Source organism: Oreochromis niloticus, unplaced genomic scaffold (genome assembly GCF_001858045.2).
Source record: "Oreochromis niloticus isolate F11D_XX unplaced genomic scaffold, O_niloticus_UMD_NMBU tig00007576_pilon, whole genome shotgun sequence".
Lineage (NCBI taxonomy): Eukaryota > Metazoa > Chordata > Actinopteri > Cichliformes > Cichlidae > Oreochromis > Oreochromis niloticus.
In genome coordinates, this window is record NW_020328654.1 from 955 (window position 1) to 145133 (window position 144179).

The 144179-nt window shown below is 43.8% G+C and overlaps 6 protein-coding genes and 3 long non-coding RNA genes across 10 annotated transcripts; 5 read left to right on the forward strand and 4 right to left on the reverse strand.

Annotated features, from left to right (window-relative positions):
- The first annotated feature begins 10500 nt into the window (after positions 1–10500).
- Positions 10501–11001, forward strand: LOC112845489 (uncharacterized). The gene is made up of 2 exons (XR_003218323.1): positions 10501–10738; positions 10953–11001. It is a non-coding gene; the product is annotated as an uncharacterized LOC112845489 (long non-coding RNA).
- Positions 11002–16907: 5906 nt separating this feature from the next.
- On the forward strand, positions 16908–18467 carry LOC112845491 (uncharacterized). Its single transcript, XR_003218324.1, has 2 exons — positions 16908–18204; positions 18419–18467. It is a non-coding gene; the product is annotated as an uncharacterized LOC112845491 (long non-coding RNA).
- Positions 18468–18960: 493 nt separating this feature from the next.
- Positions 18961–19886, reverse strand: LOC112845488 (uncharacterized). Its single transcript, XR_003218322.1, has 2 exons — positions 19180–19886; positions 18961–19094 (listed from the first exon to the last, which is right to left on the reverse strand). It is a non-coding gene; the product is annotated as an uncharacterized LOC112845488 (long non-coding RNA).
- Positions 19887–26688: 6802 nt separating this feature from the next.
- On the forward strand, positions 26689–31749 carry LOC100699259 (cytochrome P450 2D15-like). The gene is made up of 10 exons (XM_019355868.1): positions 26689–26692; positions 26817–26969; positions 27065–27225; positions 27356–27424; positions 27530–27634; positions 27823–27961; positions 30817–30902; positions 31024–31125; positions 31206–31347; positions 31442–31749. Exons 1-10 carry the CDS (start codon positions 26689–26691, stop codon positions 31627–31629), a joined length of 1149 nt encoding a protein of 382 aa, XP_019211413.1. The 3' UTR covers positions 31630–31749.
- A 1493-nt stretch (positions 31750–33242) lies between these two features.
- On the forward strand, positions 33243–44995 carry LOC100699535 (cytochrome P450 2J6-like). 2 transcript variants are annotated; one of them, XM_003460039.5, is made up of 11 exons: positions 33243–33495; positions 35915–36077; positions 36491–36643; positions 36738–36898; positions 37245–37313; positions 37389–37493; positions 37703–37841; positions 38400–38485; positions 39833–39934; positions 40016–40157; positions 40252–44995. In XM_003460039.5, exons 1-11 carry the CDS (start codon positions 33334–33336, stop codon positions 40437–40439), a joined length of 1470 nt encoding a protein of 489 aa, XP_003460087.3. In that variant the 5' UTR covers positions 33243–33333; the 3' UTR covers positions 40440–44995. The 2 variants fall into 2 exon arrangements, with proteins under 2 accessions (XP_003460087.3, XP_025760704.1); XM_025904919.1 differs by lacking the exons at positions 33243–33495; positions 35915–36077 and adding an exon at positions 36318–36389.
- A 10352-nt stretch (positions 44996–55347) lies between these two features.
- Positions 55348–66364, reverse strand: LOC106097420 (uncharacterized). The gene is made up of 4 exons (XM_025904918.1): positions 66127–66364; positions 61605–61924; positions 61270–61443; positions 55348–56058 (listed from the first exon to the last, which is right to left on the reverse strand). The coding sequence occupies exons 1-4, from the start codon at positions 66300–66302 to the stop codon at positions 55787–55789; spliced, it is 942 nt and encodes a 313-aa protein (XP_025760703.1). The 5' UTR covers positions 66303–66364; the 3' UTR covers positions 55348–55786.
- Positions 66365–117764: 51400 nt separating this feature from the next.
- Positions 117765–120329, reverse strand: LOC109200341 (piggyBac transposable element-derived protein 4-like). Its single transcript, XM_019355869.2, has 2 exons — positions 119900–120329; positions 117765–119389 (listed from the first exon to the last, which is right to left on the reverse strand). Exons 1-2 carry the CDS (start codon positions 120327–120329, stop codon positions 118197–118199), a joined length of 1623 nt encoding a protein of 540 aa, XP_019211414.1. The 3' UTR covers positions 117765–118196.
- A 295-nt stretch (positions 120330–120624) lies between these two features.
- LOC112845490 (nuclear localization sequence-binding protein-like) lies at positions 120625–121472 on the reverse strand. Its single transcript, XM_025904917.1, has 2 exons — positions 121060–121472; positions 120625–120996 (listed from the first exon to the last, which is right to left on the reverse strand). The coding sequence occupies exons 1-2, from the start codon at positions 121273–121275 to the stop codon at positions 120625–120627; spliced, it is 588 nt and encodes a 195-aa protein (XP_025760702.1). The 5' UTR covers positions 121276–121472.
- A 3269-nt stretch (positions 121473–124741) lies between these two features.
- Positions 124742–125867, forward strand: LOC109200342 (HLA class I histocompatibility antigen, B-53 alpha chain). The gene has a single exon (XM_019355870.2). The coding sequence runs from the start codon at positions 124800–124802 to the stop codon at positions 125865–125867; it is 1068 nt and encodes a 355-aa protein (XP_019211415.1). The 5' UTR covers positions 124742–124799.
- The last annotated feature ends 18312 nt before the right edge of the window (positions 125868–144179 follow it).

A 144179-nucleotide genomic window follows, 5' to 3' on the forward strand; every position in this document is an offset into this window, starting at 1 on the left:
ATGTAACAGTGACAGTTACATCATCACACAATCAGCTGTGATTGTTTCACTGTCATCAAACTAGTCAACAGGAAGTAGAATCAATAGAAACCAATCATTTACTGACAGCATGTCTGATTGAAATCAGTGCAGATTATGTATGAAGTATAACTGCACACAGTAACTGGTTACAATAAGGACTTAACAGCGCCCTCTGCTGGAGTGTTTCAGTACTGCGTTAACTAGAATACACCACCTCCTCCTCCTCCTCACACCACTGCTACAGCTCTACTCTTCTATGACTACAGTCATCCACAGCACTGATGTGAGGTCACATGGTTCATATGTAAGGAGCACAGAGACGTCCTAGCAGCTGACCTCAGGTCAGTTTAATGACTGTGAGCAGCAGCTGTGTTCTTGTCACTGTGACAGGGAGACACTCTCAGACACAGCGCTCATGTCAGCTTGTTCTCATGCAGGAGGATCAGAGCTCCATGTTTGTCTTCATGTTTGAATCATGATGTGTTTGTGCCATCAGAGTCTGTCATGAGTACTCAGGGTTTCACAGCAGCTCTTCTGAATGCTGACGAGGACTCCAACCTCATGTTTCACCTCTCTGAGCTTCTGATGTCTGTGAACACTCGTGTTTCTTCTCTGGGCTCATCTGAACAAAAACACCTTTCTGTGTTTGGCTCCAGCCTCATTCTGACTGACAGGAAGTGTGTTATCCATGAGCTGCACTTCTTTGTTTCCTGCTGTGTTTCCTGTCTGTGGACAAACACGAGTGTTTCAGCTGAGGACTTGGTTCCTTCCACCTGTCCATACAGGACATCACGCTGTCTTTTCTCTTAAATGCAGCTCAGGTCCTTCCTCGTGCTGCTCTGTATTTGTGCAGTTTGTAGTGTGTCCTGGGAAACGTAGCACACATGGTGTTCTTCTGGTGTTTCCTCTTTCACTGAGTGTGAAACACTGACGCTGTGCTGTTGTTCACAGAGGGGAGCTGATTCTAGCTGCAGCTGGACTCTGTCATCTAACTGAATGTGTTGGTGCTGATCACGGGGCTCTGAGGGGGAGCAGCAGGAGGACTCTGGATACTGACGTCAGTGTATCTGTGGAAGCTCACACAGCGTGTCTCTGTCATTCAATATTGTGCTATATATTGTATCTATGCAAAGATGAACAGACTGTGTATCACTGGTCTCTGTGCTGCTGACTGCTTTGCTGCAGCTCTGATGTCATCATCACTCCTCCTCCACCTCAGCAGTCCCAGCATGCTGCTGTGGTGCACACAGGACCCACCCTCACTCTACACCTGAGCCATAGACCACACCCTCCACCTCAATATACACCACAGTTTTCTCTGCTATGGAAATGAGATCAGGAGGAAATCATCATTATTATTATTTAATAAATGCTCACATTAATGTGGGCTTATTTGTTTCATATTAGAACATTAGTCGAGTGTTTTTAGTATAAATGGTGAAAGTCCTCTTTTTGCTCCTCCCCTCACCTGTGGATGGACGGTGCTGTTACCGTGGTGACAGCTGTGAGCTTGGATGTGTTTCAGTCCTGCCTGGTTATCACTGCAGGAATCTTTACTTTCACATTTATTACAGGTATAACTCTGATTTTCTGTGTATTATGAACTAAATGTATCCTGATACACACAGAGATGGATGAGCAGAGGTCACATGATGACAGAAAAAACATGGAGTCTTTGATTTATTTAGATATTTATTGATGAATGCAAACAAACCCTGACACTGAACCATCGTCCAGCTTTCACAGAACAAACCTGATCACATGACCTGCTGACCCAAACAGTGAAAAGCTCCATGGCAACAACAACAAACAGCCTCACATATGTTAACAGAGGCTGTTAGAAGCACAGAGTCTTTACAGTCTTTCTCCTGTTTGTACACAGATCTCTGCACATCTTCATCACAGTTACTCACAGACGTGCAGAGTGTGTGGATATCAAAGCTAAGTTTCCACCATGTTTGTAGTCTGTACTGGGACTCATGGAGCATCTCTCTATGAGCACTCAGTGCTTTAAACAGTGAGTCCCAGTTTAACCAGCAGCCTTCACACCACACATCACACAGACATGGAAACTTCAAACCCTCAGACTGAAGACACCATCAGAATAAATACATTGTGATGAAGATGAATAACTGGAACAGTTTGCTGTGGTTTCTTCTGTTACTGTCAGAAATAGAGTCTGGCAGCACTTGCTCTCCTTCCACATGTTTAAGGAGGAAGTGAAGAAGAGTGAGTGAGTCGTCTTCCTCTGTGGCCCAACATCAGGCAGCAGCCACGTATTTTAAAAACCAGCACACTGCTTCAGAAACACTGAGTCCAGGTGACCAGAGTCATGTGATCAGTGAGGTCTTCACTCAGGACGTCACTGCTTCAGACCTGATTCAGAGGTTTATAAGGACGTGGATCATTGGTGGTGATGTTGTGTGAGAGCTGGTGAACCATGGGGAAAATAAATAAAAACCAGGCCATCAGCAATTCTACCCCCAACTCTAAACCTACATAATACACTATACACATAGTTATATAGGTTATAGTATGTTATATATAAACGTAGCTGAAGCAGTTCATTTTAATTTGTAGCTTCACGCTGCACTTCACATGTTTGTCCACCAGATGGCACCACAGAGGCCTGTGTTGGAAAGCTTTGAGTAATGAAGCATTTTCAATCCAAGCTTCAGAAAGCTTCATGTGGTCATCAAGGAACCAACCAGGAAATATCTGCTGTGTGTAAAAACAGCAACACAAGAATCCAGAATGAAGACAAGAAACTCAAAGCTCACACACAAACAGGTGGTGCTAATTTTCTGTAAAACACCACAGAAGTGAATCATCAAAGTTTCCATGTGAGCTAATGATGCTGCTGCAGAGTTTCTGTTAACCTCCTGTGACCCCGCCTCCTCATACAGAGACATCTGATTGGTTTATTCATTCTGCTCAGCACAGACCTGCTGCACCCTGGATCCCAAAAAGAGCTCCAGTTGGATCCAGTTTGATCCAGTTTGTGCAGTAAATCTAATGACAGAGCTCCAGGTGCACCTGCAGAGTCTTCTTGTTGTTTCAACCATGAACTCTGTTAAATGCAGTAATCAAACCATCATAGATCATAGATGCTGTTTGACAGATGAAGCTGTCCCTCTAAGTGTAATCTAACACAGCTTACTAAACTCACTGCAGTCTGTCCTACCTGGACATCAGGACAGACATCAGGCAGTCAGGCATCAGATAGATGATGACATATTTGTTACTGTGTCTAACTGTGAGGAACTGAAGCAAAGGCTGAGGACAGACCCTGGATTAATCTGAGGACTTTGGTGGTCCTGCTGATGTGTTCAGTCTGTGATTGGACAGAGAGCAGGGGTCCAGGACCTGATGGGATTCAAACCATCAACTGTGTTTATATCTGTCACCACAGCTTCACATTTCTTTTTTCTTAAATGAGCTTCATGGTGTTGTTCTTGGCTGGTTTTGTGTTTGCTCTACACATCCTTCCACAGACGACACCATCATAGACACCAAAGGTGGTTCAATAAGTCAAGACTGCTCTGACTGAATCAAACACTTCCTGTGTCTCTTTGGTGTCAGGCAGAACATCAGTCTAACACCTCATTATTTCACTCTGACCTCTATGTTGGTAGAACGTGTTAGCAGAAACATATTGAGCTGTGTGGATGGACTCAAACGTACTGATATGTATTAGAAACAGTTCTCTGTGTTCGTCTGTAGAGCTGAAGAAAGAAGACACAAAGAACACCAACTGGGTGAAGTCCAGGTGTTTGACTTGTTCAGTGTAGAGCACTGTGACCTGGATGAACCTATGCACCACTATGATGTTCTAGATCATAGACTATGGTTTCATCATGTTAGAGACTGTCTCCCAGTTTAACCTACCAGTGATGGACACAGTGGAAGTGATGTTGGTCCTGCTGATGTTACAGATTGAGGTCAGGCTGATCTTTATTATCACTGATGGACAGATTCATTTGGTTTTTGTGTCGTTCAGACTTCAGTATCACTGCTGCAGGTTGGATGAATTCTTATACTACGAAACAGGTTTGTGTTTCTTTTATTTGACATGATTCACCAGGAAGTTCTGATCACTTTGTCTTTCCTGTCTCCTTTTAGTCTGAAAGAACTTGGTTTGAAGGTGCTTTTATTTTGGAGTCCCCTCTGACTATAATCATATATTTAATGTTAGGTATTGTTTGAGTCGAAGCCTTTAAGTGGTTTATCTACACGGATCTATATTCATCAGGAGAGGAAACATCCTGTTTTTATGACATTATTGTTCTTACTGATCAAACCAACAGAGTAAAGATGTTTAAAGGTTTTAGTGTGAAGACTGTGATCCAGGTCTGAAGAAGATCCACGTCACCATCCTGTCCTGTCGATCACTCAGGACTAAAAGTCTTTTTATTTTCAGACATCACTTCCTGTGCTGTAAGTCCCGCCTCCCTCAGTTTGAGCAGCTCTGAGGTTAATAACACACATATAAGAGTCAGAGTTCAGCATCAGCCCACAGTCACGTTACAGGTGACTCCAGGCTGCTAGCATAGCTGAGACACTGACAGAGGAGCTGTGAGTGTGAATGTGATGAAGCATTGTCTGGACGACCAAGATGTCTGGTCGTCCTCTGGCATTTTCCACCCTCCTCCTTTAGCTGGATCCTCGTCAGGCGATTTCAGTGGTCCTTCTAGACCACGGAGAAGGAGAGGGAGAAGAGGAGGTATTCAGGTGAAGCTCAGGATGTACTGGCGGCGTGGTTTGGCTGGTAAGCGACGTCGAGCGTGCGTTGTCTCCTGTGTCCAGAAAAGCTCCATGGAGGGGGACTTGTTTTCCACGGCCTTGTTTGGATACGCTGGGCCCGGCTCTTTGAGACCGTGCCACCTTAGGAGGGTTTATCCAGACTCTTCTTCGGGCTGGCTTTTTCTTCCCTCGGTGAGTGGATTCTACGAACGTGACGGCTCGAACCCTGTGTATTTACGTCCCTTAACTCGAATAATGAGGCTTCTAGCTCACTGATTATGGTGCTTTTTAACGCTCGATCTCTCTCTAATAAATCATTCTTGTTGAATGATTTTATACTATCTAAAAAACTCGATTTTTTATTCCTGACTGAGACCTGGCAGCGGGATGTAGACTACTCGTCACTTATTGAACTCTGCCCGGATGGCTATACTTTTATTACCCAGCCTCGGTTGTCTGGTCGGGGTGGTGGGCTTGCCGTGGCTTTCCAGGACCGTTTCTCCTGCCTCTCCGTGAAAACTGGACTTTTTCGCTCGTTTGAGCTGCAGCTGCTTAAAATTGGTAACAAGGATCCTTTTTTCTGTGCTGTGATGTATCGTCCACCTGGATATAACAGGTTATTTTTATCGGAGCTCAGCAACTTCTTATCCGCTACTATGAAGCTGTCTAGGGTGCTTATAGTTGGGGACTTTAACATTCACGTTGATGATGACTCCGACCCATTCGCCAGAGACTTTATGAACATTATGGATTCTTTTCATTTTGCTCAGCATGTGTCTGGTCCTACACACAGCAAAGGTCTGGACCTTGTTTTTTCTTTCGGTTTGAATATTGATTTTATTTGCTCTGAGGACATTTTTATTTCTGATCACTATGTTATTGTTTTTAACTTGTCTTTTAATGAGCCTTTCAATCAATCAATCAATCTTTATTTATAAAGCGCTTTTCATACAAAAAAAAAACTGTAGCACAAAGTGCTTTACATGGTTAAAAGCAGCCCACCCACCCCACCCCACCCTCCCACTCACTCCCCACACTCTCATTAACATAAACGGTCATGGATACACACTCCCCCCCCCCCCCCCCCCCCCCCACACACACACACACACACACACACACACACACACACCCCTTTATCCCCCTGTCAGACGGATGGTTAGCTCTCGCATCTTAAACTCCTCCACAGCAGAGAAATTTGTGGATGCTTTTAACTTACAGCTATCTCCTCAAAATGGTGTTGATTTCTCAACCAGTCTTTTTAATAATTATTGCCTTTCTATTTTAGATGAAATTTGTCCGGTTAAGACGAGGAGTGTTTCTGCCTCCAAATCTCCTCCTTGGCTAAATGACAGTATTCGTTGTCTTAAACGTGATTGTCGTAAAGCGGAGCGCAGGTGGAGGAAAACTCATCTAAATGTTCACCTCCTCTATCTTAAGGACCTTTTAGCTTCTTTTAATAATGCGATCAGAGATGCGAGGGCTGCCCATTTCTCACACTTGGTTACAAAGAGCAAAGGCAATCCTAAGGTGCTATTCAACACCATTAGTGACATTGTTACTCCTGCTCTACCTGCGGCCCCTATTTCATCTAATGAGGACTGTGAAAATTTTCTCTCTTTTCTGCTTGCAAAAATTCATAACGTGAGAATGAGATTTACATACTCAACACCTGTTATCTCGATCTCTACCCCATCCCGGCCCATTGTCTTGGATACTTTCTCTCCGGTTTCACTACCTGAGCTAGTGAAATTAGTGAATTCAGTGAAAGCATCCTCCTGCTCACTTGACATTATACCTGCATCATTATTCAAAAATGTCTTCCAGTCTATTGGCCCATGTGTGCTCACTTTAATCAACTCTTCACTGACGTCTGGTATAGTTCCGGTTTATTTTAAAAACGCTGCTATTCTCCCACTTTTAAAAAAACCTCAGCTAGACCCCTCTCTTTGGAGCAGCTACAGACCCATCTCTAAATTACCGTTAATCGCTAAGCTTCTAGAAAAGGTTGTGGCTAAGCAGCTTATGGCAACTCTAGATAAACATGGCATTTACGATAAGTTTCAGTCCGGTTTTCGTCAATTTCACTCCACGGAGACAGCCCTTCTTAGGGTCTCAAGTGATATCTTGATGGATAATGATGCAGGAAAATGCTCTGTTCTACTCATGTTGGACCTCACATCAGCTTTCGACACAGTTGACCATCACATCATCATTGAAAGGCTGAAAAAATGGGTTGGTGTATCTGGAACTGCATTAGAGTGGTTCTCCTCTTATCTCATCTCATCATCCATCCTTTTCTGTGGCAGTCTCCAATTTTAGGTCATCCTCTACCTCCCTTACTTATGGTGTCCCTCAAGGGTCAGTTTTGGGGCCTTTATTGTTTTTAATATATCTTCTCCCCCTCCAGCATATAATGGGCTCTTTTGAGGACATTTCACTGTCATTATCACTGTTATGCTGATGATATTCAGTTGTACATTTGTTTTAAGCCCCAGGATTTATCTAAGCTTCAGCGTCTGAATGATTGCTTAGATTTGATCAAACATTGGATGGCTGCAAATTTCCTCCAACTCACGAGGGGAAAACCGAAATCCTCGTATGCGCCCCTGATAGATTTCTATCGCAGATACTGAAAGCCCTTGGTCCTCTCTCACTCTATGTTAAATCCTGTATCAGGAATTTAGGTGTCACCTTTGACTCGAGTCTCACATTAGATGGGCATGTCAATTCTCTGGTTCGGTCTTGTTTTTAACATTTAAGAAATGTGGCTAGGCTAAGGCCGATTTTATCTCGCTCTGAACTGGAGATTGCTATACATGCATTTATCTCGTCACGCTTGGATTATTGTAATTCGCTGTTTATGTGTCTAAGCAAAGGTTCTCTGGATCGTCTGCAGGTTGTGCAAAACGCTGCAGCGAGGCTTTTGACAAAATCCTCCAAGTACTCACATGTGACACCGTTGTTATCTCAGTTACACTGGCTTCCTGTTAAATTTAGAGTAGATTTTAAGATCCTGGTCTTGACCTACAGAGCTGTGCACGGACTGGCACCTGCCTACATCTTTGATCTGCTACAGCCCTATCTCCCTAGCAGGTCTTTGAGGTCATCTGAGCAGGGCTTACTTGCTATAAAAAATACTAAGAGGAGGACTAAGGGTGACAGAGCTTTTGCCAATGTGGCCCCGAGACTGTGGAACTCTCTCCCCCAAGCATTAAGAACTGTGGACTCAGTAGCTGTTTTTAAAAAACAACTCAAAACTCACCTTTTTAAAACTGCTTTTGGTTATTTTTTTGCCTGTTTTATTTTCTCTTTTTAAATCTTTTTATGACTTGTAATCTTATGTGCAGCACTTTGTGATTCTGTCTTGAAAGGTGCTATATAAATAAAAATTTATTTATTTATTTGTTTGTTTGTTTATGTTTCTATGGTAACTAAATCATTAGGATTGAATCTGTTCTTGTTGAGGTGACCTGTTAGTGTTTGGACTCGAGTGAGTCAGTGAAACTGACATTGATCCTAGACAGTCGGCTACATCACTGGCAGTCTCTGGCTTTTCCTCACAAGAGGCTCGGCTGCCAATCAAACAACTAACTAACCAACTCCAGTCAACAAATCATCAGCTAACTTAACAACACAGGTATTTACCTCCTTTGGGTCGGACTTTTTTTCTTTTTTACAAGCGGTTGGTCTGGACCAACAATTAAATAGTGTCGTCTGTCCGCCTCTTTTCATGTCTGATGTCTCCACAGTTCAGTTAGCAAGCATTTAGTTAGCACCAGCAACTGCGCTAACAAACATACAGCATGCTGGTATTAGTACTGGATCAATAATACTGGATGAATGTGTGTGTGTGTGTGTGTATATACATGTAGATGTTTTTAGTGCCTTTTAATAATAATGTACATACATTTTAAATGTAATTCCACTTGTTTGTTTTTGGAACAGTCACCACTAGATGTCAGTAGACTACAGACTGCAGTCAGCTGAGTTCTGTTCTCTTGCCCCTCCAAAGTGCATAATCTCAGCTATGGTGGCTGCAGGAGGACAAAAAGCTCTGACTGGTTGATCCATATGGAGTGTAGGCTGTCAGTCTGGTCTATTACCTGGGGTCCGTTCTTCGTACCTCGCTAAGTAAGTTAGCTGGATTTGATTGTTGACGATTTCGCGTGATCTTGGATCGTTCGGTTCTCCGAAGCTCATCTGGGACTTGCTGTCATAGCAACAGATCCGTAAGCGTAAACCTGCTCGGGAGCAGGCTTACTTTATGTAAACAGGATTAGATCGCGGCCACTCAGGTATGTCCGCTTCATTTATACGAAAGCAACAGCGATAGTTCTCCACTGTTTTTCCATAAATAAATATTATCAATGTAACTAAAGATAATGCAGTATTTGATTCTTTTATTGATTTCATACAGATACATACAGGTCATTTCCTAAAAAAAGGGAAATGTACTATTAATCATTCTATTCCATGTATTTGATTATTTCAGATGTAATTCATATTTTAGAGTAGTAATAGTAAATTACAAGATGAGAGACCACGGCTATAAAAGCGAAGGTGGATTTGGGAAGTCTGTCGCAGCCATGTCCTGTCCGTTTGTACGCGAGCAACCCATTGCGGAAGGTGCAAGATTGATAAGGAGAGTTTTCAGAATTCAGCGGATATTGCGGGATAGATGGGATAGACAGGATCCTTCCTTATATATATATATATATATATCTCAACTTACTGTGCATGCTTCAGTCACCCCTTGCATGGGAACAGGTAGAAGTGATGGAGTGTTATGTAAAACTACACACAAAAAAACCCACAATGTCAATAAATGTCACAGTACAAAAAGCATTGTAATTAAGGCAACAACCAAATATTTTACATTGTGCAAATAGAATTATGAGCTCATTCACCAGTTATGAAGGTGCTGCTGCTACTGCACCCCAGCTGCTGGTCTAAGGAAGAGCTGCCCCCAGGGATGCCCTCAACAATGGGTCTGGTGGCATTCAACCCTAGGGCCAGCTCCTCTGCCGGGGTGTGACGAGGGGGTGCAGGACCACCACCTGTCTTTATTTGCTCTGCCCTTTTCTTGGTTGCTGTTATAAACAAACAAACAGATTATTTCAGGGTCTCTTTTCAAGAGACTAAAAGCAATATAAGTGATAAATATTACCATTCTGTAGAATATTCTTATATTTCACTTTTACTTGTTCCCATGTTCTAGTGGGTCCTGTTGTGGCTCTAATGTGAAAGAGGATATAATGTAATATAATATAATATGATATAATGTAATATAATATAATAAATTACTTACGAGTTTAATTTGTCAGCAACTTTCTGCCAGCCCTCTCTCCTTGCTTTTGCAGCCTTTGCAGTGTTCCCTTGCGTTTTAATTAAACTCTGAAACTCCTGAAATCCCTCAATCAAGAGTTCTTGCTCTGCTGCCGTAAAATACTGAGCGCGCTCCTCCGACATCTTCGCCGACCAATCAAAGGGTTGCCGATCAATGTTTCTACTATCGATGCGTAGCCCCTTTTAAGCCACCCAGTGATCTCACATTACTTCATCCAGCTGTACTAATTGTCAACAACAGGTGTGTTCGGAGAACCGGATTAGCGATGTGGCTGCCGTCAGCAGCAGTTATGCAGTTTAAGACAATTTCATGGTTTAAGTTACAATAAATAAGTTAAAAATACCTTATTTTAATATATCAGATTTAATGTATACATTGTTGGTTTGAAAATAAACATTTAAAGAGGTTTACAGAATGTTTCCAGGGTGGAACCAATGTTCAGTCTGTTGTTTGGGGTTGACAATATTTTCAGTTACACGCCACACTCGATAGAGGGCAGCATGCTTTCCTCTCTCACTTGGTGGTAGAGCTATGCAGACACATGCAACGAAGTTTTCCAGCTGTGAGAAGGAGTGACACTGCAAGATGTGTTTTCATTAACCCCTGCAAGTTAATGCGGCCAATGAGGTACGGAATTTGTATTTTATATGTCGTGATAGGAAAAATAAGATGTTTGTTTGTAACTGAACTGTCGAGTTTATGGTAGTCATGTCTAATATGTTAACATTTTGTAAAGGTAAAATTGTGAGTGTTTTTATGTTGTTTAATAATGTGCTTTTTTGTTTATTCTCTATGAGAACAATTTACTGTGGGAATTGATTATTTTATGTTGTTTGTACAGTTCTCACGGCATCGTTGGTGGCACCTGTGTGCAATAAATGCCAGTAAAAATCAAGAACGCCTTGTGTCCGTTTTTCAACTTGGAGGGAGTTAGAGTGAGAACTCAGTCTGCTCGACGTGAGGCGAGGAGACGAGGAGCTGTGCCTGTCATCCACTGAGCAAGAAGAAATTCATCGTACTCTAGCATCAGACAGATAAGACTGTGCATACGCCAGTAACCTAAGCAGCAAGCAGTTGAAGTTTTACATGGATGATCCTTTAAGTGATACATTTAAAACAAGTTAAATGTTAGGAAGCGGATCAACTTTGTTAACTGCTTTAAAGGAACACTGTAAGAACTGAAACTTTAAGTAATCTGGTGCTCTGTATATTTCATTTCTAAGTTCATGGTTCTGTCCAATTAAGATTTTTTATAGGTGAAGTCATTTTACCTATTTGTGCTATTTGGATGCTAGAAGTGTTGTAGAATTAAGTGCTGCGTCGTATGTGTTGTTGGTTTTCGGAAAAGGTTCACCATATTTATACGACTCAAGATGGTATTCATTTAGATATTTTATTAAGGTTTAAGGTGTTGTAAAATCTTGAAGGTATTATCCATTGTTAATGTTTGGACAAGTTCATCTAAAGGCAAGGTTAAGCTTGTAGCTATTAATATTTCAGGCAATTGAGCTGGTCTATTGTTAAACCGCATGTCTGTTAAAGGTATAGCTATAATTTATTTTGTGCCAGGTAATAAGTAAACATCGCAAAATGGATCAAATGACTGAATATGAAACTAAGAATGGCGACTTACTTGAGGATAGTAGTGCCACAAATGTACAGCAGTCACGTGAAGAGGAGCCACGAAGAAGTCAGAGACCTCGAAAGCTTACTGAAAAGGCTCAGCAACTGCATGATGATAAGTCAAAAAAACTTCAGCATCGTTTCACTATAACTTATGATAAATGGAAAGCAACCGCCAAGCAAGCTAAGAAAATGATAAAGGGAGCCCCCTCTGTTGAGGTTGTGAAGGATTTGATGTGTAAGTCAAGTTGTGCATCAGCAGATGTGAAACACGCATATGAAGATTTGCGCAAATGTGCTTCTCCAGACAGTGAGATCCGTCATAGAGTAGACACCTGTGACGCAGTATCTAAAATAATCTTGGACAATGCAACCACTTATCTTCAGAATAAAGATAACGAAGATGTTCAGACAGAGGATTTAGTCTGGCCTAAGTCTAGTTCAGTGTTTTCATCTTCAGCTTCTCAAGGCAAAGGTAAGGGCTCTCAAAGAAGTTTAAGCTCTGCAAGCAGTTCCAGCATAAAGTCACAAAAGTCAAGCCTTTTCTCCATTAAGAGACAAGAGGCCGTAGCAGAGCTGGCTGCCACACAAGCTGCACTAAAGGTCCTGCAGGAGATAGAATATGAACAGCAAGAACTTGAAAGCCTTGAAGAAGAAGATAGAAAGAGGACTGCATTACAAGAGGAAGAAAATGTGGCAAGAAAGAAAGCACTGGAAGAGAAGCGCAGACAAATAGAGCGCTTACAGACTGTTAAGAAGCTAAGTGCGGCAAAAGCATGGCTCCAAGTTTATGAACAAGATGCAAGCTCAGATGAGGAAATAACAGAGTTACTTCATAACCACGCAGCTCAGCAACATAGATCTCCAGGAGCTATAAGGAGTCCACGTGAGCATCCTGTGATACACCAAGCAGATAGTGTCACAGTCCTCGCTGAAGCAATAGCAGAGTCTATTAATGTAAGCCGTCTCCCAGCACCTGAACCGTCTGTCTTCATGGGAGACCCACTAAGATACAATGATTGGAAGATGTCATTTCAAACCCTAATAGGCAGGAAAAACATTCCAGTAAATGAAAGGGTCTATTACCTTCGTAAATATGTTGGTGGACCTGCAAAAAGGGCCATTGAAAGTTATTTCCTATTAGGAACGGATGCAGCTTACAACTCAGCATGGGATATCCTGGAAGAAAGATTTGGAAGCTCATTTGTGATAGCTAAAGCTTTCAAGGATAAGCTTGCAGCATGGCCCAAAATTGGACCCAAAGACAGTGTTGAACTGAGGGATTTTTCAGACTTCCTTAGAGGCTGCCAGGCTGCAATGTCCCAGATTAAGGGTCTGGAAGTATTGAACGACTGTGATGAAAATCAAAAACTTCTAACAAAACGGCCAGATTGGTTGGTGGCCAGTTGGAATAGGAAGGTGATTGAGACAGAAGAAACTTGTAATGTGTTTCCTACTTTTAGTCAGTTTGTGGAATTCATCACAAAGGAAGCAAAAATAGCTTGCAATCCAGTAACTTCTCTTCATGCCCTAAAGTCCAATGATGTTGAAAAAATAAAGACAACAAAGGCACGAAACATTGGTGCAAAGGTGCTTGTGAGCAACTCGGAAGAGAATGCAGAACGCAAGAGATGCACCTTTTGTGAAAAATGCAATCATGGTATTCAGACATGCTGGAAATTCAAGGAAAGACCAGTTGAAGAACGTGTTAAATTTGTTCAGACAAAGAAGTTGTGCTTTGGATGTTTACAACCAGGACATCATTCAAGGACCTGCAAAAGGAGGAGTGTTTGTGAAACATGTAAGGAAAAACACCCAACATGTTTACATGAAGATCACGAAAGAGCAACCAGAAGAGAGAAAAGCAGTGATGAGCATGGGGAGAGTGTAAAAAACTCAAAATATGCTAAGTCAACGAAAGGAACAGAGAGCAAACACACTCCTGAACTATCAAGTGAAGCTACATCAAACAGAGTAGTGCAAGGCATGGACAGCATGTACTCCTCTACAGTTGTCCCAGTTTGGTTATCTACATCAAGTAACCCAGAGAATGAAATTCTTGTATATGCACTACTTGACAACCAAAGCGACACCACATTCATTATGCAAGATAAGGCAGAAGCTCTGGAAATGAAAGGGGAGGCTGTGCAGTTAAAACTCTCCACACTTTCATCCAGAAATACAATCATCCCAAGTCAGAGGTTAGTTGGACTGCAGGTGAGAGGTTTCTATTCATCAAAGAAGATTTCTCTCCCTGTAACCTATTCAAGAGAGTTCATCCCTGCCAATCTAAGTCACATTCCTACACCAAAAACGGCAAGAGCTTGGCCACACCTAGAGCATCTTGCTGAGGAGATTGCTCCATCGATTGAGTGTGATGTAGGGCTTCTCATAGGATACAACTGTCCACAGGTTTTGCTACCCCGAGAGGTTGTCCCAGGTAAAGACAATGAGCCATTTGCTCAAAGGACAGATCTTGGATGGAGCATAGTCGGTTGTGTTAGCCCATGTGTCGACTATGGTGATGCTATAGGAAGCAGTCACAAGATTGTCATGAAGTCAGTGAAACCTCATCTCCAGACATCTAAGAAGCTCACAAATGAAGTGAAATACATATGTCGAACCCAAGTTAAGGAGTTCATTTCACCACCAGATGTGCTGAGGATGCTTGAGTCTGACTTCAGTGAGAGAAGAGTGGAGGATGCTAATTTATCCCAGGAAGATTTGCGTTTCCTAACCATAATGGAAGAAGGAATCAGAATTAAAGCAGATGGTCACTGTGAAATGCCGCTTCCCTTCAAGAAAGATCGACCAAATCCCCCAGACAATAAGGCATGTGCAGTTCACAGGCTCCGATGCTTGAAAGGAAGATTTGAAAAAGACAAACAATACCAAAAGGACTACACAACCTTTATGAGTGAAATCATAACAAATGGAGATGCAGAAAAGGTCCCAATAGGAGAAATTAACAACAGTCCTGTGTGGTAGATTCCTCATCACGGGGTGTATCACCCACACAAGCCAGGAAAAATACGGGTTGTGTTCGACTGCTCAGCAAGATTTGAAGGCGTGTCATTAAATGATTACCTTCTCACTGGACCAGAATTAACGAACAGCCTGATAGGTGTTCTCTGCCGCTTTCGCAAGGGACAAGTTGCTATAATGTGTGATATTGAGCGTATGTTCCATCAGTTTCACGTCAAAGCAGAGGACCAGGACTACTTGAGATTTCTCTGGTGGGACGATGGGAACTTCCAGGCTCAACCATCTGTCTATCGCATGCGAGTGCACCTATTTGGAGCTGCCTCCTCCCCTGGTTGTGCAAACTTTGGGTTGGAACATGTTGCCGCCCAAGGACATGGTCACTACAGTGAAACAACCATTCAGTTCATTGAACGAAACTTTTACGTGGACGATGGGCTCACAAGTGTCGCAACCAAGGATGAAGCCATCAAGTTAGTAAAGGAAGCAAGGCAACTCTGCAGTGCTGGCAAACTGCGAATTCACAAATTCATTTCCAACAATCATGAGGTACTTACATCCATTCCAGAGAGTGAACGTGCAGATTCAGTACGAAATCGTGACTTGGTTCTTGGTGAGTCCCAAATTGAGAGAGCTCTGGGAATCAAATGGTGCATTGTTTCAGACCAGTTCCGTTTCAGAGTGATTGTGGATGAGCGCCCACTTTCTAGAAGAGGAGTCTTATCAACTGTGGCATCCATCTATGACCCTCTTGGCTTTGTGGCACCATTTGTTCTGGTTGGAAAGCAAATACTCCAACAGATGTGTCAAGACAAGGTTGGATGGGATGAGCCACTGTCAGAAGAGCTCAAACCACGGTGGGAGTCTTGGCTGTTAGATTTAAAGAACCTGGCTGACATCAAAATTCAGCGCTGTTATCTCCCAGAAGGTTTTGAGAAAGTTGAAAGATATGAGCTGCATCATTTCTCAGATGCGAGTGTTAAAGGGTATGGTGAATGTTCTTACTTGAGAGCAATCAGTGTTTCAAACCAAGTCCACTGCTCTTTAGTTATTGGCAAAGCCAGGGTGACTCCTACAAAGGTCACCACAGTACCCAGGCTTGAGCTATCAGCAGCAGTTATTGCTGTGCGAACGAGTGACCTGCTTAAAAGGGAGTTGGAAGTTCAAGCCAAAGAATTCTTCTGGACAGATTCGAAGGTTGTTCTTGGATACATCAACAACGATGCTAGAAGGTTTCACATATTTGTGGCAAATCGTATTCAGCGTATCCAAGAAGGTTCCAATCCAGACCAATGGAGATATGTGACTTCTGAGAACAATCCTGCTGACCATGCATCACGGGGTCTGACAGCAAAGGGACTAATTACTTCCAACTGGTTCACTGGTCCAGATTTTCTCTGGCAGGATAAACTTCCTGCTGATGACATTAAGGTGGGAGAGTTGGGAGCTGAAGATCTAGAACTTCGTAAGACTTTTGTCCATAAGACACTGACCACAAAAGATTCGTTGCTCAATCATTTCTCAAGGTTCTCAAACTGGATAAGGCTAGTTAAAGCCATTGCACGACTCATGCGATGTGTCAAAGAGCTCAAGGGTCTGATGTGCAGAACAAACGAAGTCACCAGTCTTGAGGAGAGGAAAGAGGCAGAGTTTTTCATCATAGCTACTGTCCAAAACGAACTGTTTTCCGAAGAAATCAAAGATCTGAAATTGAAGGAGACAATAACAAGAGATCGTGCAAATAGGCTGCACAAACTGAATCCCTTCTTGGATGAAAAGGGTGTGCTAAGAGTGGGAGGTCGGCTGGAGCATGCAGATTTACACCCACACATCAAACATCCAGTGATCCTGCCGAGCAAAACCCACATATCAAGGTTACTGATTGAACACTTCCATCAAAAGGTTCATCACCAGGGACGTGGGATGACTATGAATGAGCTGCGATCAAATGGCATTTGGCTATTAGGATGTAGTCACGCAGTGTCTTCCTACATCTACAAGTGTGTCAAATGTAGGAAATTTAGAAGGAATGCTGAAGTACAAAGAATGGCAGATTTACCGCGTGAAAGAGTTGAAACATCGCCTCCCTTTTCCTATTGTGGAATGGACTGCTTTGGCCTGTTTTACGTTAAGGAGGGAAGAAAGGAACTTAAACGCTACGGTCTGCTATTCACATGTCTGTGCTCTCGTGCTGTGCATATAGAGCTGCTCGACGACATGACCAGTGATCTTTATTAATGCTCTTCGAACCTTTATCGCCATACGTGGAAGTGTTCGACAGCTTCGGTCAGATCAGGGCACCAACTTTGTTGGAGCAAGACGAGAGTTCTTGGAGTCTGTAAAGAAAATGGACCAAGAAAGCCTAAGACAACTAGGCTGTGAGTTTGTCATGAACCCAGCATCTGCCAGCCATATGGGTGGGGCCTGGGAAAGGCAGATCAGGACAATTAGAAGTGTGTTGACATCCATTCTGGATCATTCATCCAAAAGACTTGACACTTCATCCTTGCGTACCTACCTTTATGAAGTCATGGCGATCATAAATAGTAGGCCCTTAACAACTCACCTGCTGAATGATCCCACTGGTCCACAGCCTCTTACACCGAATCACATCCTGACCATGAAGTCTTCAGTGGTTTTACCACCACCTGGTGAGTTTGTGAAGGAAGACCTTTATCTTTGCAAGAGATGGCGCAAGGTGCAATACCTGGCCAATGAATTTTGGACCAGATGGAAAAGGGAATACTTGCTGAATCTTCAGCAGAGAGGAAAATGGTACAAAACACAGAGAAATGCCAAGATCAATGACATTGTGATGCTGATGGATAATAGTCTACCCAGACATGAGTGGAAGTTGGCCAAGGTAACCAAGGTGTACCCTAGTGAGGATGGAATCATTAGGAAACTCGAGCTGCTAATCAGTGATGCGACACTGGATGACCAAGGAAAAAGAGTTAATAAGCCAGTGTATCTTGAGAGACCCATCCACAAAACAGTTACCCTACTTGAAGCTGAATAGTTCAGAACTCCTGTCTCTGTAACTTATGTTTGACCCAAGAGACTATCTACACTTATTTTTTCCTTTGCAATGAGGTTCAGTTGAAAATCACCAGTGATTTGGTGGGAGTGTGGCTGCCGTCAGCAGCAGTTATGCAGTTTAAGATAATTTCATGGTTTAAGTTACAATAAATAAGTTAAAAATACCTTATTTTAATATATCAGATTTAATGTATACATTGTTGGTTTGAAAATAAACATTTAAAGAGGTTTACAGAATGTTTCCAGGGTGGAACCAATGTTCAGTCTGTTGTTTGGGGTTGACAATATTTTCAGTTACACGCCACACTCGATAGAGGGCAGCATGCTTTCCTCTCTCACTTGGTGGTAGAGCTATGCAGACACATGCAACGAAGTTTTCCAGCTGTGAGAAGGAGTGACACTGCAAGATGTGTTTTCATTAACCCCTGCAAGTTAATGCGGCCAATGAGGTATGGAATTTGTATTTTATATGTCGTGATAGGAAAAATAAGATGTTTGTTTGTAACTGAACTGTCGAGTTTATGGTAGTCACGTCTAATATGTTAACATTTTGTAAAGGTAAAATTGTGAGTGTTTTTATGTTGTTTAATAATGTGCTTTATTGTTTATTCTCTATGAGAACAATTTACTGTGGAAACTGATTATTTTATGTTGTTTGTACAGTTCTCACGGCATCGTTGGTGGCACCTGTGTGCAATAAATGCCAGTAAAAATCAAGAACGCCTTGTGTCCGTTTTTCAACTTGGAGGGAGTTAGAAGCGAGCTCAAAGTTGGCGCGATGATTTGATCTTGGATGTAGTAAGCGAGGTACGAAGAACGGACCCCTGAGCTCTACGCCTATTTAATCTGGAGGAGGCTGAACAAGGTCATGAAAAGAATCTGAATAGAGCTTTGTGAGTGACTGAAAGCTATTTTGGACAGTTGTAAAACTGAACTAGTAAAATGCACGACTTTGGAAAAGCTTACTTATAACACTGAATAGAGTTCAGATGAAACAATATTTGAATTTCAATTCCACATGTCCTACGATCTTGGTTATATTTAAGATCTTTGGATATGGTGTTCAATAAAGAGCAAAGAGGCTGTAACGAACACCATATTTTAACCACACTTTTGGCAAACACATGTATTTACCTATTTATTTATATGCCTGTCTTCTTTTTGTTAAGGGTGGTGTGTTAGTGAACCCAGACGCAGACCTCTCGTTAAAGTTGAACAGTGTCTTTATTTACAGTGAAGCCAATCCACAGTTATCCACAGTGCAAAGTCACTTCAGTGCTCACCTCGTGTGTCCACACAACTCTCGTGAATAGTGACGTCTCTCTGTCTCGTTCATTTCCTGGACAAAAAAAGGCAAACAGACACAATTAGCCTTCCTCCGCTATCAAACGCTTGTCTTACACTCGCTGAGCTCGAGTCACTACCAGGCTTGGTGGAATACTCCAGCGCTGTCTGTCACTCAGCCACACCATTAAATAGCTCTGCCAACGATGGTGGATGATTGGCAGCAGCTGGCGAGGAATCAGTCGCAGGTGGGACAGCTCAGAGTGGCAGTGTTGTGCCCTTAAACAGGGGAAATAGTGAGGAGAGGTGAAAGAATGGCACAGACACGCAGCTCTCACTCTCACTCGTCTGTATTGAGTAAAGGAGCAATACAACCAAAACAATATTCTTATGGATGCACTCAATCTCAGGACAACTGTATCCAAACTAAGTCACTATTGTTCGCTGCATTAGCTGATGAGAATACTTTAGATAACATGAACTGTAGCATTAGACAAAAACATCTTTTTAACTCGCACATGTTAGCTGACACAGTCACTAACTTTCCACAGCAATGAAATAATACTTTAAGTACTACATGTCTTTCAGTAGTTAACTTATACAGATAGTAACAGAAAAATCTTCACACAATATGGCGGAGTAATAGTGAAAACTAGCATAGACAGCAACAGCGTTTAACTGGAACTTCTCAGCAAAATAGTCTGCAATTCACATCTTTCGCTACAATGAACAATGATAACGTAATAAACAACAGTAACACACATTTATACAGATATGTGCATGGCAGTTACCTTAAACAGGGGAAATAGTGAGGAGAGGTGAAAGAATGGCACAGACACGCAGCTCTCACTCATCTGTATTGAGTGAAGGAGGCGCGCGAAACCACCTACTGGAGCCCTGAGGCATTACCAATGGATCGACGCACAATCAACCCAGACAGAACTTTCAATACTTATCTTCCTCTATATTCCCACTGCATATTCTATTCTAAAACAATCAAAGCAACAAATAAAACATTAATAAAGGCATGACATGAAATGTAAGGAACAGAGATGTACAACTCCAAAACTAATCAAATTTATGATCCACCACAGCAGCACTTCCGGGTCGGAGATCTCCCGTTGCTACGCAACCGCGTAACAATTGCAGCGGAGCCGGAGAGAAAAACAGAGCGAGAGAGAGAGAGAGAACAAACACACACATACACACAGGTCGCCGGTCGGGGCACCGTCGGACCTGACACTTCTCTTGTTTCCCTTTTATCCATCACTTTATTTTTCTAATGTAAGTGGAGTCATACAAACTTGTGGCAGATATGAGAAGACTCCTTGGGCATCATTTACTACTATGTGCAAAGACATGTTTTAATGTGTGCAACAACAAACAACAAACAAATAAATAATAAATAAATTGTATTTATGTAGCACCTTTCTAGACAGAATCACAAAGTGCTGCACATAAGATAACAAATAAAAAAAGGGTGAAACAGACAATATAAAACAGGCAGAAATTTAACCAAAAACAGTTTAAAAAGGTGAGTTTTGAGTTGTTTTTTAAAAACAACGACTGAGTCCACAGTTCTTAATGTGTGAGGGAGAGAGTCCACAGTGTCGGGGCCACAGTGGAAAAAGCTCTGTCACCCTTAGTTCTTAGTCTGTTTTATAGCAAGTAAGCCCTGATCACATGACCTCAGGGACCTGCTGGGGACATCGAGCTGTAGCAAATAAATGCAACATGAAAATTATTGTGAGATTTATAAAATGTGTACCAACCTGTTTTGTTCTTTGCTTGATGCATGTTAATGAATCCAAATGAGTGAAAATCAGTGTTCACCATCTGTAACCTGCACACTGTCACACACTCTTATTTCTCCAGATAAAGAATCTTGCTTACCTCATGGTAAGATGGGTAAATGGTGAGGATACTGTAAGAGAGCGTGGTTAAGAGAGGGAGAAGCAATAACTAAATAATAAGCTGGGCTTGGCTTCAAATAACATCGGTCTAACTATTGTTTTCCCTGAGACACGCTGGCTCATGTAAACTAGCAAATAAATAAAAAAGAAAAAAATCATTTCAATTCAATGTTATTTATATAGCACCAAATCAACATAGCAGTCACCTCAAGGTGCTTTATATTGTAAGGTAAAGACTGTACAACAATACCGAGGAAACAGAGGAAACTCCAACTATCATATGACCCCCTATGAGCACTTTGGCAAGAGTGGGAAGGAAAAACCCCCTTTAACAGGAAGAAACCTCCAGCGTAACCAGGCTTATGGAGGGAAAACCATCTAACAGTCAAATGTTTGATCATTTCTGAGACAGTCCTACACTTGTATGGACACATTCAGCTATGAAAGTATGAATGTTTTGTGTGTGAAATTCACTGTTCAAGAATGAGGCACTTAGACTGTAAACAGCATTTTAATGTCACAGTTATTTGAGCTGAGGGTAACTCTATCAGATGGAAGCAAATACTATTTTCATAATGGGTCCATCTGATGATTATTTATTCATGTTTTAGCAGTCCAACACTAGAAATTATTCAAACTATTACAAATACACAAAGAAAATGGTGATCACAGTTGTGGAGAATCGTGAAATACTCGTGTGAATTGTGTTGTTCTGGATGTTCTTCAGTTTATTTCATATAAAGGATGAATAATGAAGAAAAACATTCTAGAGTTTTGCATTGTTATTGTTAAAAACTGCTCCAGATGTTGCTAAGTCACATTTCCATAACAGATGGTGTCAGATCTTTATGCAGCGTCGGTGAGACGATCAACAACAGATCAGTCAGACAAAACACTCAAGCGGACACTCCTCTGTAGAAGGAAACATGGAAAGTGTGAGGTAACATCAATTTGTATTTCAGGCTGTTTTTATGTAGAACTTCACCACCAATGTAAAAGTTCCGGTTTTAGGAAGATGAAGAATATTTTCAGGAAGGATGCCGGTCTGCAAGCAGAGCTGGTTGAACTTCTCCTCAGCGCTGAGGTCCAGACTACGTCCTGTGAAACCACGTGATGTAAATCTGCTGCAGTGGCTGTAACTTGCAGTTTCTTCAAAGAGTGCAGAAATGCACATTCACTCCACACCCAAAGGTTTTTCAGTGTGATCCTGTCTCGACTTGTGCTATTCCAGCTCCAAACACTGTGTGTGTGTTTCACTCCACCCATCAGTATAGGAATTTGATAGATAAAATACCACACAAACTCAAACATGTTATATAAAACAGTGCAGAGAAATTGGGGGGAGTGAGAAAAACAATCTTGTCGGTATTTGGCTCAGCATTCAAGATTTTTATTTACCATTTGTGTACAGGACCAGCAGTCCATGCACGCTGGAATTCTTGTGCAGAGCTCTCCAGGTCAAGTTACATTTTTAAAAGGTAAAGAAAATCAAAACAGTTAAAAATAAAATAGAAATAAAGTATGGAAGACCACAAGAGCCACGCACACTGAAATAAAGAATTCTCTGCATAAATAATGAATTCAAGAATAAATAAATTCATTTTCGAATTCCACATTAAAACAATGAGTTTCAAAAATGTTTTTTTAAAAACACAATTTAAAATGGCGTTTCCACTCCTCATTTTAAAATCCATTTTCCTTTTCTGTTCACTAACGCGTGATATGCTCATTAATTAACATTTGGATTAGCATCTGGATTAGCAACTTCATTTTAAAAATCATGCTGCAATGCAAATTAGCCACACTGTGGGATGTAAGGAGCTCTCTGATTGGTCAGAGAGCTGGGCACTTTATGTTACGTGCACACTTTAGGTGCCACAGGGGAGAAGAATAACAGTGCTTGTGCCTGGGCATTTTGCTGGGGCTGTCTTTGACCTGAAAATGTCCAGCATATCACGCATATTGAGGAACATTGCCAGTGAGATGGAGCAGAGGGCAGAGACTATTTCGTCGATGTCGAAGAACTCTCATCTTCTGCGCTTGGCTTGGCAAGACGCTCTGTTGACTGTAAAATGTGTTCCATTTAGTCATGTAGATTTAGGCTAATGTCCATTGCTAAAATGTTCAGTACTTAACTAAAGTTTATAATCTTTGCCACATGCTGGCAATCTATGGCAGGAGCTCTAGCTAGCTATTAATGCAGCAAATATACCATGTCAGAACTACCATTGCACAACTTAAAAATAAACTGTAGACAGGCAGATGTCCATGCTGTTTCTGTATATATTATAGCTGTTGTCAGTTTCTTACAACATGACAAACAAAGCTCCGTTAGGGTCTATTCCCTCCTGTCAGCAGTCTTTCCAAGCTATCATCTGGTCTCTGATTGTCAGCTGCCCTTTCGCAGTGGTTACTGAATCACTCCAGAGTACTCAGTTAAAAGGGCTGATAATGGATTGCTTTAGATGGAGAGACTCTTGAGGGATGGCTGTTATGAGGAAAGGCAGCCCAGAAACTTTGCCAGCAGCACACATCGTTGTATGTGTCAACTTTCTGTCACGGCTGGGGCAGCAGTCGTGTAGTGGATGAATGAGGACCCAAAATGCAAGCAAGCAACTGGTGATGAGAGTGACGGAAACCTAAACTGGGAAAAAATAAAGAGCAAATTTGAAATTATCAGGAAACGGGGTGAAAGGCAGAGAGACGCAGACTAACGAATAGGACACCAAGAAACACAGACGAGCCGACAACAAACACAGACCGACACCCACTAAATATGCACACACAAGGTAATCGGGTAATCACACACAGGAGGGAAGAACACCTGATCCTAATACACATGATGACTGGAGGACACAAGCTGAACACAATGACAACAGACAGTGACCTTCAGAATAAAACAGGAAATCTAGAACACAAACCGGACACAAGGGGGGGATACAGAATACCAAAATCAGAGGAAAATAATCATAATAAACATAAAATGCTGGGTCAACGAATTTAGAATTAGAATTAGAATTCAATTTTATTGTCATTGCACATGTCACAGGTACAGGGCAACGAAATGCAGTTTGCATCCATCCAGAAGTGCTTTAGCCATGATATAGATATATTACAATATATATTAGCAATAATAGAGATGTGTAAGTATATTACAGAAATGGGTCTATTATGGTATGTTATAATGTACACGGTGTGAAGTATGTTATGAATATTCTATAACTATAAGTATGTACAGGCTGTAGTGAGTACAAGCTATGTACAGGCTATGAACAGGATATAAATATGAAATAAAAACTATACAGAAATCTGAGATATACAGCTATACAGAAATGTGAACTATGCAAGTTATAAACAGTTGTAGGATTAAAAATTATTGTATGTACAGAATGATTATTTACACAGAACTATACAGTAGTGCAGTTAGGATAAGTGAGATATGTGGATAATTTCTGCAGAGGCTATATAAAGTGCTAGTGGTTGTGAGTGGTGGTTCAGTCCATGTTATTATTGTGTGTTTGAGGGTACGGTTGTCCATTGTGACACTTTCAGTCTTTTACCCAGGCTTAGCTGCCATTTTCCTTCCTTGGTAAGGTTTAGGGATTAGACATCGATCTAGATTATCATTTTAAATTGGGACACATCATCAGGTGTTTCGGCCATTGTCACCATCATCCAAGGAGGCCCTGCCAGGGTTTATCAGGCCCTGGAGTGTGTCACTGGTTTATGTTAAATTGTTATTTCTCTTCTTCTTTCTTCTGTTTAGTTTCCTACAGTTTTTCTATTCACTGCAACTGAGAAATAATCAGAGGTGACTGACTATACTGCAGATATATATGTGATTATAATATATATTATATATATAATAATGATATATATATATACACACACACACACACACATATATATATATACATATATATATATATATATATATATATATATATATATATATATATATATCCTTAACTGATTCAAAAGACCAACTTTGCTGACAATGTCCAGTTGTGTAGTTTGGCACTGTTAACACGACGATCCCAAACTAGATTCTGCATGTGTACCATCAGCATGACTCTGTAAAGTGTAATGGTACTAAAAAGGTCTGACTGCAGTACATAGAAGAAGTGGAAAAGAGGGCTTTGCTATCCTACCCTGGAACACCACCAAGCCATTGGTTCAGATATGTGGATGACACCTGGGTGAAAATCAAATCTCAGGACGTACCACAATTCACGGATCACATTAACTCGGTGGACCAACACATCAAATTCACCAGGGAGGATATGAAAAGTGGCAGGTTAGCCTTCTTAGACTGTGAGATTTCCATCAGTAATGGGGGACATCTAAAAGCTGACGTGTAGCATAAACCTACACATACGGATCAGTATCTAAGGTTTGACTCTCATCATCCACTGGAGCACAAACTGGGTGTCATCAGGACGCTACAACACAGAGCAAACACCATCCCCACTGACACAGCGGCCAGGGAGGCAGAAGAACAGCACATCAAGAAGGCCCTGAGTAAATGTGGTTATCCCAGCTGGACTTTTGTCAAAGCGGGAAAGGCACCTAAAGAAAGCTCCAGCCGATCCAGGAGAGAAGGACAACCGCTGCCCAAGCGAAAACCTGTAGTGTTCCCATATGTGTCAGGAGTATCGGAACAGTTGAGACGCATTTTTTCTAAACACCGGGTCTCTGTGGCTTTTAAACCCCAAAACACGCTGCGTCAAAAACTGGTCCACCCCAAGGATCGGGTCCCCCGACACAAACAGAGTAACATAGTGTACGCGGTTAAGTGCCAGGAGGATTGCCAGGATTTATACATCGGGGAAACCAAACAACCTCTGGTGAAGCGGATGGCACAACACAGAAGAGCTACCTCGTCAGGCCAGGACTCTGCAGTCTATTTACACCTACAGGCCAGTGGACACTCTTTCAACGATGAAGATGTACACATCCTGGACAGGGAAGAACGCTGGTTTGAGTGCGGAGTCAAGGAGGCCATTTACGTGAAAAGGGAAAGACCATCTCTGAATGGAGGAGGGGGCCTAAAGGTACATCTGTCACCATGTTACAATGCTGTGATTGCAGCCATTCCCCAACTCTCTGTGAATGGGACTCATGGCCATTGATCAGTGTTCTTTGATCAGTGTTCTTTGATCAGTGGGTTTTGGTCGGTGATTGTTGATCAATGGTCATGGGAATTTGCATAATTATGATTAAGGAACTGACCTCACAGCCCATTGTTCCTTCAGTGGGCTGGTTTCAGTCATTATGCAAATGTACTGTTTATAAGATTGGGGAAACCTGCAGTCAGCTGAGACTGAAGAAGTCACCTGGATGAGTGACGAAACGTTTCTCCCACAAAACGCTACGGCCATATGAACAGATTCAACTTTTGGAGACCTGCAGTTTATACCTGTCACCCAGCGATTTTCAGTGAATTTTCTCTACATTAACACAATTTAGAGTTCTAGGGCGATCGTGGCTCAAGAGTTGGGAGGTCGCCTTGTAATCGGAAGGCTGCCGGTTTGAGCCCCGGCTTGGACAGTCTCGGTCGTTGTGTCCTTGGGCAAGACACTTCACCCGTTGCCTACTGGTGGTGGTCAGAGGGTTCGGCAGCCTCACCTCTGTCAGTGTGCCCCAGGGCAGCTGTGGCTACAATGTAGCGTGTGTATCACCAGCGTGTGAATGGGTGGATGACTGGATGTGTAAAGCACTTTGGGGTCCTTAAGGATGAGTAAAGAGCTATACAAATACAGGCCATTTACCATTTTAGAACAGAACAGTGATGATCATCAAATGTTCAAATCGATGATTCCTAAGTTTGTTGTTCCCCTTTTGTGTTGGTGAACTTGTTGTAGGGGTTATTCTGGCAGATTACGGCTCTGGTTGGAGGGAACATCGTCGCTTTGCTTTGATGACTTTGAGGAACTTTGGTTTGGGGAAGAACTCAATGGAGGACAGGATTCATGAAGAGATTACATTCACCGTCAGTACCCTGGAAAAGAGCATTGGTATATCAATTACATAGAATTGTCCATTGTGCTGTTGTTTCTGTTGTTCTTGTGTATTCCTTTGGTTTTTATAACTTACATTACGCCTCCCACAGGTAAAACCATGAGTCCTCAAGTTATGTTTCACAATGCAGCGTCCAACATCATCTGCCAGGTCCTGTTCGCTAGACGCTACGAGTATGACAACGCACTAATCAAAATGATTGTTCAGTGCTTCACTGAGAACTCCAAGATAGCCAATGGCCCGTGGGCTATGGTGAGTAAAACAGCATTCAGGTCTGATAAAATAAAAGAAATTACTTAATTATTGGAAATGCAGCGTCCTGTAACCATCTTCTGTTACAACTGAAGGATAAAGGAAAATAAACGATTGTCCTTCTTTGCAGCTGTACGACTCTTTTCCTTTAATTCGTTACTTACCACTGCCCTTCATGAAAGCCTTCAAGAATGCAGAGGTAACATTTAAAATCCCTTTAATTACATTGAAATACTCTGTGTATTACATCAATAATAAGAAAAGGTCAGTGCTAATACATTCATAGTTACTTGTGTTTTTTTAGACAGTTGAAAATCTTGTAAATGAGTTTATAAGAGAGCACAAGAAGACCCGAGGTCCCGGAGACCCACGGGACTTTGTTGACTGCTATCTGGATGAACTGGAGAAGGTGTGTGTGAAATGAGGAGTTTACTATCCCAGATATTCTAATATAGCAATTGATTACATTTAAAATAATTAGAAGAAATAGATTTTACATTAAGGAGACTACACATATGGCTGTGACCTTTTCACCCTGTAACAACAAAGTTGAATTTCCTTATTTACATACATCTTGAAATCATTCCTCTGATTCAGAGAGGCGATGATAGGTCTTCATTTTCAGAAGACTGGATCTGTCTGTACGCTTTAGACCTTCACTTTGCTGGCGCTGACACAACATCCAACACCCTACTTACTGGATTTCTTTACCTTATGAACTATCCGCACGTACAAGGTAAACCTGCACATTTTCTTTTTTTCTTTCAGTTCAACTTATATTTGTCCATTTAAAATTGGTTGCAATTACCTTTGTGTGCCACATGCCACTTATACAGTGGCTTGCAAAAGTATTCGGCCCCCTTTCCCACATTTTGTCACATTACAGCCACAAACATGAATCAATGTTATTGAAATTCCAGGTGAAAGACCAATACAAAGTGGTGTACACGTGAGAAGTGGAACGAAAATCATACATGATTCCAAACATTTTTTACAAATAAATAACTGCAAAGTGGGGTGTGTGTAATTATTCAGCCCCCTGAGTCAATACTTTGTAGAAACACCTTTTGCTGCAGTTACAGCTGCCAGTCTTTTAGGGTATGTCTCTACCAGATTTGCACATCTACGGACTGAAAGTCTTGCCCATTGTTCTTTGCAAAACAGCTCCAGCTCAGTCAGATTAGATGGACAGCGTTTGTGAACAGCAGTTTTCAGATCTTGCCACAGATTCTCGATTGGATTTAGATCTGGACTTTGACTGGGCCATTCTAACACATGGATATGATGCTGCCACCACCATATTTGACAGTGGGGATGGTGTGTTCAGAGTGATGTGCAGCGTTAGTTTTCCGCCACACATAGCGTTTTGCATTTTGGCCAAAAAGTTCCATTTTGGTCTCATCTGACCAGAGCACCTTCTTCCACATGTTTGCTGTGTCCCCCACATGGCTAGTGGCAAACTGCAAACGTGACTTCTTATGGTTTTCTGTTAACAATGGCTTTCTTCTTGCCACTCTTCCATAACACTAGAATTACTGAGCCTTTTTTCCCTGGTGCAAGTCCCTACTACTAGATTTACTGGCCTGCGCAGATTTGCGTAAATTCCCCCCGACCTTAACACCTCTTGGCACCCCGCTGAGATTTTCACAGGTCGTCAGCTCCATTGTTCTCCTGCTTTTGTTGTGCAAACACACCCTCCCCCAACCCCTAACCATGAGAGATTCAAGTTTTTCCTTCCCTGCAAGGCTGCTTTCCTTCCTTACCTGCCTGCATGCCTGTCCATAAACATATATACACAGAGTTGTACATATATTTATATATTTATATAGCCACACCTTATATAATATGCATAAAGTCTAGTTATACACACAGACACATCTATATCATATATACACACACACAGATATATATATATATATATACATACATATATATATATGTGTGTGTGTGTGTATATATATGATATAGATGTGTCTGTGTGTATAACTATGTATGTATATATATATATATATATATATATATATATAATATGTATATATGTGTATATATATAAAATGTTTGTATAGTGCACTTTCTATACCTTGCTCTGTCCACTTTTTTGCAATGACAATGCAGATTTTCCACTTGTGGGACAAATAAATGCAGATTTGCTGTGTGTGTGTGTGTGTGTGTGTGTGTGTGTGTGTGTGTGTGTGTGTGTGTGTGTGTGTGTGTATGTGTGTGTGTGTGTGTTTGTGCAACATTGGCATTTGTTTACTTAGATCCAAGGCAGGCCAAACCTCTGTGTTACAACCTACATACAAAAGACAGACATTCACAATATATGGGTACACAAGTCTGTTTTATTTCAAAGTGTTTCAAACTTTGAAACGAACCTTGGTAGGGAACAGCTGTTCCCTACCAACAGCTGTTCCCTACCAAGCATTTCTTGCAGCTGGCAACAACGGTCGTGCATTCAGTATAGTTGTGACTTCCGCAAAAAATGTGGTCAAAATCTCATGAGTAAGTTGAAGCATTTCTATCAGGCATTTCTGAAAGTTGTAACACAGAGGTTTGGCCTGCCTTGGATCTGAGCAACTCTGAGTGAGCAAATGCAAATGTGCCAGACCTCAAGGACAATGGGTGGTTTGCACAACAAAAGCTGTAGGAGAAACAAGCTGACGACCTGTGAAAATCTCAGCAGGGGTGCTTAACACCTCGGGACTTGCACCAGAAAATAAAAAAGCCAGTAATTCTAGGGGGTATTGGGTTTAGGGAAGTTACGCAAATTTGCGCAGGATAGTAAACCTAGTGAAAAAGGCCAACTTTGTGCAGTGCACGACTAATAGTTGTCCTATGGACGGATTCCCCCACCTGAGCTGTAGATCTCTGCAGCTCGTCCAGAGTCACCATGGGCCTCTTGGCTGCATTTCTGATCAGCGCTCTCCTTGTTCGGCCTGTGAGTTTTGGTGGACGGCCTTGTCTTGGTAGGTTTACAGTTGTGCCATACTCCTTCCATTTCTGAATGATGGCTTGAACAGTGCTCCGTGGGATGTTCAAGGCTTGGGAAATCTTTTTGTAGCCTAAGCCTGCTTTAAATTTCTCAATAACTTTATCCCTGACCTGTCTGGTGTGTTCTTTGGACTTCATGGTGTTGTTGCTCCCAATATTCTCTTAGACAACCTCTGAGGCCGTCACAGAGCAGCTGTATTTGTACTGACATTAGATTACACACAGGTGCGCTCAGACCAAAGGGGCTGAATAATTACACACAAACCACTTTGCAGTTATTTATTTGTAAAACTTGTTTGGACTCATGTATGATTTTCGTTCCACTTCTCACGTGTACACCACTTTGTATTGGTCTTTCACGTGGAATTCCAATAACATTGATTCATGTTTGTGGCTGTAATGTGACAAAATGTGGGAAAGTTTGAGGGAGCCGAATACTTTTGCAAGCCACTGTATGCTGTAGACTATGACAATTAATGGAAAGCAAATATTTTCAGCCAATTGCTAATTCACTGAATATATTTGGTATAATGTTGTTCTGTATCATTGCTTGTGGTGGCTGCAGTGTGTAGATGGTAATGTGTTGTCCTGCTCTGGCAGAACGGTGTCAGTGGGAGATAGACCGAGTGTTGGAAGGGAAAGACCGGGTCAGTTTTGAGGACAGACACCATATGCCCTATGTGCAGGTGCCATACAGGAAAGTTTTATTTACTATTGAACTTATTTTTAAGGTGCCCACCTGGTTCTGGGTGCACACATACATTCTGCTCCAAGCCAAAGCTTGAGAAATGTCTTGTCTTCATCCAGGCTGTGATTCACGAGATACAGAGAGTTGCCAACACTGTTCCTCTCAGTGTCTTCCACTGCACCACTAAAGACACAGAGCTGATGGGCTATTCCATTCCCAAGGTAAGGGCCAGCTGGTTAAATGGGTAGAGCAATAAAGCGACGAGCATCCTTAATGGTTTTGAGGTTGATTTTGTCCTCAGGGAACAATGATCATCGAGAATCTGACCTCAGTGCTCAGCGAGGAGGGACAGTGGAAATTCCGTCATGAATTCAACCCTGAAAACTTCCTTGATGACAAAGGAGAGTTTGTTAAACCAGAGGCCTTCATGCCTTTCTCTGCAGGTAGATGAGCATAAACACACTGAGTAACAGCACAGACATGGCCAGTTCAACTAATGTGTTTTTGATAATTTTGCGGTCTTTTTCGATGCCTCAGGTCCTCGGGTGTGTCTCGGGGAGGGTCTGGCTCGTATGGAGCTCTTCCTCATGATGGTGACTCTGCTGAGGAAGTTCAAGTTCATCTGGCCCGAGGACGCAGGAGAACCAGACTTCACTCCAGTCTATGGGGTCACTCTGACTCCCAAACCTTACCGCATGAAGAACCAACTCAGAACGCCACAGTGAGGCGGTGTGCAGATGGACATTAACTAGCAGTTAGTCCTAGTTGGAGGTTATCTGGGAAACTTTTATCCATTTCTTATTTCTACTGCATTGGTGAAATATGAAATAAACGTATGAAACTCACATTTGTTTTGTATATTTCACACGTTCCGCAGTTTGAATCAGGTTTTATTTTCAAGCTGTTCTTTATTTGTTAGCTCATGACTCCATAAATTAAAGATTGTTTCTGGCCCAACAAAACTTCAAACAAACATTTCACCTCAATCATTTTCTTAATGAAAAGCCAAATCAAATGTAACTAAGTTGTTTTTAAGCTTGGTCTATTTACAACAATATAACTGAGCTCTTGTCAGTTATAAGTCCTAGACCTTCTCACTGTGCCATAAAAGCTGATGATCATTAAAGGCCTCCAAACATTTCGCAAAGAATCTCTTAAAACTCAATATCAGACGCAAGATTATAAAATGATTATTTCAGACGTGAAACCTTGAACTCTCATTGAATCTACTGAAACCCTTATTTAAGAAATGCACATCCTCAACTTGATCCAGCTGCATCTCTTGGATTCTTAGACTTGCAACCTTTTACAGCCACGCTTTAGCGATAAAGTCCTCCCTGCAGTGCAGCACTTGCAAACATTAACAAGTTTCCTTTAGTCTTGATGTGATGGACTTCAGTAACTCTGCTACCCTTAATGTTTCCATAATGCTAGCAGCATTAGCAAGAGCAGCTAGGTGAGGATTTTGTTGCAAAGCAACTGTAATGTTTACCATTGCTCTGACTCATCTACCTTACAAAATCCTTGCAATAAAATGAGTTGGTTGCTCAGCAGCAGCTGGCCCTGTGCTACTTAGCTGATTACATAACGTGCTGTCTGTATAGAGTTCAGCACCTGTACAGCTCAATGAACCAACAGGCCTTTTACTCACACAAATGCAGTGTTTTCTTTTGTTCATTCAACATTTGTTCTTTATTACTTTGAAAACAGCAGACTGATATTTTAAAGCCATTAGAGTGATGATTGTACATGGATGCATTTTCATTTTATGATTGTTGTTCCATATCACAGCTTTGCAATCATTGTTGCCAGTGCTACATAAGAACCACACGTATGTTACAAATGTATAAAACACAGAATCAGGTCTTTTTATCTAAATCTTGTTTGCGCTTTGTCTCTTTGTATCTGAATATCAAAGTTTATTTAGTTTCTGATCTTATGTGAGGCTTTCTGCTGTTTGAGCATGTTCAGCTCGGTTTTTACCTGGAAATTCTGACTCCTTCACTCTTTTCTTTCAGATCAAGTCACAGCAAATTCTTGTAGATTAGTCAGTTTACCCAGTGTACTTCCACTTTCTTCTTCACATAGAAATGAGGACATTCGTATTGAAATTTGTTTTATAAACAATGGAAGAAAATGAAACACAGAAAATTGCCTGGCACTATGTGATATTTAAGGAAATCTGATACCGCTGTACAGTAGCCTGTCACTATTACGCTAAATGTGGTGGAGCAATGTGCTCTGTCTTTATCACGCTGTGTTTCACCTTTCACACAAATCTCAAGGTGTGTAGCTAGAAGAGGGCTGAGCTACATATTTAAATGTGGGTCTGCCAGCTACTCCTCTCATTTCAAGTCAATGCTGTGGAAGAGAGCCAAAGATCAGTAATAACTAATACTTTTTCACAGTGCAGTCCAAATCATCTCACCATGTTAGTTTCAATTGCACTGCTATGCCTCTGCCTTTTATTTCTTATTCTTCAACTCAAATCCAAGAGGCCGAAGAACTTCCCACCGGGACCCCCAGTCCTTCCCCTGGTGGGGAACACTTTGCAGTTGAGTTTGGAGAACCCCTTACAGGACTTTGAGAGGGTAAGAAAAAATGTTCAATAAAATAAAAATTTCTATAATATTTTTTATCCTATTGATGGATTGTTAGTTCTAAATGGGTCTAAATGTTCAGATACTAAAACATTAGTGTGCTTTTCCTGACTGTGCTGTCGAAGACAAAACCAATGCTTGTGGCTGTAAAAGGAAACACTTTTAAAATTCAAAGTTCTTACTAGAGATGGACCGATCGGTCCGATACTGACCTAAATTACTGGATCAGATATCGGTGAGAAATAAAAAATGTAATCCGATCCATTAAATATAAAAAAAAAAAAAACCACCTCAGAAAACTTGCGACATGGCGTAACTCGGCTCATAACAGTAGCGTCACCTGATAGAGCGGCTGCGTGTATTTGTAGCCTCGCTACCAAACCAGCTTTTCATCTCCGAGGAAGTTATCCCAGAGAAAAGTAAAGCAAGTGTGTAAGTTCATCTCTGAATGTTTGTAAAGCATTCCCATGTTGAGCTTAACGACCGATATATGGAGCGACTGCCCCTACCTCCCTCCCTTCCTGCTGCTACTTCAATCGTGAAACTGCTTAATGATCAGCTGTTCGGCTTTTCTGTCGCGAGTCCGTCTCTCTTCTTTGTTTTTGGCCCACTTTGCACCAGAAAGAGGAAACCAGCGGCTGAGCAACAGCAGCACGTTTAAGCTTGATAAGCTGTTGTTAGAATTTATTTAATATTACTTTCTAGACCAGGATCCTTTTCTATACAGCTGACGGCTGGTAACTGTGCAGGGGCGGATCTAGCAAAGTTTAGCCAGGGGGGCCGATAGGGCATTAACAGGGAAAAGGGGGCACAAAGACATACTTTTCTTTCTTATTATCATTTAAAATGTCTAGCTTTTAATAAATAATTATCTGAATCTTACACCCAAAGTTTTAATCTGATGTAAAATATATAGAAGTCCATTACTGTATATAGTAATTGTTAAGTCTAATATACCCTAGTAAGCTATAGTACTTTTTCCTTTGGGAAAGTACCATCTGTGCAGCCTGCAGTTGTGTTGAAGAAAGATGTTGAATCTATTTAATTATTCTTGAAAAATAATTTATTTCTGTGCATATTTTTCACCCTGCATCAAATTAAAGTTGATTACATCGATTAAGCATCATGAGGTGGAGGGTGGGGGGTGGTTCCCTTTTTTTTTTTTTTTTTGCTGGGAGTTTGCAACCCTGTTAGTTAGGTTGCTTAATATTTCAGCTAAGTACTCTTTAAAATACCAGAATAGGGAGGATAGACTAGGTTTACGTTTATTAGATTGATCAGTGTTGCTGAACTATGAAATATTTTGGGTGCAGTGTATTTTTTTACACACAGGTATAACAGAATAGCTTTAGTGTTGTTGTTTATTTAAACTTGAGTATGAACTTATACAAAATGCAGCAAGATATTAAAAAAAACTGTTTTATTGATTAAAAAACACACTATATCGGATTCATATCGGTATCGGCAGATATCCAAATTTATGATATCGGTATCGGTATCGGACATAAAAAAGTGGTATCGTGCCATCTCTAGTTCTTACACTATAGTGAGCTCCTTATGTGATTACAAGATAGTTTAGCATAGTTTAAACCCCCTGCAACCATCACTGTATATAGATCAATCTTCAGCTTATCGTTTAAGAAATGTTATGTGACAGTGCTACATGAGAAAAGAACCACATGCATCTCTACAAATGAGACACACTCTGCTCCGTTTTTAAAACTGACCAACATCAAATGTGAGTGAAACACTGAAATCCTTTGGTCTCATCACTGCTAACGTTTGCTTATACTGCATTCGTTTTTTGTTTCCCTGCAGGTCATCAAACTACAGAGACAAATGTGTCTTTAACAAATGCATATGGTATGCTCTGCAAGCGTAAAGTAATATTTACTAATATGTGCAGTGTGTAATGCGTGCTTCTATCCACACACAAATACAAAGCAATTTTACACCAGGTCAAACTATTTTACAAATGTGTTTGCCCAGACCTGAATAAATACAGATGTATATTAACTGATTTATAACTTCATTTATTAATTCCAGCTTCAGGAATTGGACAACGCTCTCCTTCAGAAAGCTGTTTGTGCATACACATATTTCTAAAACTACACGTTGCTTCACTCCCACTTGCTTAGAAAACATGAAATGCACGTGCACGAATCATCTGATCAGTCACGTGGTCAGGTGGAGTCTTGAGACAAATTTCACGCTGCCAACTTTGCACAGATCCACAAATGCAAGCTGCGTTCATGTCCCACTGTAAACACGTGGGCTTCCTCTGTATGCCTCCATGAAATGTTCAGGATTAGTGCATTTGATGCTTATTTCTCTCCACAGAAAACAACACATAACTGAAATTACTGGACAAAAATTTCAAAATCTGATATGTCATTTTGTTCCCTCCCAGCTGAGGAAGTCTTATGGAGATGTCTACAGTATTTTCATCGGCCGTAAACCAGCTGTAGTCATCAATGGGCTGAAGGCCGTAAAGGAGGCGATGGTGACTAAGGCTGTTGATTTTGCTGGACGACCCCAAGACTTGTTTGTTAATGATTTCACCAAGAGTAAAGGTAGAAGAGACGTTATCTATCACATGATACGTTGTGTTCACACACATTTTACCATCAGTTCCTAAAACAAAAAATTAAATAAAACAAAACAAACAAAAAATCCAGTAATACATGAGCATATACTAGATTCTGTGGCTTAAAGTTTTAGTGTATTATTATTTACTGCATGCATGAGGGAAAACACCCAGTTTGAGATAAGCATGCTGGGACAACATGGGTTAGGAAATTCACCTTTTGCTGGTATCTCTTTGTAGAATACTCCTCTTCATCACAACGGTGCAGCACACATGCTGGACCATGTGAACAATCCATGTAAACAGAGTTCTATTAATGAATGTGGAACATAATAAAAGATGACACAGTCCAGAAAGTAAATGATCTCATTTCCCTTTGTGCTGATAAATCTGTTTTAGGAGTAATTTTGGTCGATTATGGCTCTAATTGGAGGGAACATCGTCGCTTTTCTTTGATGACTTTGAGGAACTTTGGTCTGGGGAAGAACTCGATGGAGGACAGGATTCATGAAGAGATAAAATACATCGTTAGAACCTTGGAAGACAGTGTTGGTAGGTCCGTCTGTGACCACAACGACATTGCATTCGCTGTTGTTTCCTTTGCATTCTTGTAAAATTTTGTTCTGTTGAATAATCTCTTCTACAGGTAAAACCATGAGTCCTCAAGTTATGTTTCACAATGCGGCTTCCAACATCATCTGCCAGGTCCTGTTTTCTACACGCTACGAGTATGATGATGCGCTAATCAAACAGATTGTTCAGTGCTTCACTGAGAATATCAAGATGGCCAATGGACCGTGGGCTATGGTGAGGAAAAGCATGTTTCCCATGTAATAGTACTTACTTAGGAATCCTGTCATGGCTGAAGTTTTATGGCGACAATTCCACTGATAACAAAACTAAGCTCTGTGTGTACACATTTATACATTTATGTCTGTGAAGGTTCTCAGTCATCCAGGTCATCGTAGTCAAAGGAGTTTGCAAAGAAAAAGCGTCTGGACTTCTTTAAGTTGCTTGATACATTTACTATAGTCACCGTGTACCTTTGGTATGTTTGCACGCTAACCTTAGAAGTAGCACTGAACAAAAGAAAAAAACGTGATTTCCCCCCCACACACACAATCCCATTTAACTCTCGTATCTTTCGTTTCAGCTCTATGACACTTTCCCCATAATTCGTAACCTGCCACTGCCCTTCCAAAAGGCCTTTGAGAATATAGAGGTAATTCAATTTTCACTTTACCAGCAGGAAGAAGTAAATTTGTTCAAACTGTCAGTGACTACTTTTTCTTTTTAGACTTTAAAGAAAATTGCAATTGGTTTGATCAATGAGCACAAGAAGACCAGAGTACCTGGAGAGCCACGAGATTTTATTGACTGCTATCTGGATGAACTGGAGAAGGTGAGTGAGTGTGAAAAGAATCACATCTCCTCTATTTTCAGTATACAAAATATAAAAATGATTTGAGTTTATTCAACCTGCACTTTTGCAAAAGGAGATATTTGAATAGTTTTAGTTCACAAGATGGTTAAAAATGTTTAAAATTATTTTGTTTTAAATGTAAAGACCTGAAGGCATTTCTATCATATTCATTATTTCCCTCTTTTTAGCGAAGCAATGATAGGTCTTCATTCTCAGAGGAGAAGCTCATTATGAATGCTTTAGATCTTCACCTTGCTGGGACTGACACCACCTCCAACACCCTCCTTACTGCTTTCCTTTACCTTATGAACTACCCACACATACAAGGTAAACCTGCACCAGTGTGTGAATGGGTGGATGACTGAATGTGTAAAGCACTTTGGGGTCCTAAGGGACTAGTAAAGCGCTATACAAATACAGGCCATTGACCATTTTACCATGTAAATAAGACATATTATGGTTATTTGTCATTGGTGTCTGTGGTCCTGCTCGAGGTTTTCCAGGTGTTCACTTGTACTTTAACCTTCACATTATACAATCTAGCCTGAGCCACACCCGAGCAGCAAAAGGGGCCATGCCCGTCCCACATGTTCACGACTTTTAGCTGTGTGGCTTTTGTTACACAGTTACACGAACAACCATTATTACTATGACCCAGCATTCTATATTCTATATGCTCGTTATATTAACTTAACATAGGAGAGACAAACTTAACTGAATTCATCTCATATTAAAGGTTGAAGACAAATTGAATGAATGCAGAAGGTTCCATCTCTTCAGGCCTAATGCTGTAGTGTTACATTACTTGTGTGTAGTCTGCCTTCGTCTCACCTACAGATATCTGAAATGTGGAATTTAATGTGTGGTGTTATCCCTCCTGCACAGAAAGATGTCAGCAGGAGATAGACGACGTGTTGGGAGGGAAGTATCGGGCCAGTTTTGAGGACAGACACAAGATGCCTTACACACAGGTACTGTGTATCAGACAGATTTCTACTTATAATTGCCTTTTTATATGGCAGGCATTGTTAAACAGAATAGCAAGTCCTACAGGTAATCATAAAAAGAGAACACACAAATGCACAATAAGACAATGGCTCCAGGACAAGCAGTAGGTGGAAAACAGAATAAATATCAGCCTGAATCTCCTCATTTCTCAAAACAGTTTATGTTGGTTTATATTGGCAACAGACCCAAAAACTCAGACCAGTTTTGGTCATCATTAATAACATTAGGTGATGCATTTAAACAGCTTCTTTTCAGGAAATCCACCCAACCGTGGAGCCTCCATTGTTGTAGAAAGAACTGGTTTGACTGGAACTGGTCTACTCATAATAAAAAGAGCGTTTCATGTCGAAATCATATTGCAGAATCATCATGACCTTTTTCCACACTGTGAACTATGATGTTTGAACGTTTTCATTAGACATGAAACACAAACGTGTTTTACCTTAATGCATAAAATCCAGTAAGGCTGCTGTGTGATGACGTTGACAAAGGAGTTTTATGTTTCCACATCAGGTAACTGTTTATTTAAAGCAGAACATTAGACTGATGGTCCACAGCAGTGTCAGCTAGCAGGGAGAGTAACCTCTCTGTCGTCGTGCGCTGTCACAAACATTGAGTGTCAGGTTCATGCTCCAGAATATTTAGAAAGTCTAACATGGTAAATGGGCTAGTTCTTATATAGCGTGGAGCACCACATGCCACATCCACCCTTTCACACTTTTTCCTATTGTTTTACGTGCTTTCTCATTAACATTCACACAAACTGCTCTACCTGCTGAGCCACAGGAAACCCACTGATTTTATAAGAAACATACGCGCTCAGCCAACAGGGTCATGTTCGCCTACTTTGAAAGAATTATATTGTAATTTAAAAGCTTGTTTTGCATAATGTCCTGGTTACAGACTGCAGTTAGGAAGTACCAGGAAAGGTAGGAAGGATGTTAGGAACACCCTTTCCCTAACAAACCCCTGGCTTACAAACACAATAAAATGCAGCTCTGGCTGCATGGAGGGCTTGCACATCTGAACATGTGGGTTACACCTAACAATCATGTGATGGCAGGAGTGTTTCATCACATGACTGTGAAGATTAGATAGGATTGGATTTCCTGGCACTGCCAAAGGCATGTGATAGTCCACGTGACCCTGTTACATCAGCTGAAATGATCTCATCAATACTGCATCCTGTCTGTGGCTTATAGGGAGGTCCCCACGTCTGCAGCCTCAAATTTCTGTTGTGTTTTTATGTCAAAGTACTTAAAAATTGCTCAGAGTCAGATAAGCACAGAAAATGTCTTGTCTTCATCCAGGCTGTGATTCACGAGATACAGAGAGTTGCCAACACTGTTCCTCTCAGTGTCTTCCACTGCACCACTAAAGACACAGAGCTGATGGGCTATTCCATTCCCAAGGTAAGGGCCAGCTGGTTAAATAGGTAGAGGCAATAAAGTGACGAGCATCCTTAATGGTTTTGAGGTTGATTTCGTCCTCAGGGAACAATGATCATCGAGAATCTGACCTCAGTGCTCAGCGAGGAGGGACAGTGGAAATTCCCTCATGAATTCAACCCTGAAAACTTCCTTGATGACAAAGGAGAGTTTGTTAAACCAGAGGCCTTCATGCCTTTCTCTGCAGGTAGATGAGCATAAACACACTGAGTAACAGCACAGACATGGGCAGTTCAACTAATGTGTTTTTGATAATTTTGCGGTCTTTTTCGATGCCTCAGGTCCTCGGGTGTGTCTCGGGGAGGGTCTGGCTCGTATGGAGCTCTTCCTCATGATGGTGACTCTGCTGAGGAAGTTCAAGTTCATCTGGCCCGAGGACGCAGGAGAACCAGACTTCACTCCAGTCTTTGGAGCCACTTTGACTCCCAGCCCTTATCGCATGAAGGTCCAACTCAGGACCGCGCACTGAAGTGGCGTGCACAGGTGGAAGATGCAGAAAGAAAAAGTGCCACTTTGTTTTGAAAACCTATTTAATTAGGAATGCTGTACTTTTGCAGTAGTTTCAATAGCTTTAACTGGTTCTACTGGGAAAATTCCCCTGAGATGTTTTTAACATAATGATTCTCAAACTGTGGGACATGGAGCCTCTGCAGGTGGGGCGTGGATGACGAGGGGAATGATGAGAAAAAAGATAAGTTGATTAGTATCTGTTGAGTGGTATTTATTGAAACTCAGCTGATTAGATGAAAATGGTGGTGGAGTGAGACGTGCTTTGGGCTTCTGTCTAGTGTATTAAAACACTAGACAGTCTCTAATAAATATGCCAAACTCATACTTGTCTTAATCCTTTTTAAATCACTTTTGCAAACATTTTGCTTTGGAGCTCCTTGATATTAGATATTATTCATAACTCTTGACTTACTCTGAGTCAGTATAAATGGAAGCATCACTGAGGCTACGAACAACTCCGAATGCTACAGTCACTTACATTATTCCTCTTTCCATTAAAAAGGTGCAACTCTAAAAACACTTTAAAAAACAATGAATGATAACCAACAGCAGGTGATGGAGGTATGCTTTGGAGACCTGTCATCAAAGCATGCAAATTAAATGTGTACCAGCTGCTGCAGCATGGGTGCTATTGTTGTTGTTGTTGTTGTTAAGTGTGTGCAACAGTGTTGTCACAGCAAAACGTTGTCCTTTAGACGTCTCATGTAGCAGAAAAAATGAGTGAAACTTTTCTCCTTTGGCCTTACTGTCTTTGAACAGGTTTTGTCAACACAACCACTCAAGATGTGTTGAAAACTTTACACACGAGGGGAACACACCAGTCTTCTGTCTTTTGTTTACTAGCACAAGTTAAAAAGAAATAATCATGTCACTGTGCGACTGACCGTCAGAGCCAGACTTTGGCCGTTTAGCACAACTGTTACTGTTCAAAAAACAGTTTGAAGTAATAACGTAAAATACATTTATTACAGTCATTCCTTGAACTGCACTGTGGCCGCTAAAGTGATTCTTCTTCAGTTTTCAAGATGGCGCCAGTGTTCACGGCGGGCCGTCTCTTCGACTTCTGTTTGCTGTTCGTTATTTGTTCTTTTTTGTGTTGTCCTGGTGTCTACACGCTTTTCACATATGATCGTCAAACTCTTCTGAATCTTAGGCCTTTGCATCACCAAACACCTGATCTGAAGTGGAATTCAGAAAATTTACCCTCGCTACCTACGCCGCTTACCTTTTTCTCCTCCACACAAGAAGCGATCTAGGAGACGGGGTAAACGAGGTGTTCTCCGTGTTCGCATCAAGGCTTTTCGAAATCCTCATAATGTGGCTACTTGCAGTGCTTTCATGGACACCCTACCACCTTCCCGTGCTCACTGGGATCACTCAAGCCACAGATTGTTCTGTCATCGCTGGATTCGCCCTGTTGGACCTCATGCTCCCGTGGACCTGCCAGCTGAGCCTCCACCCTTTCGGAGTTGGGTACGGTCTTCCAGAGCCGGTGTGAACCACAGCAACCTTCGCCACCTGAGATATGTTCCAGCCAGCAAAAATGTGACCCCCCCCCCTCCAGATGGCCCTGCTAAACACAAGATCACTGGCAAATAAAACTTTTGTCCTAAACTACTTTTTTCTCTCATCGGCGTTGGATTACTTTTTCCTGACGGAAACCTGGCTTCATCCCGGTGAGTTCTTCTGCTTCTCGTAGCTTCTCCCTTCTGACTGTGCTTTTATTAGCTTCACCCGAATTTGTGGCAGAGGTGGACGGCTAGCCTCGGTTTTTGGAAAAAGATTTCGATGCTGGCAACTGCCTCCTGTCTTGTACCCCAGCTTTGAGGTGAAGATATTGGAGCTAAACTCTGTCCCCTCAATTCTTTGTGCTGTGGTGTACCGTCCTCTGAAATTCAATAAGGATTTTAACGTTGAATTTACTGACTTACGAGGAAGGTGATCGTATTCTAATTGTTGGCGATTTCAACATCCATGTTTGCTGTGAGACTGGACCACTAGTCAAATACTTCCTTACCCTTATCAACACTTTTAATCTCACTCAATGGGTTAGAAAACCAACCCACATAAAAGGACATATGCTTGATCTGGTATTGTCGAATGGCTTAGTTATTTCCATTACAGATATCAAGGACTCTGGAATTTCAGATAATTTTCCGGTCATGTTCGATGTTTCAGTGTGTAATGTGGAGCTGAGACCACTGCTCATTTCCCCGCTGCTTTTATCAACTCGGTCCTTTGTTATGCTAACAGTAATAATGATCTTTCGGTTGATGAGCTCACTAATCTGCTTATCTCAGCTTGCTCCTCTATTCTCGATACCGTGGCTCCTCTAAGGACTAAGCGCACTAAACTGTTACATCAACCCTAGTTGAACGAAACTACATGCGCTCTCAGACGCGAATGCCGTCACACTGAGAGAAAATGGAAAAAGCACAAACTTCAGGTCTCTTTTGACATCCTACAAAATTGTTTATCAAAATATCAAAAGACTGTTAAATCTGCCAAGTCTGCCTTCCTGTCAGGTATAATTGCAAAAAACAGTCACAAGCCTCGAGTCCTTTTTCAAATCTTTAACTCTATGATTAACCCTGATGTCATTACTCGTAGAGATGCTTAACCTGCACTCTGTGATAACTTCCTCCAGTATTTCACTGATAAAATCTCAGCCCTAAGGCCTCCATTTTTGCCTACATTGGCTGACCAAGTTCCTGCTTCTCAAGTTCAGATTGTTTTTCAGCAGTTTGAGTGTCTTTCTCCACCTTAAAGGAGATAATTGGTCACCTTAGAATTTCTCACTCCCCACATGATATTCTTCCCTCCTGCATCTTCAAGGAAGCTTTGAACACCATTGGGCCTGAACGCATCACTGTCATCAGGTTGTGTGCCGATTGCCTTGAAACATGCTGTTGTTATTATTACTTGACCCTAGTGCTCTCTCCAGTTACAGGCCAATTTCCAAACTCCCTTTTATGTCTAAAATTTTGGAAAAAGTAGTTATTAAGCAACTTCAGTCCTTCTTAGACGCTAACAATATTGGTAAGTGGTAAGTAATAAGTTCCAGTCTGGTTTTAAGGCTCGCCACAGTACAGAAACGGCTTTAGTAAGTTTTTAATGATTTACTTTTAACTGGCGACTCAGGCTGCTCTGTGGTGTTGGTTTTACTGTATTTGACCTCTGCATTCAATACGGTTGATCACATTTTATTATGGAGGCTGGAGCATGTTGTTGGTCTCAAAGATTTAAATCATGTCTTTCAGAGAGGACTTGCTATGGGCCAGTACTCTTCTTCTTCTGCCCCTTTGGCTATCACAAAACATTCTCACTTTGAATGAAAATAAAACTGAAGTAATTGTCTTTGACAGTCATACCCCTCTGGGTCAGTTCATAGACACCCTTGGTCTTCTTGCCAGCTTCTCTCTCACACGTTGAGAAACCTTGGAGTGTTTTTGGATAGCTGTTGAGAGAAAACTCAGGAGGCAAGAAACACAGACTCAGCGATATTGCATGTACATGGACGAATGTCCCAACACAGCCTCACACAGTGACGTGTATGAGACGAGTCACGGAGGATTCGTGCCGGAGCATCAGCTTGCTCTTTATTATATAGTCAGTTCTTACATAGCATATTTCAGGGCGCCACCCCTTGTGAGTACGGAAACAACTCCTTACAAGGCACTGGAGTGATAACCATAAAACATATATGTTCAACTGTCACAACAGGAACTGGTCAAGCTTATCTCAGTAAACTCAGCAAAGGGTGAGGCTTCCTATAGCAGCTTCCTCATGCAAGCTTTGTCAGCAAACACAGTATATGCAAGAGTTTAAATGAGGCTAAACAACTAGGGATTTTTAACTACAATAAAGCATAATACATATAAAAATTCTTTAACAATAGCTCTCTTAAATTGGACAAGCCAGTGTCCTCAGTAGTAAAAACTACCTTTTATCAGTTGCGTTTGATATCAAAGGCACTTATATTCCTTTAAAAGTACTTGAAAAACGTATTCATGCATTTATCACCTGTAGACTGGACTATTGTAACTCTCTATACCTGGGCCTCCAACAATCCTCCCTCTACCGCTTGCAGTTAGTTCAAAATGCTGCTGCACGCTTTCTAACAGTATGATGATAGTATGATCATATCACCCCAGTTCTGGCTAATTTGCACTGGCTCCCCCTTAGAGCAACCTAGACCCCGGCTGAAGTCCAGAGGTGCTCGGGCCGTTGCAATTGCAGCACCTACACTCTGGAATAGTCTTCCTGCTTCTATTCGCACTTCTGAGTCTATACTTCTTTTAGATCGCATCTTAAAACTCATTTTTTTACTTTGGCTTTTGCATCAAATTAGTTTCAACTGTCATCAGGCCTGTTTTATGTCTGTCACCTTTGATGTTTGTTGGTGTGTTTGTTGTTTGTTTGTTAACTTTTAATCTCTTGCTGTTTTTTGCTGATTGTTAAGCACTTTGATCAACCCTGTTGTTTGTAAATGAATAAACCTGGACCTGATCCTGATTCCTGACTGCTGAATCGTGTAGTTTTATAAATGAACTAAATTATTAATGAATATTCCAAAATATTACTGTACAATATAAAGCACCTTGAGGTGATTATTGTTGTGATTTGGCGCTATATAAATAAAATTGAATTGAATTGTAAAATATCTGGTGCATTTTTATGCAGGTGTGGATTACTTAGCAACAGTGCCTACTTTTTTAATGTGATTTCCTAATATGTTGCTGGCATAAACCAGACTCACTTCACATTTGGCATGTATCCAGTGAATACGGTGAGTCAGTTCTTTGGCAGTTCTGTGCCTTCGTTTCTTTATAAGCCAATATTTGCAAAGATTATTTTCCATATGGGTGAAAGGGCTTATGTTATATAATCGATTGCATATTGATAAGATGTTTGATCCTTAGTAGTCTGCAAAGACTCTGTGTGCCTCCCAGAGCACTCTGGCATGCACACACACCCTAAGGTCATGAGAGAGCTCATACCTTCTTTTACTGATTTATACTATGGGAGGACACCTACTCTGTATCTGTTTAAGTATAAGTGCTGAAGATATATTTGTTAGTTTAAAAATGTGTAGGTAGAATGTAGAATTATTGTAGAGACACTGACACTGCCCTGGATATAAATAAAGGCCTGACTGAGTAGATCTTAGGAGACCCTCCCCCAGTTTGAACTGTGAAAGTAAGACAAAGAGGAGTTAATGCTGAGTGGAAATTCCCCAGAGGATACCTGGGTGGGGGTCTCAACATTTGTAACTGGATAACTGTGGTTTGGAAGGGAGATGGACTTTTATGACCCCCAGGAAGTCACGTACACAGAGACACATGCACATAGTGCTTTAACTGTTACGCACACACATCCACACGCACACTCACTCACGTGCACTCACACATAAACACAGGGACGCGCACACACAGGCACTCACGTGCTCGTGCATACACACACAGACACACAGAGTTTGCAGCACACCATGGGGGATTTATGATGGGGTCGCCTCTATAAAGCTGGCTGTGACTAACAAAGGGGTGAAGATTTTTGCAGAGGGACACCAGCCTCGTCTTCCCTTCTAGAAGAATGTATGCTTAAATAAAGATAAATAAAGTTTTTGTAAAAATGACTACTGGGTCTGGTGCCATCTCTGGATGCCCGAGGAATAAAAAGAACCGGGGTAAAACTGATTTCCCAACAGTGCCTGCTTTAGCAAAAAGGGAAGTTTGAAGCCTAATCTTGAAAGTAGAGATAGTGTCTGTCTCCCGAATCCAAACTGGAAGCTGGTTCCACAGAAGAGGGGCCTGAAAACTGAAGGCTCTGTCATGGTCCTGAGGCTGCCGACTCAGTGTTTTGTGTTTCTTTATGCTTTTGTTTATTCTGATTATGTTTTCCATTGTGATTAGCCATTTCTTAGGTTTCTGTTCTGTGCCTGCCCTGGTCCGACTACTGTGTTCTGTCTGTCTATGGTGTCACACTGTCTGCTTGTGAATCTGTCTGTTTAGTTCAGTGTCTTGTCTGGTTCTCTGTCTGAGTTTCTCCTTCTCATGTGAGTGTGTTCTGTTCAGGGGAAGCCCTGTCCCGTCTGCTCTGATTTCTCCCAGGTGTGTTGCCGTCCTGTCTCTCATCCCCCGATTACTGCTGTGTGTGATTAAGCCCTGTGTGTTCTCCTGCCTGTTGCCGATTCGTCGTTCCACGGTATTCAGTTCCTCTGTCTGTGTCTCTCTGCCCCGCACCCTGTTTCTTATGCTCACAGGTTTGTCATTTTGTTTTCCCAGTTTAGGTTCCTGCAGTCATTTGTCATTCCTCACTGCCTGTTCTGTCACTGCCACTTCTGTAAATAAACGTCACTCTCATCACCAGCCAACTGCCTGCATTCTGGGTCCTTTTCCTCCTTCGCCACACGACTCGCCCTGGCAGCCGTGACATGCTCTCCCTCCCATTCTACTTTTAAATACTCTAGGAACAACAAGTAAGCCTGCAGTGTGAGAGCGAAGTGCTCTAATAGGGTGATATGGTACTACAAGGTCATTAAGATAAGATGGGGCCTGATTATTTAAGACCTTGTATGTGAGGAGCAGGATTTTGAATTCAATTCTGGATTTAACAGGAAGCCAATGAAGGGAAGCCAAAACAGGAGAAATCTGCTCTCTCTTTCTAGTCCCTGTCAGGACTCTTGCTGCAGCATTTTGGATTAGCTGAAGACTTTTCAGTGAGTTTTTAGGACATCCTGAATTACAGTAGTCCAGCCTGGAAGTAATAAATGCATGAATTAGTTTTTCAGCGTCACTAAGAGACAGGATATTTCTAATTTTAGAGATGTTGCGCAAATGGAAGAAAGCAGTCTTACATATTTGTTTAATATGTGCGTTGAAGGATATATCCTGGTCAAAAATGACTCCAAGGTTCCTCACAGCATTACTGGAGGCTAAGGTAATGCCATCCAGAGTAAGAATCTGGTTAGATACCATATTTCTAAGATTTTCAGGGCCGAGTACAATAACCTCAGTTTTATCTGAATTAAGAAGCAGAAAGTTAGCGGCCATCCAGGTCTTTATGTCTTTAAGACATTCCTGCAGTTTAACTAATTGGTGTGTGTTACCTGGCTTCATGGACAGATGGAGCTGGGTGTCATCAGCATAGCAGTGTAAATTCATGCTATGTCTTCTAATGATGCTGCCTAAGGGAAGCATGTATAATGTAAATAGAATTGGTCCCAGCACTGAACCCTGTGGAACATAATTAACCTCAGTGGGTGAAGAGGACTCTCCATTTACATGTACAAATTGGAGTCTATTAGATAGATATGATACAAACCACTGCAGTGCAGTACCTGTAATACCTACAGCATGTTCTAATCGCTCTAATAGGATATTATGATCAACAGTATCGAACGCTGCACTGAGGTCTAGCAGGACAAGCACAGAGATGAGTCCACTGTCAGAGGCCATAAGAAGATCATTTGTAACCTTCACTAAAGCTGTTTCTGTGCTGTGATGAGCTCTGAAACCTGACTGAAACTCTTCAAATAAGCCATTCCTCTGCAGATGATCTGTTAGCTGTTTGACAACTACTCTTTCAAGGATTTTTGATATGAAAGGAAGGTTGGAGATTGGCCTATAATTAGCTAAGACAACTGGGTCTAGAGATGGCTTTTTGAGTAAAGGTTTAACTACAGCCAGCTTGAAGGCCTGTGGTACATAGCCGATTATTAGAGATAGGTTGATCATATTTAAGATTGAAGCATTAATTAATGGCAGGACTTCTTTGAGCAGTTTTGTAGGAATGGGGTCTAAAAGACACGTTGATGGTTTGGAGGAAGTAATTATTGAAGTTAACTCAGATGACAAGATGGCGGCGCGCACAGACGCAGCGGCTCACTGCTCCTCACGTTCGGTGTTTTGTTTTTTACTTTTTCTACGTGTATCTGTGTGGATGTGTGTGTTTTTTATTATTATACAACGAGTAGAGTCCACTTACAGTCGTTAGGACCTTCTGAGTTTGGGATTACGCTGTGCAAGGAGCATTACATCGGACTACCACAATTTTCACGGCATTCCGGAGGACATAATAAGAGCTCCAGGGTCTCCGTGGTTGGTTCTTCCCAGCGGCAAGACAAAGAGGAAACGTAAACAAAGGAGGCAAAAGCGTGGCTGCAGGGCGGGCCCACTAGCACGGCTAAAGAAATAGCCATTTAAGCCACCGCTTCCGAGTATTTTCCTCTCTAACGTCAGGTCCATAACCAACAAAATCGACGAACTGAGATTACAGATTGCAGTCAACAAGTGTGTACGGAACAGCAGCATAATATTGATCACAGAGACTTGGCTGCAGCCATCAATTCCGGACTCGGCTATTGAGCTAGCAGGCTGCACGGTCCACCGTCACGACAGGAACGGCCACTCCGGTAAGATCAAAGGAGGGGGTTTATGCATCTACACCAATGACAGCTGGTGCAAAAACACAAAGACTGTAGACAGCCATTGTTCCCCGGATTTGGAATATTTGACTGTGAAGTGCAGACCCGTCTACATACCTCGCGAGTTTACTGTTGTCATGGTAACGGCCGTGTATGTACCACCCGATGCTAATGCTAACTCGGCCATGGAGGAGCTGCACAAGACAATAAGCAACCAGCAGAACTCCCATCCAAACGCAGTGCACATTATAGCTGGGGACTTCAACCATGCTGATTTAAGGTCAGTATTCCCCAGATTTGAACAGCATATTAACCAGGGGGAAAAACACATTGGATAAAGCCTACAGCAACATCCAAAAAGGCTACAGAGCAACCCCTCTACCACATCTAGGTTTGTCAGACCACATGTCCGTGCTGCTGATCCCTGCATACACTCCCATTAGGAGAAGAGCCCCCCCAGTCACAAAAACTGTGAAAACCTGGCCAGAAGGTGCATCACATCAGCTGCAGGACTGTTTTGAAAACACGAACTGGAGCGTGTTTGAACATCAGGACCTTGAAGAGCACACAACATCAGTGCTCTCATATATTAACTTCTGTGTCAACAGTGTCACTGTGGACAAACGTCTCCGGGTGTATTCCAACCAGAAACCCTGGATGACTAAAGAGGTCCAGGTCCTGCTGAAGCAACGTGACGCCGCTTTTAGATCCGGTGATGGTGTGCAGTACAGTGCAGCCAGATCTGAGTTGAAAAGAGGCATCAGAGAAGCCAAGGCAGCGTACAAGAGAAGGATCGAAGACCACTTCAGCAACAACAACTCACGAGAGGTATGGCAGGGAGTTCAGCACTTAACCAACTACAAACCTTGCAATACCACGTTGACTGAGGGCAATGCGGAGCTTGCGGAGGAGCTGAACCACTTCTTCGCATGCTTTGAGGTGAAGGGACCAGAGGCAGCAGCAGCAAAAACATCGGACAGCAGCAGCAGCCCAAGCCTCATAGTGCAGGAATATGAGGTGAGGCGCACACTGAGGGCAGTGAACCCCAGGAAGGCCGCCGGACCAGATGGGGTAACCGCAAAGGTCCTAAAAGAGTGTGCAGACCAGCTGGCTGGGGTCTTCACTAAGATCTTCAACACTTCACTGTCCCAGTCCTGCATCCCACCGTGCCTTAAGTCAGCCACAATTGTCCCACTGCCAAAGCGTACGAACATTAGCAGCCTCAACGACTACCGACCAGTTGCTCTAACACCTGTTATAATGAAGTGCTTCGAGAAACTGGTCCGACGTCACATCATGTCCTGCCTGCCACCCACACTCGACCCACTCCAGTTCGCATACAGAGCTAACAGATCAACTGAAGATGCCATTGCTACAACGCTCCACACCACCATCTCTCACCTGGAAGTGCAGGGCCGTTACGCCAGGCTGCTCTTTGTTGACTTTAGCTCTGCTTTCAATACGATACTCCCGGACAGACTAATAGTTAAACTGCTGGAAATCGGACTTCCTTCTACCACCTGCCGCTGGATCAGAGACTTCCTCTCAGACCGTGCACAGAGAGTTAGAGTGGGGCCTCATCTTTCCTCAGCCCTCAGCCTCAACACCGGCTCTCCACAAGGCTGTGTACTGAGTCCCCTACTGTACACTCTGTACACACATGACTGTGTTAGTACCCACCCAGACAATGCAGTCATCAAGTTTGCAGATGATACCACCGTGGTGGGGCTCATCTCTGGGGGAGATGAGACGGCGTACAGAGCTGAAGTTCAGAGGCTGTCAGATTGGTGTGTAGATAACAACCTGGACCTCAATACCACCAAGACAAAAGAACTGGTAGTTGACTTCAGAAGGAGGAAGTCCGAGCTGCAGCCTGTCAGCATCAACGGGGAGTGCGTGGAAAGGGTCTCCAGTTTCAAGTTTCTGGGTGTGCACATAGACACAGACCTCCAATGGAGCTCTAACACCTCTGCGGTCTTAAAGAAGGCCCAACAGCGTCTCCACTTTCTGAGAATCCTCAGAAAAATGGACCTGAAGAAGGAGCTGCTGACTGTCTTCTACCGCTGCTCCATTGAAAGTGTGCTGACATATTGCATCGGTGTATGGTTCTCCAGCTGCACCACAGCACACAGAAAGGCACTCCAGAGGGTCATTAATATGGCCCAAAAAATCATTGGACATCCTCTTCCCTCCCTGAAGGACCCGTACAGCACTCGCTGTCTCAAGAGGGCACGCAGCATCCTACGAGACTGTACACACCCAGGACACCGGGTGTTTAAGCTGCTGCCGTCTGGCAGGAGGTTCAGGCTGCTGAGGTCCCGAACAAACAGACTCAAGGACAGCTTTTACAACAGGGCAATAGCCCTAATCAATGCAAATAACTGACCTGATTGGCTACCTGCCTGGACTTTTTTTAGGGGGAGGTAACAATGTTTAAAACAATAACAATAATAATATTTATATTTATAACAAGGTGCAATAATAATTAATGTGCAATAATAACAGTGTGCAATACACATAACACTTATTCTTCTTTTTTATTTCTAAGTTAATATACTGTGTTGTGTTGTCTGTGTTGCGTTGTGATGTGTCATATCGTGTCGTGTTGTGTTATATGTAGTGCCGACGTAGGACAGTTTTTCCAATTTCATTGTACTACTGTACTATGTATGACTGTGCAATGACAATAAAGAATTATCTTATCTTATCTTATCAGAAAGATCAATTGGAGTAAAAGAGTCTAACTTAATATTGATGGTAATAAAAGTAGCTGTAGATAATATTACATCTGTGGGATGATTATTGGTAATTTTTTCTCTAATGATAAAAATTTTATTTGTGAAGAAGTTCATGAAGTCATTACTAGTTAACGTTAAAGGGATTGTTGGCTCAGTAGAGCTCTGACTTTTTGTCAGCCTGGCTACAGTGCTGAAGAGAAACCTGGGGTTGTTCTTATTTTCTTCAATCAGTGACAAATAGTAAGATGTTCTGGCTTTGCGGAGGGCTTTCTTATAAAGCAGCAAACTATTTCTCCAGGCTAAATGATGATCCTCTAAATTTGTGACACGCCATTTCCTCTCCAGCTTACGAGTTATCTGCTTTAGCCTACGTGTTTGAGAATCATACCACGGAGTCAGGTACTTCTGATTTGAGACCTTAGTTTTCAAGTCTACTCTCCACTGCTGTGTAATCGATTATTGTAAATGTAAATGTTATCAGGAAATGATCAGACAGCAGAGGGTTTTCAGGAAACACTGTTAAATGTTCAGTTTCTACGCCATATGTTAAAACAAGATCTAGAGTGTGATTAAAGTGGTGGGTGGGTTCTTTTACATTTTGAGAGAAGCCAATTGAGTTTAATAACAGATTAAATGCCATGTTGAGGCTGTCATTTTTAGCATCTACATAGATGTTAAAATCACCCACAATAATTATTTTATCTGAGCTGAGCACTAAATCAGATAAAAAGTCTGAGAAATCAGAGAGAAACTCTGTGTAAGGCCCAGGTGGACGATAGATGATAACAAGTAAGACTGGTTTCTGAGTTTTACAGCTGGGGTGGACGAGGCTAAGCATCAGGCTTTCAAATGAATGAAAAGTCTGTGTGGGTCTTTGGTTGATTAATAGGCTGGTGTGAAAAATTGCTGCCACACCGCCCCCTCGGCCTGTGCTTCGAGGTTTCTGGTAGTTAGAATGACTCGGGGGTGTTGATTCATATAAACTAACATAATCATCCGGCTGCAACCAGGTTTCTGTAAGGCAGAGTAAATCGATTTGTTGATCAATTATTAAGTCATGTACTAACAGAGACTTGGAGGAGAGAGACCTAATATTTAATAATCCACATTTCACTGTTTTACTCTTTGGTCCCAACTCTGGATAGTCATATTTTGGGGGGTTTAATAAATTTGTCCATATTTCTAGAAATGAGAGCTGCTCCATCCAAAGTGGGATGGATGCCGTCTCTCCAAGACCAGGTTTCCTCCAGAAGGTTTGCCAATTATCTATGAAGCCCACATCGTTTCTGGGACACCACTCAGACACCCAGCAATTTAAGGAGAACATGCGGCTAAACATGTCACTCCTGGTCTGATTGGGGAGGGGACCAGAGAACTGGCTCTTCAGTTGTTTTGTTGCTTTAATTAATTTATTATTAACAATAATATAAAAATTATGCACAAAAGGAATTACTAATGTTAAAAAAGTGTTTTTATTTATATATGTTTATATAAATATATGTTTATATACATATATGTTTAAATGGCCCCTAGAGACAAAGCACGTACAAACTCCAAAACACATTTGTAGCATGAACTGAACTTCCAAAACAGAGCTACCTAGATCACTTAAATTACACAGTTGAAAGCATATGTGTATTGTTTGTGTATTTATACACAAGCACTCATATATATTCAAATAATTTAAAAAAAAGTTCATTTACCTGTTACTACCACACACCAAATCCGGTTGTTGGTACTTGCTGGCTTGTGTAGCCACTAGGTAACAAAAGCTCAACACTGCGCATCCTGGAGCACTTCTGTTGTGTTTGTACATGTTTTGGAGTTTGTACGTGCTGCTTTGTCTGTAGGGGCCACCGCAAATATACTTTTATTTATTCACTCCAGATAAAATGTACTGAATAAATCATATAATACAAAAACCAACTTTTCAACTTTTAACTATTTAAATTTTCAGCTTTTTCCTTTTAAACCAATGTAAAGTGAAACAACACAAAACACTGCAAACCACAACACAATTAAATATAAATTAAAATATGAAAACAAAAAGAAGATGCATATTCTCTGTCATATGGGCCTGCATGAATAAACTTTCTGAATCCTTTATGATCTGCAACTGAAAATAGTTGTGGATGATTACTATACCTTTTTAATATGACGTTGTTGTCCCTGGCTCTCTCTCTCTCCCTCCCGCTCTGTTCCTGTGCTACTGAGTGTAACTTCAGTGCTCAGTACAATACTATGTCCCTTTTTCATGTGCTACGCCAGGCTCAGGTCTAAATAACAGTTTGCTTGTATGTTTCAAGTGCAAACCCTTTGCAGTATAACTGACATTCAGCAAATGTTCCACAGCTTCTTGGGCAAAGAAAAACCTTGGGATTATTTCTGTCTTGTGGTTTTGTGACCTCAACCTTGAGTTTCAGATGAAGCTGGCAGTGGTCAATCTCCAGCGGTGGCCATCTATGGTTTGAAAAGAACAGATCAAACAGTTCACTAGAGTAAGACAATGGAAGCCTGTGTCTACCGACAACAATCCAGCTGACCAGCTAGTCTTTTCTTCATGGCTAATGAAGCCAACTCAGCAAAGTACAACCTTTCCTCCAAGCATCTCAGAGTTGGTTGGTTAACAAGAGCCCAGCTAACCTCAGATGAATCACAACTGATACTCATTCCTGGTAAACATCATGTTATTAAAGATTATCAGAAATGGTGACTGTTCCCGAGACCTGTGTCAGTGGTCATTCTTCTTGTTTGTGTTTTCTTGTTATGTTTGTTAGTGTTGTTTCTGGATTTGGCTGTCACGGCCTGGAGGTTCAGCTAGTCGCTGCCACCTGCTGGCAGCTTCCTGTAACTACACAGTCTGTGTGAACAGTTCCACAGGCGTTCACATGTAGTCCCTGTAGTGTCTACTCCACAGTGGGAGCTTGTGCACTCGTACCTGTGTGCTGGTGTGAAACCTGAGCCAGCTGAGAGCATCAGCGACCATAACCATCCATTTCTTAAACACAGAGGTCTCTGCTGTGGTTTCTCTCACTCACCACCAGGTGAGGATTTCCTGTCATTGACACTCACTGGACTCAAACAGGTAATTATAGTGTAAAAAGCTGTTTGTCTACAAGCTTGTCTCTCACCCTATCATGGGATTTCCTGAGGTCAGATGGCCCAGGATGAGAGTGGGCGTTAAGGCGTCTGGGAAGGGATCTTAGGGGGACACTCCAACAGAGTTAAATCTGGGACTCTTCACCATTTGAAGAGTCCCAGATTTAAGCCCTAGAACTGAAGAAGCTTCTCAGATGAAGGTGAAACGTCTTCAAGCAACTTAAAGAAGTCCAGACGCTTTTCTTTCCAAGCTCCTTCGACTACGATGACCTGGATGATGGAGAACCTTCATGGACATACTGACATAAACTGATCTGTAGAAGAAAATGTAGAAAAATGAGTTATATGATAAAACATGTTTATGATAGTTTCAGATATATTTCATACCATCACACTGACTCCACTCTGACATCACTGATCAATAATCAAACAGATCAAACTGATTGATCAGCCATCAGAGGAGTCGGATCAATGGAGCTGCTTCTGTTCCTGATGTTTGATCCTGGACCTGAACCGTCCCTGCAGAGGAGACACGACAGCTTCACACAGAAACACAATAAAATAATAAGTGAAAGCAGAGAGAACCAAGTGAAAGTGAACAAACACCTGTAACTGTGAGCAGCACGACTCTCCATCCGATGATGTTTCCCTGGCTCCAGGCCACACAGCTGTATCTGTCTCTCTCTGTGGGGTGTTTAAGGGTCAGGCTGAACTGTCCGCTTTTCACACGCTCGTCTTTCTTTCACTCGGTCTCTGTGATGCTGCTGCTGTTTGTCAGGCTTCTCAGGACGGTGCCACCACTCCACCTGAGTGTCCTCAGGCAGCCGGACAGACTCCGCCCCCTCCTCCACCTCCAACTGACTCTCTGAGTGTTAGTGTAGCCGCTTAAAGTGGTGGATCTAAATCTGCACCTCAAAGTGCGTTCACATACAAATAGAAGGGGAGTGAGTGGGTCAGTGCTCAGGGCACAGACACTAAGTTGGCCTTAAACACACCATTTATTTCCATGGAAACAGACACAACCAGAGTTACAGGTTAAATCCCCTATACAATAAAAAGAGTCTCAACACACTTAAAACCCTGCTGCAGAAATAACTCTACACTGTCAACACAAAGGCTAAACAAATGTTTCCATATGCTAAAATTCCCATAATCCCACAGTCCAGCCACACGCGGGCAAATGTTCCTTATCTGAAACAGGAGAGGAATTTCTCTTCCGGGATGGAAACCACACCGGCCAGAAGAACAAGGGGGCGGGGCTCCTGTCGCAGACCTGTCTCCTCCTGACAGCGCGTCACCGCACAGTCCTGCTGTAGCTGAGATATAATATACTGAGCTTTTTGAAAAGGCAGTTTTCATGTTGCAATCTGGACTGCAAAAACTGAGCCCTTTGAAAACAATGACGCATTTTAGTCATATGATGCAGTCATGTGACCAATTAAACTAAGTGGGTGGATGGCATTATACAGCAGTTCTTTTGTTTGCTCTCAGTTTTGACAGCCCTGTTAAAGATTAATATCAGTTTATACATGCTGCAGATAGCTACAGATAAAACTTTTCCTCCACATTTGGCAGCGAAGTTTCAAAGAGCCGGAAAGTAAATAAACGGCACATGGAAATGACTTTCTGTGTGAGGCTTCAGTGTTAGTGGAGCCGCTAAAAGTGGTGGATCTAAATCTGCACCTCAAAGTGCGTTCACATACAAGTAGAAGGGGAGTGAGTGGGTCAGTGCTCAGGGCACAGACACTAAGTTGGCCTTAAACACACCATTTATTTCCATGGAAACAGACACAACCAGAGTTACAGGTTAAATCCCCTATACAATAAAAAGAGTCTCAACACGCTAAAAACACTGCCCGCAGAAATAACTCTACACTGTCAACACAAAGGCTAAACAAATGTTTCCATAGGCTAAAATTCCCATAATCCCACAGACCAGCCACACGCGGGCAAATGTTCCTTATCTGAAACAGGAGAGGAATTTCTCTCCCAGGATGGAAACCACGCCGGCCAGAAGAACAAGGGGGCGGGGCTCCTGTCACAGACCTGTCTCCTCCTGACAGCGCGTCACAGCCCCGCCCCACTCCACACCTGAACACGGCCTCCGTCGTAGCACCACCAGATGCAGGCAGAGGGACACCCCTGCCCTGCTGTGGATTGCATCCACAGTGGATTAAAAGAATATTGTGCAACAACACTAAAACACACAATATCAGGATAAAACCTGATATTTAAATATCAATAAACAAACATGACAATAAAATCATGCAGGTAAAACCAACACTATGTACCAATGCACAGTCTGATCAAACTGTGTGACATCAGCATGTTTCAGACAGCTGTGACATTAAAGATCTAATCAAACTAATAATGAATCACTTTGTTTCTGCAGCAGCATCAGGAAATGTTCAGGAGCTCGTCTCTTCCTTCCAGCTGCTCTGATGGATCAATAAACCTGTGATCATGTTGTAAAGTGAAGGCTGTTTGTTTCTGCACTGTGTGAACTTGACACACACACTGAGTCAGTTTCTGGAGTGGAGCATCCAGCACACAGTCTGACTGCAGCTCTGCTGGACCTGAGCGATCCCTCTGATCTTCTTCTTTCTAATCCTGTCCATGCTGCTCAGCTCCAACCAAACTCTCAGCATCTTCAGCTCTGCCACCTGCAGCTCCTCCTGTCTGTGTGCCACCGTCTCCATCACAGCAGGTCTCACTGCCATCTCCTCCTCTTCACTCTTACTGCTCTCCTCCTGTCATAAATCAATCAGCCCTGACCTCCTCCTCATCTCTCCTTGTTTGTACTTTCTCTTCTCTGCAGACTCTCCTCCTCACTCTCACTACAGATCATAACTTTGTCTGCAAACATCAGAGTGTTCATCAGCACTGCAAACGATAAAGGGCTCAGAGCCCCCTCTTTGTGAGCCCACTGCCTGAGCCTGTGAGTATTTAGAAAGTAGAAGGACAGAAACTCCAGGTGTGGACGAGGCTCGTTGCATCAAAAACAGCTGCTGCTGTGATTCCTGCTGAAGGGGCTTCAAATAAGTGTCTGAATACTTCAGGAAATATGAGGTTAAAGAAACAATCGTAAAGTTGTGTTTCCAGTTTGTCATTATTAGAAACATTATCAGCCACAGGCTGAATGGATTAAATGGAGTAAACTGATACTGGTCCCACCATGACCTCTGACCTCTGACCTGCATCTACAGCACTGAGCCCTGACAGTGAGCAGCACTTGTTTCTTCAGCAGGATGTTTCCCTCCCTGCTGCAGACGGTGCAGGTGGAGGTGTTTGTGTCTCCATCTGTGGGTATTTCAGGGTCAGACTGAGGTCTCCAGGTTACAGCAGCTTTCTCTTCATCTTCGTTGGGTCTCTGTAAAACTTGTGTGTCTCAGTTTGTTCCTGATGTGTTCCTGACTCGTTCTTTGGTAACTAGTCTGCAGCGTCCTGTAAAGTGCTGCAGACATGTTGGATGAAGAGCAGAAGAACAGACAGACTGAGCCTCCACAGTTGGCCATGTCTCACACGCTTCCTTTCTTTGGGCCTCAGCATCAGCAACGTGTCTGCGGAGGATGTAGGTTTGAGTGACCACGACTGTGTCTTTGTTGACCTTCACTTGAGGACGTGCCATTGGATAAATGAGTCTATTTGAAACTTCAGAAACAAAACTCAGATCAGAAAATGGGAGAAATTCCAAAATCAGCTGTTGCGTCTCGAGCTGCCTCACCTATAAATGTGGCTCTAAAGCAGACGGCAACAAAAGTCTGATTTTCTGTAGATAAGATCAACGAAATCAATGACAAACCCCCCCAGAGCATTCTTGTTGTGGCAGCTCACTGCTGCTCTACTTTTACACCTGTGACATTTGATGAGAATCAGCCGTCTGCAGCTCCCTCAGAGATTCTCCCCACAAAGCTTTTTGCCTTGTAAACCTTTTTAACGCTTTTCTTCAGACTGGAGTGTTCTAGCTTTTTCAAACATGCCGTTGTGGAAGCAAAGCTCAGCAAACCCGGCTTAGATCCAACATTACATCAACATTATAGATCAGTTTCTCTTTCAGGTCAAAGCTTGTTGAGAAGCCGCTTGCTGCCCACCTCACAGCCTGCTTGAAGAAACACCACATCTGTGACCGTTTCCACTCTGGTTTTGGTCAAATGCACCCACTGACACTGCACTACTAACAGTAACCAGTTATATTGTGATGTCAGCAGATGGTGGAAAATACACAGTCCTGGTCTTGTTGGAGCTCTCCTGCTCTGAACATCTGAAGCTCTCCACCACATGACTGAGCACAACTCAGGGAGGAACATTTACTGAAGCTGCTGCAACATTTCCTGTCAGCACATTATTGTGTGACAGTCAAGGAGCCACCAGAGGACACCTGCTAACAGGGCAGTGAAGAATAGAAATATTTTCCTGCTATTATTTGCTGCTATTAGTATAATCATCATTAACATTTCATGATTGAGAGTGATGTTGCATTCAGATGCATTCAGATGTTCAAATATATTGGTATTATATAAGTCTTTATTATAGGTCCAGTAAGAACCACTTTAAATTGTTGAGTTGAATCTATAATTTAAAGGTTTTTGAATGTTTTGTATTCTTATACTGAAGTCTTCAGTGGGTGAGAAGCTGACTGCAGGCTGACAGGAAATGCGTCTGCAAGCCATGCTTTTGCAGAAGTGAAACTGTTCAGAGAGCAGATGCACACTCTGTGCACCCACAGACAGACGAGACATACACACACACACTTAGTTAGAGGGATCACTGATAGGGGGAAAGTTCAAATTGCTTTGCTTGGGGTTGCTTTTAGACTATATTAGGAGGAGCAAACATATTGGCAGATCTGAGAAGGAAAACCTGTGTTATGAAAATGATTTTAATCTTTTATACATGATTGCATTTGAACTTATTAAAGAGCTGTGGCTCCTGGTCAAGTGAAGGTCAGAAACTCTTGGCAGGCGTTAAGGATCAGCCAATACATGGTGAGGAGGACAGGAGCTCTGAAAGGAATGGCAACACACCTGCTTACATGACATATGCCTGGAGTTATATCCTTATATCCTTATATTCTTTAGAGCTAAGAGTTAAGTTTGTATCATTTATCACTTATATCCTTTTGAGTAAGTCTTAAGTTTCATTTATGTTCAGTTTGAGTAAGTTTCCTTCATGGTTTGAGTATCATCATTTGAGTGTGACATTTAGAAGTCACACATAGTTCAGCTGTGCACGAGCACAGGCCTTATGTCTGGCTAGGACGAGGGGTGTGAGGTGAGCCGGAGTGCAGGAGAGGTCATGACACATACATAGCATACACTGCAGACACACACATACACACCATAATAGATCTATTTTGGTAAGTAAGAAGTGAAGATGGGTTTTTGCTGCAATTGCAGAATTGTGCCGAAGTACTTAGAGGAAGTGCACCAGATCTCCCAGAGGGAAGCGATAGCCAAGACGAGCTGAGGGGAAGCACCGACCCGAAGACAATGTTCTTTAAAACTATGTTAAAGGTTGTTGACAGAACATTTGTGGTTTTGAGTGACGTATGCTGTATAAATCTGCCTAACAACAGAAGAGGGGGTGGTACAATGCTCACCTCTATAAAACCTTTGTCTAATTATTTTAAGTTCAGTTCGACGCTGAATCTGTACAGCGTTCGGACTCCGCACGTGTGTATTCATTAAAATGCCGTCTAAATTGCACACGGCTGGATCTGTGGTTATTTATGGATTCCTCTCTCAACATTGAACCCTAACAGTATCCTCACTCATTTCTACAATCCATTCACTTTTAATCGCTGAAGTTTGCCTCAGACAGTCAGAAATATTATCATTCATTTCCATATTTTTATATCTATAAAAGAAAGCTGACACTGTGAGGCTTCATCAGAGGTGTGAGCATCACAGCAGAGGCCTTTGTGTCAAAGTCACTGAGGATAAAACAGAAGAACATGAAGCAGATTTTCCTGGCCTGGCTTTTTATAGCAGATGACCTTAAAACTATTCTGCAGTAGAACAAAAACACATATGAACATGACCTGATGAAGTGAAGCAGAGCAAAGTTACAGAGGTTTGATTACAGACACAGCTGAGAGTTTTGCAGTTTTGCATCATTTTACAAAGTTTGTTCAGTTTTGAGCAGCAGAAATGAGACTAAATCAAAAACAACAACAAACCCAGCGGCCGACAGCGCTGTCAACAACGGTAGACTGGTGGGTAACAACAAGCCAATAATGCAGAAAACAGAGATTTTTAGATGAAACTGATTCTGATGCGTCTTTGTGCAGAATCCGTGTTCCTGCTCTCAGTTACTGTTTTAGCTGTTTGATGGTTGTTGAAACTGTGGGAGCTTTAACCTGAGATTCAGGCGTTTCAGGTAAAATACATTTATATTTAAAAATCGATTCAGGATTTTAATGAATCAATATGATGTTATCCAAGCTAGAATCGATTTAATCACTAATCAAAACCCACCCCTACCTGCTAACCATCGGCATTATGGGTAGTGTAGTAGGAGACACTCACCTGACTTAAAATAGTGCCAGAAATGAAATAAAAGACCTCCAGAGACGATGAGAACAAGAACCAGGAGAACCAGGAGAACCAGAAGAACCAGGAGAACCAGCAGAACCAGGAGAACCAGAAGAGCCAGCAGAACCAGCAGAACCAGCAGAGCTGTGGCCCAGGATGGAAATGGTTCTGTAGAGAAACACAAATTGCCAGGTGACCTTTGACCGAATGTAATGCATTAAAGAATATGCTTAGATTTAAAATGGTGAAGCAAGCATGCTTATTGTGACAATATTAAAAGTTCAGAGTGATTGTGATCGTCTACAGCAGGGTTTTGGTTTGATGTTGACCTTTGACCTGCAGTGGGACATCTCTCAGTCTAAATGATCTGACGGAGCAGGTGTAGGTGGCGCTGTCAGACAGGTGGAGGTTGGTCAGGTTCAGGCTGAGGTCTCCAGTTTCCAGAGCGTCAGTCTTCATGGATGTTCGGCCGCTGTAACGCTGGTTTGGATCTTTCAGTTCGTCTCCTTGATGCTGGTGGACGGTTGGAGGACTGAGGTCGGAGCGACTCCACACCACTGTGGGGCGGTCCAGTTCAAAAGTGGGAAACTCACAGGGCAGCAGGACAAACAGCTCTCCCTCAGCTCCACAGCCGAGGCATGCTGGGAAACTGAGGACACAGACAGAGTCCATGTGTCACTTTGAGATCAAACGTGGACACAGCTTCAGTTACAGAATATCAAATATCTACATATAGAAATAAAATCACTGTGCAGGTCAAATAAATAAATACAATAAAGAAAGAAATAAGACGTGGCATAAGCGAAAAGTCTGAGTTCAGCTCGTCGGCTCACAGAAACACTGACTTCCTTTTATTAATGAGGCGGCTGTGGGAACAGGTAGGAGGCTCCTGATTGGTTCATAAGGTGTGAATAAATGTGTCCTGTAGCAGGAAGCAAAGCCACATCAGGCCTTAGAAGGAATTCATGAAAGTGTGAAGTCTGTCTGCAGTGCAGTGGAGTGATCTCCTCCCTATGAATAAAGTTAGAAGTCTGGAAGTTTAGGAAGCAGCTGCACGTCAGGAAGCACAAATGTGATGAGGAGAAGGCGTGGAGCGCTGTGTCAGGCTCTGCTGTGGAAACCAATGAACTTTTGCATGTTTGAACTGGAAGAAGAAGCAGGATGTGAACTTTGTTGGTCAAAACAAAGCTCAGGGTCACATTTGATCCAGTACTCGTGTCACGACACTGATGTCCTGACTGCTGATCAGCTGATCGGTCCATTCATGGTTTATCAGAGGACAAAGAAACTTAATTTAGTTTGGACAATCCACCAATCACAGAGCTCCATCAGAGACCTTACAGTAACTACATTCACCAGCAGAGCTTTGATCGCGCTACTCTCCACGACCACTAGATGTCTCCACACTCTGTGCTGACTCCAATGAATGATCAGAGCTGCTGAGCCTGTTTGCAGACCGAGGAGGAGCTCCTGGTGATCCGTGTGGGACTAAAAAGCTCTGATAACGTCCATCCAGCAGCTGATAACAGGGACATTTGGTGCCATGTCAGAGCTGCACAATCAATCATCAGTTTGGCTCTTTAGTTTGAAGAGTTCAAAGCAGCAGCAGAGAATCTAAAGTGTGTCACACAGCACCAAGTTTCCTTTGGTCACATATGAAATGTGAGTCAGAGCTTCAGCTACACAACAACACACACACAGCAGCTGATTGTAACATGAGCTCATCTGAAAGCCACCAAGAAGAATCCAGTGATTTGAAAGTTGCTGCTTTGGATTGTTAGTTTGATCTGAATCAGAATCCAGTGTTTGATGGAAATCTCCTCCTGAAACAATGAATCAGGTTAAAATACTTTAAATCAGTGCAGATGTATAATGTAATTTAACATGCTGATAATGGTTGTACTGGGCTTGTAATGTAAATGTGTCTGATTAAATGTGACATTAATGGTGACGCTGCATAAACCTGATCAAACAGTTCTATTAGTGGGTCTGTGTGATCAGCATCAGTGGGTTAAGGTGAGGCCTTGACTAGTAGAACGTCATGTTGGTGTATGACAACACATGAGCCAACATCAGACTCCGAGCGCTATAATAAAGATGTTAGTTGTTTTTGAGCCCCTGTATTACAGTTTTTTCTGATGGCTTGAGCACATTTTTTGTAACTATTGGCTATTTTTGCAAAACTCTACACACAAATAAGAAAACTCTTCACCCAATCAGCAAAACATTGTAGTTTTCTTGTAAAAGCGAATAACCTTTGCTTAACTCACCACACCTTTGTAAAAATTGTATTTTTGTATCAGACAGTAAACACAAGCCATCAAATTAATAAGCACACAATGCACCAACTACACACTGATGGTATGAATGAAAAACACATCTGGCTTTTGCTTTCTCTGTGCACAAGGTAGGCCATGTCAGTTTGAGCTCATACTTTTGTCATAGATCCGTAAGCATAGAGGGAACACATCATTATTGAACACATCAGCAGGGCTGAAGCTCTCATGTTAAACACACACTGATCTATGGACACGTTCATGTGTTTCTAACAGCATCATAACCAGGCTGTTATCAGCCTGCACTAACATGATGTCACACACACTGAATGTAACAGTGACAGTTTACATCATCACACAATCAGCTGTGATTGTTTCACTGTCATCAAACTAGTCAACAGGAAGTAGAATCAATAGAAACCAATCATTTACTGACAGCATGTCTGATTGAAATAAGTGCAGGTACACTGGTACAGTACATGTGAGTGAAATTCTTGTGTGCGAGCTTCACAAACAACAGAGGTGTGCAGGACGATAGGATATGAGCTCATGGTCATAGCGCACAGCCCCAGTGATGTTACACACAGGGGGTTCAAACCTGTTGTTGCTTCATCAGTGTGGACGTTTAAAGGTGGATGTAACCATTTAATTTGCTGTAGAGTTTTATGGAAGTACGAGTGTTTGACTGCTTTTCTAAACATCATATAAAGTAAAACATTTACACACACATGAAACATGAACACTGTGACATCACCAGCTGCAGCAGTGCATGAATAAACAGATTGTACAACAACAATCACAGTGATGTGGTGTCTCCTCATTCCCAGCTATGCCTGCTCGAGTCAAATGTAATCCCAGCAGGAAAACTGAGCTGAATATATTCCCACTACGTGTGAGGAACACCAGCTCCAAATGTTCTCCTGACCTCCTGTGGAGTTTGTGTGGATGACCTGGAGCAGGGTCCAGAGTCCAGGTGCAGGAGCTGGGTCAGCCACTGTGACAAAGAGCCCCTCCTCCACTGTGGGAGTCACCCAGGGGCTCCAAGAAAGATCCACAGTGGGACCAGGGCTGATACTGTAGTCACAGCAGGGACCTGCAGAGCATTCAGACCCACAATCAGCTTATTTCAGGACACGTCACTGCAAATATCTGCTCACCTCTACATCTGTGTGTTGGGTTAGAATACATTGAGGTTTAAATTCATAATCTTAAATGCTTATATGCTGATTATATTGCTTTATATAAGAAAGGCCTAACTCTGAGTACACTCTGTGCCAAAAGTGTTGACAGGAAACGACATGCTTTTGCAGAAGCGTGGTAACTGCAGTAGAAAGTGAAACCAACTAGGCTGTTTGATCGAAACTTAAAGTGTGGTGTGACGTAGAGAGCAAGTATATAAATAACTAGGCGTCCATTTGTGCTTCAGACCTGCGGTTGTGTGTTTTGAGTTCAGGTCTCCATATCCAGGATATGTAAAATAAAGATCATTTTTAAAGTAAAAAGACCACTTTGAGCCGTGTCTTTTTTGGCCATAAAGAATCTAAAAGAACTGGGATTTAATAAATACAACACGTGCAATACATTTCTGACTGTGTGACACAGACGTGTGCAACAGTAACAGGTAGTGCACTACATTTCCCTGCAGGCTTTGCATGCACAGAGCAGCGATCCAGCAGTAGTTGGAGCTCACAGTGTTTATGCGAGCTGAACAGTGTGTGTGCTGTCAGTATGAACAAACTGTATCTATCAGTGTGTCTAACATCAGCATGGAAATAACATTTCTAATCACTGAGAGGCAAAGACAGCAAGTTCCATCCAAATCTTCCCCTCACACAACGTTTCATGCTGTTCATGTAACAGGAGGTGAACACGCTGGGATTCAAGCTTCATCTCATTAATAACAAACCAAACATGTTTCCACAGAGAAACACTGACAGCACATCATCGCTGCTTACAGCTACAACACCATCACATAAAGTCTGTGACTCCGCCCTGCTCAGCTTCATCACCTCCTCTTCACTGTTTAACACTCTGCTAGTCACCAAGCTGTTTAAATACAACCCATCATGTTCAAACTGTGTGAGCTCGACCCCTTTCTGCTCTAGCAGCTCCTCCACAGTTTCATTGATGGTAAAGGTTGGAAAGAGCAGCACATTTAGACTTTGAGACTTTTAATTGGTAAAGTAAATCCGCTTTGGCGTCTTTCTTGGCCTTCAGACAACAATTCTGCTAAAGATCCAAACGGCAAACAAACAAACGAAAACTGAGTTTTAAAATGAATAGTGATGATTAAAACCGAGAGAGGCCGACAGTGATCACTAGGGCTGGGGTTGGATTATTATTATTACTAGCTTGGATAACATGATATCGATTCCTTAAAATTCTGAATCAATTTTTAAATATAAATTTATTTTGCCCAAAACACCAGAATCTGCGGTTAAACCTCACAACACTTCAACAACCACAAAACAGTTAAAACAGTAAATGAGAGCAGCTACACGGATTCTGCACAAAGACATCAACACAAAGCGTTTATGGATCACCGATCAGAATCAGTGAGATGTGGCTTTCTCACCCGACGGCACGGACACGGTCGCGGCTGAAAGCCGACAGCTCGCTGATTCTGATCCGTCGGCCGGTCCGCGCTTTGTGTTCACGCCCTTTTTGCGCTGATTCTGAAGCTGCAGGTTTTATCTCTGTCCAAACAATATTGACTGAACTGTGGCGTAATCTACATTGATGTACATGCATGCGCCACTAGGCGGCAGTACTTACCCACAAACAGGAAATGGGTGGCATGTGAACAGCCACGAGAAAAACTGTATTAAAGCTTGTTGTTGCTCCACGTTATCGGTTGAGCAGGAGTTTTATTCAAGAGCCTAACACAACATGAACCAGCAGCCAAAGAAGATCCAAACTACGCTTCACATAAATATTGTCATGACTTCACTCTGACTTTTGCTGTTTCGCTTCGAGCACGATAAAAATCACACTTCATGCACAGCTCTCTCTCTCTCTCGCTCTCTTTCTCTCTGTACTTCAAGAACAGTTTCCCGTCTAAAAATCTGTTTTCTGCATTATTCGCTTGCTTGTTACACAGAAGTCTACCGTTGTTTTGTTTTTTTTTTATATATATTTTTATTAAATTTTCTGCATCCATTTTTACAAAAGACAAATTGAACAATATGCCGTTTTCCTTTTGAAGAACATAAAACAATATGAAACATACACTCCCACCTCATAATTATAGGAGTACCAGTGGGTGTACAAAAAGAAAAAAGAAAGGGTCCAGTCTAATAATACGAATAGTAAACCCTGGAGTACAAGATAACAGTTTCTGAGTGTACAAAGAGATGTGGAGAGTTTCAGAGCCCACACCCCCACAGAGACACAGAAAAAACAAAACACACAAACCAAGGAGAAAAAAAACAAAAAAAAAAACATAATGAGTGGTCAGCTTAGTTGTAGAGATAAGTCAAATCTGTAAGAGAAAAGAAATATGTATAAAGTAGGTAAGTAGATACCATCATAAGGCGCAGGCACAATAGAGTCCATATGCTTAAACATAAGATGAAATAAAATAGAGTAAAGTCTGAGCTGGCTAATTGGGAGCGTTGCGAGACCGCAAAGTCTGAACATGGTCAAAAAAGGGTTGCCAGATCTTAAAAAATTTGGCCATAGACCCACGCAGGGTGAATTTAATCTTTTCGAGTTTGCTAAAATGCAAAGCGTCTCTGATCCAGATTTCCCAGGATGGGGGAGAAGGGGATTTCCAACATAACAATAATCTGCGTCTTGCCAATAAGGTGAGAAATGCTACCAAGTCCGCTTGGGGCGTCGGCAAGACAACTGTATCAGGAAGAACCCCAAACAAAGCAGTTAAGGGCACAGGTTGGAGGGTTAGCTGGATGATCTTTGATAAAGTCAAAAAAATATTAATCCAGTATTGTTTGAGGGATGGACATGACCAAAACATATGTATTAGAGAAGCAGGTGTTTGATGACAACGGTCGCAATCAGGGCTAAGGTTGGGGTATATTTGAGCTAATCTGGCTTTAGTCCAGTGTATGCGGTGCAAAATCTTACATTGAATCAACCCGTGTTTGGCACATAGTGAGGAGCCATGGACCCGGTAAAGAATTTTATCCCAAGAGTCATCCTGAATCACACACCCCAAATCCTGCTCCCATGCTTTTTTAATAGCCGAGGTTGAGAATTTGCCACAGGAACATAGTCTACCATTGTTTACAGCGCTGTCGGCCGCTGTTTGTTTCCTTTCACTTACTTCCGAAAAGAAAGCCTCATTTCTGCTGTTCAATACTGAACAAATTTAAACTTTTTAAAAATTATTGCAAAACCTTTGCTGTGTCTGTAATCAAACCTCTGTAACTTTGCTTCACTTCAGCAGCATCAGGTAATGTTCAGATGTTGATTCATGGTTTTCTTTCGTTTTTGATTTACTGCAGAATATTTTTTATAAAATCCAGGCCAGGAAAATCTCCTTCATGTTTTTCTGTTTTATCCTCAGCTACTTTGACACAAAGGCATCTGCTGTGATGTTGACACCTTTGATAAAGTCTGGCAAGTGTCAGCTTTCTTTTTATAGATATAGAAATATGGATATGTAGTGATGCATGATCAGAATCGAATCGTGGAATCGATTCTAGAAATCAGTGACAATATGCAGCCCTAACAGTTACACAATCATATCAAAACTCTGTCCTGATAGTTTCCACTTTCTCTTTTGTATCAGACATACTGAGGAAAATATTCGGGATAAATAACCATGAAAAGAATGTATTTATTCAGTTTAGAGGTTTACACATCACATCATTATAATCACAGAGTCCACTTGATGGCGCAGTAGAGCAAATGAATCATCACAATGCTTCAAACAATGAATCGACCAGTTGGATGGAAGCTTCAGTTCATCACGAGGCTTCATCTCATCAACACTACTCACCAAGTCCCGTTCAGTTACGTTCACAACGTCACCAAGGCAAGGACAGATCGGAAAAACAAACATATATTCTCCAGAGTACAAAAATGGCTTCATGCAGACTTCTGGCTTGTTTTTTAAATATTTTTTCACTTGTTTAGGCAGCAGCTGCAAGGACTGTCTGCATTTCTCCCTCTCAAAAAGAAGGAACAACGCGATTGGGTGTGGCTGGTCACAGGAGTCACGCTGCAGTGTGCCTTTTCACAATAAGAGTCTGAACACATATTTTACCCATTTTACCTGAATTAACATGAAAACACTGTGAATTAGCAAGTTTTTTAACCTTTAAAGTGTTTTTAAACACAAATGAAATACTATACCATGAATTACATCATTGTTGATTTTTTTAATGAGTTTTTTAACCATTATGATCTATTTATTGATTATTTATTATTATTTATCACCTGTAATATATTTCTTATGACTGTTTTTACTAACAGGCTTTTATTTATTGACAGCTATGTTAACCAGGGTTACATAAAGGTGCTCTAAGCTCATTTCTGTCTGCAGAGCCACTGCTCATAGTGCAGGAGGCCAGCTCGTCCACTAGAGGGCACTGTTACACAGGCACACACTCACATTTAAACATACAAACATTTAACAGTAAAGAGTGAGCGACAGAGACTTTAAACTAGAACCTGAACATTAAAACAGAAACACTGTGACCACAAACACTGATGACACACTGTGGATGTGACGTCACAGTGGGCAGTTACACACTCTTTAACACACACTTCCCTCCGATTTCACCTGAACTCACACTTTAATAAATTCATCTGCTGATCTTTAGTCACACACAAACACCTGTTTACTGATCAGTGTTGGTGTCATTACTCCAAAAAAGTCATCTGGAATCATTTACTGACAGCATGTCTGATTGAAATAAGTGCAGATTATGTATGAAGTATAACTGCACACAGTAACTGTGTTACAATAAGGACTTAACAGCGCCCTCTGCTGGAGTGTTTCAGTACTGCGTTAACTAGAATACACCACCTCCTCCTCCTCCTCACACCACCTGCTACAGCTCTACTCTTCTATGACTACAGTCATCCACAGCACTGATGTGAGGTCACATGGTTCATATGTAAGGAGCACAGAGACGTCCTAGCAGCTGACCTCAGGTCAGTTTAATGACTGTGAGCAGCAGCTGTGTTATTGTCACTGTGACAGGGAGACACTCTCAGACACAGCGCTCATGTCAGCTTGTTCTCATGCAGGAGGATCAGGAGCTCCATGTTTGTCTTTCTGTTTGAATCATGATGTGTTTGTGCCATCAGAGTCTGTCATGAGTACTCAGGGTTTCACAGCAGCTCTTCTGAATGCTGACGAGGACTCCAACCTCATGTTTCACCTCTCTGAGGTTCTGATGTCTGTGAACACTCGTGTTTCTTCTCTGGGCTCATCTGGACAAAAACACCTTTCTGTGTTTGGCTCCAGCCTCATTCTGACTGACAGGAAGTGTGTTATCCATGAGCTGCACTTCTTTGAGGAAGTTTCCTGCTGTGTTTCCTGTCTGTGGACAAACACGCGTGTTTCAGCTGAGGACTTGGTTCCTTCCACCTGTCCATACAGGACATCACGCTGTCTTTTCTCTTTAAATGCAGCTCCAGGTCCTTCCACGTGCTGCTCTGTATTTGTGCAGTTTGTAGTCTGTCCTGGGAAACGTAGCACACATGGTGTTCTTCTGGTGTTTCCTCCTTTCACTGAGTGTGAAACACTGACGCTGTGCTGTTGTTCACAGAGGGGAGCTGATTCTAGCTGCAGCTGGACTCTGTCATCTAACTGAATGTGTTGGTGCTGATCACGGGGCTCTGAGGGGGGAGCAGCAGGAGGACTCTGGATGCTGACGTCAGTGTATCTGTGGAAGCTCACACAGCGCGTCTCTGTCATTCAATATTGTGCTATATATTGTATCTATGCAAAGATGAACAGACTGTGTATTCACTGGTCTCTGTGCTGCTGACTGCTTTGCTGCAGCTCTGATGTCATCATCACTCCCTCCTCCACCCTCAGCAGTCCCAGCATGCTGCTGTGGTGCACCCCACCCTCACTCTACACCTGAGCCATAGACCACACCCTCCACCTCAATATACACCACAGTTTTCTCTGCTATGGAAATGAGATCAGGAGGAAATCATTATTATTATTATTTAATAAATGCTCACATTAATGTGGGCTTATTTGTTTCCATATTAGAAACATTAGTTGAGTGTTTTTAGTATAAAATGGTGAAAGTCCCTCTTTTTGCTCCTCCCCTCACCTGTGGATGGACGGTGCTGTAACCGTGGCGACAGCTGTGAGCTTGGATGTGTTTCAGTCCTGCCTGGTTATCACTGCAGGAATCTTTACTTTCACATTTATTACAGGTAATAACTCTGATTTTTCGGTGTATTATGAACTAAATGTATCCTGATACACACAGAGATGGATGAGCAGAGGTCACATGATGAAAGAAAAAACATGGAGTCTTTGATTTATTTAGATATTTATTGATGAATGCAAACAAACCCTGACACTGAACCATCATCGAGCTTTCACAGAACAAACCTGATCACATGACCTGCTGACCCAAACAGTGAAAAGCTCCATGGCAACAACAACAAACAGCCTCACATATGTTAACAGAGGCTGTTAGAAGCACAGAGTCTTTACAGTCTTTCTCCTGTTTGTACACAGATCTCTGCACATCTTCATCACAGTTACTCACAGACGTGCAGAGTGTGTGGATATCAAAGCTAAGTTTCCACCATGTTTGTAGTCTGTACTGGGACTCATGGAGCATCTCTCTATGAGCACTCAGTGCTTTAAACAGTGAGTCCCAGTTTAACCAGCAGCCTTCACACCACACATCACACAGACATGGAAACTTCAAACCCTCAGACTGAAGACACCATCATAAATAAATAGATTGTGATGAAGATGAATAACTGGAACAGTTTGCTGTGGTTTCTTCTGTTACTGTCAGAAATAAGAGTCTGGCACTTTGCTCTCCTTCCACATGTTTAAGGAGGAAGTGAAGAAGAGTGAGTGAGTCGTCTTCCTCTGTGGGCCCAACATCAGGCAGCAGCCACGTATTTTTAAAAACCCAGCACACCGCTTCAGAAACACTGAGTCCAGGTGACCAGAGTCATGTGATCAGTGAGGTCTTCACTCAGGACGTCACTGCTTCAGGACCTGATTCAGAGGTTTATAAGGACGTGGATCTGTGGTGATGATGTTGTGTGAGAGCTGGTGAACCATGGGGAAAATAAATAACAACCAGGCCATCAGCAATTCTACCCCCAGCTCTAAAACCTACATAATACACTATACATATAGTTATATAGGTTATAGTATGTTATATATAAATGTAGCTGAAGCAGTTCATTTTAATTTGTAGCTTCACGCTGCACTTCACATGTTTGTCCACCAGATGGCGCCACAGAGGCCTGTGTTGGAAAGCTTTGAGTAATGAAGCATTTTCAATCCAAGCTTCAGAAAGCTTCATGTGGTCATCAAGGAACCAACCAGGAAATATCTGCTGTGTGTAAAAACACCAACACAAGAATCCAGGATGAAGACAAGAAACAGGCGGTGCTAATTTTGTGACGTGTTTCTGTAAAAACACCACAGAAGTGAATCATCAAAGTTTCCATGTGAGCTGATGATGCTGCTGCAGAGTTTCTGTTAACCTCCTGTGACCCCGCCTCCTCATACAGAGACATCTTATTGGTTTATTCATTCTGCTCAGCACAGACCTGCTGCATCCTGGATCCCAACAAGAGCTCCAGTTGGATCCAGTTTGATGCAGTTTCTGCAGTAAATCTAATGACAGAGCTCCAGGTGCACCTGCAGAGTCTTCTTGTTGTTTCAACCATGAACTCTGTTAAATGCAGTAATCAAACCATCATAGATCATAGATGCTGTTTGACAGATGAAGCTGTCCCTCTAAGTGTAATCTAACACAGCTTACTAAACTCACTGCAGTCTGTCCTACCTGGACATCAGGACAGACATCAGGTAGTTTTAGTGATCAGTGATAGAGTGTAGAAGAAGATGGATGATGACATATTTGTTACTGTGTCTAACTGTGAGTAACTGAAGCTCTCAAAGGCTGAGGACAGACCCTGGATTAATCTGAGGACTTTGGTGGTCCTGCTGATGTGTTCAGTCTGTGATTGGACAGAGAGCAGGGGTCCAGGACCTGATGGGATTCAAACCATCAACTGTGTTTATATCTGTCACCACAGCTTCACATTTCTTTGTTTTCTCTTAAATGAGCTTCATGGTGTTGTTCTTGGCTGGTTTTGTGTTTGCTCTACACATCCTTCCACAGACGACACCATCATAGACACCAAAGGTGGTTCAATAAGTCAAGACTGCTCTGACTGAATCAAACACTTCCTGTGTCTCTTTGGTGTCAGGCAGAACATCAGTCTAACACCCCATTATTTCACTCTGACCTCTATGTTGGTAGAACGTGTTAGTAGAAACATATTGAGCTGTGTGGATGGACTCAAACGTACTGATAAGCCATGTATTAGAAAAAGTTCTCTGTGTTCGTCTGTAGAGCTGAAGAAAGAAGACACAAAGAACACCAACTGGGTGAAGTCCAGGTGTTTGACTTGTTCAGTGTAGAGCACTGTGACCTGGATGACTGAGAACCTATGCACCACTATGATGTTCTAGATCATAGACTATGGTTTCATCATGTTAGAGACTGTCTCCCAGTTTAACCTACCAGTGATGGACACAGTGGAAGTGATCTTGGTCCTTCTGATGTTACAGATTGATGTCAGGCTGATCTTTATTATCACTGATGGACAGATTCATTTGGTTTTTGTGTCGTTCAGACTTCAGTATCACTGCTGCAGGTTGGATGAACTCTTATACTACGAAACAGGTTTGTGTTTCTTTTATTTGACATGATTCACCAGGAAGTTCTGACCAGTTTGTCTTTCCTGTCTCCTTTTAGTTTGAAAGAACTTAGCTTAAAGGTGCTTTTATTTTGGAGTCCCCTCTGACTATAATCATATATTTAATGTTAGGTATTGTTTGAGTCGAAGCCTTTAAGTGGTTTATCTACACGCATCTATATTCATCAGGAGAGGAAACATCCTGTTTTTATGACATTATTGTTCTTACTGATCAAACCAACAGAGTAAAGATGTTTAAAGGGTTTAGTGTGAAGACTGTGATCCAGGTCTGAAGGAGATCCACGTCACCATCCTGTCCTGTCGCTCACTCAGGACTAAAAGTCTTTTTATTTTCTGACATCACTTCCTGTGCTGTAAGTGCAGCTTCCCTCAGTTTGAGCAGCTCTGAGGTTAATAACACACATATAACAGTCAGAGTTCAGCATCAGCCCACAGTCATGTTACAGGTGACTCCAGGCTGCCAGCATAACTGAGACACTGACAGAGGAGCTGTGAGTGTGAATGTGATGAAGCATCACTCAGTGTTTCACATCCATCATATTAACAACACTCAGAAAGTGTGACCATGTGGCTGTGACCTCTACAACAGTCTAACATGTACTGTCAACCAAATCATTTCATGTTTCAATGGTAACTAAATCATTAGGATTGAATCTGTTCTTGTTGAGGTGACCTGTTAGTGTTTGGACTCGTGATCACGTCACAAGATCACGTGAGGAGAATCACTGTGGTTATAAGAGGAGGACACCCGCACACACACCACGTGTCTGCTGTTGTTGTTTATTGTGTAGAACCTGTCAAAGATACAAACATGAAGAAAAATCAGCATCAAGCCCTGTAATCATAGCTGTACTACTGTTTTTAGAGAGCGTGGTGTCGCTGTGGTCAGCTCTGCTGAGGTCAAATCCACCATCTTTGTTTCAGTGCTGAGCTTCATGTTCTCCCGTGTTTGTGTGCGTCCTCTCCGGTACTCCGGCTTCCTCCCACAGTCCAAACACATGCAGTTAGTGGGGTCAGGTTAACTGTGAGTGGTTGTGTGTCTCTCTGTGTTATTCCACCTTAATACATGACTTCCTGTTAGCATTAAGTGCTTCTGTAGGATTGATGTAATTTTCATGGGTTGGATCATTTAAATGAAGCTGGACTCTGATGCAGTAAATAAGTTGATTGATCATTAATGAATAAAGCTGGTCAAATCCATCACGTGGACACATGTGATTGTGTAGTATTGATCCCAATGCTGGTATTAGTCCTGGATCAATAACACTGGATGGATGCGTTCAGCATGGAGCCCCTGAGCTGTGTTACAGACAAACATGAAACTGACAGGTCTGTGTCATTCACAGTCTGTAACACTTCTAAACAACAGAGGCTGACCCAAGTGCCTCAGAGCCAGGCACGCTCACATCACAGCTCTCTAAATAAGCCAGTTTCAAAATAAGAGCTGAAAGCTGTGTTTGCTTGTGTTAGCTTATTATTGTGGAGACTAACATTCAGTGATCATGTGTTCAGACTCATAATGATTACTCTCATAAATCCTGATCTTTGTATTTACTGTGTGTTGGATCAATAACTGAGATTCATCGTATCACACAGCTGTGCTGCTGCTGCTGCTGGTGATGTCAGCACATCTGGAACAATACGAGGTATCTGCTACCAGACTGAGCAGGACGTGAGATCTGTGGACTGTTTAAAGCTGTCCCTCCACAGGTCACTCAGACCTGATCCACACCACAGTGATATTCTCTGACTTCCTCAGTAGAGACAGAAACCATTCAGATCTGGGACGATCAGCTGACTGATGATGTCACACAGACTGTGTTTTTCAGGAACAGTGATTCTGATGTGAGCCTGCTAGCTGACAGCAGACCTGATGAAACCACATGTTCACATCTGTGAGGACAGACTGGACTCTTTGACTGCACCTTGGTTCTCCTCAGAGGTCTGTACAGGAGCATGTCCGCCCCCACTGAAGATCTCAGTCACTGTGAAACATAGAAACCTGCTTTCATTTTCACATGATGAGCTTCCAACAATGAGTGAAACACTAAGAGCATGTGGAGAGTTTGGAAACATCCCATTAAGAAAGAGAAATCAAACATTTGGATTCATTTTAATGAGCTCAGACTTGTTGAAAATGCAGAGGAGCTGGTTGTGAACTGAGCTTCAGAGAAACACAACATACTGAGATTCACTGTGAAGCTTTGAGTGGAAAAAGACAGAAAACAACATGTGGATCCTGGAATAATGGGAGCTTCCATCTTTAAAGGACTTAAGAGGAAGAAGTTTACAAGGAATCATTTAGAAGAGTTTCAAACATCAACTGATTGAATCCATGAATCTGAAAACGTGTTTGTGAGTGAAAGAGACAGACATGTACAGACTGAACTATCTGTTCAACAGTCAGAGTGTTTCTCTAACAGGAGACACTCTTTACACTCCACTCAGCACAGGGACACTGAGGCACCACGAGACCAGAATCCAAACCCTGGATAAAGAGTTTGAGTGAATGTGGTGTTGAAGGTGTGGAGGTGGATCAGAGTGTCAGAGGAGACTCTGTAGAAGGACAGAGTGCCAGCAGGACAGTCCACATACACTGCTGCTCTGTTAGAGACAGAGGAGGAGGAGGAGGAGGAGGAGGAGGAGGAGATGGATGTTCGACTGTTATTGTGCCTGACAGAACGAGGATCATCATCAGTGCAGTCCAGACTCCAGGACTGATCATTCCATCCAAACCAACAGTCATCACTGACTCCTTTCCTTCTGATGCTTCTGTAACTCACTGATATATAAACGTATCCTCTCCACTCGACCTCCCAGTAACAGCGACCAGTCAGACCATTTCTACACAGCAGCTGAGGACTAAAACCATCAAATCTGTCTGGATGATCAGGATATGACTGAACCTCCTCCACATGTGTCACCTTCCTGTTGTTGTCAGACAGTTGGAGCTTTGTGTTCACTGTGTTTGTGTCGATTGTGAGTTGACAGGAATCTGATGGAGAGAACAAACACAATCCAGCTGCAGTTATTGATCCATCATCTGTTCATTGATTGACACTTTGATGATGACTCCTGACATGATGAAGATGGTTGAATGTGTGCTGCTTTGTTTTCATGAATCCCATTAAAAACACACTTACACTTCCTCAGACCTGGTCTCAACCATCGGACTCCAGCAGGCTCCACCCTGAAAGGAGGAGGGGGGTCAGAGCAGCACTGTCTCTTTCAGCGTGCACACATGGACATTACATGGCTCTCATACACACACTGTTAGACACAGATAAAGGAACAGTTCCTGGATCTGTCAGTACACCACTGTATTGAATGAAACATGACTGATTCAAACTGTGACCTTCATTATCTTTATATTCCTCTTCTGTTTAGCTGGAAAGGACACCTCCCTGCCTTTGCTGCCAGCTATTTTTCTCCTCTCGGTGTCAGTGTGGTTACTGTACATGACCTCTGACCTCTGAGTGAGTGCAGAGTTGCTTTCATGTGTTTTAATGCCACCTGAATCCTGTTCATGTTCTGATTTAAAAGCAGATTTCTCAACATGCACACAGAGACATTTCTGCCTCTGTCACACAAACAGTCAACCAGTGAATTTGTTTTTGAATATTTCATGTTGAAACTATTGAGGGACCAGTGTATTTCCTCAGCAAACACTCTGATCCTCATGTTAGTGCACTGAATCGTTCTGCTGTCAGCTGACATCACTGAGAGTCACCTGTCAGTCTCCTTCTGTCCTCTGAAAGTCTGAACATTCATTTGTCATTAAGATTACTTCCAGTCTGAGTTATTGTCACATTACTTACAACTCAATGAAGACAAACTGGGAAGTAGAAAATCATTCATGTTACAATATTTATTCCATCAAAATAGAACAAGAAACATTAACCTGTGACTGCTGTTGGTTAGCATACAAAGTTAAAATAATCAAATGAACAACAGCAGCATCTCTGACTGTGCTAATACAAACTTAAATATGTGAAGAAGGCAGCTAAAGATTTAACTACATACACTTAACTGTGGTATAAACACTATTGTGGACCAATACATTAATTGATCCATGATCCATGCATGATCCACATGAAGATCCCACATTATGAACCTCGCTGACACAACTCTCCATTCAACAGCTCTGCTTTCTGAGCTCATGTAACCATGGTAACTCAACAGCTCATCTGATACAGCCAATGACAGTTAAGGAGCTGAGTAATTTCAATATTATCACCTGATACGTTTGAATCTCCTCTCTCTCTCTCTCTCTGTGACAGACCATAGTACCACCTCTCACTGCTAGCTAACAGGAAGCTAACGACACTATCCTAATTGTACTGCTGTAGATGATTAGTAGCAAAGCATATTTTGTCAAACATTAATCACTCTCAGTTTAACTGTAGGCTTTATTTGAAGTGTTCTCAGGGTAAACTTACTGTGGGACAGCTCTTTGGGGCCATTAGTAGGGTTTAGAGCTCTAGTTAGCGCTGTTAGAGGCTAATGCTAATCTGAGGTCAATTAACATTAGACACTAATGCTAATACCATTCTCTTGCTTTCTAACAAGGTGGGCAGCTAATGCTAAGAAGGCTGCTTTGCACCACTCTGGATTTGTGTGACCATGATGTAGACCTGATTAACCTGACGACAGTAGCGGTTTTAGATACGGGCGACACGGGCGGTTGCCCGGGGCGGCATCGTGGTGGGGGGCGACATCACGGGCATCGGCAAAAAAAAAATTGCTCGTACTCATGCTGCCCCGACATCAGCCAGCGCATATTGGGAATGGCAGAGGCACCGATCGGTTTTCTATCGCCCATTTGCTGGGAGTAAGGGCGCCCTCCGTTTGTGAGGTGCGCCTGCTGCTTGCGGCACAGGGAGGAGAGGGCGGGGCGGCGTTGGATTCTCTGGCTGGCTGGAGCAGCATCTAATAACCAACTCGCAAAATAAAACAAAATAAAAACAAACCAACAAACACGAAAACACCAGACATTATGATACAGACTTATAATTTGCACCGATGTTTTTTCAAAATTCTATATGTGAAAAGTGAGCGCGAGAGCCCTAGCACCCACGTGACTCCCGTTACACATCACCATAGCAACCAAACAAATGAAAACCCAGTGATCATTAAAATTCAACACATTTAATTATGGCTCCTACAAGAAGGAACGAGCAAAAGATACAGGTAAGCAGATGTGTCATTGGATAATGGCAGGTCATGTATCCTAAAATATTAAGAATCAGAATACTTTCTTAATCCCTAAGGGAATTATCTGGGTTACAGTTCCTCCAAGAAGAAATGGTAAAAATAGTAACAGTAACAGACCAAACTCCAAACAATATATACAATAATATAATATTAATTAGTCAGTGTCAGTTGTTGATTTGTCCTGTTCTCATTGTATGACGAATTATGATGTCTGTTTAGTAGCTGTTTGCATACACTCAACAAATGGCATGTGGAAACTGACCGAACTGAACTTTGAAAAACCCTGTTTGTGTGTCACCAAATACCATTTTAATATTTTTTAGCCGAGAATGTAGTGGTTTAACCTTCAGATATCTGGTTGGTTTGTCAAGATACAGCCTCTTTGCAAAAGTGCGTCGATGATTTCGGAGATGTCTGCCCAGCCCAGTCTAGTCTCACGGCAAAGTGTGGGATAGACCTGCTTGCCTCCCAAGCAATCGAGCTGTTATTACCGCCAACAAAGCGCAGGCCCCGGTACACAGCTGCCATAACCTCCGCTGTACACTGACTTCATTTACTGAGGTTATATTTATCAGTTTTTATTTCCTGATGTTCGTATGTGTCATACCTGTTTCAGTCGCCAATTCTGAATTATAACTAACATTAAAAACATTTTTAAGGAGGAGAGAGAGCAAATAAATCCGATTAACATCTGAACCTTCCTACCTCTGCCAGCGCCTCTTGGTGGCTCTGTCACTTGGTGTTCGCTCTCTCTGCGGTAGAGTATCACTTCCTGTTCCTGCTCAAACACAGTGGTGTTTTTGAGTAGCTTATCTGCTTAGCAATTTAATTAAAAACTGTTAGATACATTCTTTTATCATAGTATAATCTTCACGTGCTTCATCCGAAGCACCTCCCAGCCCATTGTTCCTTCAGTGGGCTGGTTTCAGTCATTATGCAAATGTACTGTTTATAAGATTTGAGGAAACCTGCAGTCAGCTGAGACTGAAGAAGTCACTTGGATGAGTGACGAAACCCACAAAACGCTACCTCCAGATGAACAGAATCAACTTTTGGAGATTTACTTTCCTGGATGATTGAGAATGCATCAAGATGTTCATCCGAAGCACACTTTCTGTGTACTCACTATCTAATTTATAGCCAAAGTATTCACTCACTGTGTCTTTCCTGTTTTGCTAGCTTAGCTTAGCTCATAGCCAACTCGCTAGCACCATGGCCTCTTCACCTGTCCCTCCTGGACTTTCCTGCTCATTGTGTCAGATGTTTAGCTACTCCTCGGCCTCCTTTAGCAGTAATGATACCTGTAACAAATGTAGCATATTTGCAGCTCTGGAGGCCAGGATTACTGAATTGGAGACTCTGCTTCACACCCTTCATTCACCCGTAGCTAGCCAGGCCCCTGTAGCTGGTGCAACCAAAGATAGCGTAGGCCCCGCTAGCTGTTCCCCGGCAGACCCCAAGCAGCTGGGGAAAGAGGGCGGCTGGGTGACGGTGAGGAGGAAGCAGAGTCCTAAACAGAAGCCCCAGGTACACCACCAACCTGTTCATGTGTCTAACCGTTTTTCCCCACTCGGCGACACACCCGCCGGGGGTCAAACTCTGGTAATTGGCGATTCTGTTCTCAGACATGTGAAGCTAGAGACACCGGCAACCATAGTCAATTGTCTTCCAGGGGCCAGAGCAGGCGACATTGAGGGAAATTTAAAACTGCTGACTAAGGGTAAACGTAAATACAGTAAGATCATAATTCACGTCGGCAGTAATGACACCCAGTTACACCAATCGGAGGTCACTAAAATCAATATTGAATCAGTGTGTAACTTTGCCAAAACAATGTCGGACTCTGTAGTTTTCTCTGGTCCCCTCCCCAATCAGACCAGGAGTGACTTGTTTAGCCGCATGTTCTCCTTAAATTGCTGGCTGTCTGAGTGGTGTCCAAAAAACGATGTGGGCTTCATAGATAATTGGCAAACCTTCTGGAGGAAACCTGGTCTTGTTAGGAGAGATGGCATCCATCCCACTTTGGATGGAGCAGCTCTCATTTCTAGAAATATGGACAAATTTATTAAAAAAACCCAAAATATGACTATCCAGAGTTGGGACCAGGAAGCAGAGTTGCAGTCTTACACGCCTCTCTGCAGCTTCTCTCCTCCTGCTACCCCCCCAAAAACCCATCTCCACAGAGACTGTGTCAGCTCCCAAACAGACAAAAAACAAACTAAAAACCAACAACAAACAACTTAAACATAAAAAATCACAAAGAAAGAACAATACAGTATCCACATCTGAACCAAAGAGTAAAACAATGAAATGTGGATTATTAAATATTAGGTCTTTCTCCTCCAAGTCTCTGTTAGTACATGACTTAAAAATTCATCAACAAATTGATTTACTCTGCCTTACAGAAACCTGGTTGCAGCAGGATGATTATGTTAGTTTAAATGAATCAACACTCCCGAGTCATTCTAACTACCAGAAATCTCGAAGCACAGGCCGAGGGGGCGGTGTGGCAGCAATTTTTCACACCAGCCTATTAATTAACGAAAGACCAAGACAGACTTTTAATTCATTTGAAAGCCCGATGCTTAGCCTTGTCCACCCCAGCTGTAAAACTCAGAAACCAGTCTTACTTGTTATCATCTATCGTCCACCTGGGCCTTACACAGAGTTTCTCTCTGATTTCTCAGACTTTTTATCTGATTTAGTGCTCAGCTCAGATAAAATAATTATTGTGGGTGATTTTAACATCCATGTAGATGCTAAAAATGACACCTCAACATGGCATTTAATCTGTTATTAGACTCAATTGGCTTCTCTCAAAATGTAAAAGAACCCACCCACCACTTTAATCACACTCTAGATCTTGTTTTAACATATGGCATAGAAACTGAACATTTAACAGTGTTTCCTGAAAACCCTCTGCTGTCTGATCATTTCCTGATAACATTTACATTTACAATAATTGATTACACAGCAGTGGAGAGTAGACTTTATCACAGTAGATGTCTTTCTGAAAGCGCTGTTACTAAGTTTAAGAATATAATCCACCCATTGTTATCATCTTCAATGCCCTGTACCAACATAGAGCAGAGCAGCTACCTGAACGCTACTCCAACACAGGTTGATCATCTTGTTAATAATTTTATCTCCTCACTACGTACGACTTTGGATACTCTAGCTCCAGTAAAAAAAATAAGGCCTTAAATCAGAAGTACCTGACTCTGTGGTATAATTCTCAAACACGTAGCCTAAAGCAGATAACTCGTAAGCTGGAGAGGAAATGGTCTAAGGAGCTTGGAAAGAAAAGGGTCTGGACTTCTTTAAGTTGCTTGAAGACGTTTCACCTCTCATCCGAGAAGCTTCTTCAGTTCTAGGGTCAAATGGTGGAGAGTCCCAGATTTAAGCCCTGTGGGAGTAACCCCCCGAGAGGGGCCAATGGACCCCCTAATGATCCTCTACCTAATCACATGAGCCAAGGTGTGAAAGTGGGTGTGGGTCACAATCAGCCAAGGTTTCGAGTGAGCTCATTGTGAAACCTAGCCCCATGTGATTTCCTGAGGTCAGATGGCCCAGGATGTGTTCCAGAGGGTGATGGGAGTCAAAGAGGAGGTACTGGTCCATGTGTGTGGGCTTCCGGTAAACTTCAATGTTGAGGTTGCCATTCTCTTCAATGTGCACAGCACAGTCCAGGAAAGGCAAACAGTTATCCTTTGTGTTTTCCCTGGTGAACTTGATGTTTTTATCCACAGCGTAATGTGCACAGTGAAGAATTCCACTTCCTGTGTTTTGATTTTGACCCAGGTGTCGTCTACATATCTGTACCAGTGGCTGGGTACTCTCCCTTTAAAAGAGACAAGAGCCTTTCCTTCCACTTCCTCCATGTAATGGTTGGCTACAATAGGTGACACGGGGGAGCCCATGGCACAGCCATGTTTTTGTCTGTAGAAACCCTCGTTGTATTTGAAATATGTGGTGGTAAGGCAGAGGTCTAACAGTGTGCAAATCTGATCGGGTGTGAAGTTGGTTCTGTCTTCCAAGGAGCTGTCTTCTTGTAGTCGTTTCCTGACAGTCTCCACTGCCTCCGTGGTGGGTATGCAAGTGAAGAGAGAGACGACATCAAAGGACACCATGGTTTCATCTGGATCCAGGGTAAGTTTCTGGACCTTGTCTGTGAAGTCGGTGAAGTTGGTGGAGGAAATGGCGTGTCACAAATTTAGAAGATCATCATTTAGCCTGGAGAAATAGTTTGTTGCTTTATAAGAAAGCCCTCCGCAAAGCCAGAACATCTTACTATTCATCACCGATTGAAGAAAATAAGAACAACCCTAGGTTTCTCTTCAGCACTGTAGCCAGGCTGACAAAAAGTCAGAGCTCTTTTGAGCCAACCATCCCTTTAACGTTAACTAGTAATGAATTCATGAACTTCTTCACAAAAAAAATTTTAATCATTAGAGAAAAAATTACCAATAATCATCCCACAGATGTAATATTATCTACAGCTACTTTTAGTACCATTGATATTCATTTAGACTCTTTTTCTCCAATTGATCTTTCTGAGTTAACTTCAATAATTACTTCCTCCAAACCATCAACGTGTCTTTTAGACCCCATTCCTACAAAACTGCTCAAAGACGTCCTGCCATTAATTAATTCTTCAATGTTAAATATGATCAACCTATCTCTAATAATCGGCTATGTACCACAGGCCTTCAAGCTGGCAGTAGTTAAACCTTTACTCAAAAAGCCATCTCTAGACCCAGCTGTCTTAGCTAATTACGGGCCAATCTCCAACCTTCCTTTCATATCAAAAATCCTTGAAAGAGTAGTTGTCAAACAGCTAACAGATCATCTGCAGAGGAATGGCTTATTTGAAGAGTTTCAGTCAGGTTTCAGAGCTCATCACAGCACAGAAACAGCTTTAGTGAAGGTTACAAATGATCTTCTTATGGCCTCTGACAGTGGACTCATCTCTGTGCTTGTCCTGCTAGACCTTAGTGCAGCATTCGATACTGTCGACCATAATATCCTATTAGAGTGATTAGAACATGCTGTAGGTATTACAGGTACTGTACTGCAGTGGTTTGTATCATATCTATCTAATAGACTCCAATTTGTGCATATAAATGGAGAGTCCTCTTCACCCACTAAGGTCAATTATGGAGTTCCACAGGGTTCGGTGCTAGGACCAATTCTGTTTACATTATACATGCTTCCCCTAGGCAGTATCATTAGAAGACATAGCATAAATTTTCACTGCTATGCAGATGACACGCAGCTCTATCTATCCATGAAGCCAGGTAACACACACCAATTAGTTAAACTGCAGGAATGTCTTAAAGACATAAAGACCTGGATGGCCGCTAACTTTCTGCTTCTTAATTCAGATAAAACTGAGGTTATTGTACTCGGCCCTGAAAATCTTAGAAATATGGTATCTAACCAGATTCTTACTCTGGATGGCATTACCTTGGCCTCCAGTAACACTGTGAGGAACCTTGGAGTCATTTTTGACCAAGACATGTCCTTCAACGCATATATTAAACAAATATGTAAGACTGCTTTCTTCCATTTGTGCAACATCTCTAAAATTAGAAATATCCTGTCTGTTAAAAGGGAGTTTTTCCTTCCCACTGTCGCCAAAGTGCTTGCACATAGGGGGTCATATGATTGTTGGGTTTTTCTCTGTATCTATTATTGTACGATCTACTGTACAATATAAAGCGCCTTGATGCGACTGTTATTGTGAATTGAATTGAATCTTTGGGTTTTTGTTCAATAATCAGCGTGACCTCTGTATAAACGCATAAAAGACATAACGTTGGTGTTTCCATCATGCAGTAACTCCTAGGACACTTTGAAACACAGACTTCATGATGTTCGGCTAATATTTTTATTGTGAATATTAATCATGAGGGTAAACGGCCCTGTACACCACGGAGCGAGGTCAGCATATCCACGATATCTTCAGCTCTCTGAGTTAACCCAGAGTTTTCCAGGTGGGTCACATGAAAGTGTCGGCAGCATCAAACTAATCTAACGGTCATCTATGAATAATTCAAGGGTCATATCAATATGATTTTATAGAAAATCATCCGTATTACTGCCAACTATTCCAGAGATGTGAAAATCTACAGTATAAAGAACACAAAAAAATAGCAGTCTAACGCAACACTGGAACAGAGATGAACGTGTCAGTTTGTCACAGATCAAAGTGGAATGAACGTGATTAGTTGAACAGGTGTTCGTGATCTGAGTTATCTGCGTTTTCATCAGCGTAAGAGACTCAGCAGCAGAGTAGAATAACATTTATACATTTAATAAATCACCAAAGTAATACAAACAAGAAACGATCAAACCTGTTCCGACAATTTGAGTTTGTATTCCCTCAGCTGCAGACTCACTGCTGTTTAAATGTTTGAGAGCGAAGATTAGATAGAAAATAAACGTCAAACATAGTCTACATACACATTTGATATGAGGCCAGCACGTATAGAGGCTGTGTCCTGTTTTATGATCATATATGTAAAATTGTTGTCTTACCATGCTGCATAACCAGCAGCATGCTGCATGAACAGCTGTAATTTAAACAGCTGGCACTGTGGAAACCTGCTGGCGACATGAGTGTTTATGTTTTTCATTGCAAAAGAACTGTCTGAATGGTTAACTGAAGTTAACTTAGATAAATTATAGTTAAGGAGTGTCACAGATAATGCCCACGTGAGCTGTGTGACTGTACACCACTACACTGAAATAAGTAGGCCATTACTGAAATACACGTGCTATATCATAAACTAGACACAAGACCAGGCGGAAAGAGACGATCGTTCGGTGAAAATGAGAACCTGCGAATGCAACATGTGGAACACGGAGAGTGAATATGTAAACTCGGTACACTCTGCACGCTGACTGTTAGCGGAGCTACTGACATCTCTGAAAACATCTGAGCACTTTTGCAAACATGTTCTATGTTGACAACCTGACCAGACGTGAAGATTACGCCACTACATTCGCAGCTAAAACACTATTAAAAGTGTAGTTGGTGACAGAAAAACTGGGGATACCTGGCTGCCCCAAGTCCACACCAGCAATCGATTATCTGGAATCGACCTGTCTTGACTTACTTTGCACGGTAACCAATCAAATGTTAGAGAAGCTGCAGCGTTAACCCCGCCCCCTTAGTTTGATGGGTGAGGCTGACAGATAAAATATATTCATGGTAATAGCTGAAGGGGACAAGTGCCAAAATGAATTAAATAAATAAATCATTAAATAATTAAATGTGTCAGAAATATTTATTTAATTAATTATTGCCACATTTAATTAATTCATTATGCCAGTCCGGGTGTTCCACACATTCACTGCTGAATCAACAATAAATGTGTTCTCAAACCCATATTTTTTTTTCTGTTATTGTTGTCAAACAACAGAATGAGAATGAAATATTGATTTTAACACGGCCCATTAGCAGCATTAGCTTAGCAGAGTTTCCAGTATTGAAGCTTCCATTTCCAAATGTTAGCTGCTCCGGTCTGCCTCTTTGTCACACACACAGACTGAAATGATTCACAGCCTTGTTTCTTTCTCAGACAACACATGTTTTCAACCTATCTAAACCTGTTCATCCTTCTGTCAGTGTCACTGACTGTCATTGTGACTGTGAACATACAGCATGGGAAACACACATTTAACACACTTTGTTTAGTTTATGAGCCATATCCCTTTAGCTTTTTTAGCTAACCTATTTACCTCCAACTTTTTATTAGCAGCAGCGAGCCACAGACCGAGTCTGGCAGTAGCAACAATCCCACTACAACTTCTCCAAAAATGACATCGTCTAGTTTCATTGAGTTATTTTATTTCGATACAGAACAGACTGGATGTTATCAGCACACAGAAATCACATGAACTTGTGGATTAGCTACCAATAAATTAGTAGATTTTGGACATGACAGATTAGACAGAAATCTGTAATCCTTAATTAAAGTCTTCAATCTGAGAACAACCAACAGCAGCAATACCATCCAGTAACAATTCAAAAAGCCACCAATCCTGACACGTGCACACCGTCCAATCAGCTCGTCTCTCAGTGTCTGCACCTGTTTTTGCTCCCACCTGTCGCTTGTTTGCAGGTAGCTCCCAGTGTGTATACGTCCTCTTTTCCTGTTTTCCTGGATTTCTGTTTAATGGAATTTGTTTTTCCTCATTTTTCACTTTTGCATTTGGACCAATAAACACTCCTTTTTGTCACTTCCTTCCTGCCTCTGTATCTTCCAACTGGCTCGTCTCTAAATGTATTTATTGTTTTCAGTTCCATTATTTTATAGTGTGTGTTGGCTTTTCACAGCACATTGTGACCTCTGTCTATGAAAAGCACTGAAATACATAAATGCATTTCGGCAGGGTTGCTTGCCTTTAAATGTACAGAAAACATCTCCCTGTAGTTGTCAGCTTCTACCACAGCTCTGATTATAACACAATGATTTTTTTTTTTTTTTTTTTTTTTTGTTAATAAAGCTAGTTTACCCTGGTTTGAGTGGTTGTTTTGATCTAGGATAGATATTTCCCCTCTATACAAAGATTAAATGGTAAATGGCCTGTATTTGAATAGTGCTTTACTAGTCCCTAAGGACCCCAAAGCGCTTTACACATCCTGTCATCCACCCATTCACACACTGGTGATGGCAAGCTACATTGTAGCCACAGCCACCCTGGGGCGCGCTGACAGAGGCGAGGCTGCCGGACACTGGCGCCACCAGGCCCTCTGACCACCACCAGTAGGCAACGGGTGAAGTGTCTTGCCCAAGGACACAACGAGCGAGACTGTCCACGCCGGGGCTCGAACTGGCAACCTTCCGATTACAAGGCGAACTCCCAACTCTTGAGCCACGATCGCCCCTTAATGTTAAATATACTTGTTATCCACAAATTGTTCCTGGAGAAGTTCTCCTGTATGACTTAAAATGTTAATATCTCTTATTGGTCAGTTCATGTCAAATGAAACAAACAGGAAGTGAGTGAAGGACACAGGAAATATTTCCAGCTCTTCCTCCTCTATCAGACATTCTCTCCATACCTGAGAGTGTCCAGTCTCCAGCCTGGATCCTTCAGTCCAGCCGACAGCAGTTTCATTCCTGAGTCTCCTGGATGATTGTAGCTCAGGTCCAGCTCTCTCAGATGGGAGGGGTTGGAGCTCAGAGCTGAGGCCAGAGAAGTACAGCCTTCCTCTGTAATCAGACAACCTGACAGACTGCAGACACACAAAACAACAATCCATCTGTCAACAATCGTTTTCTGTTTTTCACATACAATAACATCTATCCATTTACATCCATTCAATGTAACTTTATTTATAAGTGACAATACCCAACAGACAACAACAGTCATCTCAAGCTGTTTAACAGTGTAAGGTAACAGCCTCCAATATTAGAGAGAAAGCCCCAACCATCAGACAATCCACTGTGAGCAGCACTTGGGGATGGTGGGAAGGAAGAACTCCCTTTGACACAAAGATCCTCCCAGTGAAAACAGGCTCCAGGAGGAGCATCTACCATGACTGGTTGCAGGGTGAGGGGAAAGAGAAGAGATGAGCTCAGAGAGACAAGAACAAAACACAAACAAAGGAGAGAGAAGACAAAAGTTAAGGACATGCAGTAGTGACATATAAAAGCATCAGGAGTGAAAAGAGGGGAGTGGAGAAGAAAGCAGAGCATCATGGGAAGTCCACCAACAGCCTGAGCCTATAGCAGCATAACTAAGGGATGGTTCAGGGTCACCTGATCCAGCTCTAAATACAAGCTTTATCAAAAAGGAAAGCTTGAAGCTGATCTTCAAAGTAGAGAGGGTGTCTGTCTCCTGAACTCAAACTGGGAGCTGCTTCCACACCCAGTCCAACATAGTCAGGCTGAGTCATTAGATTAGTCCAAAGTCAAGTCAGGAAGTCATTATTTGTGTCACATTTTAGTGGAAATGTGGAAAAACTATCCAAAAGTTATTTCTAAATCTGATTATAACTGTTTAAATGGTGAAAAAAGCTGTAAAGAAAACAGAAAGAGTCAATAAAAGCCTCTTTAGAGGGTCACCAGTTTAAAACTCAGACATTTAAACTGGTGATTCTCCTTCTCTGCTCCATTTCCTCTCTAGACTTCCTGTTCCTAGGAGGGATTTGATTGGCTGAACGTCCTTTTAGCCTTTTTTTTTTAGTTCTTTGGGTGCTAATCAAAGAGGAAAACACACGAGTCATGTGACGTGACATAAGGAGCGCTCTGATTGGTTGGGATTGACAAACTATGGTGCTGTTTGCAAGCTTAGCTTTGCAGAGCCAAGAAGATCTCTTAAACAGGGATGAGACGCTCCACAGTGACGTTTCCACACTTTGGAGCTTCTGAAGTGCAGATGTTTGGAAACGCTGCTCCAACGCGTGGTTCAAACACTCAGATCACGTGACCTCAGCTGCCACAGGTGGCATACCTGCTGCTTCCAGGCATGGCCAGGCTCAGGAAATCCCATTTTTGATTGGCTGGTGTTTTGGATTGGGCCTTGTAATGACTGAATGATGCTTTTATAGCACTGCTTCAGTTTATTACACACACATTCAGTCCTATCAGCAGAGAGAGAGCCACACACTGTCTGTAACATCATTAGAAGATCTCAGTAAAATCACCACCTCTGCTTCAAGGACTAAATCAAACAGGCACCAGTTTTCAGCTCTGTCTGCGCTCTACTTTTTTCTACTTTCAACAGAAAATAGGATTTACTGCATTCAGGGATATCATCCTCACTGTCAGCCGTTACTCACACACTGTGTGTAGAAATACAGAAAATATTGATCCTATAAAAAGGAAAGCAAGAAAAACACATTGATTGATTCCAGGCTCTATTTTCCTTTTTGATTTCCACAGACGCTTCTATTGTGAGTCTGTCAAATCCAACAGGACTTGTGCAGGTTCACTATGAGCCAAACTCCAGACTGACAGTGAAACATCAGGCCGGTGTTAGAAGATAAAGTTCAGGAAAGTTTCTTCATGGTTCAGAAGATGTTCAGCAGAGGACGACTTAAAGATGTGCGTGAAATGGACTCTTCTGATTATTCTGCTTATTACAGTAAACACAGCAGTCTGTTCTGTTTAACTAAACTGATTTATTGTGTGTCTGTAGTTGTGTTGTGAACTGTGCTGGGCTCGTCTGTGTCCTCGTTTCACAGAACAGCATCTTCAAGATGGCACAAATGCTTCCAATGTTTCAGTTTGACGAAGCCTGGCTTTGCCCATGGCTGCTTTTAAAACAGTGTTTGTGTTGCCAAGGAAATCTTGTATTGGTCTCATGTCATGAATGGGAGTGTTTCAGGAGGAAGACTGAATTTTGATAAGTTTGGTGTCTTAAACTGAGGAATAAAAGGACACGAGGAACAAACTAAAGAGAATCTAAAAGAGGCTGGCAGCACATGAGGAGGAGAAACTGACACTGAGGGAAGGACAGAGCCATTTATTCACCTGAGGTCATCACAGAAGGGTCATGGGACACAGCTGAAACTCATCTAGACAACGTCTGTCACCAGAGACCATATTTACCAAAATAAAAGATAAAATAAAATAAAACCTCTGATGAAATCTGACAAGTGTTAGCTTTATTTTGATACTAAGATTGTTTACACAGAGTTTGTAATTGCAGAGAAATACTCAATTTATTTTGGGGATTTTCGAGCAGGAAGCTCAGTCATCCAGGTCATCGTAGTCTAAGGAGCTTGGAAAGAAAAGCGTCTGGACTTCTTTAAGTTGCTTGAAGACGTTTCACCTCTCATCCGAGAAGCTTCTTCAGTTCTAAGGTCAAATGTGGGAGAGTCCCAGATTTAAGCCCTGTGGGAGTATCCCCCCAAAGAGGGGCAAAAGTTAAAGAAGTCCAGACGCTTTTCTTTCCAAGCTCCTTAGACATTAAATTGTGGACATTCACTTCTAAACCTTTTGTGAAACGATAAAACCTAAAAGTCTGAGTATTATTCTTTATACAAACAGCTCTTGCAGGTTAATAATAATAACAATAATAACAATAGCCTTTCTCTGGAGCAGCTGTCCAGGCTACTAAACTTATCCCCGAAATAACAAGTGACCCCATCAATAGTGGAGCTACCTTTAACAGGTGGAACTGACAGGATTTGACCTTTAAGGCTACTCAAGGTTACTTCTTATCAGGGTTAGTAGGGACGGCATCTGGATGATTTCAAGGTAATTGGTACCGGGCAAGTCCCCTCCCCCAAGAAAAAGGAGAGACTACGAAAGCCACTGCGTTACAACGTGCACCAGCTGTTGGTCTCTCTGGAGACTACTGGACGTGGCTGGGTAACCATGGTTACCTGGGAGTTACAGTACATGATATTAATGAAGAGTGGGAGCTGGGGTCACATGCTCTGACTGTAATGAAAACAGAGACATTTGACTGAAACGTGCAGAACATTTGATTCATGTTGCACAGCAGTGGGACATTTGAAATAAAGTCAGCACACTCAGTACAGATAGTGCAAGAACAGGGAGTTTGACAATGTCCAGGCCAAATGCACAAAGGTTGTGGACCACTTTAAACACAGCAAACGCTGCAGAATTAGAACAGCAACAAACTGAACATGGACAAAAGAAAGAGTCACTGATACAAGACAGTCCAACCAGATGGACTTCCACTCTGGACATGACTCAAAAGGATCTGCAGAAACGAGCAGCCCCTCAGGGACATCCTCACCACACAACACCAAGGTTGCCATGGCAACTACAGCTGACATGTGTGTGTAAATATAGCATGAATATGTAGAGGACATGTTTGTGTATTTAAGTAAATGAATGCTCTATATTCTCATTTGAATCTTTGATTATTGCTTCTGTTGCAGGTCTGTGACTGAACTTCTGGGAGGAGAAAAGTTGGTTTCATGCTCTCAGGAGGAAGACTCAGCTGAGAACAGTGTGGTGGATACAAAGCAGAGCCCACCATCAGCACAGAGGCATGTCCATTATAGTGCTGCTCCAAACATGCAGCATGGCCTCAACTGCACACAAGTACTTGGCCACAGCTGCAACATCTGTACCTGTGAAAGGTTATTCTCTGTTGCTGCTCATATTGTACAGAAGAAGAGAGTTTCTTTATCATCAGAAAATGTCAATGAGCTTGTGTGTCTTAGCAGCTGGCTCGGTGCAGAGGAGGAAGAAAATGTCAAGTCAGAGGAAGATAAATGCAGTTCATGTTGTCAACTCAACCTGGACTACTGAAAGTGTTTTTCTTTGTCTTGTTTCTGACTGAGATTCTCCAAAGGAAATCCAGTACAAACACACACTTCACACACTCAAAGTCCCTGCACAGTAAATGAGCTGATGAGCGTTTGTGCTGCTCCCTGATAACAGAAAAATAGTTCTGCTGGTTCCTGTTCTGAAAACACACATTTATAAATGTTCACTTGCTGTTGATCAAAGCTGCCTGTTATAATGTCATGATGGTGTCTCTGGACTCTGAGGGGAACTTTGTTTGGAACAAACTAGATCAAATGTTAACGGCCTGGCAGAGGCAAAGAACTTTGATTTGATATTTGAGTTGATTAGATTCATGTTTCAGCTCAGATTGACAGAAATATTTGAACTGCTACTGTGATAAAGGGAATACTGCTGTTAGAAAGCACATTTTTTGTTTCTGCACACTGAATGTTGCACTTCTCATACTGCAGTACTATTAAAATAAGTACACAATACACTACTTTTGAGTTCATGGTTGAATGTTGCTGTAACAATGCCATTAATGGTGATTCAAAGTGTTCATGGTTTCCCAGCACAACAAATGATTGCACAAGTGTGACTGATCCACTTTCTAATGTGTGTGTAGCACACACTGTGTGTCACTGTGTCACAGGTGAGTCTGTGTATCCAGGTTCTATGAGGAGAACAGGATATAGTGACTGAGTCCAGCAGCTTAAAGTCTGACTCCATCCTCCATTTAAATAACTCACACCAACAACTGAATACCTTTGCCTTTGTGCAGCTGACACTTCATTTTAATGTCCTTCTATTCTGGTTCATCTTGTTTCAGTTTCTATAACCACACAGGTTTCATCAGTGACTCTATGACCTCAGTAATCTTTGCTGCACATCACAAGACAAAATAGAAATGAATCAGTCTTTCATTTCTCACTTCTGTTTGACTTCAGCTCTCAATGTCCCACCATAACCCATGGAAAGAATTACTGTCCATCCAGGCTCCTGACCATGAAGCTGATGAAGGTGGAGTATTGTGAGGGCTGATGGAGATGATGATGAAGATAACAATCCAGGAGCAGTGGGTGGATGGCAGCATCACCATGGAGGATCAGTGTGAGAATACATCATCATCCACAAAGAAAACCAGTCTGAGTGTCTGACGCTCTTGTTAGAAAGACGCAGTTGCAGCTTGAGGCTGCAGTTAGCTAGTTTGCTAGTTAGCTGGTTTGCTAGTTAGCTGGGAACTCACTAGCACACTGAATACTAAACCAGCTCTGTTCTAGGATGGCATTTGGACCCAGTGGAGGTGGTGAGTGACAGGACAATGGTGGCTAAGCTGTCATCCCTGTTGGACAACATGCAGGAGACTGTGACAGCACTGAGCATCTCCTTCAGTGGCAGGCTGCGGCATCCACGATGTGGGACGGAGAGATTTAGCAGGTCTTTCCTCCCACTGCTGTCAGACTCCACAACAAAGACTTCAACTGATCCACTGAACACACACATCCACACATGTGCAATAAGACTAAGTGCAATACTCTTTTCTGGCATCGTTGTATTATACTCAATTGTATATAGCATTTGTATTCTATTTTATTCAATTGTATATAGTATTTTATTTTATTCTATTCTATTGTGTACAGTTTCTTATTGATATCTTATTCCAGTGTTTATTTTTTTTTCTAATTTTTCTATGTAACTTTGCACTGTCCACTGCTGTAACAAAACAAATTTCCCACACGTGGGACTAATAAAGGTTATCTTATCTTATCTTAAACTGTGTAAACCAGGGGTGTCAAACATATGGCTTGTGGGCCAAATCCAGCCCTTGAGATAATTTCATATGTCAATTATTGATGAATTTTCAGGCTTGCTGATAATCAATGTGAGCACAGCCAAGATGTTATTCTGATGAGCACAACATGTGGCCAAACACTTTAAGAGACAGACTGGGATCATACCATTATTTGAAAGAACAACATTGTTGTGTTGTGGATTCACCTCTGCAAACTCATCACTATTTTCACCATCAAGTTTCTACTTAAACAATAACAAAAGAGCAAGTAGCTCCCCAGGAACTACTTCCCCTTTTAGAACTTTTCAACTTAAGAGTATGTTGCCCTTCAAAACACCTCCACATCTCCTCTTATTAGAGGGCTGCCTTATTATTAATTTGCTAATTCTGTCAGTTGATGAAAAAAAAAATGAATAATGCTTGATCTCACCTGAGAGTTTCCAGTGTACAGTGTGGACTCTTCAGTCCGTCAGACAGAAGCTTCACGCCTGAATCCTTCAGGTTAATGTTACTCAGGTCCAGCTGTCTCAGATTAAAGGAGTGAGAGCTGAGAGCTGAGGACAGAGCTTCACAGCTTCTCTCTGACAGGTCACAGTGACTCAGTCTGAAAAATAACAGATAAACAATTACAAAAAAACCCCACTTATGTTGAAGTGTAATGAGATACTATTATATTTAATCTTGTTTTTGTCAGGAAACTGAGCACTTATGCAGAGCAACATGTGGAGAGAATCAGAGGAGAAGAATTGAAGAGAGAACAGCAGTAAAGGAATATTGAATTGTTTAGTGTGCTTTTGGTATGAACAATGTGTGTCAAATTTTTAGTTTTCAGTTTTTAGAAGAACTGATGATTATCGCTTAGATATCAACCACAGGCCAGGTCTAGATGGCACTGTAACAGCTACACCCAGAAATATTTCAGAAATGTAGACAATTTCTGCTGCAATGTATTCAGTATTGAACAAATTGAGTAATGATGATCACTTAATAGTTTTATAGATTTTTCCAACATAAGCAGTCATCACTTCTTTTGTTTAGTTTAGTATTTTTTATTTTAGTTGTTCACACCTGATTTGTGTTAACTAGAATAAACATTTAAAAAGTAAAGGTATGATCACATATTTAATTACAGAGCTTTGTTGGAGGATTTGACTACTGGCAGGAGCCACAGAAGAGCCATTTTTAAAGGCTCATGTTCTCACTTAGATCATTTATTTCTACTTACATTTCTTTCTGGGAAAAATGGGGATTACTTTGAAAACAGCAACTATTTTCCCCAATAAGCAGCCCTGGATTAGTAAATCACTCCAACATGTTCTCAGTTAGAAGAAGCTGTCTTATTATGAGGGAAATAAGAAAAAGATTGAGGCACAGAAACTTGTTGAAAGAGAGATAAAGCAGCTAAAATCAGGCCTAAAGGTAAAGCAGAGGATGAGCTGAATAAAGGACACTCAAGGCTGGCTTGGAAAGGAATGAAGTCCATGGTGGGGATGCAGAACAAGGACAAAAGATGAATGTGATGCTGAATCAGCAGAAGACTTGGACTCATTGGATTCCAGCTTTGATATCATTGATTTCAATGAAGAGCTTTGTGATTGTAGCAAAGGGCTGGTAGGCTCTGAGAGTCCCACTGATGAGGTGTTTGTGTGTAAATCTCTTAGTGGGATCAAAGAGAGAAAAAGCCCTGGTCCTGATGCTTTGGGAGGGAAATGATTGAGGTGTGCTGTGAGGAACTGACTGGGAGATTTTCACACATTTTCCAGTCCTCCTTGGAACAACAGGAAGTTCCCAGCATATGGAAACAAAGGTTAAGTGTCCTATGGCACTCAGTGATGATGGTGCTGTGGCCCCACCACCTCCACCTCTTTGTAAAGGAACTAACTGTAATCTGAAGCTTCAAATGGAACTAAGACTTCCTCCACTAGGTGGCAGTGTCTGATGAGAAAGTGTTAGTATAGCTGGCCTGTAGTCAGGAACAGGAAAATGCAGGATTTGGGCTGAAATTGGGAAAAGTGGTTAGCACTGGTGCCTTTAAGCTAGAAAGTTGTAGGTTGAAGCTTATGATACAAATGACAACCTTTAATAGAAACCTGTTGGTCAGTATCTTATTAGCCTGCTGTTTGCTTCATTACACAGAAAACTGATAGAACCTAAAAGAGTTCATAAAGAATAAAGAGAAATGTGCTGATTTAAAGCCTTTGAAGTGCTTCAGATGATCTCTGTCCACTTCTGTCCACTCATTCATTCATGTAAGCTTCTAATGCAGCTTTGATCTTCACAGTCTGCTTTATGAAACTCATTCTAACCCTGAATGTCAGAGTGTTCCTCCTTCTCTTTCCCATCATTCATGCTGGCAGTGGAGGAGATTTGGATGTTGGACTGTGTTTTGGATGATGTGTGTATGTTTGTGTTGGACTGCTGTCCGTAAAGCAAACGGTCATTTTGGTTTGGATCTCAGTGTCAGACAGACTTTAAGGTGGAATGAAGAGTTTTAGAGTTTGACAGTGAATTATCCAGTGGAGGATTTTTCTTCTTCTTTGAAGGTTTGAAATATGAACATTGTTCTGCTACAGTCAATGGACTAAACCAGAGAAGAAGAAAACAGACTTTACCATGAAGATCCTCAGTGTGGATCAGTATAATATCAGCCTGATGTCTGCAGTTCAGTGTCAGCACAACTTTCACATCATATTCATCTCAGAACAACTGAAACATGCTGACTGACCTCAGAGTTTCAAGTCCACATCCTGGACTCTCCAGAAAACCACACAGATGCTTCACTCCTGAATCCTGCAGGTTGTTGTTCTCACTCAGGTCCAGCTCTCTCAGATGGGAGGGGTTGGACTTCTGTGCTGCTGCCAGATAATCACAGCTGATCTCTGAGAAACCACAGCGGTTCAATCTGTATAAAGAATGAAAAATTTAGGTTTATTAGACAAAGTGTGAGCTTGAAATCATTCAGTGTTTCATCATCTGTTCAGAGCTGAAGAAGGTTCAGAATGTAAAAGTTTAGAAAATGGAAACTCCAAACAGCTGAAGCCAACAGGAAGCAGCTTCAAACAGGAAACTGTGCAGAGTTTTCAGACTATATGCTCCAATGCAGCCAGTTTGATTTTGGAGATTTGAATCTCTGTTCTGTGACTAAGTCCTTGAATCATTTCTTCCAGTTTGTCCAACAAGACTAAGTACTGGACATGTGTTGTGGCTCCATTAGGGGAGCTTCTAAATGTGATATGATGGCCCCTCTGGGTCTGTCAGATCACAGTACTGAAGAGAGCTCAAACTGAGCACACAGTTGTTCCAGTCTGGACCAAAGACTATACTGGAACTGAGGGACTGCTTTGACTGCACCCACTGGGACTTTTTAAAGGCTCATGTTCTTACTTAGATCATCAATTTGTACTTACATTTCTTTCTTGGAAAAATGGGCATTACTTTGAAAACAACAATTATTTTCCCCAATAAGCAGGCCTGGATTAGTAAATCACTCCAACATGTTCTCAGGCAGAAGAAACTGTCTTGTTATGAGGGAGAGAAGAAAAAGATTGAGGCATATAAACTTGTTCAAAGAGAGATAAAGGAGCTAAAAATCAGGTCTAAAGGTAAAGCAGAGGATTAGCTGAATAAAGGACACTCAAGGCTGGCTTGGAAAGGAATGAAGTCCATGGTGGGGATGCAGAACAAGGAGCAAAGATGAATGTGATGCTGAATCAGCAGAAGACTTGGACTCATTTGATTCCAGCTTTGATATCATTGATTTCAATGAAGAGCTTTGTGATTGTAGCAAAGGGCTGGTAGGCTCTGAGAGTCACACTGATGAGGTGTTTGTGTGTAAATCTCTTAGTGGGATCAAAAAGAGAAAAAGCCCTGGCCCTGATGCTTTGGGAGGGAAATGATTGAGGTGTGCTGTGAGGAACTGACTGGGAGATTTTCACACATTTTCCGGTCCTCCTTGGAACAACAGGAAGTTCCCAGCATATGGAAACAAAGGTTAAGTGTCATATGACATTCAGTGATGATGGTCCTGTGGCCCAACCACCTCCACCTCTTTTTAAAGGAACTAACTGTAATCTGAAGCTTCAAATGGAACTAAGACTTCCTCCACTAGGTGGCAGTGTCTGATGAGAAAGTGTTAGTGTAGCTGGCCTGTAGTCAGGAACAGGAAAATGCAGGATTTGGGCTGAAATTGGGAAAAGTGGTTAGCACTGGTGCCTTTAAGCTAGAAAGTTGTAGGTTGAAGCTTATGATACAAATGACAACCTTTAATAGAAACCTATTGGTCAGCATCTTATTAGCCTGCTGTTTGCTTCATTACACAGAAAACTGATAGAACCTAAAAGAGTTCATAAAGAATAAAGAGAAATGTGCTGATTTAAAGCCTTTGAAGTGCTTCAGATGATCTCTGTCCACTTCTGTCCACTCATTCATTCATGTAAGCTTCTAATGCAGCTTTGATCTTCACAGTCTGCTTTATGAAACTCATTCTAACCCTGAATGTCAGAGTGTTCCTCCTTCTCTTTCCCATCATTCATGCTGGCAGTGGAGGAGATTTGGATGTTGGACTGTGTTTTGGATGATGTGTGTATGTTTATGTTGGACTGCTGTCTGTAAAGCAAACGGCCATTTTGGTTTGGATCTCAGTGTCAGACAGACTTTAAGGTGGAATGAAGAGTTTTAGAGTTTGACAGTGAATTATCCAGTGGAGGATTTTTCTTCTTCTTTGAAGGTTTGAAATATGAACATTGTTCTGCTACAGTCAATGGACTAAACCAGAGAAGAAGAAAACAGACTTTACCATGAAGATCCTCAGTGTGGATCAGTATAATATCAGCCTGATGTCTGCAGTTCAGTGTCAGCACAACTTTCACATCATATTCATCTCAGAACAACTAAAACATGCTGACTGACCTCAGAGTTTCAAGTCCACATCCTGGACTCTCCAGAAAACCACACAGATGCTTCACTCCTGAATCCTTCAGGTTGTTGTTCTCACTCAGGTTCAGCTCTCTCAGATGGGAGGGGTTGGACTTCTGTGCTGCTGCCAGATAATCACAGCTGATCTCTGACAAACCACAGCCCACCAATCTGTATAAAGAATGAAAGATGTAAGTTTATTCAGTGTTTCATCATCTGTTCAGAGCTGAAGAAGGTTTAGAATGTAGAAGTTTAGAAAATGGAAACTCCAAACAGCTGAAGTCAACAGGAAGCAGCTTCAAACTAACACAACAAGAGAAAAACTCTGAATGTTTCACATTAAAGTCATACATTTCTAACAAGAGTGTTTTAAAGACAGCATCATTGAAGATCATCTTCTGCTCAGTAAACTGAAGCTCTAAAGGGCTCAGCCTTTATCTCCAAGAAACAAAGCTGATCATGGAGACCCAGCAGGTCAGCTGATCTGTGGACAGCACCAGCATCTTTAACTAAGTGTGAGAGGTGAGCAGTCTGTGGAAGCCTTTACTGTCTGATAGTGATGTTTAAACGATGGCTCAGAGCAGGATTTGGATCATTATTTTGCTTTTCTTCTATTATTATGTTTAGCTTCTGCTTCACAGATATTCTCTGAGATATTCTCTGAAATGTTTCCACTGTTGGACAAACCCTCACAGTTTCTTCGTAAAGGAGATCTCCTATGGAGTCCATCTGTGCACACAGTACTAACAAACTCATCTCATACTGAACACACACACTTTGTAGGCATCATCAGTGCTTTCACTGTTTCTCAGGTTAGCTTCAGGTTAGCCATTTAGCATTTCTCGAGTCTGAGTCACAGAGCGTCCCATGACGTGACAGAAGCTGATTGGTCAGCTGCAGTGATGGTGGTGGAGCAGCATTAATGATGATGCTGTAGAACAACAGGAACAGGGGTTATCAGACTGTTAGTGGGTTTAGTCATTCCTGCTGCACTGTTTGTCCTTCTTATTGAAGTGACCTGCTGAGAGCTCACACTGTTCTCTGTAGAAATGATGTCAGTCTGACTCGTCACATGTTTGGAGGCATGTTTGATGTTTGCTCTTCTGGAAACTTTCAGTATCAAATATGGAATTTGCAAAGGAGACACGCTTCAGTCTGTATGGACCTGTTTCTGTAGCTGCCACCATCAGTCTACATGTTTGTACATCAGCTTATGAAATCCTGTCTGCTGTTAAAGTCTTTATTTATTACTCTTCACCTGCTTCACTGTCACGCCCACACAGACACACCTCCTCTCTGGAGCTACACTTCTGCTTCATCTCCGCCTCTCTTCTTCATCCTCCATCTCTCTTTTCTCTTCTTCAGTGTTCTGCAGCCACGGAGCCTCACAGCCGTTAACACACCCATACCTGACCAGCTAGCATTACCCAGCATGCCGTGCAGCAGTGTCAGCTTGTAAATGTGCAGTAATTCCTGCTCCAAACTGTTTCTGTTTCACAGATTGCTGTGTGCCGTGACCTTTGACCTGCTAAAGAGAGTCAGCTGTGAATTATTCATTGTTGTGTCTGATACTTAGAACTGTGAGGAAGACGCTACACAGTTAATCAGCGTCCCGTCTCTTTGAATTAGGAAAGGTCGGCAGGCCGCGTGTGGGCCCCGGGCCAAACGTTGAGTATCACTGTTTGAAATGTGAACATTGTTCTGCTAAAGTCAATGGACTAAACCAGAGAAGAAGAAAACAGACTTTACCATGAAGATCCTCAGTGTGGATCAGTATAATATCAGCCTGATGTCTGCAGTTCAGTGTCAGCACAACTTTCACATCATATTCATCTCAGCACAACTAAAGCATGCTGACTGACCTCAGAGTTTCAAGTCCACATCCTGGACTCTCCAAAAAACCACACAGATGCTTCACTCCTGAATCCTGCAGGTCATTGGAGTTCAGGTCCAACTCTCTCAGATGGGAGGGGTTGGACTTCAGCGCTGATGCCAGATAATCACAGCTGATCTTTGACAAACCACAGCTCATCAATCTGTATAAAAAATGAAAGATGTAAGTTTATTAGTGTGAGCTTGAAATTATTCAGTGTTTCATCATCTGTTCAGAGGTGAAGAAGGTTCAGAATGTAGAAGTTTAGAAAATGGAAACTCCAAACAGCTGAAGTCAACAGGAAGCAGCTTCAAACTAACACAACAAGAGAAAAACTCTGAATGTTTCACATTAAAGTCGTACATTTCTAACAAGAGTGTTTTAAAGACAGCATCACTGATGATCGATGATCATCTACTGCTCAGTAAATAAACTGAAGCTCTAAAGGGCTCAGCCTTTATCTCCAAGAAACAAAGCTGATCATGGAGACCCAGCAGGTCAGCTGATCTGTGGACAGCACCAGCATCTTTAACTAAGGCTACGTTCACACTGCAGGCGAAAGTGCATCAAATCCGACTTCTTTGACCCTATGCGACCCATATCTGATCATGGTATGAGAGTTTGAACAGCACAAATCTGATATTTCCAAATCCGACCTAGGTCACTTTCGTATGTGGTACTGAATCCGATACATATCTGATGTTTGAGAAAGCGACTGCTGTTTGAATGGTTATGTCGCATTAAATCCGTCTTTTACGTCGCTGACACAAGACAGACGCCAATTATCAGTGCCGGCAGCCACTGCCTGTGGATTATTATCATGTTTTTATGCTCTGTGGAGCAGCCACTGTTTCAAACAAGGCCATTGTTAAAGCACGGGCTCTCTTTTTTCTCAGTGTCCTTCTTTCTCTAATTAATTTGTCAAAATTCTGTCGGTTACGACTGTGCAGAAATTGATAGACTGCTGCAACAACACCTACTAGCTCTGTAGCCGCCATTTTTACTTCCGTGAACAGAGCGCGTTGTGTGTGACGTCTTCTTTTGCGCATGCGGGCTGCTTTGAGGGCCGTGAACCGTTCACACTAGAGCGTGTTTGCTGTCACATTTTATTTGTAGTGTGAACAAGCAGACAAAAAAATTGGATTTGATCAAAAAATCGGATTTGAGTATTAAGACCTGCAGTGTGAACGTAGCCTAAGTGTGAGAGGTGAGCAGTCTGTGGAAGCCTTTACTGTCTGATAGTGATGTTTAAACGATGGCTCAGAGCAGGATTTGGATCATTATTTTGCTTTTCTTCTATTTTTATGTTTAGCTTCTGCTTCACAGATATTCTCTGAAATGTTTCCCACTGTTGGACAAACCTTCACAGTTTCTTCATAAAGGAGATCTCCTGCTGAGTCCATCTGTGATAATATGTTAAACACTGAATTATGATTCATATGTGAATGTACTGACTGTTAATCAATGATGAGAACATAATCAGTAAATATGAAGATGTTTGACTAAAACGATGAATCAGAATAAAGTAATAAAATAATGATGTTAGAGACAGGCCTAACTCAGGCCAGCTGACAGCCTGTGTACAGACATCAGCCGTATGAGAGTGAGTGTGAGTGAATGAGAGCACACACAGGACACTCTAATCTCTGAATGTGTGTGACTTAGTGAAAAAGTTGTTTGAATATACTGTGGCTGACAAACAGAGTTTTAAAGAGAAAGGTGTTTGGATTAAAATGGATTATGCTAAAGTTAATGTGCTAATGAAATCTGAACTGACTGAAATGTGAAGTGAAGATTATTCAGATGCGAAAGAGAGAGAGAGAGACTGATAATAGGGTGGGACTGAAGATCACTGAATCTTATGTAAACACCTGATTGGTTGACTAGATATCAGACCGACAGTTTGGATTATAATTTTAAGAAGATGTGACATTCATCAAGGAATCCTGCTCTCCGGATTATTTCCATGAACACTGAGAACACTGAGCTGGAACACATCTACAGTGCTGGAAGTGCCCATCTCACCACCAACCTCTCTGTGCACATTCACTTTTTAACCCTTTGTGAAACAATAAAGGTGTAAATCTGAGTATTAATCTATGTTAGTGAAAACAGCTCTAATAGGTTGCTTTAGCCTTTCCAAGTCATATCTTCCCTTGGAGTCTGCGGTCCAGGCTCCTAAAACCATCCTAGTTTAACAAGCACTACAATCTAGAGGAGAGCTGCACTAACAGGTGTGACTGATGAGATCTGACCTTCAAGGATACTCAGGTTTATGTGTATCAGGACAAGCAGGGAAGACCTGGACATCAAGTCTGTCAGGCGGCCTGAGTCTGCTCATCCACATCAGCTCAGAACTCTACATTATCTACTGAGTCAGACTCAGAGGATCAAACGTTCTACAAAGAGCCAAACAAGACTTCCTGTATAGAGGTCTGTGGGCCTACTGATCCATAGTGTCAGCACAACTTTCACATCATATTCATCTCAGCACAACTAAAACATGGTGACTGACCTCAGAGTTTCAAATCGACATCGTGGATTCTCCAGAAGAACACACAGCTGCTTCACTCCTGAATCCTGCAGGTTGTTGTAGTCTACACTCAGGTCCAGCACTCTGGGATACGAGGGGTTGGACTTCAGCGCTGATGCCAGATAATCACAGTTGATCTCTGACAAACCACAGTCCACCAATCTGTATAAAGAATGAAAGATGTAAGTTTATTAGACAAAGTGTGTTTTAAAATCATTCAGTATTTCATAATCTGTTCGGAGCAGAAGAAGGTTCAGAATGTAGAAGTTTAGAAAATGGAAACTCCAAACAGCTGAAGCCAACAGGAAGCAGCTTCAAACAAACACAACAAGAGAAAAAACTCTGAATGTTTCACATTAAAGTTGTACATTTGTCATAAAAACATGAAAAAGACTTAAAAAAGTTCTGTTTTTTCCTTCCAGGAACCACATGGCTTCACTTTTAAAGGTAAAGTGTGAAAGAAATGGACATATTTGAAGTCCAACACCTTTTTCCAGTCACATTATTAAAGCAGACAAACTACAAGCTCATTTTCATTCCAACAAGTCATCTTCTGACCTGGACTAACAACACTGGTCTCTATGTGCAGCTGGCTGTGAGACCAGTGCTCAGGGACCGTCTCCAAAGTGCAACACTGAAAGAACATCACACACAAATTTGCTTCCAGCACTTTCACACAAACATCTACTGTCATTATTTTCACCAAACTCTGTGGATCCTTTATTGGAAATTCAAATGTGATTCAAATGGTCAGACAAAAGAGGGTTGTGAGGAAATATGATGAAATGTTGTGTATTAGCAGGAAGTTATTGAATCATTTTCCTCAGAAACCAAACAAAATGATTGACAAACATGTTTTTACAAACTCAGTGTTGGACTTTGATCAGCAGGATAACCCTGATGTTTAAAGGCATTTTAGTGTCGCTGTATGAGAGTCCAGTTATTACTCAATATTTATGGATGATTTATGGATCAATATTTAACCCATTCACTCAGTGAAGCAGTGGGCAGCCATTGGGCGCCCGGGGAGCAGTGTGTAGGGACGGTACCTTGCTCAGGGGTACCTAAGGGTAGCTGTTCAGGGCAATCGAACCTCTGACCTTCTGATCACGGGGCCATCCCTGCCCCTATATATATAGTGTTTCCTGATCAAATGATGTGACAGTTAGAAAAGAATAAAGTGGTGGCGTTACAGCCGGCCTTTCTCCCCTCTGCTGCCGAGGCTGTTAGTCTCTCCCAAACTCAGCTACAGGACTTCCAAATGAATGAAAGCAGCAGAAGTGGCTTTACAAATGAAAGAGGAAGAGGAGAAGAAGAGGAGAGGGAGGCCACCCTGACCATCACTCCAGCTGAAAACATCACACTTCCATTAAAGTTGGTGAGAAAACCTTGAGCAGGATGAGCTGCTGGCTCATCTGGAGGCTGTAGCAGCAGCTCACAGTCACAGTGGCTTTCCACTCATGAAAAAGCTCTGGCTGCTTCATTTCTCATTTCATATCAGAGACTTTAAAGCTTCAGTGAAGCTGTACTGTGATGCTTCCATATTCCAGTGAGGACTCCATAATGATTTCAGCTGTGCTGTACACACACTGTGTGCCCTGTATGTCTAATTATTGAAGAAGGAAAAGAAGTCGAGCATTCAAATCCAGCTGACGAGGGTCCATCACACATTTGTGCCCAGGGCTCATCCGGCCGTGGCCACATGGAGCCATCATGGATTTAGTGTGAACAATAAAATAGGCAGTGATGTTTCCAGATCTGATCCACAACATAATGACATTAAAATGAATAAATGTGATGAATGAGTCATTACATCTACACCTGAATCTCAACACTCACAACACTCCAGCAGGCGCAGCCATCGGCCATCAGCTGTGCAACACAAATATATCAACTGGGTTTAATATTTAGGCACGTAGATCATTGATGTGCTTCAGTTCTGCTTACATCTTACTGCTAACACGTTTCAAAAGGAGCAGCTTTTACTTTGAAGGCCACCTGTCTGTGTTTCCTGTTTTCATTGTTGGATAATGGAACAAGTCGATGCTTCGGTGCGTTGAATTGTGTTACAAAAATAAAGCAAAGTTTTCACGTTGTTCAGGCAGAATTGAGCATTGAAGAATGAATTCACACGTCAATAAACATTTTCATCAGCACAAGCAGGACAATGAAAGCAGGAAATACCCCAAAACAGCCATTTCTCATTCTACAACTTCAACAACTGCACATGACAGCCAATAGAAATAAAGACTGACAGTCTCTGTGGGTTAGGCAGTGAACTGCTCACGCTGTGTTCAAGTGCATCCTCTGGTTTAAAGATTTATAATAATAATATAAATGGACTGCATTTATATAGCACTTTTTCGAGAACCTCAAAACATTCACACACTGGTGGAGACAAGCTACAGCTGCCCTGGGGCAAACTGACAGAAGCAAGGGTGCCATATCACACCATCGGGGTAGGCGGTAGGTGAAGTGTCTTGCCCAAGGACACAACGACCAAGACAGACAGAGGAGGGGATCGAACCGGCAACCTTCCGGTTACAAGATGAGCATCCCAACCCCCTGAACCACAGTCGCCACATTAAATGAATCCAGGATTATAGAGCACAGAGTTACCAGTGAGGCGTGAATCTGCTGCACCGCTGAGGTCTACATGGTCTACACAGGTTGTTGAATTAAGGAATTTAATCCTGCTCATGGTTATTTTTTTTAACGATTAACTTCTGACAAATATAATTGTGTAGTTATCTCCCAGTGTTTCCACTGTTCTGTGTTCCACTTTTCCTTAATCAGCTCCTCTGACTGTGTGGTTAAATAGTCCAAAGAAATGACCTCCTCCTTTTCTGCATCATTTCTCCTCAGCAGATGTCCTGAGGTGAAGGAGAAGTTCTAAGGTCTCAAGAAAAGGGAGGAGTATTCAAATCAACTTCTAGATGATGGACATCAAATGTTCCTCTTACTTCAGCGCGATGTGCTCTGTATTGTTTTATGCAGGTCATGTAAACAGGAATGAGCAGTTCATTTCACTATAAAAGGTTGGAACTGTAAAGTTCATAAACTGAAACAGAACTGGTTTTATTTTTTGGTTCCTCCTTAAGAAATGGTGCCATGTAAATAGCTTCCTTTGGGTCAGGCTGTTTGTTTCCAAATTCATATTCAGGCCTCCGAAGGCTTCTTTTTGTCACTTGCTCAGCTGCCTCTGCATCTTTCCCCTGTCCTCAGGATTCATTTGAAAACCCTTTCAGAGCATTTCAGGGTCAGGCTCCTGTGTATGTCGTCCATCTCCACCATCACTCTTCATCTCACTGAGTTCACACATGATACATTTACTGTCTGTCCTACAGACCTGCCTAAGATCAAGCTCTTCAGTCTGTGCCTTTCTCATTTCACACTTTGTACACCCTCGACTCCTCCCCTGATATCTTAGCTCCTCCCACCAGAAAAGTGAGCAGGGGAGTTAAGGCAACAGCTGTTTAACAAAATCCTCCCTTTAGAGGCTCGTTTTAGATGAATATAATCTGTATAATATGGACAACATGAAGCGTTTTGTTAGAGCCACACTACAGCTGTATGTTATGGTATCAGCTGGTTCCTTTTCTACACTTATACATAATTACATTTACAATAAGACTTATCATTCCCCTTTTCTCTGTCAGGTACCACCACAGTTCACTTCAGTGAAACTTAAGTTTTCATGTTTTGATCCAGCGATGGGAGCTGTTTCCCCCGTGTCCAGTCCTTGTACTAAGCTGGGCTAAACATGTCCAGTGCCTGTCTCTGTGCAGCTGTTAATCTGATGTGAATGAGGTAGAAATGCAGGAAGAAGAAAATGACTGCACCAATAAACATACAACTATCAACCCAAATGGTGAGGTGGTGGTTAGTTATTATTGTTGTTTATGATCCCCAACATTCAAATATATTTTACAGCTACACTGAACAAAAATATAAACACAACACTTTTGTTTTTGCTCCCATTTTTCATGAGCTGAACTTAAAGATCTGAAACATTTTCTGCATACACAAAGGACCCATTACTATCAAATATTGTTCACAAATCTGTCTAAATCTGTGTTTGTGAGAACTTCTCGTTTGCCGAGATAATCCATCCCACCTCACAGGTGTGGTATGTCAAGGTGCTGATTAGACAGCATATGAATATGTTTTCTGTATCAGTATTAGTGATGAAACAATGAGGAGACTGTTGAAGGGAACGATGAGGGGATACTGCAACAGCAGCAGCAGAAACCCAGGAGTCAAAGCTGAGGTCTGGGTTCCTCTATGCTACACACAGCCTCCTGCTCCTGTACTTTAGTAAACACATAAATATCTCCAAGTACACTTACTTCAGAAATTCTATTAAACTTATTTTAAGTTCACTTCAGCTTTAAATTACTCACAACATCAGCACACATGAGTAAACAAAGTTATCATTTAATGATCAGCAGTGGGGATGTTTGGATCCTGACCTGAGAGTTTCCAGTGTACAATGTGGACTCTGCAGTGCAGCAGACAGAAGCTTCACTCCTGAATCCTGCAGGTCATTGTTACTCAGGTCCAGCTCTTTCAGACTAGACGACTGGGAGTTGAGAACTGGGGACAGAGCATCACAGCTTCTCTCTGAGAGGTTACAGCCACTCAGTCTGGAAGAAAAAAAAACAAACATATTAATTAAATCAGTCAAATAAAACATTTTTTAAATGCCAGCATGCAATACAATTATTGGTTAACTAAATATCTTCATTAAAACACAACTGTCTTTCTATGTCAGCACTTACTCCTTGTAAGCTCCACCTGCTCCACCTTCTGAGTCAGTGTAAATCTAGTAGAAACATAATTTCTGACTCATGATTGGAAATGTATTCTTCTCAGATCCATTTGTACATTTAGAGCCTGATACTGAAATATAGCAGCACGGACATTCACAGCAGCAAAGGGTTCTTGCTGATCTCAGCTGGCTTGGCCCTGGCTTATTGAAGATTAAAGAAAGCGGAATCGGCTGTTCTAAACCCCACAAGGCTGCCCACTGTGACTGAAACAATGGGACGAGTCGTGACTTCTCAAAATGGGCTCATTGAACACAGCACGGATAAGATCTTGGAGAAGCTCGACGCTGTCGTGAGCACTCGGACTATGCTCTTTGAGCGCAAAATTGATAACATCTTGGAGAAGCTCGCGGCTCTCCAACGGGAGATTGAGAGGCGAGTGACGGACTGTTAGATCAGCTGTGAAATTGACATGCAGTTGTTTGCACCAAAGAAAACCACCATCATTTCATGCGGCTAACATACCAGCACCAGCTGTGGTCTCAAGGCTGGAGCTGAACATAACAAATCTCACCCTGATAAACAGACTGTGTTTAGACTGTTCCTTCCCATCCCAAGCAAGGCCACCTGAGTTGGCTGGAGGACTGTTTACTTAGCCTGGCAGGGTGATGGACACTCTCTCAGCTGAACTCGGGACACACACACAAATACACATGCAGATATACACTCATCCTTCCTCCCCTTCCAAACACCTTCAATGCTTATCAGACGCTGGGTCGAGGGGACCAGCGCATATGCTGCAGCCCCGGATGCACTGTCTGCTTGTCATGTGTTTCTATGGTGTATTAAGAGTTTTTCATGTGCTATGCGCAGAGGTGTTTTTTTTCTTCTGTTTTTAAACTGATCTCCCTGTTGGAGCTCAGTCTGGGGGGAGTTCTTTTTTCTCCTCATCTTTCCTTATCTTGTGCATTTTCGATTCCGGGTCACTACTCGTGTGGCTGAGCAGCCAGCTACCTAGCCTGACGTATCCTAATTGCCCCTTGGGGATAAATACAGTCTTCTGAATCTGAATCTGAATAGATTACAGAAGACGACTCTGTTCAGTAAATATTACACTCATGCTGTCAAGAAATACCAAAGGTAGGTAAAACTCTGGTTGTTGCAGCCATCCAGTAAGACATGCTTTGTACTGTTCTGCTGCAGTTTGTGACACCTGGTTGATGAGTTGTGAAGGATGGTGAAACAAACACTTCAGTCCATGTTGTTCTTCTAGACTGGATGTAATTTTGGCAGCTGAGAGTTCTTCACAATCTATCCCAGCTGCAAATAGGAACACAACAAATAAATAACTTTACCTACTTGGATCCTTATCATTCAAGATTGTGAAAAGATTCTCTACTCCGAGAAGAGAAGATGATGAAGGGGAAGAGTTTTCGCAACTTGAGGCCTTTTGTATTCACTGTATAAGACAGAGAAGACAGGAAGGGAGGGAGCAATGAGGAGAATGACACACAGGAAATGGTCTTGGGCAGACTCAAACCAGGCCCTGGAGTCACAACTCTAACCTTCAGTACATGGGTTACCTGCTCAGCCAGGTAAGCTACAGCAGCAGTCAGTAGTCTGTCATTTGAAGACAGTGATGAGAATGGCTATAAGTCAGGTAAAAAAAACAAACAAAAACAACTTATCATCAGCCAACAAGGGGGAAAAACACTGAGCTTGAATGGTCTTCTTCACCAAGGAATGATCCACCCTGCATGGCTATCAATGTGGTGCAACCAAGGCCATCATAAAGGACAGCTATCATTGTACAGGCCACCCAAGCTGATTTGAACTTTTCATCCCAGATACCACCTTAAAAATCATCTAGATTAGGAGATGCTGCCTGATCTGAATTGTGTTCTAGATCCAATCACAACAACCAGAGAGCTGCTGTGTGTCCAAGGTGAACAGGAAGAATATATACATGCATAAATCCACAAAATAGATCTGCAACACTCAAAGGTAAACTCTGCCCATCATGTGTTTTATAGACTGTTAGGAAACGGTTCTTGTTTCAATGGTGCTGAACTACAGATTGACATGGATCTGTTTAACTTCTAATTAAGCTCAATAAAGTCACCATTAAAAGTGATGAGAAGGTTTACTTTAGACTGTGGTGCAGTTTATCATCAAAGGCTGACAAACAGGCACCATGCTAGCAATAAATGGCATGAAGTTCTGACTTGGGTTTTTGTTGTTTTGTTCTTTTTTTAATCAGGATTAAATTTTATAGCAACCACAACAGAGATGACCAGGGAAGGTGCTGCACCAAAGTCTGTACCAACATTTTGACAACAGTGTGAAAGAAAAACTGGAAGAAAAGCAGGTTCAGGGAGGGAGAACCATCTGCTGCAACTAGGGCTGCCACGATTCGTTGACTAGTCATGATTACGTCGACTATTAAAATCGTCGACGACTAATTTAATAGTCGACGCATCGTTTGAAGCTTTGTAAGATCCTGAAAGACGCAGGAATAAATAGTAGAATTTAAGAGTGTAGAAACGGACTGAAACAGAAGATGGCAGCACTGCATCCACAAGGATCCCAGCTGCTGTTAAACGCCGAAGAAGAGGAAGCAGTCTTGGGTATCGTAGCTGTTGTCGGGTAGTGCCCAAATTCAGGGGCCGCATTTGTAGGCCGATAACGTTACAGCGACGCGACAAAGGCTGTCCAAACTTGAAGAGTTCTCCAAATGCGGCCGACAAATGCGTCCTTAATTTCCCCAGATTTGAAGGATGGGTCAGGTGTATTCTTGGTGACCCAACCTATCCCAGAATTCATAGCGTGGCTCAGCCAATTCCAGTGTTCAACAATGGTGCCAGTTACTTAGTTTTAATATTACTTTTATTACTCTTTCTGGGTCACAAAACAAAGTTTTCAGATATTTTCTGGCGAGAATGTAGCTGTGTAAACTTCAAATATCTGCTTGATTTATCAAGACATCGCATATTTGCAAAAGTGCTCCGATGTTTTCGGAGACGTCTGTTACGCACCAGCTCGATAGCTAGCCGGCTCTAGCGAGCCGGCGAGAACAGCGAACTACCGCCAGCACATCGTTTTCAAAGCCCCCGCGGTCTTTCGCTACTCAGGTTTAACATGATATACAAGTCACTTGGATAACTTAAAAATGTTATTGTTTGGCTTTTTTCAGTGTTTTATTTGTTCCTGAGTAAATTGGTTTGGCTGAGATTAAAGTTATAGGTTTCACACAGCTGAATAAACGTCAAACAGAAAACTGATTAAACAGAAGTGTGAGATGATCGAGAGTTTACTCCAGTGTCCTGTTATGTTTTAGATAGCAAGGAGCAGGTGGCTGAGTTTATTCAACTCCACCGAGACAATCTGCAAATTTCATTAAAAGTTTAATAAACTGTCATCTTGTCTTTATTTTTGGTTAGCACATACCTTAAACACTTCAAGCTGTAAGCTAATGATAGTTATATCAGAGCAGATGCATGCTGGTGCAATAAGCCGTACGTCCAATGGATGCATGACCTGATTAGTTGACTAATTGCAAAAATAATCGGTGACTAGTCAACTATCAAAATAATCGTTTGTGGCAGCCCTAGCTGCAACCAGTTTGGAGTGAGGGGACACAGCAGGCCAATAACAACAAAGAAACAACAAACACACTGTGGAAGACCGAGGCAGAGTTTAGTAATCAATTCAATTCAACAGTGGAGCATGAACACATGGAAAGTGGGTGAAGAAGTAATGCTCAGTACATCCTGGGAAGTGCCCAGAAATCTAAGCTTAAAAAGTGTAACTAAGGATGTTTCTATGGCTGCAATGATTCACTGAGTAATTCAAATGGTTTGTTTAATGCATGAGCCACCATGCATGGAAAAGAGAGTGTTTCACCAACATTTGTGACTAAAAATAGACCTGCAGTAGAAATGTATCTAGGAGCATGCATGTGAATATAGAGTATTACAACATTAGGCACATGCAGCCCCAGTTTTTAAAGAAAGACTGATAACACAACAGCAGCAGTGATGATCATAGTTTATGGTGGATTCAGCATCTCGAGTTCTTGAGCCGTCAAAGAGTACAGTTGTACTGGAGAAATCCCAAAACTTTAGGATACAAATTCATACAAAGTCAGAAAAGCCTGGTGAAATAAATTACTGACACAGTTGGATGTTAAATTAAAGACATGAGTACAAATGTACTCACAGAGCTTTGTTGGAGACTTTGACCACTGGCAGCAGCCTCAGAAGAGCCTCCTCTGAAGCAGAGTATTTCTTCAGGTCAAACACATCCAGATCTTTTTCTGATGACAGTAAGATGAAGACCAGAGCTGACCACTGAGCAGGAGACAGTTTATCTGTGGAGAGACGTCCTGATCTCAGGGACTGTTGGATCTCCTCCACTAGAGACCGATCATTCAGTTCATTCAGACAGTGGAAGAGATTGATGCTTTTCTCTGCAGACAGATTCTCACTGAGCTTCTCTTTGATGTACTGAACTGTTTCCTGATTGGTCTGTGAGCTACTTCCTGTCTGTGTCAGCAGGCCTCGTAGGAGAACCTGATTGGTCTGCAGTGAAAGACCCAGGAGAAAGCGAAGGAACAAGTCCAGGTGTCCATTTGCACTCTTTAAGGCCTTGTTCACAGCACTCTGGTGGAGAGATTTGAGTTTTGGTTTATTAAATAATTTAAATTTCTTGGAGGTTGTTTGTTGTTCTTCCAGCCGATTGAGTCCAGAGTTGATGAAGGTCAGATGGACATGAAGAGCAGCCAGAAACTCCTGAACACTCAGATGGATGAAGCAGAACACCTTGTCCTGGTACAGTCCTCTCTCCTCTTTAAAGATCTGTGTGAACACTCCTGAGTACACCGAGGCTGCTCTGATATCGATGCCACACTCTGTCAGGTCTGATTCATAGAAGATCAGGTTTCCTTTCTGCAGCTGATCAAAAGCCAGTTTTCCCAGAGACTCAATCATCTTCCTGCTCTCTGGACTCCAGTGTGGATCTGTCTCAGCTCCTTCATCATACTTGACCTTCTTCACTTTGGCCTGAACCACCAGGAAGTGGATGTACATGTCAGTCAGGGTCTTGGGCAGCCATCCTCCCTCTCTGGTTTTCAGCACATCCTCCAGAACTGTAGCAGTGATCCAGCAGAAGACTGGGATGTGGCACATGGTGTGGAGGCTTCGTGATGTCTTGATGTGGGAGATGATCCTGCTGGCCTGCCCCTCATCTCTGACTCTCTTCCTGAAGTACTCCTCCTTCTGTGGATCAGTGAACCCTCTGACCTCTGTCACCATGCCAACACAGTCAGGAGAGATCTGATTGGCTGCTGCAGGTCGTGTGGTTATCCAGAGGCGAGCAGAGGGAAGCAGTTTCCCCCTGATGAGGTTTATCAGCAGCACATCCACTGAGGTGGACTTTCTAGGGTCAGTTAGGATTGTAGTTTTGTGGAAGTCCAGAGGAAGTCGACACTCATCCAGACCATCAAAGATGAACACAACCTGGAAGTCTTCAAAGCTGCAGATTCCTGCTTCTTTGGTTTCAGTAAAGAAGTGATGAACAAGTTTCACCAAACTGAACTTTTCATCTTTTAGCACATTCAGCTCTCTGAAAGTGAATGGAAATATGAACTGGATGTCCTGATTGGCTTTGCCTTCAGCCCAGTCGAGGGTGTATTTCTGTGTTAAGACTGTTTTCCCAATGCCAGCCACTCCCTTTGTCAGCACTGTTCTGATTGGTTCATCTCTTCCAGGTGAAGCTTTAAAGATGTCTTCTTGTCTGATTGTTGTTTCTGGTCTGTCTGGTTTCCTGGATGCTGTTTCAATCTGTCTGACCTCATGTTCATCATTGACCTCTGCAGTCCCTCCCTCTGTGATGTAGAGCTCTGTGTAGATCTGATTCAGAAGGGTTGGGTTTCCTGCTTTTGCGACCCCCTCAAACACACACTGGAACTTCTTCTTCAGAGCAGATTTAAGGTTACGATGACAAACTGCAGCTGGAAGTTCTGAATGAGAAGAAATATGTAGAATATCATTTGAAAGTGGAAATAAACACTTAATTCCAGAAAGAATGAATCTTTAAAACATGTTGCTCCATCTCTTAAGACATTAGTAAATGTCTCATTTATCCAGCAGCTTAAATCTTTACATAAATCCTCTTACTGCTCTGCAGATGGTCAGCCAGCTCCTCCTGCTTCATTCTCCTCAGGAAGTCCACTGTGATCTTCATAAAAGCCTCTCTGCTGCTGCTTCTCTGACTCTCTAAGCATTCTGGGTAATCTGAACTCAGAACCTTCTGGATCTTCTTCAGCTCGTTCTTCACAAAAGTGATGATGTTGTCCTCCAGCAGCTGGAACAGAATACTTTATGAATGAGCCAATCAGACTGAAATCATGGAGCCAAACATCAGACCCATGTTGGACACACTGACAATCCACTGGTCTACAAAGAGCAGCATGGAGATGACTCTGAACAGAATAGATGTAAAAGTAGTTGTTGTACATGTACAGACCATAAATATGGAGTCCAGCTGTGTTTGATGCTGCTGGGCAGACTGACCACTGGGAACCTCTGAGCTCTGTTGGTCCACTCTGTGGAGGAACCATGAAGGATTAGTTCAAGCACAGGATAAAGATCCAGTAGTTTCTGCTCAAATAACTTCATCTGAATCAACTTTGTCGAGTTTTAAACTCTCAGATTGTGAACATCTATTTTTAGCCTGTTTTCTATGAACTTTCTTTCTGATGTCAGGGATGATGTCACAGAAGCTCAGAGGAAACTTTGAGACTTCATCAAACTGAAAAATTCACTCACTGGAAAGTAAAACTGTGATGAACCATCAACTAATGCTCTCAGGAGGCCAGAAGGTCCCTGAATGTAACTGTGCAGTAAATTCATCAAGTGTTTGAAACCTGATGACTTCCTTCTGTTTTCATTCTACACACAGGAAGTTGAGTAATTTTCTCATTGGTTTGATTTTAGTTTTCATTTGAGTTTTTTTAGTCTTGTATTTGGAGTCGAGTCTCCTCAATGATCTGAGAGAATAAAAATTCAATAGGATTTACTAGTGCTGTCAAAATTAACGCAGATTAATCTGTCATCATGATTAATGCGATTAAAATTTGAATGCAATTAATGCATCTGGAGTGCAGAATGAGTCAAAATCTCTGAAATGTTTCTTTGAACGCATTTCGGGCAGTTTGTCAGAGTTACCTTCATACATGTGCAAATGGGCATTTGATCTGGTAGTGACAGGCAGCTGAACCAATTAACTCAATATGGAAGATGATAAATGCACATTGGGAAATTTGAGTATTTAAAAAAATAACACGACGTTGGAGTGAATTGCTGTCATTATTGTGCTTAAAGTTGTGGACCTTGTTTGAACTGCAGGATGAAAGACATTATTTTGTCCCTATTCTTCTCCCCTGCCTGTTGAATGGTGGGGGAGGCTATCCGGTTGTTCAGTCTGACGTCACTGGCCGTGTCTGGGCCTAAACTCTGCTGCAGGTCCATATATCAAATGATCACTGTGGCATTACTGAGAGTTGAAAAACTGTCTAAAGTCTTTCATCTTTAATAAAATCATCAGTGTTCTGCTCTACCAGGTGTAATTGAGTTTAACATCCAGGCATCCATGAAAATGGAATTTATGACATTTAACGGCGTTAGAAGTTAGCAGGAAGTTAGCTCGCTAGCTTCTATCTAAATACAATATAGCATGTCCTGACTGCGGGGTTTTGGAAACAAATTCAAACGTACAACTCTGCTATCACTTCCAACATAAATGAAGACAGAACACTAAACAGCAGTGACGTTTGTAGGGTTACTGAAGTTTGGCTAGCTGGTATATAATGATGTGCTACGTGACCGCTAGCGACACAGCTATGTTAGCATAATATAAACAAGCTAACTTTTTTTCCACTCGATAAAAGTTAACGTGAGTGTTCTCGGTGGTCAGGAACAAATGTAATCGCATGGCAGGATGCTGTAAAAGGACTAAACTTCAGCCAGGAGAACAAGTGAGATAATCCATCCACAATACGAGGTTAGTCATTCATATACTGCTGCATGGGCTGTGCTGTAGTTACATCGTAAGGTTTTAAAAACTGAGCTTAAATAATTGATTAGCGGTAATAAAAGCCGAGGGAGGTCAACAGTGATCACTGACTGTTTTAGGAGCTTTTTGAGATTAAATAGAAGAAAGTACAAAACATTAACCATGTTAACAACACAAAAGGCATATTAAACGCAGACTACTTTAGGCCCGGAAGTAGGATTCGTCATGTCATCACTGAACAACCGGATAGTGTTGAACTGCAGACACATTGCAGGTAAGATTCTGGGGTTGCTTCCTGACCTTTATGGGCTCACCTGTGTTTGTATATGGTGGACCGTTGAGCCATATACAGGGTGAAGGGAGATGACCCTTTGTGATCACCAGGAAGTCACACACACGTGCACGCACATGCACAGACACACTGCCTTAGTTTACACACCACAGGGGTTTTACAGTTGGGGTGGTGTCATTTCAATAAAAGGACTGCAAGCGGGGGCTGAAGTTGGATGAGATGAGGTGAGGAGCTCCCAGCTCCAAGATCCTGATCCACTGTCTTCACTTGCAAGTCCAAAACTGATTGATCTCTGTTTGTCTTGCTTTGTTCACAGTGATAAGTCTCTGAACCAGCGAGGCCTGCGAGCGCAAACCTAACACAAGACACAACAGTCGACCCACATAAAGTATTATGCACATTGTGCAAGAAGGAATTTTCTTTTCACCGAAGCACTTCCAGCTTCCAGAAGCACTGATGACACAACTGCCAAGTGGATTGCAACAAACAACAGATCTATTAATATCATTAATAACATAGGTTTGGTTCCTCGTTTCAAGGACTTGAAGTGCCTCCCCAAGAGTGACAGAATGTGTTAGACTGCTGCATGATCAGTCCCACCTCGACTTCTGAAGAAAATGCTTGTTTTGCAGATGGACTCAGATTCAGGATCTGATGAGGAGTTTATTATGGGCAGAAATCTGTGCCATCAGAAACTGAATTTGAATAAGTTAAATCTGAATTTGAATTGCTCAGATTGAATCTGAATTGTAACTTGAATAAATGCTTTTAAAAACTGAATTTGAATTAGTCTAATTTGAAATTCAATTTATTGGTTTGAAAATGATCATCACTAAATTGAAATTAAATTTTATATTTTGAAAATGAATTCATTTGCTTTGAAACTGTATTTTATCCTTTAAAAATTTAGCTCTCGAATAATTTCAGATTCACTTCTCACCATTCAGTTTCAATTCCAAAATTCAGTTTTTTGGGACTTACATCCGGTTCCGGTTCAAGAGTAATGAGCGCAGATTAATAGAACTACGTTTTACTAGCGGACCGAAAGTGTTACTGACGGGAATCTACAGCGTCTTGAGCTGAATTAAGACTTCAGAAGTCATTCGTCATGTCGAATGACCAGCGGATAAACTCTCAGGTTGGTAATAAATGTATTACATGTATAAGAACAAGCGTCATGTTAACAAATGATAGCCGTACAGCAACTTTTATGCTTATTGTAGCTGTTAGCTAAAAACGCTAATTTAGCCTAGTTTGCCCTGAATTCAGCTTTGACAAACAAATATGATCGACTGTTTCTAGTAGAATTCCAAAGTTGTCATCTTGTACCCTCTCAGAGCCCTGTATGCTTGCAGAGACCCCTACAGTAAGGAAACATGCAAAACGCTGTCCAAACCTTTGTATTTTAGCTTTATTTATGTCTCGCACAGCATCCCAACTCTTTAGCTAACTTAATAACTTTAGCTAAAGTGAATAGTTAGTCTAATTCATTAGTGCAGCATTACTGGATCACCTCTGTTTGAAGTGATATGATATGTGACTATCACTGTGTTTAACTACCATAATAATTCTTAGGGTACTGAGTGCATGCTTAGATTTTTTTTTTTAACCCTTGTGCGCCCGCCCTCCTGTTCTCGGGGCGTGGGGCGTGGAGACCCCCGAGGGGCGTGTGTGTTATTATGATGATGATGATGATGATGATGATGATGATGATGTTGATGATGGTGTTGATGATGATGATGATGATGATGGTGATAGTGACAGGGTGTGTGTGTGGGGGGGGGGGGGTCGCTAGGACCCCCTCGGGGCATATGTGTTATGATGATGATAGGGTGTGGTGGGGGGTCGCTAGGACCCCTCGGGCATATGTGTTGTTATGACGATGACGATGACGATGATGATGATGATTAGGGTGGGTGGGGTCGCTAGGACCCCCTCGGGCATATGTGTTGTTATGACGACGACGACGACGATGATGATGATGATGATGATGATTAGGGTGGGTGGGGGTCGCTAGGACCCCCTCGGGGCGCTTGTGTTATTACAAAGTCGGCGGCGTCTGGGAAGCGGCGGTGTGTGAAGCGGCGCAGTTGGGACAGTACGTGACGGCGCAGTTGGTGCACACGTACACTCGGCACTCGTGGCACAGGATCTTGGTCTTGACGTCTTTGCTCCTGGGACACACGCGGCACCTTCGCCTCTTGACCGGAGAGGAGTCGCGTGGCGTAGCATCGGCGGTGCGAGTAGTACTAGCATCGGCATCGTCGGCCTCATCAGTAGTAGTAGTAGTAGTAGCAGCAGTTCCTCGGGCCGCAACACGGCCTCCTCCTCCTCCTCCTCCTCCTCCTCCTCCTCCTCGCGCCAACGCCCTGGCTTCGATCATGGGGAGCGCGAGCGCTTTGCCCAGCCGCTCGAGGAAGAGCCTTCGTTTGTTGAGCTTGCCCGCCATCCAGTCGGGGTGAATTTCCCTCCAGAGCACGAACGCGTTGTATGCCGCCACGTCCACCATGTTGTGGAAAAGGGCCACGGGCCACCTGCAGGTCTTTCTCCTGCAGCTGTACGTGCTCACGACCTTGTCCAGGTTGTCGACGCCTCCCTTGGTGCGGTTGTAATGCAGCACCAAGGGAGGTTTGCCGCCGCCGCTGTTGCTGTTGCCGTTGCTGCTGCTGCGGCGGCTAGGCCGGGGCTCGGGGCCGGAGCGGCGGCGGTGGTGGTGGTGGTGGTGGTAGCGAGGAGCGGTGGTGAGGAGCAGCACGTTCTTGTTCTTCTTGGCCACGTAGGAGAGGATGATCGTGTCTGGCCCTCTTCCTCCTCCTCCTCCTCCTCCTCCTCCTCCTCCTCCTCTTCTCGGTCCCGCGGAGCCGCCGAGTACTACGGATTCCACGGAGCCCACGGCCCTGCCCTTGACGCAGCGCAGCTCTCTGGGGATCTCGGGTCTGTTCGATCGCAGAGTGCCCAGCACGGTGTGGCCTCTTTCGCGAAAGAGCCTGTCGGCGAGCTCGCGCGAGGTGAAAAAGTTGTCGCACGTGACGTTGCGTCCCGGCGCCAGTCCCTCGGTGAGGTCCACGACCACTCGAGTGGCCAGGTGCTTCTCGGGAGGGCCGCGCTTGTCGGGCTTGCCGGTGTAGACTTGCATCTTCCACGCGTAGCTGGAACGCGCGTCGCACGCCACCCATATCTTGATCCCGTACCTGGCCGGTTTGCTGGGCATGTACTGTCTGAACGGACACCTTCCTGATGGCGAGAGAGAGAGAGAGAGAGAGAGAGAGAGAGAGAGAGAGAGAGAGAGAGAGAGATGTGTGTGGGAAAGTGTGGGAGATTGGGGCAGAAACGGAAGAAGAGACGTCAGTTTGACAGAGAACGCACTTGCAAGCGCGGAAGATATAAAGAGTCATGTAAAAGCACACACGCAGAACCCAACACGAATACAACAAAGCGAGCTAGCGTTGTCGCTGTCCCCCGCTCCTCTTCCTCCTCTCATCTCCCCCAGAGCGATGTGTGGGAAAGTGTGGGAGATTGGGGCAGAAACGGAAGAAGAGACGTGAGTTTGACAGAGAACGCGCTTGCAAGCGCGGAAGATATAAAGAGTCATGTAAAAGCACAAACGCAGAACCCAACACGAATACAACAAAGCGAGCTAGCGTTGTTGTCGCCGTTCAGGCTCCTCTTCCTCCTCTCGTCCCCCCCAGTCACGCACGCACGCACGCACGCACACAACACACACAACACGCACCACGTACGTACCTCTGAACGGCACCAGTCTCTCGTCGACGGTGACCTCTGGTCCCGGGCGGTACATGGCGGGCAGCCTCGCGCACCACTCGTCCCACACGGCTCTGATGGGGGCCAGTTTGTCGTAGCCGCCGCCGCCCTCGCCTCGCCCGGCCCGTCTGGTCTCTCTGTCGTCGAAGCGCAGCGAACTCGAGTAGGCTCGAAAGGTCTTGAGCGGCATCGCGGCCCTGAACACGGACCTGCCGCTCTCGGCGTCCCACAGGCTCTCGCAGGCCTCTCCCCGGGACCTGTACACGCCGGCGAGCACCAGCAGCCCCACGTAGGCCCGGAACTCGACGCGCCCCATGGGCTTCCACCCGTCGATGGCGGGCCTGCGCCTGTCCGCTTCGAGGTTGGTCATGGCGATCACCGAGTCCTCTATCTCTGGCGGAAAGTAGGCCATGAACGAGGAGGCCTCGTCTCGCGCCGCCGCCACGGCCTCTTCGGTGGGGCCTCGTCCTCGCGGGTCGAGGCCGTCGTCGTCGTCTTCTTCTAATTCTTCTTCTAATTCTTCTTCTTCTTCATAGTCTTTGTCTTCTTCTTCATCGTCATCGTCATCATCATCGGCGAGGACGTCTTCTTCTTCTTCTTCTTCTTCTTCTTCATAGTCTTTGTCTTCTTCGTCATCGTCGTAGTCATAAGCATCGGCTACATCTGCGTCACCAGTTTCACCGACAGCGCCGTGGCCGCGACCAGGATCATGAACGCCACCTTATGATCGACTGTTGCAACACAGCCGGCGTCGTCGTCCTCTTGCCGAAGCTCCCAAGTCCCCCGCCCCGGTTCAGCGCCCGCTTCTTCCTCTCCCGGTTCAGCGCCTGCTTCTTCCTCTCCCTCTCGACGGTTCGACTGGCCTTGCGAGCCGCCGTCCTGGCAGAGTCGCAACGCCGTTTCGTAGTCGTGCTCCTCTTCCGCGAAACACCTATGGCCCGCAACCCCATCGTTTCGTCCTCCTGATCCTCCGAGTACCGCTCCTCGTCTGCGAGCGTTCGGGCGGTCGAGTCGTTATCCACCTCGGCATCTTGCTCTTCTTCCTCGGCCTCTTCTTCTTCCTCCTCCTCCTCCTCCTCCTCCTCAGAGTTCTCGTGATGCTGCTGCTGCTTCTGCTGCTGCTGCTCTTGGTCTTCCTCGACCCCTAGACCGCCATAGTGAAACGTGGCCGGTCGCAACAACGGAGCGACCGGAGCCGACCCCGCGTACGCCAAACGCGATGTTGACGGTGATGGTGATGGTGAGCAGGAGGAGGAGGAGGAGGAGGAGGAGGAGGAGGACGACGACACCGCCGGCGAAAGCGATCCGCCCGTGCCGACCTTAGTGCTCTTCGGGTCCCACGGTCTAGTGCGCGACATTGTCTTTGTCTTCTTCTTTCTCGGTGGCACCTCGTTGTCGTCGTGGCACGGCGCGCGCTGGGACACCACCTCCTCTGTAACCAAACCCCGACACGCTTAGTACCCGCCATCCACGCTCTTATCATTTTGGCGCGCGACACGCTGGGCTTTCGCCGGCGTGTTTCTCGATCCCCTCCGCCCGTCTCTCTCTCTCTCTCTCTCTCTCTCTCTCTCTCCCTCTCTCTCTCTCTCTCTCTCTCTCTCTCTCTCTCTCTGTGTGTGTGCTTTGGCTCCCATTCCCTCGGGGGGGTGGGGGGGGGGGATCTCGCGACCCCCGCATATTCCCTCCTACCATCCCCTCCCCCGGGGGGGTATCTCGCGACCCCCGCATATTCCCTCCTACCATCCCCTCCCCAAGGTGGTGGGGGGATCTTGCGACCCCCGCATATTCCCTGCTCCCTCCCTCCCTCTCTCCCTCTTCCGTCCCACCACCCCTCCCCGGGGTGGGGTGGGGGATATCGCGACCCCAACCGCTTTTCCTCCCTCCGCGGGGGGGGGGGGGGACCCAGCATCCCCCGACCCCGACGCTCCCCCTGGCGGGAGCATCAGGGTTAACAGCGGCCTCCGCTGGCCGCGCACCATAGAGCCTGCGCGAAAACGCAGTTATTTCAACTAGGCGGATCTCGGCCGCAGGCGGAAAGGCGTGGCTCGCGGGGGTACCTGGAGTTACCTGAGAGTGTCTGGAGTTACCTGGGGATACCTGGGGATACCTGGGGTATCCGGCCCATGGGCCCGCATTTTGTACTGTGACCAGCACTGTTGGGATTCGATCGGGCTTACTAGCATGTCGATAGCACTGATGTTCTGCGTTGTGTGCATTTCTCAATGGGGCGTTCGATCGACAGAGACACTAACTTGTGTGACGGACAAAAAACAAACACATGGTAGAACGATATCTTTGCATCCACTGCTCTTTATTCCTCGTCGTCATCACATTACATTCTATTGGAAAGTAACAAATGGTACGATGCAGACAACGGTGCACTCTCGACTCTTGACATAAGACATTACTCGACGTCCGCCGTCCCGTTCCACCGCTTTGGCGAGGTGCTTTGTTGGGGATAGCGGCGACTGTTCATTGATCGTGATGGTGGTTACTTGGTTGCGGTGGATCGAAAATCCATTCGTATTGCTGGAATACACCTCTCGCTGTGTTTGTTCTGCGACGTGCAGTTTCATGGGTTACATCGGGAGCGTAGCGGGCGCTGTTTCCGGCATTGCACGCGGTACATATGCACGTCTTGTCGAACGGAGCCACGGCTTGAACCGCTGCGTTTCTTTTGTATCTGTCCCAGTACTTCTCGGGCGAGCCCTGCACTGGTTCGGGACGCTCTGTTGCTGCCCGTGTCGATCGCTCCTCCTGTACATGTACATACTCCTCGACTGTACCGTGGTCTGCTTGGGAGAGGCCGATCCTCGTGTTCTTCTTCTTGTTCTTCTTCTTGTTCTTCTTCTTGCCGTTGCGATCGAACGACTCCATCGTGAGACACATACGTCGACGTGCGGAACGGGGAAAGTGGCTAGTGGTCAGCCTGTGACACTTGGTCTTCATTGTGTCAGTACATGAGTTTTCCTCTAAGATCGTTCTCTTTCACTAAAACACATCGAGTGCTCGGGCGGCGTTTGACCACAGTTACTTTCGGATAGGTGGCCCTGATGATGGCCGTAGAACAGTGCTGAGAGACAACAACCGAGGAACGGGCTGGGTCGCTTACTATTTATACCAGGTTCGACATTGTGACCAATGTGACTGTGTGCATTGTATCACCATTGCTGACTGTAATAAACTAAATGGAATGTTACATTCTGTTGTTCTGCGTGTGATCCTCTGTGTTTGGTCTCTCTGTTCTCTCATACATGGGCTACCATACAAGCGCATTCTATGGCATCTGCACGTAAGCTCATTTGGTACGGGGACAGGTACAATACGAGCTGCCATTCGACCAGTACTGCTTGTGTGTTGGTATAGTTCACTGCTTCTGGGACTGTGAGGGCTGTTCCTCGCTTTCGCGGGGCTGCGGTTACGTTCTGTGTCGATACAGCTATCCCGAGACCTGCGACCGTGATGCCTTTGGCGATGCAACACCCACCGAAACCAAGGAGAGCGAAAGTGCTCCTTTGTAGGGGTATATTATCGCCGACCCGGGGAGGTGTCGAGCTGCGGGATGGTATATAAGCTGTATGGATGTGATTGTAAGCCAGTGAAGCTCACTCTGTGACAGTGTCGGTGTATAACGCAGCAGCGGCGGTGGCAGCAGCAAAGCCAGTGATGTCGCAAGTGCACAGCATACGTTTGACGCACCCGAGGTTGGTGTTCCCTGGCGGAGAAAGGACCGAGCCTTGGGAGATGTATAACCCTTGGGCCGACGACATCATGAAGATACACATGGTGTCTGGCAAGATGCTAGAGAGGATCAAACCGGAGGAATGGGGCGATATGGCGCCCCATTACGTAGACTTTATGGACCTGGAAGACCTGAGTGTGCTGTGCCTTGACGGCTTTCACATGGTGCACTTTTGGCTTCATTGCAAACTGAAGGCTTTGCTGGTCGGATGGGCTCGTTGGTACGTGTATGTGGACAAAGTGGCCGCGGTGGGCTCGCGTATAACCGTGCTGTTACAAGACGAGGGCAAGGCGGCGGCGGTCGCAGAAGCGCTCGCTCGACAGCTATGGCTTGCTTACAGGGATTACTTTGGATCGAGATGGGTCGTCGAGCAGCCTGGCTTGTGGGGTGACCGGCGCAAGCCCGAGACCACGTATGACGACTGCCAATATGAAGTCGAGGAGGACAAACTTCTGTGTGTCACCACAAGTGAGGGCGACCGCGGTGACTTTGGACGGCTGATTGACGAGCGGATGGCCGCGATGCCGCGTGTGGGAGAGGTCTTTCGGACGGAACCCAACGGCAGCGATTGTCTTCTGTGGTGTAAGACCAACGACACGGATGAGAGGCGAAAGGCCGCAACTCTTAGGCTCTGGTACCCCGAACAGTAGAACGGGGGCAAAGTGTTCACTGTATTGTATCGGCTTGTTATCATACTGCTTGTAATAATAAACCTACATGAAATGTTACATGTTGTTGTTATGTGTGGGACTCTCATTTCAGTCTAGTCTGTCCGCTCTTCTAACAGCGCAAACACTGACTTTTGCCATTGCGGTGAAACACACACACACCCACCCCGCTTCTGCGTTTACCGTGCTGTACTTGTATATACAATCACACACATTGGACAACTATAAGTGAGAGACCTCTCAGTTACAGCGTTCGTTTCTTACAAAAGACCGACACACGTCGGGATGGCTAGGTCTTCGCTGGGTATATGTGGTCGATGCGAAACACCATAGCTGGGGGTGGGATTGTCGGTCGGACAGCCAGCTTTGTTGTGAGACGGCCGAAACGTTGGCGAGTGTAACTTGCCCGAACACTGGGAGAGTTGGACTCACTTGCATTTGCACACCGCACGTAATTGAGGTAGCTCTTACGATGGACGCGTGGTGTGTGTTTTTGTACTTTGCCACTCGTATGCTGACAGTGAATTCGGCAACTCATTCGCTGATCTACATTTACACAGCGATGTCCGCAGACCTCGGCTTGCCGGGTGTGCACAAGTTTACAGCAATAGGTCTACTGGACGGTAAACCCTTTGACCGTTTTGACACTGACAACCCACGGAAAACCCCCACAACAAACTGGGCTAGACGACACTTAACCACTGACTACTTGGATAAGGGCACGCAGAGTCGACTCAGCAAGCAGAAATGGTTTGGCGTTAACCTAGATATCGTAATGACTCTCATGGGACACTCGGCGTCCGATGGGGATGTACATGTTATACAGTGGTTACACGGATGTTACGGGGAAACGAACCCCTCCGAGGAGAGGCTCCGGTTTGTCCACGGGGTGGATAAGTACGCTTACGATGGTGACGATTTAATGTCTTTTGATTATCTTACGCTGAGGTGGTCAGCTGCGACCGAAGCGGCGAAACCCATCGCTGACAAATGGAACGGTGTGACCGTATTGACCGAATACACCGTCGGCTACTTGCGCGGCGAGTGTATCAAATGGTTGACTACGTTTGTTGGATACAGCAAACGGGAACTGAGAGACAGGGTAACCGTCCCTGATGTGTACATGTTTACACGGAAGACAAACGGCACTACTCTCACGTTGATTTGTGTGGCCTCTGGGTTTCCCACAAACACGCATGCGATGAGGCTCATGAGGAACGGCCGAGTTCTCAATGCGGACGACGGTCTTAAGGTGTTTGACACTCTCCCAAACGACGATGACACGTTGCAAACACGGATCGCTGTGGATATATTACCATCTGACACGGGGAACTTCACCTGCGACGTGTTGGAGGAAGACACGGGGTATCGCGTTGTCAAACACTGGCGAGCGGGGGATCGCACAACTATTCCAACAATCGGCTGGCCGAACTCTGTTTTACTGTCGACAATGGTGGGTTTGTGCATTGTAGCTTTGTGTCTGGTGGTGGTGTATATCGTACGAAAACGGAGGACTGGACAAATTGTAAATGGAGTTTGATACATAGTGCCTTGTATGTCTGTATGTCCCAATAAATGATTTGTCAATACAACTGCTGTACTGTGGTGTTTTACGGCTAACAACATTAGAGTACGGTGGTGGTAACAGACACCATTAGACTGATTGTTACTGCATTTTATTTTCAACAATATAGCATAGACCATAAACCATAACATTTGTGTATACAACACATTGGTTTCATAGGACTGTGCTTTACTTTGCATTCTTCATTGCAACATTATAACAACGCACGTCTCGATCGCATGGGACTGTATCGATGACAATCCAAAATGTAACAGTATAAAACACAGCATGAGATCTAACAACAGTGTACAATTCTACCCTTATCGCATAGGAGTGCATTGACAACAATATAAACAGTGACACTGGTGATTACATGTTAATACTTTAGGCTGTATGTATAATACAACCAAATAAGACTAACTCTTCCTCCCCAGGCTACAATGTTCATCACATCGGCCTAGGTTTTATACAAACATGCTACGAAAACAAAAGAGTACAACTATGTGCTAGTACATGGCACACACAATACTTTATGACAATTGTAATACACTATTGAGCGTTATCATTTCTTTCTTACGGATTGTGCTGCTGCAAGTTATAGTCCACGTTGACCCTTTTCTTCTTTCTCAAGCACATTCTGCAGCATAGCACACAGCACACACAGCAGGCTATCACAACTATGAGAACCACAGAGACCGCTATGTACAATCCGTATCTCGCCAAGAATGAGTCTTTGTTTTCTTCATACAAGTCTTGCCCGCTCTCGACGCGAGCAGACTCTTCTTTCAGAACAGCCAACACACTAGCATACTCGACCTCTTCGTCCTGGCTCATGTCATTCTCGATAGTCTTCTCCTCCTCTTCGGAGAGAGGGTGACCCGTGAGCTCAGCCAGAGCTACCAGTCCGCCGTTCAGGTCTTTCGCGTAGAGGCTATTTCCCACTTTGATTATCTGCTGCATGGTGGCGAGTTTCTCCTCGGGCACCCGATGGATTTGGCGAACTTGAGGATGACGTCTTTGTTGCTGACCACAGCGGCTCCTATGGCTTTAGCTGCCCCCTTTGCCTTATCGGACGTTGCAATCTTTTTGACGGCCTCCAGCTTCTTCTTCAGCTTCTCCGCCGTCGAGGCCTTTGTGTCGATCCTATACACACCCTTGGCTACCGCCACTTTGCCCGAGCTGACCTTCGTCGAGCCCGCGTACACCTCGCAGTTTGTCGAGGAACACTCTTGGCACAGCTTCACCAGGCACTCTTTCAGCGTCTGCGCGGTTTGACATTGAGCGGTCCGTAGGGTTTCTGTGTCGGGGCATCTGTATGACACTTTGGCCTCGGTCGAGCCGTAACTCTTCAACTGCAGCCCTTGCAGGCTGGAGGTGAGGAGTCTACTGTTGTCGTCCTTTTTGGAGTACCCCTTGAACAGCCTGGTGTCGTCGCACCGTTGCACGGCGCAGGCTTTACACACCAGTTGCTTGTACGTCTTGTACGTGGACGTGCGGCCCACACTAGACGCGTCCACTGTCACAGTCTTACCATTCAGACATGTCGCACTGTAGCTCTTCTTGGTGGAACTGCAGCTGGTGGAGTAGAACAACGCTCCTAAGCACAGGACAGTGTAGAACGATGTCTTCATAGTTGACAATTAACCGTAGATGCCTCTGTGTGATTCTGATGTCTACGTCTAGGAACGAGCTATGTCCGCACGCTGCTGAGTTCTCTCAGCGGTGGCAGACTGTTGGGATAAAGCGGCCTGTTTGGGGTAGTATTTAATCGCAGTCACAGTGCCTTGTCGCCGACCCGTAGGTCGGGAGCCGCCGACTTGCAGCGCAAAGCTGGCCGACCCGTGGGTCGGGAGCCGCCGACTTGCAGCGCGAAGCTAGCCGACCCGTGGGTCGGGAGCCGCCGACTTGCAGCGCAAAGATGGCCGACCTGTAGGTCGGTTGAATATAGGTAGCCTGAGGCTAGTAATAACACCCATGCTTTGAAGAGGCATTCTCTGATCATTGATTGTGGACATGATGTGTTTTCCGCTTATGTTTCTCATGTTTCTGTGTGGAACTACAGCACAAAACTGTAGGGTCGACAGAGCCGGTTGCTGTATGTGTAGCCCTGCCACGGTGATGGTAGCTGGGGCGGATTGTGAGGAACCCCGGTGTTTGCCTTGTCTCCTATACGAATACATGGACACGCCCAACAGACTGACTAGGTGTATGGTACAACCCTACTGTGATCCCAACAAAAACTTTATATACCAGAACAGTTCTTCCAGCCTAACATACGCCTTTTTTTACATGGATGGACGGCACTCCATTAGAACCATAGAAGATCGGAGTAAAAGAGCACTGTATAGAACGTATACACCGTTCGAGGCACCATTATGTTCAAAGCTGAAACACTTTGCGACCTACTGTATGCCGTGTTGGCCTTCTAGCGGAGACACCGCGGTTGTCTGCCAACGGGGTGTGCGTCCTACATTTGCCAACGGGCAACCACAGTGGTCCGACACATACGAGCCCAAGTACAGTTTGTACAGCCCGACTAAACGGCTCCAGTGTGTGTGTAAGCCAGGATTCCAGTGCTCTGGTGATGACTGTATCACCTGCATTGAAGTGGAAGAGCACACCGTTGCCCCTCCGCTTGTGTCTCAGCACTCTGACACCAGGACATCAACCCCGGGAATTATCTCTGCTGTGTGTGTCGTGCTTGTGCTGTTGCTGATATGTGGCCTAAGCTTCAGATATCACAGTGTGCTACGCGTTGTGTGTGTACGCGCTGGGAAGGAATGCCGTGTTGGACTATCGGCTGTCGACGACTGTATCACAAGGTTAGTTGTGCGACGGAGTAGACCAGCTAGAGCACCTGCCGTAGTACTCGGTGTATTGAGTGACGACAATGTCGTCTTGGAAAAACCCAATTGCGAAGGACCGCTGAGTGACTATGACCAAGTACCCGACAATGTCGTCTTGGATAAATCTAATTGCAAAGGACCACTGAGTGACTATGACCACGTGCGTGGAATCGGCAAGCGAAAGATAGCGGGGGTCCGAGTGACTATCATCTTGTATGCTGTTACAACTGTCACCCTATTGAGCACACTTATAGTTGGAACTCTGTACGCAACAGACCGATTGCTGACGACCTATTGTGACTCGGTCATCTCTGTGTACACCTTTCCGCTGGGCTACACTGTGACAAGCGAAGGAGTGGGGAACTTGGAGGCCCTAGCGCTCTCGGGTTCTTGAATAGATGCAGGAAACAAAACGAGTTCGTGGTGCCCGCCAATATCAAGTTTCACAAGGCCATCAGGTGTTTGAGAGGTAGCAGAGAATACAAGAGAGCATCTGGTGACGCGTCGCAGATCAAGCAATCCCATGGTAGCAAGGACTCTGTCTCCGGTCACGCAGAGGTGTCGGGGTCCATGCTGGGTGTAACAGCTTCGGCCGAAGTGACGTTCAGTAAGACCGATGCCGTGGAGAGGTCGTTGGAGAGGACGGTAGCTTCGAGTAACAGAGTTTCAGTCTCGTCATCGTCATATCAGTGCCAAGTGGGCAGCGCGACCTTCTCGTCCTACGAACCCACCACTGCACTCCGCATGTCAGTGAAGGAGCTTAACCGAGACCCAGACGGATACATCGATGAGTTCCTGGACACTTGGGGCTATGGGTTCGTAAGCTCAGTGGAGGTTGGCGGATACTACAGCTCTTTTGAGGTGTTCTCTACCTGCAACAAGGACGCTGAGGACAGCTTGAACGATGCTGCTGAGCGCTGCAGAGAGAAGGGAGCCAAAGCCGAAGTCTCTGGCTTTGGTGTAGGAGCTAGCGCCGGTGGTAGCACGTCACGATGTAACACGGAAGGGCTCTCAGAGTATCAGAAGAAAGCACTGTCGTCTATATCCAGACAGTCTCAATACGTGCAGATAGGAGGGGACGACCTCGGGGGACAGAGCGAGTGGGAGAGCACGCTCAAGATGAACCCGTACCCTCTGAGGGTGCGCATAACCCCGATATTCCACATAAAGGGTATATCTCAGACTGCTGTCAAGTTGCTAAAGCGAAAGCTTCAGGACGTTAAGCTCTACCCAGAGGAGTTTTTAGCCGAGCAGATACCAGACATAATGGCACGGCGTTGCTGATGGGGGGACAAAGGGGACATTCCATGCTCTTTTCATGCAGTGTGTGTGTGTGTGTGTGTGTGTGTATATTTGTATAAGCCACCACCACGATAAGTCTATTTTACTTGTGATATAAAACTGTATATGTAACAGCAACATGCTGAGTATTTGTGAACAAATAAACGTACACTGTGATCTTGTACGGGCTTTTCATTTCACATTTGGTGTATAAAGGAATCAAACCCAGCTCAGTGTATGATTGAGTTGTCAACACAAATGACACAGTGTAAAACACCACACAATAACAGTATGTCTCAGCTTTTATTGTACTGCACAGATATTACATGACCCGCACAACAAGGACAGAAACAGACTCCTAATATCGGTCGATATCTTGTATATCCATTTGATGAACAAGCCTTTGCTCTACAATGGCAGCACGTACTGTCATTACATGGATTGTGAACATAATGTCAGCTGTGTACAATGCAAGCAATAAAACGAACGACACTCTGTCTGTGTATGTTCATCCTTCATTTATTATTTCATGTTCAAAACACCAATACACACAACAATATCACTGTATAAGGGTTCGGTTCGCATGGTGTGTTCTGTTGAAACTTTGACACATTTCAAACACTCCCCGTCATTACACCGTAACCTCTCGCGGCGGACACAGAGTCTTGTTTCTTTGGTGCATTACACATCCAATAGCAACTATGATGAGAACAACGATCAGACCCAAGCTCAATCCAATTGTTAGTCTAACATATCTGATCTGCTTGCCACCTGTGTGATCTGTAGGGACAGGTGTCGTATATCCGCTCTCGTTGCTACTTTTATGGCCTTTAGGGACAACTATCAGCTTGAAAACGGCGATAGTTTCCACGGCTCGCTTTGTACGATGTCTTGCTTTGATCAGTGCAGAACAGACATATATTCCCCCATCGCCAATTGTCACATTCATCAGACTCAAAGACACGTCTTCCTCGTTCCTTTCTCTGTCTTGTAAATACACCCGGTGCTTAAAGGATGGATGTTGGAAGTCGGGGACGTACTGGTCATCACGATACACAAGAACATAGTAATCATCCATCAGATCAGTTTTCGTCCACCGCACACCCACAATGTCGGTCCTCGTGTATGAACATCGACATGGTAGAATCACAACCCCTTGTCCACTCTCAGCCGTGACAACAGTAGGATTGTCTGTGGCATTGATCACTTGACAGCACACAACGAAAAGCACAAAGGGTAACATTCCGATGGCTCGTACGTCTCCCGTGTCACTCTCGGAGTGAAATGTGCTGTTCCTGTTTCCTATGGGGTATATATACACACACTGTCACACACGACGTACCACATGCATACCGTCGTTACAATGACAGGTACTCATCGACTGACCATACGCCATCCCAGGGTGGCGTTCCCCGACTCTAAGATTGACGAACTCTCTAGACTCTACAGCCCGAGTCTAGATAGAATTATGAAAAGGCACGTGCTCTCGAGCTCAATGCTGACCAAGATGACCGCGGACGAGAAGCCTAAACTGTACGCGTTACTGCCGTATATACAGCTTTTGGAGGTGGCAGACCTGGGCGCGCTGAGCACGGACGGGTTTCAGCTGTGCCATTTTTGGTTGAGATATTGCATGAACAGGGATCGCATCTGCCACGCGTGGTACGTGCAAGTGGATCGCACCGCTGACTTAGGGTGGACGTTGACCCTTTTGCTGGACGACAACACGATGGATATAGAGCGCTTCACTGAGCAGTTGTGGGAAGCTTACAAAGAATACTTCACGCTCAGCTGGATACCAGGAGAGGCAGACCGCCACTCCGACTGCCGGTTTGAAGACAATCGCTGGAAACTTATAAGCGCGGCGATCGACAAAGACCTACGGGAGTTGGTGGATGACCGCTTTAGTGTGGTGCCTCGTTTAGGAGATGTATTCCGTGAGACGGAATCGCAGCAAGCTACTTGCCTGCTGTGGTGTGACACCAACCAAGACACCTTGAAGTGGAACACCTTTCTGTTATGGTATCCAGAACGCCAGAGATGAAATGGGATTCAGTGAAGCGTGTCCACATTTGAGCTACAATGTGTGTGTGTGTGTGTGTGTGTGACAGACAACAACGACAACACCGGCTACGGTGCTTATGAAAAGCAATGATAAACCTACTAAGATTGTCCTTTGTGTAACATGCAGTGACTTGTGAACATAAACATCGAATCACACTAATAAAAGAAACCACATAAACCCTGTATGTGTCACATTGACTTTATTTGCTGTTGCCAACATTCACATTCACACTAACATCGAGAGCAACACATATACATTTCACTGGTGCATTGGTTACGGTGCGCAGTCTACGAGTCTGTAGCTCGAAACACTTTATAGCCTTTCCATTCGTCCGTCAGTCCGTATATGTGCATGTTATGTGACATGAGTATCAGGCCAATACTGTGCTTTGTAGCAACTGGTATGTCTGGATCACTAAGCATCTTGCGAATGGTGTTTTCCTGACACGACATCTTGGTTGCGAGAACAAGCTCTTCGTATTCCTCGGTCAGGATCACGCCTTCTGCCCACATGTCCTCAACGGCGTCCTGGATTGTGGTGACTCTGGATAACAACTGGAGTAGTTCCATGTCCTCTATTAGTTCAGCGCCGTTGAGTCGCTTCCCTTTCCAGCCCAAGGCGAGCATCGCTGCAGGGGTTAAGGTGTGAGTGGTTTTGCTTCGCTCTAGTGGAAAAACAAAACATAACCGTAAGACATGATACAAAAGGAAACACATATAACACCGACAGACCATCTCCTGTTTCTTTAAGTTGTGCGTCGTTTATCAATGGTACCTAGGGGGCCTTTCGGGCCGTTTTCTTCTAGCCAGGCGTATAAATGCTTGCAGTGAGTCCGTACTATATGAAGCAACGCCTCGGCGTGCTCATCGTTGTCCAGACAGTAGTCCACGAGTGCCCGAATTCGCCTTATGGCGTTAGGGGGCTCGAGGACCCTGGATAGCTCGGTGTTCGGGTAAAGGCGAATGAATTCCTTGTATATCACACGTTCATAGCACCAGCAACCTTGGATGATGTCATGCCTGTACGATTGCAGTTTGTACACGCTCATTGTTGTCAACCCGAATGTGGATAGGCTTTAGAATGCTAGGTTTGCTATATTATCACATGCGGGGTCCTATGCTTCTAGCAAGGCATACAAATGCATGCAGTGAGTCTGTAATATACTAAGCAACGCCTCGGCACGCTCTTCGTTGTCCAGACAGTAGTCCACGAGTGCCCGGATTTGCGTTATGGGGTTTGGGGTCTCGAGGGACCTGGATAGCTCGGTGTCCGGGTAACGACGAATGAACTCCTTGTGTATTACAGGTTCATAGCAGCAACTGTCGATGATGCTGTGTCTGTACGATTGCAGTTTGTCCACGCTCATTGCTACCAACCCGAATGTGAAGGCACTGTAGAATGCTAGGTTTGCTGTATTATTGCGCGGTGTACTTATGGGAGAGCAGTTGTCAGTTGGACACTCTCGTGGCTACCCCTGCGCCTAGGTCAGCTGGCCCGGTGCTGTAGGTCGGCTGGCTCGGTGCTGTAGGTCGGCTGGCTCGGTGCTGTAGGTCGGCTGGCTCGGTGCTGCAGGTCGGCTGGCCCGGTGCTGCAGGTCGGCTGGCTCGAGCTGCAGGTCGGCTGGCCCGGTGCTGCAGGTCGGCTGGTTCGGTGCTGCAGGTCGGCTGGCCTGGTGCTGCAGGTCGGCTGGCTCGAAGCTGCAGGTCGGCTGGCCTGGTGCTGCAGGTCGGCTGGCTCGGTGCTGCAGGTCGGCTGGCCTGGTGCTGCAGGTCGGCTGGCTCGGTGCGCGGCTGGCTTGCGCTGCAGGTCGGCTGGCTCGGAGCTGCAGGTCGGCTGGCTCGGAGCTGCAGGTCGGCCACTGTGTGGATCTGGTGATAACACCCTTTCATTGTCGGATAAAGCTGTCCTAAAGTTGTACGAGTAATCGAGAGTAGCTATTGATACAGTTGTCCCATTATGGCTGTGGAACAACTCAGGTCCTGGCAGCATGACATTGCAGAGCGGTGCACTCACCTAACCGAAAGTATTTTTGACAGATACACGGACGAGGACGAGGCCCTAGACACAACAGATATGATGGAAATACAAAACCATGTTCATCGCCTACGGGCCCTAGTCGAATACAGCTTGCAGGATGAGGTGCGAGCCAAAGTGTTACTGTCAGCGGTCCGTGACACTGGTCCCTACTTGTACGAGGACTTGTCGGACCTGGGACCAAGGGGGAAGACAGGTACTGTATTTGTCTTCGTTGCAATAACCATCGTCTTTGACAAATACCTTGTTAGTTATATACATGTCTATATCTCCGCAGAACGAAAACTGACACAGTTCAAGTTAACCCATGCAGCCGAGCGCGCGCTCGGCTCCACGCTGCCCACGTTCCATCGTGCCGTCAGAGACGGCAGCTTCCTGGACAACATCACGAGGGTCGATGCGGCTGTCGACATCATGGTTCAGGAAGAGCTGATCTTACCCGATGAACAATATATGCTATATCACATAAATAAAACCACTGCGGGGAAGGTGCGTGCGATCAGATGCCTCTTTAGATGCCCTACGGTACCCGACGAGGCCAAGGCCAGCATCGCGCTGATTCTGGCCGTGTACAACTTACACGCCTTCGGTATCTTCACCAACGACCCCGACAGTTTGTTGGAGACTGTGTAGATTCCCTCAGTGGGGGCTTCGGTTGTGTAGCCATGTGGTATACCCATTATATGTGTCTATAAAGCATGATGTTTGATTGCCTGTATTTCACAATAAACAAAACACCATCATAAATCGCTGTAAAGCCTCTTTATTTTGATACATGATACCAACAAGTACCTCGGCGCAAACCTTGCTACGCCGAATGGGAATTGCATACTGTACACGCTGGGTTTGCCGTATTGTTGTAAAGTGTACTTACGCGAGAACGATTCTCAGTTGGACACTCTTGCGGCTGGATCAGCCACCCCTGCGTGCAGGTCGGCCGGCGTTGCAGGTCGGCCGGCGTTGCAGGTCGAACGCTGTGTGCAACCAACGAGGGTACCTCCAAACTTGCTAGATAAAGCGGTCCCAAAGTTCTACGAGTAATACAAAGTTGACATTGCTATATCTCTCGAATAACCATTCGCGTATACAGATACACTGCCACCCCACGTAGGATACAGTTATGGCTGTGGAACAACTCAGGCTGTGGAAGCATGACATTGCGGAGCGGTGCACTCACCTAACCGAAAGTATTTTTGACAGATACACGGACAAGGACGATGCCTTAGACGCAACTGGTATAACGGAAATACCAAACCATGTGCATCGCCTACGTGCCCTAGTCGAATACAGCTTGCAAGACGAGGTGCGAGCCAAGCTGTTACTGTCATTGCTTTGTAAATCAATCCCTACATTTACAAGGACCTGGTGCAGCAGGGACCAAAGGGAAAGACAGTACTGTATCTTCTTTTCGTTGCAATAATCATCGTGTTTGACAGACACCTTGTTGCTTGTATACTTATGTCTATTTCTCCACAGAACGAAAACTGACACAGTTCAAGGGCATGCTCGACTCCACGCTGCCCACGTTCACATTCCATAGTGTCCTCAGGAACCGCAGCCTGCTGGACATCATCACGACTGTCGACGAGCCTCTCGACATCATGGTCCGGCAAGAGCTGATCTTACCCGAGGAACAATATATGCTATATCACATGTTCAAATCCACCGAGGGGAAGGCGCGTGCGCTCGGATACCTCTTTGGATGCCCTACGATACCAGCCGAGACCAAGGCCAGCATTTCGCTGATTCTGGCCGTGTACAACCTACACGTCTTCGACATCTCCCACGATGACCCTTATAGCTTGTTGGAGATTGTAACTCCTAAAGCTGGGGCTTTGGCTGTGTAGACACGTGGTGTATCAGCATGGGTGTAAAGTGTGGTGTTTGACTGTATGTGACAATAAAATGACAACCATTACACATTGCAGTACTTTATTTGTCATTGCGGTGTTTTCCTTTTTGATACATGATACCAACACGCACATATACACAACCTTGACACCGATACATTTCATTACGTGGTCAGACTCATACATTGGAACACGTTTCACCCTCAGGGGTCTTGCGTTTTTGGTTTGTGCGGATCCACACTACAACACACAACACAGCGATGGCGATCAGCAACAGGATCAGGGCGGCTATTACACCGGGGCGGCCTCTAGGTTGTGGAGAGTGCGAAAAGGAGCCTTTGTGCACTCTGAGACTGTGAGGTTGACACGGCCCACAGTTGTTGTGTTTGTGGCTGTAAGCTCACACAAATATAGCCCAGTGTCGGCTACCCTGACATTCCTTAGAATCACAGACCAGTTCACATTACTCATGGACGGGTCGAGCAATTGCACTCGGTCTGTAAACATGTCACACTGGTAGTTGTTGTAAGAATGTCCATGTTGAAAGAAGTAGAGGTAACAATCACGTAAGGGTGGTTTCCGCCACTCCACCAGGGTAATTGGACCCACTGCAGTATTCTCACAGCGAAGAACCACATCTTGTTCACATATCGCGGTTACGTCTGTGTCAGCTAAACGAGAGAACACATTTGGTTAGTTATTCACATAAAGGTTACAACACTACGTTGATGTACAATGGACAGTGTTTCCAGCAAGGAAACAAACGACATTCAAGCGGCTTGGCAGAAATGCATGTACACAATCGTGTTTTGGGAGTGACTACGAACCATTTGTGAAGACAGACAAAGACAGGAATGTAGAGCACATCAACAACCACAAGGACAACCAGCTTAACGTGGCCATATTTTTCAATGCTCCACCGAGAATGGCCCATGCGAACATTACATGCTCTTCACCGCAAGTTGGAACCTCCGACCGAGAGCGACAGTAGCCAGGTCGGCGGCTCCCGACCTACAGGTCGGCCAGCTTTGCGCTCAGGTCAGCGCTTGCCTACGGTCGGCGGCTCCCGACCTACGGGTCGGCCAGCTTTGCGCTACAGGTCGGCGGCTCCCGACCTACCGGTCGGCCGCTTGCGCTACAGGTCGGCCAGCTTGCGCTGGTCGCGCTCCGACACGGTCGGCCACTGTGTGAATCTGTTGGGAACCTGTTCGTTTGTCAGATAAAGCTACCCTAAAGTCGTACGAGTAATCGACAGTAGCTATTGTTATAGGAACACTGTACCGTTATTATGGCTGTAGAACAACTCAGGTCGTGGCAACATGACATTGTAGAGAGATGCACTCACTTAACCGAACGTATTTTCAAAAGATACACGGTCGAGCTCCCCCTCCCACCAGATACGATGGAAATACCAAACCATGTGCATCGCCTACGGGCTCTAGTCGAACACAGCATGGAGGATGAGGTCCGAGCCAAAGTGTTACTGTCAGCGGTCCATGAACTCAATACCTACTTGTACCAAGATTTGGTGGAACAGGGACCACAGGGGAAGACAGGTACTGTACTGCTTTTCGTTGCAATAACCATCGTGTTTGACAAACACCTTTCTGCTTCTATACTTATGTCTATTTCTCTGCAGAACGGACACTGACACAGTTGAAGTTAACCGACGCTGCAGAGCTCATGATCGGCTCGATGCTGCCAAGGTTTCAGCGTGCAGTCAGAGAACGCAGCTTCCTGGACAAAATCACAACTGTGGATGACGCAGGGGACTTCATGGTTCAGGAACGGCTGATCTTGCCTGATGAAGAATATATGCTATATTACATGTGCGACTCCACAGAGGGGAAGGCAGCTGTGATCAGAAACAAGGTGGATGTGCTCAGAAAACTATTTGGATGCCCAACGTACCCGACGAGGCAAAGGCCAGCATCTCGCTGATTCTGGCCGTGTACAACTTACACATCTTTGGCATCTTCACCGATGACCCCTATAGGTTGTTGAAGATTGCAACTCCCCAAGCGGGGGCTTCTGTTGTGTAGACATGTGGTGTACCAGCATGAGTGTGAAGTGTGCTGTTTGACTGTACGTAACAAAAATAAAATAACACCCATTACACTTTGCAGTACAGTGTCTTTATTTTCAATGCATGATACCAACAAGTATCTCTGCACAAACCTTGCTACAGATATATTTCATTATGTGGTCAGACTCATACATTGGAACATGTTTCACCCTCAGGGGTCTTATGTTTTTGGTTTGCGCGGATCCACACTACGCCACACAGCACGACGATGAAGGTCAGCAACAGGATCAGGGCTGCTATCACACCAAGGCGTCCTCTAGGTTGTGGAGAGTGTGAAGAAGGAGCCTTTGTGTACTCTGTGACTGTGAGGTTGACATGTCCCTTGGCCACTACGTGCCGAGTGTGCAATTGTTGTGTTTCTGGTTGAAACCTCACACGTATATAGCCCTGTGTCGGCTACACTGACGTTCCTTAGAATCACAGCACAGTTTCCATTTCTCATGGACGGGTCGAGCAACTGCACTCGACCTGTAAACATGTTACATTGGTAGTTGTCGTAAGAACGTTGATCTTGAAAGAAGTACACGTAACAACTGGATACGATTGATTTCTGCCACTCCACCAGGGTAATTGGACTCGCTGTAGTATTCTGACAGCGAAGAACCACGTCTTGTCCACATGTCGCTGTTACGTATGTGTCAGCTAAACGAGAGAAATACATTTGGTTAGGTGCTCACATAAAGGTTACAACACTACGTTTGATGTACAACGTACGGTGTTTCAGCCACCAGGAAACAAACGGCGTTCAGGCGAGTTCACAAACATGCACATACACAATGGTGTTTTAGGAGTGACTGCAAACCTTTTGAAACAAGAGACAAAGACATTATTGGAGCGCACAACACCCACAAGGACATCCAGCTTAACATGGCCATATTTCTCAGTGATCCACCGAGAATGTCCAATGTGATCATCACACGTGCTTCACAATGAGATTAGACCCCAGGTCGGCTGGGTAATGTAGCCAGGTCGGCTGGGTAATGTAGCCAGGTCGGCTGGATAGTGTAGCCAGGTCGGCTGGGTAGTGTAGCCAGGTCGGCTGGATAGTGTAGCCAGGTCGGCTGGGTAATGTAGCCAGGTCGGCCGGGTAATGTAGCCAGGTCGGCTGGGTAATGTAGCCAGGTCGGCCAGCTTTGCGCTGCAGGTCGGCCAGCTTTACGCTGCAGGTCGGCTGGGTAGCTCAACCCCAGATGCATTTAAGTTTCATAGCGTAGAGGTAACACAGCGTGTTTTCAGCTAGACTCTTTTGTAGTGCAACAAACCCAAACACCACCACAGGCTGTTTCCCCCACTCCTCGCTGGCTGACAACCATGGAGTACATAACATTGGCCATTCGATGGTGCTGGGAACCCAAAGCTCACATTAATGTGTGGTCGCCCGAGGATTCAGGTGTTATAAAGTGGAGCCTGACAAGATGGGAGACAGAACCCCATCAACTGCCAACTCAACATTTGACGACAGTATGCATGCAAATCAACACCCTGTCGGCTAATGCCATCAGAAAACGACTGTTACGCAGAGCAAGAAATCTGTGGGTGGACCCTAGTTGCGTTCTTTTAACGGAGGGTTCGTTTGATACAATCATCAACTCCTATGTAGATGCGAACAAAACAGTGTCCATACGTACAGCATACTGACGACTCCATGCTCTGGCTCATCGTTCTACAGGCACGTGAATGACTGCAACGCCCTTGTCGCTGCCAAGGGTTGGACAAAGGATGACAAAACAATCGCCTGTGATTCTCACACTATCTTTCAGCTGCATTGTAAACATGTAAGGTGGCTTTATTTTTGTCCCGAGGTGTCTGTTGACCCACTGTAAGCTATGTGTTTACATAATGACTAACGATACATAATAATATTATTATTACAATGTATCCCCTGTGCAGGAGCCCCACAGCGTGACTCTCCTCCTCAAAAGCCACTCAAGTGATTCTAAGTTGCTGCACATCCGATGCGACGAACCTACGTGTATCCGAGACCTGCTGAGGAGATATGACATAAATTGTGAGACGGTGTGGAACGACACCATGTCCTTATCGTGTAACTCTCCATGTATAGCCTTGACTGACCATGACATGGACCTCATCTGCGCGGAGGCCACCCCCGGTATGATAACTGGCCAGTCCACAGCGGGGCCCAAAGACACGTTTGATCATCGCATGAAACACCTGAAAGTTCGCACAAAGCACCGCACCATGAAAACAAGCCTTACTCTATACCTACGACACCGCAGAATGTACCGAGAGGCGCGTCGCTCCTGGACGATGACCTAACCCGAGAGGACTCCAACCCAACGTTACCCACCGTGTTATATTACAGCGACCCGCTGTCCACGGTCACCGAAGTGCTGAGGAACGACGGTCGGTTTCTCGGTGATTGTCAACTCGCCACATCTTACGATGGCGAGCATAACGTGGACGCAGCTGATGTCCTCATTTCAGGAGAGACACCCATTTGTCAGTGGCAGCCCAATGAGCTGTGCATTGTGGGTAAGACTCTATGTGTGTCTGTGTGTGTGTGTGTGTGTGTGTCATAGTCGCTTACAGTTGCTTACAGTTGTTTCTTGTGCTCTGTAGGTAGAACAACGCCCCCGCCTGACGAGGATCACATGTTCACGTACCCTTACGAATGCACAGTCTGCCGAGAGGAAAGTGATGTCTACCTAGAGTGTGGCCACCTTTGCTGCCAAGCGTGCATAACCTCTTTGGGAAACAAAGACGCCATGCTGATCACATGTCCTCTTTGCAAGCAAACCGTTGGCAAGAAAAACATTACAACCGCAGGCGTGACCTCCAGGAGTTGCACATCGTGTGGAAAGGACAAGTGCTGGCTGTCGGATTGCGGTCATGTGTGCTGTGTTTCTTGTGATACTACCTGTAAAGTCTGTGCCCGCTGTGTTAAAAAAGCTCTGAGAGTGTACATGTAACATTGCTTGGATGATCGGTTAATGGAAAGTACTCACACAGTAAAGAAGCCTTGATGTATGTTTAGCAGGTAATGTTTTATTCATCAATAAAACCATGTGTACATACAAACTGTCTATGTGATTTTCATTCACATCCATTCAACACAATATCAAGGGTTGTAACCGTCGTAACATCTGTGTTTGCGACAGGCTCGATAGCCACATTGACCGGTCCCATGCACGCCATGCTGCTATTATGTGTAAAGCGCTGGTTCGCCGGTAAGTCTGTAGTCAGGGACCCCATGTTCAGTAGGTTATAAGTGTATGCGTCCGCGTTGTTTCCTCCGGCCATAATGTAATAACATTTCACAAGACCGAGGCTTGTATCCGGGCCTGACTTGCCGCCGCTTTCGACCACTATTATATACACACCCTCGCTCATCCGATCCAGACCGTACAGTTCGTAGATGCCCCCTGGAGACCAGCATACCAACACACCGACCTGATATCTTTCTGACAGGGAAGCGAATTGTAAGCAATGGCATGATGGTGTTTGAATGGGAGTGTCACGGTGTGGGTCCTCGTCAGGTGTCAGCATCTCGTACAGACACGATAGCAGCGACTTCCATCCCAAGTTCACAAGTACCACCCTATCATACGAACTCGACACCTTTTGTACTATACAACTCGGTACACCGATGTACTTTTGGTTGAGTCGGCCACTGTTATCCAGTGTGAAACCTGTACTCTTTCGCTCAGCTTTACCAATGATCGACGTAGTGGGATAAGAGAATGTTGTTTTGGTCTCTAAGTCAGACCCAATGTTTTTAAAGTCATAACTCGTAGATTCCATCTTGGGCTTTAGCGGTTGGGGCGATTGTTCAAGTTTCCTTTGTTTGTCGTATTTTATGGAGATAGAGGCCTTCTTACGCTTACTTCGGCGCATACTAGCCTCGCCGACATCCATGGGGGCTTGTTCCGTACCAAGTGACCAAATCGCTGCAGTCAGCACACTCTCATACAAGTCAAACACTATGTTGGTGTTATGTGGTGCGGGCGCAATTATGTCTCTTGCATCTTCGCGGGCGACACACGTTTGCTGCAGCACATGGTGTAGCCGCAATGCCGACGCCTCGGTCTTTTCGCGGATCGCGCAACGTATGTCATCTGGCTGCATGTGTCTTAGGTCCACATCTAGTGCGGTAGACAAGACGCGGATCGACGATGCCAATGTGTTCATTTCAGTTACTTTAGCTTCCATGTCATCAACTTCGCCCTTTGTGATCTCGAGTGCACTCTCGAGATCGGAAATGTATTTGACTTTCTCTGTTAGCGCTCTCTTCAGTGTGCCGTTCAGGTCTGTCAGAGAAATCAGGCTGGCCCGCAGTGACTCATGTTCCTCGGAGAGGGTTTGGATTTCACTCTCCCTCTTCTGCAGTGACTGTTTGTTGTCGACTACAAGTTTCTCTAACTTGTGGCTGAGATCGTCTATCGACGCCTTGTGACAAGCTTTAGCTTGGTCGCTGTCTTCTTGGAAAGAAAGGAACTCTCTCTTAGCGTCACTGGTCTCTTTTTTAGCTTTTTCTAATTCCTGCACAAGCCTGTATCTATCGTCTTCGCGTGTACGCTTGTACTTCTCGTGTGCGACTGTCAGCTTATGAATCGTGCGTTTGTGTTCATCGACTTCCTTGGCCAGATCCAGGATTCGCCTCTCCGATGTCTGCTTGTGTGCTTCAGCTTGACACTGGCGATCTTCCTCTTTTGCTGATAACACATTGCTTAGATTATTTTTGTCATCCCGTAGTTGTTCGCATGTCGCCGTTGTACGTGTGAGTTCATCGGTAGCATTTACGATGACAGCCGTGAGCTGGACTACCAACTCTACCAGCGCTTGGAAGCGCTCTGTCAACTTACCACTGGTGTCGGGCATGGTTTGTGACACGACGGGTTTCAATCGCTGCACGATTGACAACAATTTGTCACAGAGACTGCCATCGTTCTTACGGGCATGCTCGGTGACGGCGTTCCAATCCGTCGTTTCGATGGCTATATTTTCTGCACACAGTCTTGTGCAACAAGCTATTGCATTGTCCGCCAGGGGTATATCAGCTAAGCTCTTCATGTGCCTACACTCCGAGAACAAGCCCGTTGTTACACAGCTCTCTAATCTGCGGATCGTCATGTCGTAACAACCGCATATTTCCATAGCCAAATCGAAGCCTATAGTCTCACGAGCGTCGGTTGTTTCGAATATCTCTAACCATCTAGTCAACTCGGCGAAAGTCTCTGTCATTCCCCTGAGCGTAGCCGTTATCGTGTGTGCCGGCAAAGGCCTTTGTGCGACACTGACAGGCTCCTCAGATGGCGAGGGGTCCGTCTGGGTGTCCAAATGGAAGAGTCTTGACATGATATCCAACAGAGCGACACGAGAATCTTCGCCAGCACCGAACGGAGGTCGATTTTTCGCTCGACTCTTGTGCGGCTTCCCAGTTTTCCCTGTACAGTTCCCAGACTCTGTGTTTCCGCGACCGGACGCCTCCTGTTCGTCCGTGCGCGCGGTCTCGGTACCGTTTTTGCCATGTCCACCAGCCTGGGTCTGGCTCGTTCCTCGGCGGCTTGTTCTGTCTTTTCTGTCTTTTCGCGCACGGGTATGTTTGCTCGTGGCCGTGGCACTCGTCTCGCTCGCTGTAGTGTGACCTGTGTGTTGTTGACGAGTCGCCGCCGCGTCTGCCGCAGAGGGCTGGATTGTCTTCTTGGTCCGACGTGAATTCGACTTGCTTTTGCGCCGTTGATCCTCTTTCTTCTGCTGCACTCCGGTGTCTGTGGTGCTCGTTTTCCCATTCTTCCTCGAAGCTCGTGGTGTAGGGGCGCTTGTGATTAAGGCACCGTCCTGGTCCTTGGGTTCTCGCGTTGGTATCTCCATTTTCCGAAGAAGAGCGTGTCGAAAACACTCTAGCGCACAGAGACGTACACAGGTCACCGAAGAGCACTTTGTCAATCTGCGTCACGGCCAAAACTCTCTTGGGTTCTGCGGGGCAAGCTATTGGCATATCGCGGTAGTCGTGGCCGCACCGTTGACAGAGCTCTTTAACGCGACCGTACTGTTTCGCGTCTACCTTAAGGCTAGCCAACAGTTTTTCCGTCGCACTACACCAGCGGTCGAGCGCTCCGCAGCACAAAGCCGTGAGTATCACGGCCCAGTAGGGAGCGTCTATGA

Bases quoted from the DNA above. Each gene is read 5' to 3' on its own strand.
- LOC100699259 (XM_019355868.1), top strand. The intron at 27,425-27,529 runs GTAACATTTAAA...GTGTTTTTTTAG, and splicing joins AAGCCTTCAAGAATGCAGAG to ACAGTTGAAAATCTTGTAAA. The intron at 31,126-31,205 runs GTAAGGGCCAGC...TTTTGTCCTCAG, and splicing joins TGGGCTATTCCATTCCCAAG to GGAACAATGATCATCGAGAA.
- LOC112845490 (XM_025904917.1), bottom strand. From the start codon at position 121,275: ATGTCGCGCACTAGACCGTGGGACCCGAAGAGCACTAAGGTCGGCACG. The intron at 120,997-121,059 runs GTCGAGGAAGAC...AACTCTGAGGAG, and splicing joins TTCACTATGGCGGTCTAGGG to GAGGAGGAGGAGGAGGAGGA.
- LOC109200342 (XM_019355870.2), top strand. From the start codon at position 124,800: ATGGACGCGTGGTGTGTGTTTTTGTACTTTGCCACTCGTATGCTGACA.
- LOC106097420 (XM_025904918.1), bottom strand. From the start codon at position 66,302: ATGCATGTACATCAATGTAGATTACGCCACAGTTCAGTCAATATTGTT. The intron at 61,444-61,604 runs GTCAACATCAAA...GTTTCTCTACAG, and splicing joins TGTCCCACTGCAGGTCAAAG to AACCATTTCCATCCTGGGCC. The intron at 56,059-61,269 runs GTGAGTGTCTCC...ATTATATCTCAG, and splicing joins CTGGCACTATTTTAAGTCAG to CTACAGCAGGACTGTGCGGT.
- LOC109200341 (XM_019355869.2), bottom strand. From the start codon at position 120,329: ATGGCCTACTTTCCGCCAGAGATAGAGGACTCGGTGATCGCCATGACC. The intron at 119,390-119,899 runs GTACGTACGTGG...TCTCGCCATCAG, and splicing joins GAGACTGGTGCCGTTCAGAG to GAAGGTGTCCGTTCAGACAG.
- LOC100699535 (XM_003460039.5), top strand. From the start codon at position 33,334: ATGTTAGTTTCAATTGCACTGCTATGCCTCTGCCTTTTATTTCTTATT. The intron at 37,494-37,702 runs GTGAGTGAGTGT...CCCTCTTTTTAG, and splicing joins ATCTGGATGAACTGGAGAAG to CGAAGCAATGATAGGTCTTC. The intron at 40,158-40,251 runs GTAGATGAGCAT...TCGATGCCTCAG, and splicing joins CTTCATGCCTTTCTCTGCAG to GTCCTCGGGTGTGTCTCGGG.